This window comes from Rhopalosiphum padi, chromosome 3 (assembly GCF_020882245.1).
Source record: "Rhopalosiphum padi isolate XX-2018 chromosome 3, ASM2088224v1, whole genome shotgun sequence".
Taxonomy (NCBI): Eukaryota; Metazoa; Arthropoda; class Insecta; order Hemiptera; family Aphididae; genus Rhopalosiphum; species Rhopalosiphum padi.
Window position 1 is genome coordinate 78,485,397 of NC_083599.1, and position 133,547 is coordinate 78,618,943.

The window sequence follows — 133,547 nt, forward strand, 5'->3', positions numbered from 1 at the left end:
TTCGAGTACATTTATCATTCAGTTTGAACTTGTCCATCGTTTCCTCTAGATTTTTATAAAATAATCGTACATTAGTTTCATTGAATGATGAAACTCTGTTTAAACTGGTACCTTCTGGAGTGCGTAAACTTATTTCGGGATTTCTTTTTAAAAATAGTTCTAGCCAGTCATATCCAGCTGATTTTGTTAAGCTACAAAATCTATGTTCAATGTCATTTGCCACAGCATATTCATAAGCAAGTCGTCTTAATTCAGTCGGTCGGTGTTAAACCATAAAAGTATTTAGACAGTTTTAGTACATGATTCGTTAATTCTTTTTCAACCTCAAACGAAAATGTTGGTTTTCTACCAAGTTTAGGTTTCCCCCGACTCGGACGCGCAGCATTACCCCAATCGATTTTTGTTACATAATCAATATACAATGAAATGTGTAAAATAATATTATCTAGTTGGCGATATACTTAATAAAGCTGAGAAAATTCTCTACAAAACTATATGTTAATATGTTATATAATAATCAAACACATATAACTTACCACGTTACGAAATCCAGTACTTTTATTTAGTTTTTTTTGGAGATTAATGACCGGATTGATAACTCAGCACATATTAATAATATTCCTAAGAAATATTTTTTCTGTTGATAAAACTAAACAGTTGATTATTTTTAGCCAATCACTGCATTTTAAAGTATACCGGTTTATTAGATATTACACTGCGCGCAATTACCCAAAGCGCGGTATTCCCCCACTTTCCCCTATATTATAATTTATAAACAGTAGTGGCGTGAAATAATATATATTTATATTTGATTTGATATTTTATCTTAATGAATATACTTTATATATTATGATGATAATATATAATAATTAATATATGGCGCAACGGTCGATATAAAGTGGTGAATCGCACATTCACATATTTATTATTATGAAAATACTTAAACACGTTTTCCCAGTATCTATAAATTTAATATCATATTATAATATTATTTTCGTCTTACAATTCGACAGCAGCCTATAATATAATACATTCGGCTACGATGTTGTGGCTATATACTATAATATTATAGAGTATGTAATGATTGCTATTGCACAATAATTCGTGCGATCTATTGATTATTTATAATAATACATACCTATAATATTTTAATTATTGAATTAAATTGAAATTATTGAATTTCATATTACACACGATAATTCAAATAAGTCTTCTCTTCTTTTTCATTTTATCATAAAATATTATTTTTTTTTAACCTAAATATGCAAATATAAATAAATAAATAATTGTAGGTAAAATAATTGATACCATGTCGCCAAAAAAAGATAAACCTTCAGGAGCCCAATATCGAAAGCGTAGAGCTCAAGCTCAATTAGAATTAGAAAAAAATGCAAAAATGATGAACAAATATTTTAAAAGTAATAGTGGAACCTGTGAAACATCTACCTCGACATCGGATGCTAGAAATGAATCAATAAATGATATAGAAGAAAATATTTCTAAGACTCCTGTAAAACATAATAATGAAACATCTACTTCGACATCGGAGGCTAAAAATGAATCAATAAATAGTATATATGAAAATATTTCTAAGACTCATGTTAAACATAATAATGAAACATCTACTTCGACATCGGAGGCTAAAAATGAATCAATAAATAGTATATATAAAAATATTTCTAAAACTCATGTTAAACATAATAATGAAGAAACGTTGACCTCTCCTACTTTAACATATTTTCCTTGTGATGATAATAATTTTGATATTGACATTAATAGTAGTAATAGTGCATTTGTGAACAAAACAGTTGAGATGAGCGATAAACCGGTAACCGATGTTTCAAAATCCGTTGCATTTATTTCTCAACCTGATTTATTCGACCCATATTTATGGCCAGATAACAGACAGAATAACTTAATAGACATAGTTATTAAGATGGGACCACGTGAAATAAACGAAGACATTTTTCCCAAAGATGAAAATAATCGTCATTTTTCTAAAATTTACCAAATAAGAAAATTAGACAACAATGAAAAAGTTAAAAGACGATGGCTTGTATATTCTAAAAGCATTGATCGGGTGTTTTGTTTTTGTTGCAAACTTTTTAATAGTTCTCATAGTACACTATCCACAACAGGCGATAATGACTGGAAACATATGACAACAATACTTATTTCTCATGAAAAATCACCTGAGCATTTTACTGCATACAAAAAGTGGCACGAATGTGAATTAAGATTAAACCTTGGTAGATGTATTGATAATGACCTAAAATTATGATACAAAATACATACTAATTTTATTACTACTCAAACTAGGTGTGAGGGGGAAAGGGCGCCAATACTTCTTGCGCCGGCCCTGTATATAATTGCATTATAACTTAATGATTTTAAATTTACATCGGTTGGGAATGTGATAGTTAATGCAGGATGATACATATAATCAATCGGTAACAAAGAAAATTGCTCATTAAGAACAACTAAATTATGAGCGTCAGATAAAACTAAATCGAGTATTGGAATCTGATCGATTTTTAATAAAATTGAACTGATTTAAATTAAGGTAAGATAAATTAGCCAGGTTATTAACAATTAAATTATTAAACTGAGAAACATTAAGGACAATTTAACTGTGGCCGACCTAATCCAACGGCTGGGGCTGACGTCCAACAACCAGGGTGAGCCGCGAACAGCCGCCCAGGTCGCAAGGATGACGATCCGCCAACTGCTGCAGGACCCAGTGCGGGCGGCCATTTACAACCGAGGCTGGGCAGACCGTACAGCGGACATCCAACAGCGATTACGGCCACAACGGACAGAAACCAGGCCCAGCTGCCGCACCCCGTTTTTTTTTTTTTTTTAATTGAACACTGTGATAGTTAAATATAATCTTAGAGCAATTAAAATATTTGGAAATACTTCCTGCAATGATTTTTCGTAGAACCATTTTAATAAACTAAATGCATCACTTTCATCAAATGTTACTTTACTTAAATGTAAAAATGTTTGAAATTGAATAATTTCATTTTAAAGTGAAGAGTCAACATCATTTTTATATGTAGAAATACAATTCTTAATACTCTTTTGGACTTCACTATCTGAATCTGGTAGACAACTTAGTTTAGTAATAAATAAATAATGTGTAGAAATATAACTATATGCAGCAATTCTATTATCTAGTTCTAAAACAAATTTATCAATAATAATATAATGAGTATCAATTCTCATTTTGTCTTTTCCTTTATATATAATTTCTGTTTTACAATCACTAATATCATCAGGATACTTTTTTTTCTTGTTCTTTCAGTTTTATTCTTATATGTTTCACAAACATTTTGACTAAGTTGTGTGATTTTATTTTCATAAAATTCATTAGAATCTCTCAAACTTAATATAAAATGCCTTAATGATTTCAGCAAGTTAACGGCTTTTAATGCATCACAGTAATAAACATTCAATTAAAGTTTTATTACTTCTCTCCAAAATATCACTCCATAATAATGTTATATATGCAGTCTCTCTTTTTAAAATTTTTGGCCACAAACTTTTAGCTTCTCTTTTTGTTTCACCATTTTCATTAACATTTTCATATAATATTTTTAGAGCGTCGAGAATTTTTTCATAATTACCCATTAATGCTTTACATGCTTCAGAATGACAAGACCACCTAGTATCACTCAAAGATTTAAGTGTTATTAACCGGTGTTTAAAGTTTTATCCAAGTTATCTGTTAGTACTTTCCATCTATGGGTAGAACTACTGAAAAAATTATATAATGTTTGTAAAAAACCAAAAAAGTTTACTGCCTCAACACAGCAATCGATAGAGTGAACTAAATTCAATGAATGAGCTGTACATGGTATATATACAGCTAGATCATTTTTACATTTGACATGAGCTTGTAATCCTTTAAACTTGCCTCTTATATTGGACGCGTTATCGTAAGACTGTCCCCTACAATCTTCAATATTTAATCCAATATCTGAAAGAAATTTTTCTAAAACATCATAAATTGATTGACCTGTATGACTTTCAATAGATTTTAATTCTAGTAATCTTTCTTGTACACCTGACTTTGTACAATATTTTATCACAATAGCCATTTGATCCACTTTTGATAAATCTGGAGTAGAATCCATAATAATAAAATAATATTTAGATACTTTAAAGTCATTAGTAATAAAATGTATAACATCAGTTTTTAGTAAATGTATAACTTCATTGAAAATAGTTTTTGAAATATACGAAGTGTGCCCTTTTCCTTTATTTCCATACATTTCCAAATGATTTTTTAAAAATGGATCATATTCTGAAATTAATTCCATTATACCAGGATAATTTCCATTATTATTGTTTTCAATTTGTTAACGCCGAGTAATATCGGTATAACTTTATAGTTTATATGATATAATATATATGCGCGTTCCGGTTGCAATAGCCACCGCCGGCCGACACACTCACGCGCATAAGCCACTATTTTTATATTTATTTTTGTTTGTGTATTATAATTAATTGTCGCGTGAATTATATAATTGCTATTACGTAAATTACGGCAGCGTGTTATCTGCCGCTGTATCGTCTAGCTGGTTCACGCAGTTTTAACACGGCCGCCGTAATTACGATCAGTCTCAATCGTACCTTCGTAATTGTTACGCATTGTTAACGCTTAATTTGGCAAGTGTACATTATTGGTGTGAAAATTATGAAGTTTGGTTATTCTTTATATTTTGAGGCCACTGATCCCAAAAAAATAAAAAAATAAATTTTAGGACTTAAACTTTTTAAGTTATAAGATGTATCCTATGAGATACATTGCCATAACCTCATAATATGTACTATGTATCTGGTGAGATACATTGCCATATTCTTATGATATGCACTGTGTATCTTATGAGATACATTGCCATAAGCTCGTATTATAAGAGTTGCTTCTAGGGAGATACATTACCAAGAACATGTGTATAATTTAAACCGTCGGCAGTGATTCAGGAAATACAAAAAAATTAATTCATAATAGTATATTTAATATTATATAAAATAAAACCATAACTTTAACACATTTAAAATATAAATAAACTATTTTTTAATAAAAAATAAATGTATAGGAACTTCCTTTAATGTTATTATTACTTAATGAGTTTCAATCGAAACAAAACAATAGATAAAAATATATACAATTATTTTGTGTAGTGAAAGTTTTGGAAACAATTTCTTCCTTCCACAAAACAAAGACGAGTTTTACATTTAAGACATATGACAGAAGTTTGGCCTGATTTGCAATACCTACATCTGCCTTTTGTAGTAAATGCTGGACAATGGTCTAATTTATCTTGAATCACTTCTTGTGGAGGCCTTGGTGTAACCGGTGTTTGAACTATTTTTACTTTTTGTTTTTCTTTTGTTATCGAAGAAGAAGGACGACCAACTCTTGGCCTATTTTTACAAGCCAACGCAATAGCAATATCTTTTCTAAATTCTTTTAACCTCATCGTGTTTTTTTTCATTTTTGCAATCTCTTCTATACAATAACCAGGCGTTATTTACAGATAAATCTAACATCTGCGAAAATAATGCCATATACCATTTGTGTGTTTTCATGTTAGTTCGGTAAAGCGCTATAAACATATCTGCAAGATCAACACCACCCATATGAGTATTATATTCCTGTACTATTTTAGGATAAGGGACAGGCACTTTTTTTTTCGGTTTTTGAATATCTTTGAATTGTTTGTACGGGTTCTTCCCCTGCATAAGAGCTTGCCAAACTAACAATTTTATTATCCAACCATTTAACAATAATTACTTTATTTTTTTTATCACACTGGCTAAAGAAGGTACCCCGTGGCATTTTACTTAATTTCTTATCGTCTATATCACATCCACGTAAATGTTGTTTTCTTAATGTTCCAAGACTAAGAATGCCATATTCATGTCTTAAATAATGAATAAGCTCTGGTGTTGTAAAAAAATTATCAAAAAAAACCGTACTGAGTGGTTTATTAGGGATAGTTTTACATAATACAATAACTACTTTTGGTCCTAAACCGAAATAACTATTTTCATAATCGGAAAACTGTACATTCTGGAATGTATTTTCGCCAGAGTATGGGAAAAAATCATACACCATTCCATCGATTCCAGCACGGACAAATAGTTTAAAGCCCCACTTCTTCGGTTTATTTTTCATATATTGCCTACGTGAACCAGCCTTTTTGCCCTTGTATGGCACCATCATTTCATCTATTGAAAACTTATTTCCTTGAGAAATATTTAAACAGTTAATACGAATTTTTTCAATGAATTCCCTTGCTTTAAAAAATCGATCGGTGTTGTTATCATATTCATTATTTGTTAGGTGTAAGCATCGTAATATATGTTGATATTTTTTTAGTGGCATAATATCTGCGATGGGTCCAAATCTAGTGCCTTGTGCCCAATAATCAGTATATGACGGCATTTTAACTATACCCATCCATAATTTAATACTTAATAAATCTTTCATTTCTTCAGGAGTTGTAGAAAGAGGTTTCGAAAATTTTTGGATTGAAAACAAATTAGACTGTTCAACTAACAATTTGATTACCTCATTAGAAAAAATTTTCATAAAGTAATCTAAGGGCGTTAAAATAGTATCGTTAATAATATAGTTTTGTTCAACTGGAGCCTCAACACCAAAATTAAATTTATTTATTGATTTCCAATTGAAATCTATATGTTTCAACGGCACTTTTTTTTTGGATGGTGAACAGGAGTGATGACCGGAGTTTCAATTACTGTTTTTTTATGAACTCGAGCTGAACGCCGTGATGATGAACTTACGGGTGTTACAGATAATGATGCTGTTGGAAGAGGTGTTGCAGGACTTGGTACTTGATTTGGAGATGGTAAATGAATACTTATTTCTGAAACAGCTTCATCTCTTAACATCTCAGTTTCTTCTGGTACTATCTGAGCGTCAAATTCTTCAAACACTTCTTCATTCCAATCCTATATTATATAATATAATAAAATATAAATGTAATTTATTTATTATACATTTATATAATTAATATATATATATTATAATTTTGATTATATATTATTTTCTATAATGTAACATATTTATATTTATTTTATATTATTTATATAAAATATAAATATAGTAAAATACAATAATTAAAAGAAACCTACATTGTTTTCATTCTCTTCTTCAAATTCTGCCAAGAGCCTGTCAATCTCTGGTATATTTTGTTCATCTATTTCCGACTCCGAACTAGATCCACTATCTAGCGGAGGTAAGGCCAAAGCCATCATTTTTCTAGTTCTAGAAAACATTTCTAAAATCTAAACACGTAGGTATTTATAAAATAATTTATAATATGTATTAACGCGTTGATTGCAGTACGAGTTGAACCGGGCGACTGTCCGGTGAGGTACATATTTGTATCGCACACATTGCCGTCGTTACGATTTGCGAGGCCTTAGGCAATATCTAAATCACGAAATGCGAGGCCCTTTAATTGATTGTAGGATAAAACCAATACAATTTCCTATCAATAATAGTAATAATACTATGGAAATCAAAAGCATGAATAGCGTTTAACATTAAGGAGCATAGCCCTCTGACTATATGACCAAAAATGCGTAATTATACCTAATATCACTGTAGAATTAAATCCAACAGATAATTACGCAAAGTCGATTATTGTAAGTTAGTCAGTCAGGACATCTTCTTTTATGTATGTATAAAAAAAAAATTCTTTAACAAAAAATGTAATTAAAATGATTAACTTTAAATAGAACATAATGTACAATACATTTCAAAAGAATACATTTAACATTTTATTGCTTATAATAATTATACATAAAGAACATAATACATTAAGAACTAAATATGATTGGTTATGATGCAAATTGCAAAATTAAAACATTTTTTTTCTAGATTTTTTAGCTGCAAAAGCATCAATTATTGAGTCGAAGTCAAGTTCTGTAGCCATTTCATTTTCTATAGATAGCATTGCTAATCCGGATAATCTGTTTTGCGTCATTGTATTCCTCAAATATGTTTTTATTAGCTTTAGTTTTGAAAATGATCTCTCAGCACTAGCAGAAGTAACTGGAATCGTTAAAATGATTCGAAGAGCAATTGAAATATTAGGAAAACAACTACGAGCTTTTTTTGTCACTTCCAATGCTTGTAAGGCTGTCATGTTTTCTTCAACCAAACTTCGAAATAAAATTAATTCTGTATACAAATCTACCGCTTCAATATCTTTTGAGTCACCACAAGACAAAATATGTTGTATATCTTTACAATGTTTCATTAAATCTTCATCATTTATTTCTTTTAACTTATTTATATTAAATAAAAAACCGAAGTTCTCTTCATACCACCTAAATTGTATAAATCTTTCTTCCATTGAAATAATAGCTTGGTCTAGAATAACAATAAAATATTCTTGTTTAAATGTGTCTTCACCATTATTCCTATGTAAATCATTATTGCTCTCATAATCAAACATTTTTTTAGATTTTTTAGATCTTTTTTGAGCAAATACTGGTTCAACATCCAAATCTTTTGCTAATTCGTTAGCTGTAATTTTCGCATTTTCAAATCCATGACAATTTGTTCTGTATTTTTTTAAAAAATCTAATAAGCTATTCAACATACTTGTCGACATTTGCAAATTTGTATTTATAGATTGTAATGATTTGCTTACCATATTTACTTGCACTAAAATGTCATACCATATAACTAGGCTTAAAATAAATTCATAGTCACCAATCCCATGACTAATCAAAGAATTGGCTTCGCTCTTAGTTTTAGGGTCATTAGTAACTTCTGAAACCTCTTCTAATGCTTTTATAACTCCAGGTATTTGATACCGAATAGCTTTAACGCTTTCTACTCTGCATTCCCATCGGGTTTCAGACAAGGGTTTTAATGTAAGTTCTTGGCAATGTTTTTTTAAAATACTCCAACGTTTTGTTGAAGAAGAAAACAAACAATATATTCTCTGCACTGTTCCAAAAAAACTAATTGCCTTTGTGGAACTTTTGGAAATATCTCCCAGTAATAGATTTAAGTTGTGTGATGCACACGGAGTAAAAAAAGCTCTAGAGTTAAGTTGTTTGATTCTGGACTGTACACCTTGATATTGTCCTTTCATATTTGATCCGTTATCATAACCTTGTCCACAGCAGTCCAGAAGGTCAATATTATATTCTTGTAATTTTGAAACAAGTAAGTTTGTTAAATGTAAACCAGTAGTTGATTCAACGCTTATGAAATCTAAAAAATATTCTTCGATTTTTGGTGCTAAAGTTTCGCTTTCTAATTCTAAATTAACTATTCGAATAATTAATGAAAGTTGTTCTTGATGACTTACGTCCGGGGTGCAATCCATCATGATTGAGAAATATTTTGCACTTTTTATGATTTTAATTATATTTTCACGTACTTTACTCGACATTTGTTCTATCAATTCATTTTGAATTTCTGGTCCGAGGTAATGGTCATGAGTTTCTTGATTATTTATTCTTCGGATGTGTTCTGCCATGACATCGTCGAATGATGCCATCATTTCGATAAGTCCAAGAAATTTTCCATTATTTTTTGTACAAACTTTATCAGATGAACCTCTAAATGCATCATTGTGTTTAGATAAAAATTTCACGGCACATATAATTCTTTTAAGTACATTGCGCCAGTGGTTCTTTTCTTTTTCTAACATCGCTAAATGTTCTTTGTCAATTGTTTGTGATGTCAATAATCTTGTTTTAAGTTCTAACCAATCTTTGAGCGATTGACAATGATTAATCGATTGTTCATGTATTTTAAGAGAATAACTTATATTTTTCCAATCATTGATACCGTTTAAAGATAAGCCACTAGTACAATTTTTTTTTAAAAAGAGTTTGCAGCAAAAGCAGTATACACAATCCTTTTTATTCGAATATACTAACCATTCTCTATCAACGCGTTCACCGTTAGACATAGTTCGATAGAAATGATAAGAAGTAAACTTTCTTGGTGGGTTTTCATTATTAATAGGAAACTCTTGATGTGGATTTCTTTTTACACCTACACCTAAAATGTCTATTCGATGGGTGATTTCTGAAGGCCAACATCCAGGATCATTTAAATCATAAACATACCTATCGTTCGAAGTATTTTGTGTCTCTAGAACATCATCAAGAGGGGGTGTAAGATTTTGAACATTTTCCAATCCAGTGATATTTCCATTTCCATTAGACACTTCCCGAATTTCGCAATCCATATCTGTATTTTCTATTCCATCATTTTTATTAACCGAGTTTACTTCATTTTTTTTACTGACAAACTTTTCAAAAAATGCACGTTGTTTTTGCGTGAATGCTTCAACTTTTGCTTTTTTTAACCGTTTTTGATGACCTGAAGGATGTGATCTAAATTTATCACGATCACGACTAGCCATAATTACCAATAATTAATAAATAACTTCCTGCGTTTCTGTAAATTAAAATATGTACCTATAGTCCATTCCAAATGAGATCAGCCTTCGGCGGCCGGTTGTGCGCACGGAGGCGTGGCTTCACTACGAGCACGGTCTCGAACTTTGTCGTCGCGGCGCATGACTAGAGCGACGTAATTAGTCTATTATAGACCAGCGACCTGTACAAATAACTTAAATTGCATTGTATACTCTGAAACAGATGGACTGCGGAGCTGTACGTCGTGATGTATTTTTCCGTACCGTCACTCGCACAGTCGCGCGCGCCGCATGATCACACGTACGTCAGTGTACGCTATCGGTACAACACCAATTTCTTTTGTTCAATTTTTAACACCTATATATTTTTTTTATTACCTAATGTTATAGGTATGTAAAAACAAATTCCTATAATTTAATTAGTAACAATTTATTATATTTAAGCATGATAAAAAAAGTATAATACATGATAAAAAATTATAAAACATAAAGCATGATAAAAAAATATAATACATGATAAAACAATGATAAATATAATACATGATAAAAAAAATGATAAATATAATACATGATAAAAAAATGATAAAACATAAAGCATGATAAAAAATATAATACATGATAAAAAAATAAAAATTAATTACTCCGAATCATCTGTTGAGGTTGTTTCTCCTGTTATCGTCATAATACAAGGTTCCATTGCATCTATCAATTCATCCATGATATCGTCCGCTTTCCATATTTTGTCCTCTTCTTCAATTACGTGCTTTATAAAGTTTTTCCAGTTTTCAGGTGTAACCCTTTCAATCGCTGTATTTAGCAGTTGGCGAACATCGTCGATTTTAAAAGTCGTGTTTTTTTGTTTCACGTATCCTTTTACCATCGCCCATGCTAATTCAATGGGATTGAATTCGCAATGGTACGGTGGCAATCGGAGTACGGTGTGCCCGTTGTCTTTTGCCAAGTTGTCGATTACATACGATTTTTGTTGTGGTCGCATTTCTTTTGATATCGCCAGAAGTTCGGGCTTCAACAATGACGATAGCGGTCGTTCACGAACAACGTCTCTGGAAATGAGCCACTCCAATATATCAGCCTTTTTCCAAGAACTATTTGGATATTTTTCTTGCTCTACTGAATGGTACGGCGCATTGTCCATGACGATGATTGAATTTGGATCGAGTACAGGGATAATGGACTCAAACCACTGTTTAAAGTTATCCCCATTCATCTCGTCGTGGTAGTCTCCTGTATTTTTTTTGGAAACGAAACATAGTAGGCCACCTGGCAGAAAACCATGCTCTGACCCAATGTGTAATACAATGAGTCGTTTCCCTTTACCTGATGGATTTGGTAAACCGGTTGAAAGACCTTTGTTGAATGCATCGTGTTTAGAGAGAACCGTATTGTCCTTCCAAACACGATCGACACAATCGCCGGCGTTCAACCATGTTTCATCCAGATAATATATAGATCGACCTTCAGCTCTATATTTCCGAATGTCGTATAAATACTTACGACGCCAAACAATTAAGTCCTCCCTCTCGGTCAGCACACTGCACCTTTTTCTTTTTGTAAATACGAAGTCCAATTTTTTGATAACCCGATACAGAGACGTCCTTTTAAAATTTGGAAGCGATGGATCTGCGTTTACATCGAATAAAATTCGATCGATAGTTGGTAGTTCACGTTTTAACCAAATAGAATGAATTGTCCGACGTAATCCTGTGCGGTCCAGATCATCAATTTTTTCAAATAGTGAAGCCTTTAATCTTTTTCTGTTAGGAGATGATACTGTTTTCGTCGTTTTATATTCGCTGATGGTATTCCTTATTGTGTCTCGTCCCAAACCAGTTAACTCTCTAATACGGTTAATAATGTCCCCATATTTTTTGTCTGGTGTATTAGAAATGATATCTTTATAAATATTGACTATCATTATTTTTTGACGACTGGACACAAACTGTAAAAAACATATTATATAAATAATAATATATACGTAATACATTTTGAAATATCAAATATTAAATAAGTAAATATTTGAATATTATATTAATCATTGTTACTTACTTTTCCATTTTTATTTTTTGTTTTTGGAGAAGTAGTAGGTACACCTTCTTCAGGCTGCAGAGGCATACAACCTTCTATTTCAGGGATATCACCCGTATTTATTTCGTTATTATCACTCATTATACAATATGCAAAACACAATTTCAATAACAAACAAATAAATCAGTAAAATAAAACGGACAGGCGCGTAATTCAGCGGCAAACACGAAGGCGTCGAGTCGTTAAATGCAGGCGCCAGGCACGTAAACACGATACACACATACCGGCGGCGTCGACATCGGCCGCCGCCGCTGGTAGAGCTCCAGTCGAACAACTACTAGGTGGGGGAGCCAGAACCGCCTCCGGACGAAAACTGGTTGCCGCGCAAGGCTGATCTCATTTGGAATAGACTATAAGTATCAATGTTTGACCTAATTGGATAACTTAATAATAATAAAACTCTTAATAAAATATTATTATTGAGTTATACAATACATTTTAGTATTGAATTTAAAATATGTATAATATACAGGGTCGGATTTAGACTTATGGATTCTCGAGGGCAAATGTTTTTTTGATGCCCCTAGTAGTCAAAAAATTAAAAATACCCAATTAATTAAATATAGCAATAATATTAAAATAATTGTATTAAGATTAAACGTATAGAATTTTAGAAGTGCATGTTACGGGTTACGCAGAAAAAAGAATAATTGATAGGTACCTATTATTATTTAATATATTAGGTAGTGAAAATGTTAAAACGCTAGCCGTATGAGTCAATGCGATCCGCGGTTGGGCCAGTGGCCACCCCTGTTATCTAGGCCCTAGAGTGACTGATTCTATAATAGTTGAGAAATTTAAATAGAATATTTAAAAAAAACACGGGTGACGGGACAAAACCAGTGCCGGATTTAGCGGGTGTGCAATGCACCGGGTTCTCAAAACTAAGGTTGTATTAGGGGCCTCAGGTCGAAGTCCTATATTTTCTGACTTTTAAAAAAAATGAATCATTAATATTTAGTAGTATAATATAATGAATAAATTACCCATTTTAAAGGACCATCCAATTCATCAAATTTATTTTGTCTTAAATTAGTATATGCTATGACGAAAAAAATTATACCACTAAAATTCGTATGTGGCTATCAGTAGTTCGCTATGTTACAGTGATTTTTAGTGATTTTATTTTTAATATTGCGCATGACGTGACGGATTCGTTCGCCGCAATGACGGTTGATGTCGCCGGTAAGTCCAAACATGTCGCGGGAAGTACTAATATTAAATATACGAATCTTGATGACACTAAATTTACAAAAATTAATAGGTATTATTCTTATTTTTTTTTTCTGTGTGTGTCACAGAGTATGAAAATTTTTAATAGTGTGTGTGTATCACCATAATACAAAGGTTGAGAAATACTGGTATAATACACGGCAATTTCGGTTTTTAGTTTAACGTAAAATAACTGCTAAATAATGAACTAATTTTTTTTTTTTACCGATGTATTTAAGAGTACCCAAAATCTTTCTATTCGTTTAACTATATCACATTTTGGTTTAAATCAAATAATAACAATTATATTATTATAAATTATTACAATGCAGTGGCGCACTGGCGCAGTAGAAGGTCCATAAAGAAATTACTGACAACCATTTATTTTGGACGGTTGGAATTTCAGATAATACTATTTATTATTGTTATTGTCCGTTTTACATATCTATTTTTTTAGATAGATTTTGAAATAAGTGTATTTAAGAATTTAAAAAATTAAAAATCATTTATAATATTGTTCATTTATTTTTGATTTATTTCAAACTTTTCATATTTATGTCCTTTCATTTTAGCATGATGTAGAGAATGCAATTATTACTCATTAATCATTATCATATTAATGATTTCGATTGACTCAATTTATATTATATTTTATAATATAAGACTAGCATAGTAGGTAGCAATTGTAGCATACATCAGTACATCATATCTAAGAGATATAGGTATTAGTATAGTGAGTGTAATGTAATAATGTGTATTTGATAATTTACCTATTAAGGTACTTAAATTTCGTGTTTTTAAGTTATTTAATATTTCAACATGTATAATTAATAATTATTATAATAAATAGTTAAGTGTTAAATCGAACAATTTTTTTAAAGAGGCCTCCAATTGATAGTTTTTACCCCAGTCTCCTGAGACTTGATCCGGCACTGGATAAAACGCGATTCATTGAATGTTAATTAAACATATTTTTCTTCAATATAAAAAGTACTTTGGTACTTACACAAAATTGATTAAATCTATTATGTGGTACTTATATTATGATAAAGTTATTTTTTTTTAATAACTACACGTTGCTTAACTATATTAATTAACGTCGGTTATACAAATAATATGTACTTACATAATGAGTCCGGGTCTATTTGCAACGACTGACGAAATAGAAATAACTCGTCGTCAAGTCGTCGAATTCTATTGACTTTATATTATAATTTATATTTTACTAAAATAAACAAATATAAATAAATATATATAAAGCTATTCTTTAGCTAATAGCTATTAATATCTACGCGCGTATAGCGCGGCGTATTGCCGTTAGCGATTATATTATTATGTTATCTTCACATGGCACTGGAAGGAGTGTGAGCGGTTGGCCACAGACGTCTACAACGATAATAATAAACTAAAAAATATAATGTTTTAAATAGGTACTGCATTAAAATAAAATCACAATACAATACCCAAGACAAATTAAAACCCAACAACATAATATTTTTCATCATACAAATTACAAATATACATTGTATAATCATCGCATTAAAAAAAATACTAATTCAAAACTAAAAAATGTATTATTTTGAATAATATTTTGTTATGAAGTGCGAATTGCGAGGCCCCTACAAGCGCGAGGCCCTAGGCAAATGCCAGCGCTGCCTACCTTTAACGACGGCCCTGATCGCACAAAATGGTAATATATTATAATACCTATAATAATTGTACAGAAATAAAGACGTGTTTATCCAAGAAAAACGACACATAACTAAACATAATATTATTATTTCATTGGCCAATGTGATGAAATTAATCAATAAGGCTCCACGTGGAGCCCATTTCGAATAATTTATAATAATAGTTTAATAATATAAAATAAAATAATTTAATATTATGAATTGGTTATCTTCCTTTATTCCGAAAATCGTCTATTAATAATACAAAAATACTAGGAATGTGTCTTTTGAGATACACGTATAAACTTATAGACGTTGTGGCAATGTGTCTTCTGAGATACATGTATAAACTTATAGGCGTTGTGGTAATGTGTCTTCTGAGATACATGTATAAACTTACAGGCGTTGTAGCAATGTATCTTATAGGATACATAAGATTCAAATGACATTTAAAACTATTTATACAATATTTTAATCAAATAAATATATGTAATCATATCATAAATACTTCCTTTAATAGTTTTTCAACCTTCTTTCGTGCATTGTCTAACAAATAACGATTTTTGACAATTTCGAATATGCGAATCCTTGTATATTTGATAACAGGGTAATACTCGATTTGTAATGCTTAACAGAAAAAGTATGATAACATTTGTGCGGGAAATAAAAATATGATAGTAATCAAACAGTGTAGCATTATTAACAACGTTAAAATGTATAAAGAAAAAATAAATATTTAAATTATTTAAAAATGATAAAAGTGAGTGTATCTCATAGGATACAATACCAAGTTAAGGGTTAACGAGGACCAAATAATTTGTCGTGGGCGCGAATCGCCATCCTTTTTTGTATATTTTGTACGTGGCGCGAATCGCCACTTACTGTATATATTTTACTGCGTGGGCGCAAATCGCTACCTAACTTATATATTTTGATTGTGCCGGGCGCGAATCGCCTTTTGCTGCATTTATTATTAATTATTATATCGTGTACGCGCGCGAATCGCTGTATTTATTTTATACCTTTGGTCAAGACACTAATTGTCACTATTATTTTATTTACAAGTATATATTATTATTTTTTAGCGCACTAATTGTGCTTGTTAAGACGCTAATCGTCCTTATTATTTATTAGATTTATTATATTATTATTTTAGTGTTTTGTGTGTGTGTGTGCAATATTATTTATAGGTAGCGGCTGGCCAGCAGTGCTCCACAAGTTGTGAGTTTTTGTTATTATTTAAATTATTACGTACCTTTGAATTATTATTTACCGTTAAATATTATTATACAATATATTTACTATTAGCTGTATAATATTATTAGTTGTTATTGGTTAAGCCGAACCGGCAATTATCATATTATTATATCATTCACATTTTTACCTGTTGGGCCAAAAGGGCCGTATTATTATTTTATTATACAACATATTTTTTATTATTTACATTTGAGTTACCATCATTTATACTCGCCGCGGAATAAGAACGTACCTCGTCGCGCCGGCGAAAATTAAGGAAGGGAATTGAATTTAGCAGGAGAACCTATTACGGATAATATGGTTATGATAAAAATTTTAATGACGTTGCCAAAGGCTATCAACATTTTTACAGTGCTTGGGACTCTATCCTAACAGGAAGTAAAACGGTAAATAATTTAGTCGTTTGTTGATTGAACAATCAAGGTTACAGCAGATTAAAGGTGAAGTGGCCAATCAAGAAAAATCGAGTGCATTTTCAGCCAAATGTTAAAACAAATCTAGTGGAAAACGCGGCAGTTATAATAAAAGTAAAAAGGAATTATTAATAATAACAATAAATTATGTTGTTTTTATTGCGGTAAGAAGGGACATTTCAAAAGAGATTGTAAGAGCATGGTGTTAAAAAAAAAACAAGTATTTCGGATTCAAACGAAAACGCATTTATTAATGAGTCAACACTAAATAAAACCACAACGGATGTGGGTATTAGATTCGGGCGCATCAGATCATATGTGTGCCAAATTAGAATGGTTTTCTAGTTATGAGCCATTAGTAAATACGCAACATATAACAATCGGTAACGGATCTAATTTGTATACAACAGGCAAAGGTAATATAAATATATTAACTTATATAAACGATAATTGGAAAAGAAATTACTTGGTGAACGTATTACATGTGCCAGATTTAAAGTGTAATTTATTTTCATGTGGTACAGCATTAGATAAAGGGTTAAAATTATTCTCGGATAATAAAATATGTGAGTTTACAAAGAATGGACAAGTAGTCCTTACAGGTAAACGGAATGGAATATTATTATCGAATTACCGGTTAAAGTCGAAGGGCCAAATAAAACTGAATGTTATGCGAACATTGCAGTAAAAAACACATTACAATTGTGGCACGAACGATTGGGTCATCAAAATATTCAATACGTGAAGAATTGTTTGGTTAAACATAATATCGATTATATAACCAAGGATGAACAATTTTTCTGTGATGACTTCTCACACTTCAGAACGGTATATTTTATTAAAAATAAGTATGGAGTGAAAAATATTATTGAAATATTTATTAAAGGTATTAAAACAGATACAGGATCTAAAGCCAAATATTAAGAACAGACAATGGATTAGAATTTGTAAATAATGATATTGCAAGTATTTTACAGAAATATGGCATACGACATCAAACGACAATTCCATACAGTAGCGGACTGGCCCGGTTTGCCAGTATTCTATAGCACTGTGGGCCGGTACCAACTTAAACGTTTTGGGCCACTAGCAAAGATATTATTTATAATTTTAAATAATATTAATTATTAATAATTTATTATTACATTGGACGTTTTAAGCGGCGGAGGCCGTTTCTTATTGAAAACTACAAATAGTACTAAAGTATTGTAGTAAGCCCAAACACACTTTTCTATAGAAATGCTAACATATTATAGAATTATAGACATCAAAATTCAAAACAATTAAAAATATTTTGTTTCTGCGAACGTTATCATCTTATCGGGTATTATAAAATAATTATATGTCATGGATAGTGTAACGTCCCCTCTTCACCGGGCGTTCGTCTCTCGAACCCTACGGATTTAAGTTCTGTTTATTTTTTCGAGGTCTCGGGGACTCGACCTCGGTGTGTAATATTAATACTAAGAGATCAGGGTTACCTTATTGAAGTAAGCACATAGGTATAAGATATATAAATATATAATATAATAAGTGACAGATATATAATTATTAATGGTTTACCGATCCGGGTAGATGATGACGTGCCGTGAGTGTGGATCGTTGATGGGGCCGTCGGATCGTCGCGGAGTCGATGTTGGTGTTGTCGTTGTTTCCGTGTCGCACACACTCTCTTGGTCATAATTATATACGCCGCTGCCGTGTGCCTAAACCAGGGGTCGGGAACCTGCGGCTCCGGAGCCGCATGCGGCTCTTTAACTTGCGACCTGCGGCTCTTTGGATAATTATCAATATAGATATATCCGTAAAATATAAATTATATTATACGTTATTATAACGATAATAATTCTGAATTTCTCAATAATTATTTATTAATCTTATCGCTCAGTTAGTTTTATTGTGTTTATAATATGAATGTGTATGTTCTATCTATTTTATCTTTATTACATGGGTCGGGAATGTTTTCATTGTTATTTATTAATCTTATCGCACAATTAGTTTTATTGTGTATATAATATTTATGTGTGTGTTCTATTAAACTCGACTATCATTATTCGGTAGAATACAAAATTATATTAGTCGATACGTGAGCACGGTCCTCGTCAGGTGAATTCAATCAGTGCGACGTTGTTCGGTATTTGTTCTTGTGCTTTTTTTGCCAATAGAGGTATTTCTATAAACTTCGAGATGTCTACAAACAAAAAACGTAAAATTGAAGAGGAAAATAGAGGATTTAGAAGTGAGTGGACTGATACTTATGCATTTGTCCCGAACAACATGGGACAACCAAAATGTCTTATTTGTGACGAAAACTTTAAAAACAATAAAAAATCTAATATTGAACGTCATTTTTTATCTAAACACGATTCTTTTGGTAAGACGTATCCAGCTGGAAATGAAAGAAAAACAGCAGTGGCCGAGTTGATTCGTAAATCTATAAATAAATAAAACATGAATAAATAACATGAATAAAACATCGCTCAACTCACTTTAATGGGACGGTATGTTTCGTCTACGGGTGTTCATGAAGAATTACTGGGTTTACTACCGCTCAAAGGACAAACTCGAGGAGAGGACATTTGCGCTGCAATTACAGAATTTTGTAAAGAGAAAGAAATCAATTTAGATAAGCTGATATCTCTTTGCACTGATGGATCACCAAATATGGTTGGTAAATATAAAGGATTTGTTACTCTTTTTGGCCAAAATGTGAAACATGAACTACTATCTTTTCATTGTATTGTTCATCAAGAAGCTTTATGTGCTCAAACATTTCCAGTTGAAATTAACCAAGTCATGGCACTAGTAGTGAAAATTATTAACAAAATCATAACTTCAGCTCTAAACCATAGACAGTTTCGTGCATTACTTGATGAAGTTAATGCTCGATACAAGGATCTTCTAATGTTCAATAATGTACGTTGGTTATCGAGAGGGGCTGTTTTGAAGCGCTTTACAGATTGTTTCGAACCCATAAAAGATTTTTTAACAAATAAAGGCATCAACTACCCCGAATTGTGCGATGATATGTGGCTACAAAAATTGTATTTTGCTGTAGATTTGACTTCATCTCTAAATCACTTAAATAAAAAGCTTCAAGGTAAGGGAAATACAGCACATACACTACTGGAAACTGTTCTTTCTTTCGAACAACAACTTCAGCTTTTTTCAGAAGATATTGACAGCGGAAACCTTGATCATTTTGAATCTTTGAAAGAGTACACGGAAAGCTCAGGTTGTGTTATTGATTTGGAGTATTTTAAATCGGCCATTCAATCCATGAAAAATTCGTTTAGTAGACGTTTTGCAGATTTTCGAAAATATAAATCTACGTTGAAGTTCTTGACATCACCACTTATAGCGGAGACTGGACAAATTAATTTTCCATCGTTTCCATCTGTCGACAAAAGACTATTTTCATTGCAATTAATAGATCTAAAAACCAAAGATCTTTGGTCTACAAAATTTGAGAATTTGAAAACGGATATTGAAAATCTGGAAAGGGAAAAAGGATTTTTAGCTGCGAACCATAAATGGACGGAACTCGCTAAATGTCAAAAAGAAGAGCAAGTTATATTTGACGTATGGAACAGTCTTCCCGAAAGTTTCAGTCAAATAAAAATGGTCGCTTTCGGAATTTTGACCATTTTTGGATCTACTTACATTTGTGAGCAAACATTTTCAAATATGAACTTTATTAAGAATAAATTAAGAAATCAACTGAATGATATCAGCCTTGATGCTTGTTTGAAGTTGAAAACTACAGATTACTCTCCAGAATTGAATAAGCTGTCTGGAGAAATTCAGTGTCAAAAATCCCACTAATATTAAATAGATACGTTATTTTGTGTTTAATTAAATAATATTATATTTGTATAAACAATAATAATAATAATGAATTAATAAAATAAAGTTTTTCTATATTTTCTAAATTTAAGACGTATTATTATGTTTTTATTTTATTGCCTACTAAAAAAAGGTTGTTCAAACTTGTGCGGCTCCCTGGATATCATAGTTTTGTATTTTTTTAAAAGAATAGCTCTTTCCTATGAAAAGGTTCCCGACCCCTGGCCTAAACCCTTAGTCAGCAGTCAGCAGTCAGCTGCGATCGCTATTCCTCACACTCAGCATATTAGGTAGCGGGTGCCCTACTTAAGGAATAATGTACGATGCTGATAGACGGCAATCGTTACAATAACAACGTATCTATAAATAAATACAAAATATTGCTAGTTATATCTTGCAATACATTGGCTAATGTCATATACCGTGGTGATGTGTGGTGGACGGCGGTGTATAGAGCGAAGGTATACTGACTATTGTTGAAACGATTATAAACTTAATAATAATTTACTGTAGACAGTTCGACGTTCGGTAATATTTAGACAAAGTGGTATTTAATTTTTACTAAATTTTAAACTATTTACAAATGGAAAAAAAGAATCCAAAAGGCGGTGCAGAAAAAGCACGTTTAAAACGTGCTGTACTATTAAAAAAAGCTGCAAACAATCCAAAACAAATGAAATTATATAATTTTTCTTCGATTTTTTCGGCAAGTTAAAATTATTTTACTTACATTATTAGAATTAAATGTTTGAATACATGAGTGTTTAGGTGAATAAAACGAAGACAATTAATATAAGTGACTCATCTGAGACCACATCTGAAAATTTTGTAAGTAAAAATAATTAATTATAAATAAATTTAATCGGTGATATTGAATTGAGTCCGTGCTACTTTTATATGTTTGAATTGAGTCCGTATAGATTAAATGTCATAACTACTTACACAGTAAAATTTACATGATATAATTATGATTATTTTAAAAACATTATTATATTTAATAAATAATTATTATTATTTTAAAAGCATTATTATATTACATATAATTATTATTTATTATTATTAAAAACAATGTAAGCAATCACACTCAATTCAATATTTGGGACTCAATTCAATGTCAGCCAATTTAATATTTATCGTAGGTATACTGCTCTAAATTCTAATTAAACGTTTGATTACATTAGGTAAAAGATACTATTACATATTCTAATATTAATACCAATAATATTAATGATGATGAAATAACAGATATTTTGAACAGTAGTATTGGCAAAACTGGTTCTGATTTGATTTCAGTTTGTTCATCGACAACAGACAATCTTATTGTAAGGACTTATTGCCTATTTTAATTTATTTTAAATTGTTATGTACCCATTAAATTTACATAAGAATTTTTTTTTTGTAGAAAAATAATGATTATACTATAAAATTTGATTTAAAATTTCTGTCAAATCTTAAACATTTTACCTTGATTCAAAAATTAGAGTTTGTTAATACAATCACCCTTGTAAACCTAAGTTGTTAGAAAATGTTGCATGGTCTCTTCGTCAAATATATAATCGAATAGACCTAAAAGGTAATATAGGTATCACGTCAATTGTTTGCCGAAAATAGTTCGCGTGACAGTTGCTCGCGTGACAATTATTCGCAGGAAAATTATTCGAATAAGACAATTGTTCGCGCATGAATTGTTCGTAAAAAAAAATAATAATAAGACTTGATTATCATGTAATATATTTTGTAATCTATACGGCAGTTAATAAATTACGTACTATTTGATATAGTGTGAAATGTGTGAAGTTTTAAAATCATATCGATAACGTATATCGTTATCGAACATTATAATATAATGGGTACAAAAATCCCAATGTGTTCTGGAATAGTAGGTATCTACTAATCTACTAAGTACTAATAACAATACTAATACTAACACATACCTGTCACAAAAATCATACACTAGTACAACCAGTAATTTTGACCATCCAATTTTATTTCACCGCAATAAGTATTTAATTACTATGGTTTTAAAATACGTAAAAAGTGATCGCGGTACATAAAAGTTACATGTTCTACCGCGAAAAACAAACGGAAACAAAAACGTATTGGAAATGTTCATTGTATAAAAAATATAAGTGTGGTGGTCGTGTTCATGTGGTAAATGATGAAGTTGTCAAAAGATATGAACATAATCATGTACCAGATAATGCTCAAGTGGAGACTAAGGAATTAATCTATACTCGCCGCGGAATAAGAACGTACCTGGGCGGCGGACCAAAACAGGTTCGTCGTCGCTAATTGGCTAACAAGAACGAAATGAAATTGATATACAGCGCTGTGTCAAATATGCACCTTGTACACAGCTTAATGCATATTAATAATAATATATAAATAAATTCATATAATAATTTACCTTGAGCGCGGTGTATAATTAATACATAATTAATATTTAATTAATAGTTAATTAATATCGACGTTCTGTATGCAATATTAGTGGTGCCTAACTATGACAAGGTTGCGGTGGGGAACTGGTCTGCCGCCGGCGCGACGAGGTACGTTCTTATTCCGCGGCGAGTATATAACATGAAACACGATGCACGAACCTCCGCTGCTACAAGTCATGAAGTCATAGGAAATTTAGCAAGTCAGGTAAATCGAATTATCTAAATATTTTGAATCTTAAATTAAAATTATGAAAAAGTGCTCGAAACTTGTGTTAATAACTTAAATTTTAGACTGAATGTTTATAGGCTTATTTTAATGCTATTTATAGACATTTGAAATATTTGTTTTTGTTTAGTTTTTTTTTTATAAACATTTATAAAAATGAAAATTTAATACAAGATTTTCCATGAGTTTGGCTTATAATAAAATCTTATCATTTATTTGAAATTTAAAGCAATACGTTAACGTGTATATTTTTCTTAGGTTCCCTTATCGGTTGCGGGTCAATTACCCAGCGTAGCTAGTTTGAAAAGAACAATACTACGTACTCGTCGAACTAAACTAAATGCTCCTGTAAACACTATAAATTTTAGTTTTGATATTCCTGAAGAATTTACAAAGACGACAAATGGAGACGATTTTCTTCTTTTTGATAACAAATTGGATACAAAAAGAATATTATTGTTTTCAACAAAAAATAGTTTGGGAGTTAATGAATAATTGCCTTAATTGGTTTTGCGATGACACTTTTAATTGTTCACCTATTCCGTTTAAACAGTTATATACCATTCACGCTGTACATTATTCAAATGTTATTCTTTCTGCTTACGCTCTTCTACCCGACAAAAAAGAAGATACATATATACAAATGTTTAAGGCTCTTAAATCATTAAACCAAAATTTAAATCCCGAGTCTATTATGATGGATTTTGAAAAAGCAGCGATGAATGCTGTTAAATCTGAATTTCCAAATACCTCAATAAATGGATGTTTTTTTCACCTATCACAATGTATTTAGCGCCACTTACAAGAAGCAGGGTTACAAAAAAATTACATACAAGATTCTGAATTTGCCTAACATATTTGTATGTTACCTGCTCTTGCTTATGTGCCACAAAACAAATTTATAAAAGACTATGAAAAACTTTTAGATTCTGAATACTTTTCTGAAAATGAAGAACTTTTAATGTCAATTATAGACTACTTTGAGGGCACCTGGATTGGCCGTTTGCATCGTAGAGGCCAAAGAAGAGATCCGATTATCCCCATTAGTGTATGGAATTGTTATGATTTAGTAGCGGCAGATCTTCCACGAACTAATAATTCAGTTGAAGGATGGCACAATTGTTTTTTGTCTACACTTAATTCATCCGAACATCCATCAATTTGGAGATTTATACATGCACTCCAAAAAGAAGAAAGTATTAATACTTTAAAAATTCAACAGTATGTCGCGGGTCAAGAACCACCATCAAAAAAAATGTATAAAAATAAGTGAAAATTTAAAAAAAATATGTGCAGATTATAATAACCGTACAACAGTTGATTATCTTCGTGGTGTTGCATACAATTTTCAATTGCAAATATAAAAACTATGTACCTTCATATTATTGACATCTATAAACGTGGAAAAATACTTAACATTGTATTTTATTTTATATGTATTATTATTATTTATTTATTTTTATTTAATGTTATGTAATCGTCCAAACAATGTATGCACGAACAATTTTCGTATTCGGACAATTTTCAGGCGAACATTAGACGCGCGAGCAACTGTCGCGTGAACTATTTTCGGCGAACAATTGACGCATATCCGGTAATATAATACCAAGGAAATGTTGACCTTACAATGTAAAGGCAATAACAATGTAAAAGCTGTTTATTGCACAATTTGTATGGTGTTCAGTTCTTCAATTAGTAACTTTTGTTCTGGATGTACAAATTTCAAAAATATTTATGCCACCATTGAAGCACATGAAAATAGTCAAGTTCATAGTTTAGCCGTTAAAGCATATTTTATAGCATCCAATAATTATAATATTGAAACTTCTATTAATAGAAATATGACAAACTTAAAAAAAAACAAGCACTTGAACGTATTCATGTTTTAGAGCAAGTTTTTGAAATTTTTAAGCTATTGGGGAAACAAAATCTCCCTTATAGAGGTTCAGGTTCATCTGAATCTTTACATAATATTAACAGTGAAAATATTAATTATAATAGAGGAAACTTATTAGAACTCTTAAAGTTTACAGCCAAGCGAGATTCAATTTTAAACGATTATTTGACAGTGGCAATTGAAAGTAGCAAAAAGCGCAAAGAAAATATTTCTAATAATTCTAAAGGAAGAGGATCTTTAGTAACAATGCTCTCTAAGAGTACTGCTAATAAAGTTATCTTAGCTATATTAGAGTTAATAAGAAGAAAAATTAAAACTGAATTAGGAGATAAGCAATTTAGTATACAAGTATGTTATTTGAAAATTAGATTTTTTTTCTTTATATATAAATGCATAATAAATATTTTAAATATTTAATTCATAGGTAGATAGCACACGTTCGTGAAGTTGCCCCCCCCAACTAAAGCCAATCGACTTCAGACCAACTTCAATATTTAGTAACTAATTGTAACCGACATCAAACAATTTGTAACCAAATACTTTCTGAGAAAACTCAATTTCCACTTCGGGGGTTAACATTTTATAAACTTTTTTTTATAATTTTTGATACATACCGTTTTGACAATATTCCAATTATAATTGACTTCAAACATACGTTTATGAAGATGTTTGATGAAAATGTTAACTTATAATATTCGATACGCAACGAAAATATATGTATAAATATTTTTAATTTGCAATGATGGATATAAACTATAATTCCTTTTAAATGTATTTCATAGTAGTTACCTATAAAAATTTAAAAGTTCATCACTATAAGGAATTATATGTAAGTACCTTTAATTATGGTTTATCATGTACAACTGATTCACAATACTTTTTTTTTGTCTGACAAAAGTATTTTCCTCAAAGAAAAAACTAGATTTTAATACTTACATGGTGTCTTGTCACGTTCTCCAATTGAATTTATTTAAATTTGTATACGATATAAATTTTAGTTCATAATAATATATATTTTAGTAGGTAACTTTTTAGACTTGTCACTAACTATTATTTGTAATATAAATAAAATATCTATTGTATATGTAACTAAAATAATAATTTGTAATCTACTTTAAGTCATATTGCTGTGCAGGGGCGGATTTACCCATAGGCCACCAAGGCACGAGCCTAGGGCGCCATATTTATTGGGGGCGCAATTTTTTAGTTAATTTTTAGTTTTTAGTTTTTCATAATTTCATAATTATATTTACCTAAATTTATATTTTATATTAATTTTTTTTTATGTATACAACTTGTATGAAATTGGAAAATGGCTCACGTAGTCACGTTGCAGTAACGTTTTAATTTATAAGCTAAATAACCTTGCCGTTTGAGTTTAATCCTGCGACCGGCGCGCGCCGCGCCACTACCGCTAGAGGTTTGACTGTTTGACATCGACATTCGAAGAGGCAGTTGCCGGCGTTGCTTATGTTAATGCATGGCCGGTGGTATACGGATGTGTGGCGTAACACATACAATATTGTGAATGGCGCATGCGCAAACTCCAGCCAAAGCAGTCAACTATATTGCCTCTGGTCGCCGGGTACATAGTGCGTTTGTGTATAGCCGCTCTACTAGCTAGGTGGGGGACAGCTCGCACAGTGCTTAGCAAGTGAACTATTTGATAATGACTATTTGGAATGACCCGCCTCACCCCGCACCAGGCACCAAAATAAGTGTGTACGGGCGCGCGGTCACCAAACTAGTATATTTTTAGAATACTGGAATTAATTGATAAAGTAAAAAATAATAATAAACATTACAACGACGGGCGACACTGCGACAGTGCATACTGCTCAATAATCTGCCAATCGATTACGATTATAGAGACTAGACTACTAAGTAGTAAGTACTATAGTACGCGAGGCGAAAAGTGAGCCGCGATCGTCGCGCGCCAAGCGGCTGTTTTTCGTCAGGGTTACTCCGCCTATTCCTACTGTTTTCCCGCCTATAAAGTAATTTCAAACGACGTAATGTAGATGTTTTTAATAAATTATAATAAAAAAAAACATAATAAAATACAAATAACACAAGTAATACATATAATACATTTTTTTTAATTAATCATATCGTCTTCATCATCGTCTTCGTCAGTAGAACTGTCGTCGGGATTAATTGTCATTATAATAGGCTCCAAAATTTCATCTCTTAATCCTTCTTTTACCAAATCGTCTTCTTGAATTTTATCGCAGTGATCGCCACATTTTGCCCAATCTTCTGTTGTGACTGCATCTAAAGCACTATTTACTAACACTTCTATATCTGCCATTTTGAAGGTGTTATTTTTTTCCGCGACTTTACCCTTAACTTGCGCCCAGATTAATTCGATTGGGTTATATTGGCAGTGGTAAGGAGGAAGTCTTACCACTTCATGGCCCATTTGTAGTGCAATTTCGTCCAATTTATATTTTTTTTCTTTTGGCATCGTCAATTTGACTTTTTCCCGTAGTTCGCTTAATGTCTCTACTGGAGAAAAGTCTACAGATTTGTCTTGTAACCATTTTTGTACATCTGCCTTTCGAGTATTTGCCTTAGGATATTCTTCTGTTAAGGTAGAATGGTATGTGGCATTGTCCATTACAATTATACAAGGTTCTTCTAAATTGCCCAACATATCTATAAACCATTTTTGAAAAACGGTGGCGTTCATTTGAGAATGATAGTCAGCCTGCGATCCCGACTTGCAACGAAAAACCAGTTTTGAATTTTTGACAAAACCAAATGAAGGTGACCCAGCATGACACACAATAAGCTGACCGCCCTTACCAATAGGTACTTTTAATCCTTCGGTGTTGTCGGAGTTTTGCCATATGTGTCCTCGCGTATGATTTTGGTTTACCCATGTTTCGTCTAAGTAAACTATTGGCCTTGTATCGTTATTACGTCTAAACTCGTTCATTTATCTCAAAAACTTAACCCGAGAACAAACAATATCATTTCTTTCCATTAGAAATTTACGCCCATCATTACATTTTTTGTATTTGAAATTCAAACTACGCAAAATATGTCGCACGGACCATTGTGAACTCGAATAATTAATTTTTTCATGCAACGCTCCCAATATTTTTGCACTAGATGGATATTGACCATTATCATAAAAACTATGAACTGTTCTTCTGACAACTTCATTGCCAAAATCGTCCAAGTTGGTCATAGGTTTGGCACGTTTATAAGTTTTCCTTGGAGACTTAAATGAAGAAGGTTCGGCAGCTAGTTGATTTTCACCCACAGATAATTTTTTCCCTTCAGCACAAACTCGTTTAACACAAGCAAGACTTACGCCACACGCTTCAGCAGTCATTTCACGAGTTTGACGAAAAAAATTACTAATTTCTGGCTTACCTTTGTCACCAGCCAATGTTTTGAAATAATTATAAACATGAAAAATAACTTTCTTCGTTTGAGAATGTGTGTCTTGATATGCCATTTTAAAACTATTTTTGTATACGAGTAATTATTAAAGAAATAATTTAAATATTACAAACATTCAAACTTTAAAAGCGCGCACTTTAAAAACCAACCACGTAAGAACGCGGGAAATATGATTACAAACGTAGATAATAAGCGAATAAAAACACGTGTAAACTCGTATCTCGAATGTCGAATGACTAACCAAACGTTAACAAAATATTGTGGTATGCAACAGCAGCTACTGGCGCCTACTGCTAAAGGAAAATAAATTGGTCTCCAAAATACAATGAATTATACAATAAATTACCACCTGCCGTTTTTAAAATGCGCGGCAGCTGTTTCCATTGCACACAAACGTAGAACCCCTGAAACCAGAAAAAATGACCGCTTGGCGCGCGACGATCGCGGCTCACTTTTCGCCTCGCGTACTATAGAGTGCTCACCAGTCACCACTTTAATCAGTACATACCTGATTATCAATTTATTAATATTAACAATTTTAATGATTAAACATCAAACATGTCTAGTAAAAAGAGTGGACATCAGTTTAAAAAAATAAGACAAGAAAAGTTGGCCAAACAAGAAGATGTATTACGAAAAACAAAAAAACTTGATGATTTCTTATGCAAAGTATATTCAAATTAGTAATTACAAAACCATCTTTATTGAATTATTATATTTTATAATAATTAGTAATTATTATTTATATTTTTTCATGTTTTTTATATTTTGTAACTTTCTTAGAATCCAGTAAAAAAACCTATGGAATCAGCTGAAAAAAATGATAAAATAAAGTTGATTGACGACAGTTCAGAATTAAAAAGTTTATCGCCTATGTCCAAGGTATGTAGGTATATAAAATATAATATATTAATCAGTGGCAGCTCGTGCATATGTGCGATGGTGCGGTCGCACTCCCTACAGAAATTAACAATTTAAGTACAAATATACAAAATAAATGGGTACATATTTTATTACATAGTATATTATACATTAACAAATTAACAATTAAATATATTTTAAATTATTATTAAAATTATTTTCATAGTTTATTAGAATATCGTTACGAACTCGCAATGTTATTATACGGGTATATGAATAGCTACTTAATAAGCTATATAGGCCTATGCAACGCTACAGCTTGTGCGACATTGTGAATCGCACATAAAAATACCAGTTTCCCGTATAAACTATAGGTGTAATATTTTATATTAATATACAAGTAATAACGACGGCGCTGCGGCTATAGAAGCTTATGATTTGCGGTGAATTTTGTCGCTCAAATCGGACGGCAACGACGCGCGACGTGTTTAATTTTGTATTATTATTTTATCATTTTAATTTTTTGGATGATATATTATAGTTCTTAAATTTTTTCATCACACTCCTGTGCTAAACTACTACGAATCGCCACTGATATTAATATATGAATATTGAATGCTTTTGAATAAGAAAATAAATAATTTAAATAAACTTGTGATACGCGAAACTATTAAAAAAAAAATACTGACTAAAAATTTGTACATATTATAATATTATATTTTACGTTAATTTAACGTAACAAGTAGCCAGTCGGTAATGCTGTTACGTGGTACCCGTAGAAAATAGTAGTAATATGTCTGCGTGCGTGTGACTTTAAAGAAATATTTTGTTTGAAGTTCAAATTCTTACAAATTTATAAAATTGACGGTTTTCATTACTAAAATTATTATATCAAAAATATAAAATGTTTAGGTTGATTTGAGTGACGTAAATGTCGACAAAATGTTTAATGGTATAAATTTGATGGAGGTGCAAGATGACAATTCAACAGAAAAAGTTCAGCGTTTTCCAACCGATCCGGCGGATTGGTTACGTACTGCAAATTTTATAAAATATTGTGCAGTAAATGGGGTAGATCAAAATAATAATGACAATTTTATTCAATCAAAAAATCAATATTCTGTAGATAAAGTGAGATTTTATAACAAAACTATGTTTTTTTCAAAATTACCAAATGGTGAACAAATTTCACGTACATGGCTTGTTTACTCTCATAAATTAGGAAAAGTTTTTTGTGCACCTTGTTGGTTATTTAAAAATGAATCTTCTACTTTAGCTAATGATGGTTATAATTAGGGAACGGACTTTATTGTAATAAAAAAATCAAAATATGTACATAAATATGTACTTAATTTTATTAAAATATGTAAAAAAAAAATAAAAATATGTATATCGAAAAAATGTATTAGTAGGTACTAAAAATTACAAAAAAAAAATATTTTATACATAAAAGTATTACAAACGATGTAGGTATATAAAACTATTATTCCGGAACAAAGCAGTGAGAAACAACATATTGTTGAAGGTTTGAAAATGAAAAATTTCTACGGTTTGGTCGGAGAATACTCTTGTATTGACTAAAAGACCGTTCTACGTCAACAGATGTGATAGGGGCGTAATTCATGTTCACTATATCAGAAGGAGTGAATTCAATGTCGAGAGATCCTTGTTGATTTTTACCAATTAAAATATCTCTGATGATTTTAATAGTTTGAAATCCAGAATTTTTTTCAATGATATTTGCAAATTTGTTTTTGACTATTTCTCCCATGTGTCCTTGACTTTTTTCTAATTTATCTGCAGATTTTTCTACAATGCTAATGCTTTCTATCAAAGACATGTTTTTAGTTTCCAATTGTTTAATTGTCTGAATCAAAAAACAAAAATTTGCAGAAATGTATGTCAAGTTGTTTTTTAAATTGATATCTTGCATCAGTGAATTGGCTTTTTCAATAGCTGCGGCCGATTCAGTATCGAAATTTGAAATAACATTTTTTATTTTGTCAAAATGATCGCAATAGTATTGGACGGCTTCAAGCCACGTACCCCATCTTGTTATAATAGGTTCAGGAGGTAAATTAAGATCTGGATACATTTCTTTAAATTTTGAAACACGACTTGGCGCTTTTAAGAATATTTTTTTAATGGTCGCTATTAATTGATCAACCTCGGAATAATTACATCTTATTGTTTCTGAGACACGATGAAAGCCATGTACTAAACATGTCAAATGAACCAGTTTAGGGAAAAATGCTGTCAAAATACTACCGGCTTTAACCATATAAGGTGCAGCATCGGTCAAAAATAAAAATACGTTTTCATATTTTACACCATTTGGCCATAATAAGTTCATAGAATCATTAAATAATTTAGCAATAGTTTTATTATTGCATTTTTCTAATTGCACACAATTTAAAAGAAATGATTTAGTAGGCTCAGAACATAGTTTGCCGATGATTACATTACCAACATACCTGCCCACTGCATCTGTTGATTCATCAATTGAAACCCATATTGGTCCATCTTGAATACACTGTCTAATTGATTGTAATGTTTCCTCGTAAATTATATTAACATAATTCTTTCGGATGGTGCTTTCATCTGGAATTTGTTGTCCGGTATATTTCTTTAAAAAATCAGTAAATTCTCGATTTTTTAGTTTGAAAATAGGAATATCCGCGCGAATCAACATACGACACAAATCCGTATTAAAAGCTGACAAATTATTGGAAGACGTAGATGGCTCTGAATTCAAGAAATTTTGTTGAAATTTTTTTTTACGATCTCTATTTTGTTGGTGCTTAGATGTAGATATATGTTGAGTAACTGAAAAACGCTGATTTATTGATACTGCCTTTTCACAGCATGAACAGAATAAGATTTCTCCATCACTTTTAAATGTCTCGTTAGGAAACTCTTTTAAATAAAAATTCGCTTTTGATTTCGATTTCACAACTTTTGGCATTTTAAAATTATAAACTAGACGTCGACTAGTACACGAAATTACGTTTTAAATGTGTAGAAACTACGAATGATACTAAAGACGATTGTCGAGTACCTACATACTCGACAGTGTAGATACCATTTCCTTATTTTATATTTATATCGTCAGGCATTAACAAGAGGTACTGAACAGTTCTAATCTATATAGTGGCATGCCACGTGCCGGAAATAAGTACGTAAATGCCATTTAGATAACGATAATATTTGGTGGTCGTCAAAAATTACTAATCTTGTTAATTTAGACGAAACAGATAATGTTTAAAGTCGTCAAAAACTGAAAATCACTAAAATAAGTACTAAAATATGTATTTATTTACCAAATATGTAAAAATATGTATTTATACCAAAATATGTAAAAATATGTAAAATAAAATTGGGCTTATTTTAATAAGAATGATCTGAATCGTGCATATTTTTTATCAGATTAAAAATATCTCATTCCAATAAAAATATGTATTTACAATAAAATCCGTTCCCTAGTTATAATGATTGGAAAAATGCACATGAGCGTCTTAAAGAACACGAAGGATCGTTAAATCACAAAACATGTTTACTAAAATTGAAAGATTTAGGACAAGAACAAGGAACATTAGATTCTATGTTATTGGTTCAAATTAACCATGAAAAAATGTATTGGAGAAGTATTTTAGAGAGAGTAGTATCTGTAATTAAATCATTAGCTTCACGCGGACTTCCATTTCGGGGACAAGAAGAGATTTTCGGATCGCCTAAAAATGGAAATTACATGATGCTTCTTGAATTGTTATCCGAATTTGACCCTTTCTTAGCACAACATATTTCGAAATATGGTAATTCTGGTAGTGGTACTACATCGTACTTATCATCGACAATTTGTGATGAAATTATTGTATTAATGGCCAAAAAAGTTAAGGAAGTTATCATAAATGAGGTTAAAAGTCGTAAATATTATTCGATTGTCGTCGACTCTACACCAGATATAACACATTCTGACCAACTTGCTTTTATACTTCGCTATGTCAGTGATAAAGGTGTACCGACAAAATGATTTTTAGAATTTATACCAAAAGTTGGTCATAAATCTTTGGAAATAGCTGAAACAGTCATTATGACAATCGACAATTTAAAATTAAATACATCAGACTGTCGTGGACAGTCATATGACACAGCTAAAAATATGTCAGGTTGTTATAATGGTCTTCAAGCTCGAATAAAAAATATAAATCCTTTGGCATTTTATATCCCATGCGCAGCTCATTCACTTAACCTAGTAGGGTCGCATGCAGTTGAATGTTGTAATGAAGCAAGCTACATTTTTTGGACTAATGCAAAATATCTATGTATTTTTTTCAAGTAGTACACATAGATGGGATCTCCTCAATAATAATATGGTATCAAAATCACGTACATTAAAAGCACTTTCCAATACGAGATGGTCATCGAGAGATTCTGCATGTCTGAGCTTAAATGAAAATTGGTCTGCCGTTTTAACTACATTAACATACATAATGAATGATAATACTGAAAATAATATCACTAGAAATGAAGCAAAAGGACTAATGAATAACCCAGATAGCAAGATAACATTTTTTGATCGTTTATGTATTATTATTTTTATAATGATTACATTATATAATTATTTGGATTTCATCATATTTTGATTAAATAATATGATATTAATGTTTATATATTGTTGTTTGGCCACCGGTTTGAAATTAAATGAACATTAAAAACAAAATCAGTATATATTGTTATTTAGGAAATGATAATATAAGCATACAATTGTATTATATTAAAAATATTGTTTCCCTGAAATACTATTAATCATATATATTTAACATTAATTAAATATTATAATTTTTCCATAGTAGTAATATTTTGTTTTATTTTATCAATATATTATATATGTATGTATTTTTTAATATTTATGTAAAATATTAACATACATATAATATATGCTCAATTAAAGTAGGGAATATAGCACCCCAATTCTGAAAATAGCACTTACAATTTTGTGGCACTCATTAATAATTAAATTAATTAATACTTATGTATTTATTGTTGATAATATTGTTAAACACATTATTAAACATTTGATTATTTATTGTAGATATAGCTGTTAATAGTGGTGGGAGAAAGTAAAGTTACTCATAATTGTGCACAATCCTCGATTCTAAGATTAGGTAGGTGACTAAAGGGCTTCATCAGCACCCAACATTTTTCTTTTGAAATAGCCTCTACCATATTAATTATTCAAATAATAAATAATTATTGTATTTAAATTAATTCCAATGATTATTTATAATAAAAATATATTGTGTTATTATAGAAAGGAAATAATAAAAACTTAAGACAATACAAATTGTAAATCACTGATCAGTTTATTATATAATATAATTTATATTATATATATAATTAATAAAATAAAAAATATACTTAGTGGTACACTTGACCACAAATATTACAATTTTAAATATTAAGTGTAAAACAAAAATAAAAGCACTTCATCATTATATAGTAGTTACTTACTACAATAGTTATAAATAAATAGTTACAATAGTTACAATAGCTAGATAATTAAAATGATGGTTCATTAGACGGGGTCAGTAGATTTTTTTTCGGCTCCCTAAATTTAGCTCCAGAAATAAATGTCCTTATAGGAGTTTCAATGTCAACAGCATCACTTAATTTGAATTTTTTCATTTGTTTTATTGCATCTGAAAATAATGACATTTAAATGGAAAAAAATGAAATGAACAACCATATAAATATTGATCAATATATATTAAATATATTTATTTATTATTTATTAATTTGATATAAAGATTATATATTAATGTTGTTACTATACTATAATATAATTAGCATAATATATAATACCTCAATGTAATAACATTAATATACATGTTATATAGCAATATCAATGTGGAAACAAATTTTGATAAATATTCAGTTAATCATTTCAATTATTTGGCCTAGCATATAATAGTAGCACAGTGAATTAATACTGCAAGAAAGTTATAGAATTATATATATCAATAGGTGAACACAATAAAGACAAGTTACATATTTACAATTTTATAAATCTAGATTCATTAATTTTAATTGAAATATTCAGTAGTATTTAAATGTACTCTATACGACTTTAACTAGAATACTATTTTACATTTTTAATATTGTTGTTCAACATCTCATCATATAAGGACAACCACTCACCATTGCTATAATATGTTATAGTTATTTGTTTAATACATTTTGATAAAGACACAAGTCAATTTACTATAGTAATTTAGTTTTTTAATATTGACAAAATACAAAATTAATTGTAATATGATATTATTAGCTAATAACTTTTTTTTATAAAATAAATGTTTATTCATTTTTGTAAACGTTTATTTAAACTAGAGAAAGAATAGTTTGAAATTCTATTTATTTTAATAAAAAAATTCTCACCAAATATGACTGTACATGTAGCCAAGGTATAGAATACTTTCTTTTTCTTCAAACCTTTGTAACTATATTTCTCAAGTAGTGCATCTTTAAATAGTTGTCTCATAATAATACGTACAGTACTTGGTAATGTACTACGTGAAAAACGTTTGAGCTCTGCAACCTGGACAGAATTTTCATCAATTTATTCTTTAGTTTTAATTTATATAGGTATTATATAGTTATTATACATAGGTATTATATTTGTACATAGACAGCATATTCAGATTTTTATTTTTACCAGTTTTATTCTGAATTCTTTATTAGTTGTAAGTTTTCTTTCAAATTCATCTAGTTCATCTTCTGATTCCAATGGAAGATTTGACAGTTCCGTTTGGAATATATTTTCAGTACTTTTTTCAAACGATGAATTTTCAAATCGACTTGGTTCTAATAATATATCGTACATTTTATCCACCTTCTCATTTAATGAATTAATATCATATTTGATATTACAGATAGTTCGATTCATTTTATGAAGAAATTCTAAATTGATTAAAATAAAATTATACTACATAATACATTCAAAAATTTAACATTATTATTGAATTGAATTTATATATTATTTACCAAGTATTTCATTATGTGCAGATATTTGTTGTGATTCATTTGGAGTAGATACTGACTGCTGCAAATCTATTTTAGATACATTAGAAATCTTAAATGGTGATGATGATGTGTTGACTATACCAATGAAAGATTCATCAATAAAACGTGTAACCCCATCAAGATCTAACAAAAATAAATTAAGTTAAAAATACATGAATTTAATGCAATTGGTTTATAAACTTGGGATATTTTATTCAAAATATATCCTAATGTATTACTTACCAGTTATTTCTATTATCTTATCCGGTGTAGAAATTGGACTCATCATATGGCATGTTTTATTGAAATTTAATTTTTTTTTTACATCATTCACAGTAGTTTGATCAGTGTTGGATATATTTGAACTATTTGAAGATAATATTGTTGGAAGAAGCTTTATAGCAGGAGAATTTGGAGTGCCTTGAAAACAATAATTTTTTCATAATATACTATTATAAACATATTATAGTGTTTTAACAGTTTCTTCCCTTACAATTGGATTCATATTTTTACATGCTTATATACTATGTAGAAATATTTAATATACATCATAAATTAATACCATATAATAATACTTATAATTCTAATATAAGTTAGTTAAGTTTCATTTCATTTGAAATATATAAATAAGATATAAATGAATAGTTAATTTTTTAGTATTTGATTAAATTTTCTGATTATTAGTCAGATTTTATTTATATTTTGTTATTTAATTCCATATTAATGTAGTTAATTTTGTCAATTACAACTTACCAGATAATACAAGAACAGTATCTGCTAGTTTATCTGCCTTGTTAAAATTGCCATCATCGACTAAAAATATATAGTGTTATAATAAAACTTGAAAAATTTGATAAACTTAGCAATAACATGAATTAACTAACCAAAAAAATCACTTGGAGATGATGGACTCCATAAAGCATCATTCGCTTTTTGTTGCATGATTTTATCCTTTTTTTTAGGATTTAATGTAGATTTCATATTTTTAGTTTCAGACATTTTAGATGGTGTGTCATTATTTGTTGATAAGTCAGACGTATACTCTGCCTTTTTAGCTTTCTCTCTAGCTAAAGTATAATTATCTAAATAAAAATAAATATATTTTTCTAAATAAATAATGTTATGTAAATAAATATATTATAATATAATCATCAAGACTAGAGAAAATATAGGTCATATTATAATATAATGAATTAATGAATAATATTCAAAGTTAAAAAGTAAGTTATAGTGTATACCTCTATCTTTTCCCAATTTACGAGCCTTTAAAAAGTCAAAATCAATTTCATTTGGTTTTACTCTTTTTTGAATAAATTTTTTTGAATTTTTTTTTGGCCAAGCACATTTATTCTTATTTAGCCAGTAGGCCGGTACTACTTCAACTGATCGGTCGTCAATAAATTCTACCACTGACCACATTTCAAATAGGTATACTGAAACCAAGTACAATTCCCAAAAATAAATAAGAATATTATTAATTAAATATTGAACACTTATAAAAAATGAAAATAGTTAATTTTAGATGAAAACTATAAAATTAAGTAGACATATACTATATATTTACTTATTATTTTTATTATAACCAGATAAAAAGAAAGCAAAATAAACACATATTATGTAAATATAGATAATAATTATATACATGGGTGCATTAATAAAATTATGATTAATATTAAAATAGACACAATTTGAAATATATAATAGTAATTAGAATAATAAGTACTTAAAAAATAATTTAATACAGTATAATATAATGATGATCTGAATTTTGCAAGGTTCCTTAATTTTAAGATGAATGAATAATTGGTAATACAATTAAGTCATTATTATTAGATGGTAAAAGAATCATTTTTTTTTTAATATCTTTAATATTATACTTATGAAGATTATTAGATAAATTTTTAACAACATAAATATCTAATTCGCTAGATTTTATAGGTTTGATAAATAACTCATTTTTTTGATCAAATATTTTACAAATAAGGATCACTTCTTCTGAATTTTCTTTCTGAATGATGTTGAAAACTTTTACTATTTTTTTTTCTCGAGTCAAGAAGTATGAATCTCTTTCTAGATGTGTTTTAATAGTCATGCTTTTTAATATCAATGTGGTAAACTGTTTTCCTTTTATTGAACCTGATAATGTAGGACCGCGGGTATGAAGTCCAGAAAAATAAGGAGCACAATTTTTAGGTTTAATGTTAGACTTTAGTAAACAAATTTCTCTATATCTTTTGATAATTTGTTCCAAAGGTTTATGTGGTTTTCTTAGCATTCTCTTTAAGGAACCCATGTAATTTTCAAAGGGGAAAGCTGAACAATTATCTAATGGCCCAAATTTTTCATAATCATCACCTAAGTGTGTTAATCCATGAATGTTATGCGAAATGAGGTAACGGCCATAAATTATCTCGAAATCTTTCACAAAACTGTCTAATAATTTACGTGCAACATCTATGTACTTCAAATGATCAGGACTTAATAAAATAATCATTGAAATACTTAAATTAAAAAAATGATTCCAGTGTTGATCTTTTAATGATGGTTTAGTGACTATTATACCATAATATAGTAAGAACATACGAAATTCTGTTGCTTTCCACCTATTTATTTCATCTAGATTCCTAGGTTTTCTAGCAAATTCACAAGGCATTTTGTTTTTAATAATTTGAATGTAACTAGATATTTCTTTTATCTTCCAAGATGGATAACGAACTTCAAGAGGCCCTTTCATCCATAATAGTATTAGTTTTCGAACAGTTCCTAGACATACCAAGTGCATATAATCAAGACAGAATCCAGTCGTTATATTAAAATTGGGCAAAGTTGCTAAAATAGAGACATTTCCAATATGATATTCCTCTTGAGTTTGCAAAACATAATTATCATGAGTTCGCTTGGGTGGACAGTTAGACGGCAAAGTGTATGGAAAACAAATTCTATTTGATAAATATTGTCCTTCTTGCTCACACCTAGAGCAAGAAAAAAAACCTGAATGTCCTTTAGTTTTTAAAATAAAAGATTTTGCAGGCGCATCACAACAAAAAGCATCTATAGAAAAATTATACTTTTTATTATTTATATAAATACCACTTTCACTTAATATTTTTGCCTCATCTACAAACTCTTTCAGGAAATCATTACTATCAATGGGTTTTACTTGCCCACAATAAATCCCAATTGGAAACACTTGATTGTTATTTGGTCGGATATACGCAAGAACAGGCCAAAATTGTTCAGGACTACTTTTAAAAATTGGTAATCCATCTATTCCAACAACAATCTGAATCATATCATAATCAAAACAATCAGGGATATTTTGTTTAATTCCATTCAATATACCAAAATGGTGATATTTTCCAGGTTCCACAGCACGACAATTTGAAGTGAATTTGTTTGTACTTAATATAGTTCGTGAATCAATAGGCAAAGTTTCAAAACATTTATGATGTTTTAATAATTTTAATAATGCATTAAGTGCATTTTGAGAAATGTTAAATGAAACTGCCCACTGAGCAATTAAAGAACTAAATAATGATAACTGATCAACATCATCATTAAAATAAGTTACATCTTCATTATCTGTGTTATCTTCATTAGAAGACAAAGCTGACGATGAAAAGTGATCCAATTCTTTAAAATATTCATTTTCATTTGTGATTACAGTATTTGCTAAGACAGAATCAATGGCTGTAGTTGAGGAAGTTGATACATCATTAATAGTAATAAGAGTATTATTTGATTTTGGAAAACAAGGTTCAAAAACTAAATTTGATGTTGATTTTTTTTTAACATTAATTAATTCCATAGGTATTTCTACCTCCTCTTGCACCCTTCTTCTTTTTGACCGGTCACTTAGGCAATACTTTTTTTTGTAAGACATCCTAACCTACACAATTAATGAAAGTAAATCAAAATAAGTACCTACTATTACTACTATTGAATGGGCCATATGATAAATATCAAAATTAATTATTATAAATTATAATATACTTTTCAATCTTCAATCTCAATCTACTACATTTTGGTCATACTAATTTGAGAAGTTTAAAAATAAAATAGAAAATAATATTATTAATATTCATATTATAATTATATAATACATTGTATTATACTTTTCAAGTAGATTAATATATATTATTCTCATTTATATTATAGACACCTAACCTACCCAAGAATTATATAAAAATAAATTATTGTATATACAGGATACAGGAAGGTATCTTATTCAATATGATATAGCCTACATACATAGTTAATAATATAAAATAATACAATTAAATTTATATAATTTATTCAAATTATATAAACTTTATATAATATATAACTATGTATTTTGTAGTCCTTTTTATTTAATAGTCACCAAGATTATACTGTATTAACATAATAATATATTAGATACTTCTAATTAATGTAAAATTGAATACAAATTTAAGTATGTACTATTTAGGTGATTCTGTGAGAATTTATGTGCTACCAATTTACAATAATAATATATATAAGCAATGCAAATGAAATATTTAAACATACCTATTATTAGGTAAATGTTATAAATTATAATATATTATAATATTTATACATAATGTGCTGTTTAGTAAATTAATGTATACATTAGGATAGGTATATATACTTTACTATAATTTTATGTATATTTAATATTAAAATAAAGTAAGTAGGTACCTACATATTAACATATTTATTTATTGATGATTAATATTAGATATAGTTATGGTGACCAGATATACTCCTTTTCGTAGGACAGTACTCTTTTTTGACGTGTGTCCTAGTGTCTTTAACATAAGTGTTAAGCACATTGTACTCTTTTTTTTAAAAAAATTATGGGCTAATACATGTTTATGTGTTTTTACTGTTTTTTATAATTTGATTATTAATTTATATTTTATGGTTCGACCTAAAGCATTCTTATTGGTTGGTAGCACGATTTAAGATATATACTAAATCGTATAGGTATACTTAAGTTTTACACTTAGTATTTTTACCTTTAAAAAATAATCTACACTTTAGTTTAAGTTTGCTATAAATCAAAGTATTTTCATCATAAAGACACACACTAAATGAATTGAAATTATAATTTCAAATAATTGGTTTTTATAATTGAAAATAATAATAAAATAAATAGAATAATCAGATGAAAAAAAAACAATTTTTATAAAAGGAGATGACCTATGGAAATATGGGTACAACGGGTAGAATAGTATACGCATTGGGCAATTACGACAGAGAAGGAGCTAAGTTTTAAAATGTACTTTTTTTAAAATGATTATACCTATCTGGTCACCATAGATATAGTGCGTGTTGCAATTAGCCATTAAGTAGTTATAACAGTGTACTAATCAATTTATTTTAGTATTTACTAAATTACAATACATTTTATTTAAATATACATATCATAAAATTAAAAATTTTAGATAATCAAATAAAATTACTTACCAAGCAAACGAACCAACAAACCACAAACGCATAAACGAAAATACAAAATCCGAACAATATGTTAGGCAACGGTACGTTCAACCGACAAACGCGCAAATGAAAAAATGGCAGAGACGCCGAGTCGCACTAGTCGCAGTCACTTTAATAATTAATAAATTATGGTCTGTGGAAGATAAGCACTAAACAGTAATAAATAATAATATAAATATAAACTGTAATAATATTGTCTTATGTTGTGACGAGACGGCGCGGCGCAAAGATGATTATTACTGGGAAAATACCAAGTCGTCGGGGTAAAACCACTATTATTGGTTATCGCATTTCTATTATTATTCAACGCCAAAGAACATAGTTGAATGTTTTCATGTGTGTATGGGCCATGGGTTCATATAATATATTATAAGTATTATATTTTTTGATCATAATTTTTATAACATAGGTATATAATTATAGAGGAATCTCAATAACTCGAAAACCTCGATAATTTGAAGAAATAAACTATGTCATTTAGACATAACTTGCAGAACATCTATTAATTCTATTATTATAAACATTAAATATTAATATTCTATGTTCCAAATATTTAAATGTACTACACGTACTGCAATGACGATTTATTATCGTTATAATATTTACTACAGTTTGAGCACGCCGAAATTAATAATAATTTAATTAATTATTGTATCCTTATATTATAATTTATAATTATTGCTTTACAATAATTGTTATTGTTATCGTGCTATTCGTATTATTATTGGGATTAATTTGGTATACTACTAATTAATTTAAAACTATAATCAATATAATAATAGTTATTATATATTATTAAATATAAATAATGCATATGGTATTATAATATATTATAGTAATATAATTATATAAATATAATATATATATAATAACATGTATAAATTCGTAGTGTTATATAAATAATCCAATTTCAATGATATTATAATATTTTTTTCGGAATATTATTTTATAATTTCGTTTATGATATCTTATTAATAACATATTCAAAATATTTTTAAAACAATAAATTTCTTATAATATAATAATAATATACTCGTAATGTTATTATATCATTTCATTTTTATAGTTATATTATTAACATATTTAAAATATCATTTAAACAATTCATTTATTATAACGTTATGATATCATATTCAGAATATTATTTTATTATTCTCATTATAACGTTACACTATTATTATTTTCTTAATATTATTTAACAAAATCATTATTTGATAATTTATAATTATTTATATTATAATATTATTTTTTTAATGAAGATATGATATTATTAAAATATTAACATTACGAAAATGCTATCTGGGAAAATGAGTTCTTTAGAAACTGCAATCATGTCAGCTGTGTGGGGTTTTTTGCTTAGTCGATTAAACTTTACAAGTAATAAGTTACAAAATGTCAATATTGATTGTTTGGATGTACTTCAGTTATATGATAGTTTAATTAGATTAATAGAACAGACTCGCGAAAATTTTGATGATTTTGAAACGGAAGCATTAGAAAAGGCAGTCAGGAAGGATTACAAAATAACTACAACAAGAAAAAAAAAGCGAAAAATTTTCCATGACGAATCTGAATCTGAAGATATAAATTTATCGGCACGAGACAGTTTTAAAATACATACATTTATTCCCATCTTAGATAAATTAAAAACTGAATTAGAAACTAGGCGACATGCATATGATATTTTCTGTAAACCATTTACATTTTTAACGCAAATTAAGGAATTGGACAATCAAGAAATTAGAAAATCGGTTAAATTACTTCAAAACATTTATCAAAATGATGTAGAATTAAACGATTTTATAAATGAAGTGTTACATTTAAAAGCTCATGTCGATGTAGTCTCTATAGGGGAAAAACACAACTTACTTGGTCTTCAAACATTTCTATATGAAAAAGACTTAACAAATATTTATCCAAATATAGAAATAATACTACGCATTTTTACTTGCACAGCTGTCACCAATTGCTCAGCTGAAAGATCGTTTTCGTGTTTAAAAAGAGTAAAAAATTACTTACGTTCTACTATGACTCAACAAAAAATGAACTCACTTGCGATTCTAAACATTGAAAATCAAATAACTCGTCAGTTATCATTTGATGAAATTATAGATAGTTTTGCTATAGATAAATCAAGACGCAAAATTATTTAATTATTGTACAAATGTACCTACATGCAAAATTGTAATAATATTTGTATTAATATTTGTTTAGTTGGCAAGTATAAAAAATAAAAACCTAAACACAATTTTTATAGTTTTGTTTTGTTTCATTGAACACCCCCCCCCCCCGGGAGCACGCCAATGTAGGGGCGCTAGTGTTGTAATGCGATGCCTAGGGGCGGAAAAATGGTAAGTCCGCCCCTGTTGCTGTGTATGGTTTTATTTAAAAACAATTACATGAATGAAATGTAAAATAAAATATATATTACAAGTATTATAGGTAACTTACTGTAAGTGTAAAATAATAAATCTTTAACATTTTTTTTTTTTTTTGTAAGGAAATTAAAAACAATTACATAAAATTTAAAATAAAATAAATAATAAAAATATATATTAGAACTGTGAGTGTAAAATAATAAATCCTCATTTTTTTTATAAATGTCTTTAAAATTAATTTTTTATGTATACAACTAAATGGGGCCTCTGGGCTCGAATTGGGAAAAATTAAGTAGAGGAGCTCAATCCAACGATTTAAAAACTGCGTACCAAGGGCGAAATTATTTAACATAGACCCGTGGGAGGGATTTGCCCCCTACACCCCCTCACTACAACTCCTACCTTACATACATTTTGAATACCACTTTTCAGCAACACATTTTTAAATCCATACAGGTATTGTTGCCGCCATAGAATAATATAATTCCGTCACGCCGTATTAACAATATTTTATTTATCAAAAAAGTGCTACATATTATTGTATATTTCTTTGGTATAGAAGGTGCCAATATTTTGTGATTTTTTATATATTTGCACTTTTTCATATCTATATACACCTTTTATTATACCTGGTTTTTGGCATTTGGATTTTGGAACCGGCATTTTGGTTTATTATAGACATTTTTTACTTGTTGGGCCAAAAGGGCCGTAATTTGTTTATTTTATTATTATATCATATTTAAATTTGAGTTACCATTATTTATTATAGAGTTATCTATTCGTCTTAGATTTAAGTATACACACAAACATATTATACACACTTACACACCACTACACTACACCACTCACTAGTATTTGCGCGAAGTATTTTGGTAACCGGGCGCACGGCCTATACAGATATAAATATAATATATTTTATTAAATAATAATATAATATCTTAGAAGAAGAAATTAATATTTATTGTTTTTTATTAAAAAGAGACCACATATTTTGATAAGTATGTTCTTCATCGTTTACATTTCTTTTTGGACAACATACTTCGTCAGCTGATCTATTACCACTGCGTATCCAAGATGTAACATAACAGCTTGGTTCAAATAAATTAACAGGAGGACCAATACAGTGTATATATAATAACGATGACATGTTTGTAGTTGACAATGCATTTCTTTTTGAAGTAACAATGTTATTCATAGAGCTGAACACACGCTCACACTCTGATGACGATATAGCTACCGTATTTATTGCATCTAATAAAGGTTTTAAATCGAGTATTTTGGAACTATCCTTAGTATCAATAAACACGCGAAATCCTCTTACAGACGAAATTTCATCTACTTGAAATTGTTTTACTAATCTTCTTATGTTTTCATCACCATACAAAATATCACAATCATCTGGCCAATTTTTCAGATCTAAATAATCTAGATCTTTGAGTAGTTGTGTATACTTTTCTTTAAATTGATTATCATTTACTGATGAAACATGCGATGCCTGTGTTGTGAATAGCCGACTTCTTACATTTTATGCAAGGATTCTAAAAAACTGTGATTGAATGATTTTTGGAATTGATTTATTGGTTGCTAGTTTTACATTTTTAATCTGATTTGGCAAATGCACCATTAACTTCTTTAAACTTAGGTCCATGGTTTTCTGCCATAGAATCAAAAATTCGAATTGTTCGATCAATACAACCATTTGCTTCTGATAGACTTAAACATCTATCTTGGAGTAATAATGATAAATCAGCTAATTCAGTTAAAGCGTCATACATAATACCTAAAATATAACAAACAATATCATAAGATTAAAAATATTTAAATAATAATTGTTGGTACAAAATATTAAAATAAATAATAAATATATTAATATATTATTACAATAATTACATAATTAAACATTGTACAATCATTTATAATTATATATAAATGTATAAAATTGTGTTTCTGTCATAAAATGTATAAACTATAAATTAAAATATTGATTTACTCACCTAAATTACCAACAAACTCTACGGAAGCAACTATTCTCAATAAACCTGAATACTTAGACCTTTCTTTACTGTTTATTAAATTGTCTATGGCAGAATTAGAAAAATGTTTGTTTAATGCTTCAAAATTGTTCCATACAGCTTTCAAAGTTTTCTCACTTGAGGCTACCCATCTAATGGTAAATATTTTTCCAATTTTCATTAAATTTTGCTCTAAAGACGCAGCACACATTTTTAATTCATTTGAGTTTTTGGTGACTGGTGGTATAAAGAGTATAATTTTTCAATAAAAAATTAAAAATGATTGATTGCATTTATTTCCTTTAATGTGTCACATACAGCCAACTCCAAGCAATGGTTACAACAATGCCAAACAATTATTTTTGGGTACATTATTTTTAACTGGGTTCCAACACCAGATATTCTACCTAACATTGCTGAAGTCCCATCGCTAACAAATGCAACAAAATTGTTTTTCAGGTAGTCATCAGTTAAGCCATACACTGCAAGAGTTGATAATATGGCATTTTTTATTGAGTCTGCTGATGTATTACTCAACTCAACAATATCAAAAACAAATGTAATATTTTTATCAGCAATTGCAGTTCTCAAACAAATGACCAACATGGTTTTTTGACTAAGTGTGGTCGACTCATCTACAATGATACATATTTTTCTATTATGTTCAATTATATGGACGGCGCGCGGGTAAAAGGGAATAAGTCAATTTTGGCCATATTTCGATTATTACGCCATCTAGAAGAAAAAATAATTCTATGTAATTTAATGTCGAAAATAAAAATATTGTTTGATTATTTTCTTATCTTAGTCCGCGGGAAAAATGAAACAAGTCATAATGATTATTTTTAATGCGCGGGTAAAAGGGAATAAGTCTTATCAATAAAATAATGTTCGTATAAAATGGAACAAGTCGACTTGTTCCATAATTCGCAGTATTGTCGTAACATAGATGATAATAATAACATAATAATAACGTCATTATTGTTTATTGTTATTTTCTGAATCTAATAATAACTTAAAATCTATTTGTTGAGTATTATGTGTTTAATCATAATTAATTAGTGATAATGAATATTATTATGATCCTACTAGTTCTGTATTTGTCATCTGATTCGAAAATTAAGTTGTTTGTATTAAAAAATATTACTTATTTCATTATTTTTAAAATGAACAAACCAGCTATATCTAAAAGAAGTCATTTATTATTACAAAACACGTATTCTGTTGTTACTAAAAAAGCAAAATTTAATCGGCAGTTGAATTTTGAGTCTATTCCCAAAAAACTTGAGACTAATAAAGTAAGTCATTATTTTTAAACATAATTTGAAATATATTATATAGCTTTGGTACCTACCATTTTTTATAAATATATTGTTTTTTAATATATTTATTCTTCTTAAATTTATATTTTTTTGGTAGGTAGTTGATTATAGTTTGATATTGTCAAAAGGCAATCTCAAAAAACATGAAGAATTTGAATCTTTTAAGATAAAAAATGATATAGAAAAATGTGAAAAATGGTTATATCAGTTGGAATCGACATCTACTCCATTGGAAGAACCGTACATACTAAAAGTCCATTCACCAGTATTAGTACAACACCATAGTATTGTACAATTCAGTTCAGAGGTAAAATATTTTTAGTTAACCTACAATAATTAGATAGTTGTTCTACATACTTTTGACAATGCCATGAGTGAATAACATGTTATTGTATAACAAATAAGAATAACGATAAAATCTATGAATATAATCTACAGTAGAAGTATTAAGTTTATGTGTTAGGCATTCAAAATTCAGTCAAATAATAATTTATTTTCCATAAAAATTCAAAAAAAAAAATATATATATATTTATAGCTACTTATTATTAGTTTTAGTAATATCGTGATAATACTATTATGAAATCTATAATAAATTTTTAAATAAATAAGAAAAGATTAACATTGATGTTATTTAAACTAAAGTCTAAGCCCTGAGGTATCCATTCTTCATAATTGTTAACAAATAACACTAGGTTGAATTTATTTTTATTTTAGTGCGCCAATACAAATTATACAATATTCATATTTATTATTAAAATTAATATCAATTTATTTTTTTTGACTCTGCTATAGAATGATGATGAGAATGTTGATGATTCAGATCTTGATCCTACCTATAGTCCACCTAACCATGATGTACCTGATTTGAACTTCGATTATAATCTTAATACCGAAAATCTAGAAACTACTACATTACCAAGAAAACCTGACACAGTTGATGCTAATGTTGAAAACATTGAAAATAGACCAAAATCTAAATCCAGAATAATTAGAGCTGAAAGAAAATTAAAGCGTAATTCAGGGAAGTCATATGTCACAGAAAGTGAAAAAGAAATACCTGAAAGAAAAATGGTACAATTGGGTAATTGTCGTTTAAAATGTGCAGAAAAAATTAGCCAAGAACATATTCAAAGATTGTTCACCAAATATTGGCAAATGCAAGACAGAAATAGAAGAGCTTCATTTTTAGCTGGACTAATTAATTTTCAACCAAAAAGTACTGAGAGAAAGAGACGATCTACTCCAGAAAAACAAAAAAAAAGGTCGATAACTTATAATTATCAAATACCATTTAATGATGAATTAATTAAAGTCTGTAAAGCATGTTTTTTAAAAATATTTGGAGAAAGTTTGAAGTTTATTTGGACAATTTGCCAACAAAAAATTACAACTGGTATAAACAAAACTACTCCTGACAAAAGAGGTTGTCATCCACCTTCAAATAAAAAAACACCAGAAGACATCAAATTAGTAAAAAGAAGTCTCAAGTCTTTACCTGCATATGAAAGTCATTACTGCAGAAAAGAATCGTCCAAGTTATACTTGCCTTATCATTTTAGTTTAAATAAATGCTATGAAATGTATTCAAAGAATCTTATTAATCCAGTTAGTAGGAAATTATACGAGAAAATGTTTCATGAAGCTAATATAAAAATCAAGGAACCAAAAAAAGATACCTGTAATAAATGTGATGTTTTAAAAATGCAGATACAAATGCAAACTGATGGACCTGAAAAAATAGTATTACTAAAGGAACAGGAACTACACCATAAAATGGCTGAAATGGCATATGCAACAAAGAAATTAGACAAAGCAAGTATGCAGATAGAAGATAATAAAATATTAGTTTTATCATTTGACTTGCAGCAGTGCTTACCCACACCATCATTACAAAATTCAATTGCTTTTTATAAGCGTCAGCTTTGGACGTATAACCTTACTATACATAACTTGAAGACTGACCAAGCAACCTGTTATATATGGAATGAATCTATGGCAAAGAGAGGAGCAAATGAAATAGCTTCTTGTGTTTATAATTATTTAATGAATTTACCTGCTCAAATCACACATGTTTGTCTCTATAGTGATTCATGTCCCGGCCAAAACAAAAACAGTATATTTTTGGCCATGTGCTTGTACGTTTTGAAAAAATCACCTTCTCTTGAAGTCTTAGAACACAAATTTTTAGTACCTGGCCACACCCGAATGGAGTGTGATTCCGACCATGCCCAAATTGAAAAAAAAAAAAAGTTTATGATGCACCGATTTATCACCCTCATGACTGGGCACAATTTATACGCTTAACTGGGAAAAAATCCCCTTTTGAAGTAATAGAACTTAAAATTGAAGAAATATTTGATTTTGCAAGTATTTTAAAAACAGCTGCTACTGGTATACAGATGAAAAAATAAATAAAGATGGGCACCATATAAAGTGGAAAGATATAAAATGGTTTAAATATGAAAAAACCATAGACATGACAGTGATGTATAAAATTCACTTGAGCCAGATGAAGAGTTTTGCTTCATAGATATGGTAAAGCGTGGAAAGCATATAAAAAATCTAACAGAATTTATAGTTCCTATATGTTATTCAAAACCTAATAACATTTCTAAAGAAAAGAAAAAAGATTTACTCTCCTTACTTAAGTATATTCCTGATTTATACCATGATTTTTATAAAAACCTTAGTTGTACCAATAATATTCAAGATCCATTGCTTCAGGAGGAAAGCGATGAAGACTAAACTATAATAATAATTATTATTTTGTTTAATATTAAGTTTTATATTATAACATTTTATTTTTTAATATTCAATTTTAATTGAAGGAAGTTAAATTGAAAAAAGTTTTTATATTATTTTGTTATTATTTGTAATATTTTACAGCTAAATATTGTTATGTTTTTGTTTTTTTTTAAATAAATACCAGGTAGTTACATTCAGATATCAGATTTGTTGAATTTGGTACAGTATGGTAAACTATTTTAATCATTTTAATTCCTAACCTAACCATATTTATTAAGATAATAGTATGCTTAAAAGGTAATAAATCTAATAATATGATTCAACTATGAAATGTATAGAGAATAATAATAATATTAGTCATTAGATAGTTAAAAGGTTAAGTCAGTATCATGATGTGTAAAAAGTAATAAGTCACTTAAGTACTAAAATGAATAAAATTTTCAAAATATTTTGTTACACAATGGTGAAGTAACTCATTAAGTGACATTTTTGAAGAAGAATAATTGAAAAAAAAAATTATTGAAGAAATGAGAAGTTTTTTTGTTTCCTGAAAACTATCGTTTTTTGACTAGTTCCCTTTTACCCGCGTGCCGTCCATATCTTGGCATATAATTTTCTTCATTTCCAATGAAATATGATTAATTATTTTAGCGCAAGACTTATCACTCTGCAGTACACGTCCCATATCAAAAGTATTCTTAGTTTATAAATCTATTAATTTAGGCATGTCACTATAAGGTCGTTGATTTTTTGCAATATAGTATGCAGTTCTAAAAATAAACTCAGTTTTCTTAGACTCAATATTAGATAATTTCATTATTTGTTTAGGCATCACATCAAATGTGATTTTTTCAATTATCTGTTCACAGTGTTTATGAGCCTTGGAACTTCTGTGCTTGCATATTTTTTTTCGTAGATTAGCTTGTTGCTTACTAACGTTGTCTCCCATACCATATACTTCACCATTAACCTATTCTTTTGCACAATGAACACCTTTTGATTTTAATAATGTTGAATTTGTATTTTTACAATACTTGCATCCCAAAATAACCATGGGTACTCATCAGAGAAATATTTAACTTGTTTGAGATCCCAACATTGTGGTTTGACAACTTGCACTATGTCATCTTCGTCCCGTGTGTATCTGATTTCTACATAACTACAAGATACAAAATAATTTAGTAGGTAAAGTATTATAATATGATTTGATTACTATTCACAAGAATGTATTATTAAAGTAGGTATGCATTATATTTGGACTCCTCAGTCATAATAAAAAAAAATAAGCTAACCATAAATAGTTACAAAAAGCAATATTTTATTTTAAATATAAAAATGTAAGCTTTAACCAGAAAAAAGTGCGGCTAGCAATCATATTAAAAGTGAAGCTTTAAGTGATTTTATTGGAAGCTGTAGTATAAATAATAAACTATAAATATGTCAGAAATTACCAGATATATTCAATTAATTGTAATATTATAGCATAATTTATTATTTAATATTTTTAACCAATTAAATTAAGCTTAGAAAGTTATAAAATATAATGAAGCGTAATAGCAGTAAATTGCATAATACTTATTAGTAATTTGTTATAAATATTTAATATAATGTATTTCTTATACTCCCTGATAATTTTAAGGTACCTTCTTCTTCTTCTTCTCTATTGGCTTCGGCCTTTAAGACCATGCCGCTATAAACAAATCTTGCCATCTGTCCCTGTCCTCTGCAACTTCTCTCCATCTGATTCCTGGTCCTATCGATTTTATGTCCTTCTTTACACAGTCTTCCCACCTCAACCTGGGTCTTCCTAAAGGTCTTTTCCCTATAGGCTCTTCCTCTATTACCAGCCTAACAAGAGATTCTTGCTTACGCCAGGCATGACCTCCCCACATGAGTCTTCTTTTTGTTATCTCCTTAATTATATCAGGCCTCTGAAACTGCATTTGAATTTCATAATTATGCAATTTCCTCCATTCATTTATTTGGTTATCAAAGACCGGTCCATATATTTTTCTTAAAACCTTTCTTTCGAATACTCCTAGTCTCTGTTCTTCGGCTTTTCTCAGTGCCCACGTCTCAGATCCGTACATGACAATAGGTCGTAATAATGTCATGTACATTCTTATTTTTAAATTTTTAGAGAGGGTCCTAGATTTCAGTACTTTTTCTAATCCATAGTATCCCTTATTAGCTAGTTGTATTCTCGACGACACCTCTGTTTTAAGTTCATTGTCTTGAGTAATAATAGATCCGAGATACTTAAATTGTGAGACTTTCTTAAAAATATGTCCTTCTAATTCAATATGTTGTCCTAGTCTGTGATTTCTGCTATTTCGGCTAACAATTAAGTATTCTGTCTTATCATCGTTAACGGATAATCCCACTTTCTCTGCAGCCTTTATAAGTTTTTTTCCCAGCCTTTTTATCGTCTCAATATCATCTCCTTTAGAGAGCTATATCGTCCGCGTATGCTAAAAGTCCTATTGTTATTTGTCCCAGCGCAATTCCTTCTGAAACGTTCATTTCTCGTACTATTTTTTCAAGTACCAGGTTAAACAACACTGGGGAAAGCGCATCCCCTTGCCGGAGACCTGTCGTCACCCTCACAGGCTGAGATGTTGTGTTCGCTATCTTAACCTTTATATCCGTCTGGTTGATGCTGGCTCCAATGAGGCTTACAATTTTACTTGGGAATCTAAATTATTTAAGTATATTTATGAATAGAATCATAAGCTTTTTTAAAATCTACAAACAATATGTGTACATCCTTATTATACTCCCAACTTTTTTGGAGGATCTGTCTTATTACGAAAATCTGATCCGTTGTAGATCTATTCGGGCTAAAACCTCCCTGATAGTCTCCTAGTAAAGTCTCTGCTATTGGCCTTACTCTATCCAGTATACAATATGCTAGGACTTTATACGTTGTATCTAGTAATGCTATACCCCTATAATTACTACATTCTTGTGGATCATTTTTTTTGTGAATAGGACACACTAATGCGGTGCCCCAATCCTCCGGAAGTCTTTCTTCATGCCAGATACTCTCTATAATACTATGCATTCTATTTATTGTTCCGTCATCCAGGTTCTTTAGTACTTCTCCTTGGATCCCGTCCTCCCCAGGAGTTTTGTGGTTTTTTAGCCTATTAAGTTGTTGTAATATTTCCTCTTTGCTTGGAAGCGGACAATCAGTATCATTAGGTTCCGTTGGCATCCATGCAAATGTATTGACTGGGTTTTCGCAATTAAGTAATAATCCAAAATATTGTCTCCATTTTTCCAATACCTTGTCTTGTTCTGTCACAAGGGAACCATCGTCATTTTTAAGGAACTTTTCATGTTTTTTGTGCCCTCCTCTAATTGAATTTATCTTCTGGTATAATTGTCGAGTTCTATTTACTTTGTGATCAATTTCGGCTTCCTCTAATACATCTTTTGTATATTTCCGTTTTTCATATCTAAATATATTATTTGCTTCCTTTTGACATTCTTTGTATGCCATCACTTTCTCTCTATTATAGGGATTGTTGAGCATTTGAGTCCTGGCTTCTTTCCTTCTATTAAATGCTTCCTTGCAGGAGTTGTTGAACCACGGTTTCCTTGTCCTGTTTTGTTTGCCTATTACTGTGACTGTGGCCGTTTTTATAGCATCCTTAACCGCTTTCCATTTAGCATCAATTGTCTCTTCTTGATTTATGTTTAAACTGTTCATTGTTTCATGTAATTTTTGCTTGAAATTTCTACATATATTAGTATCTTTTAGCTTATTCACGTCATATTTGTCCACTAACGTTCAATTTTAAGGTACCTACACAATTAAATAAAAGCATTAATGAATTAAATAAATTTAAAAGCACACTATCCATATTTACTTATCCAGCAAACTTAATAGTTGTAAATAATTCAAAGGAGTACTTACATTTTATAATTTACACAATATGCCTCTGTGCTCACAATATTATTTTAATAGCCCAAAATATATAATTTCCTACCTTATTCAATTTAAATTCAATGAATGATACAACCTTTATTAACTAATTGTGTCCCGGCACCCTGAACTAACTTTTTTAATTAAAAATTGGTTTAATGATAATTGATAATGGACAATACTGATTGTTGGAAACATGTATTGGTCTGTGTAAACGTGTAATTTGTAAAGAAAACATATATTATTATTAATGTCTTCATTAAGGAGACATTAAAAAGAAAGTAGGTCTTCATAACTACTTACTTGATCTGGCTGTAATATTGCATTCGACTCCTTATTTATACTTATTACCATACAATTGTCACTGTCAGCTGTACTCGGCTGGAAAGTTTTATAATTTAGTCATTAGTGATATTATAACAAGTAACATAGTAATATTTAAATAAGTTATAATTTAATTAATTATAATATATGATAGTTAGGTATGCCAGATGCCTAGACTATTTTTATTTAAAATTAAAATAAGAGACTTACTTTCATTTTTTTAGTCTGCTTTTTGAAAAAATAATCAAGTAAATTGTTGTTGCTGCGTGATCTTTTTTGGTCAGCCATTATATTGGACTCGTACTCCTGTCTCCTCGGATATAAACTATAATCTAACTATCCAAGTAACAAGTAACGACTGTAAAGTTATTACTTATTATGATTTTCTAAATACAGAATTACTCAAAATTCGATAACGATGCAAAATCGAAGACGAACAATTCAAGAACATCGGTAAATGATAACCATAACAGTAATAACCACGAACTATGATTATAATGGACTGGTCTCGAAATGATGAGGAGTATATAGCGGGACGGGTCGCAAATGTCTCTTCCTTGATACTTGGGGTTTTTATGCTCTCAAGCGCGACCTGGTTTTTAAGCACGATACTATCATTTATTCCCTGATAACACTATACCGCCTTATTTTGAAAATATTGATAGTGAAAATAATTTATACATTTATAATTATTATTTGATCTTCGGTAGTTTGATACTAGACATTTTAGATTTTGTTTTTACATTTAAAAATTTAAAATGAAAGTAAGGAAGTGTTCAATTCTGGGATGTTCAAGCGTAAAAAAAAATCCTAAGATTTCTCTATTTAAAGTTCCAAAGAATAATTCTTTTGCATGGAATTTGGCAAACAATAAGTATATTTGCAAAGATTCTGTTGTGCAATTTGTGTGTGCTGATCATTTTCTTCCGGAAGATATGGTGTCTGCATATTCAATCCCACCGAATGTTGCTATTGTAAGAATTAACATCTTTACATTGTTAATTATTTGTTATAAGATATTTACTTTTCTATAATCTACAGGAACTTGGAAATAGAAGCAAATATCGCTTAAAAATAAGAGCTATTCCTTCTATTTTTAATTCAAATTTTGAAGATAGAATAATAAGTTATGATTTGAGACATACTATTAACTTTGACCACAGCTATGCTAAACAATATTATAGTAAACCATCATGCCGAAAAAAATTATTTGAAAACAGGACTTCAGTGAGTACATTATTCTCTAGTATGTGGTCCTAGTTATTTGATGTGCATTAACATGCCCAATCTACTGAATGCTGAGCACCATTATACTTATAAGTATTATTGTTTATAATTGTTATCATATTACCTTTATTGCAGATCTTACATATGTGTTTTTGTTATACAAAATTTTTTTACATATTTTATACGATTTTTGGAATTTTTTAAAACACGATTATACGTAATTTAGCATAAAAGGTACCGTACGCGGATTGCTGTACTAACAATGCACAATGAGAACGCCGTCTCCGTGATATTTGTAGTAGGTTCACCAAAATCGGAGGTATGGTAGCCCGGGATACTTGCTATGAGCTGTGTAAGTTTCAAATTGATCGGTGAAAGGGTTGATTTTATACGATTTTCGGTAAGGAGATTATCATTTGCCGTGTGATAAGGCTGCATGGCCTATCTATAATTGTTATCATACAAAAAGTTATCACCTTAACGGTTACGACGGCGTTGTCCGTTCCTACCTCCTTATCACGGCCAACGACCATCAATAATTTATTATGATAATATTGTCATTTTTATTTTAATTCTTTCATTCGTTTTTTACGGTTTTCCAGCCTTTTCGGGTCCCGTTTCAAGTTTTAAATCGTCTTTCAGGTGTTTACAAAGATTCCTCTACTGCGATCGCACGTGAAATATATTTCGCGTCCCTGTTCGAAATCCGAATGTCCGGCGTAATGGTCTTACGTTTTTCTTTCGAAATATCCTCTTAAGTTTTTTTTCTTCTGGTTGCATTCGCTGTATGACCTACCTTAAGATCCGAAAATACTCCCTGTGTACCTTGACATTTGATTCGTTAGTAAAATTAATTGGTTATAGCAAGCTAAACGCGCAATGTTTGAGATTACGTAATATTACCGCCCCCCGCACCGCAGATCACTTCCCCGCCCTAAACCACCTTAAATATGGTTTGCACCAAACAGAAAAAACGTCAAAATGATCATAACATTTAGCTCTATACGATTATAAGTATGAATTACACGATATCATTGGCAGAAAAATCATGGAAAGTACATTTTAGTTCACCGGTGTTGGATTCAGCATATATGAGGACTCCCCGACACCGGTGAACCAAAATGTACTTTCCATGATTTTTCCGCCAATGATATCGTGTAATTCATACTTATAATCGTATAGAGCTAAATGTTATGATCATTTTGACGTTTTTTCTGTTTGGTGCAAACCATATTTAAGGTGGTTTAGGGCGGGGAAGTGATCTGCGGTGCGGGGGGCGGTAATATTACGTAATCTCAAACATTGCGCGTTTAGCTTGCTATAACCAATTAATTTTACTGACGTATCCTCTCGAACGGCACGAAAACGGTATTTTTGGCACTTACGGCATGTCAAAAAGTAAATACAATCAGTGGTAAAAAACTTAGATAATATTTTGATAGAAGAACGTTACTTTACGAATAAACGTGTATTGATTGACTTTAACCATCAGCTGTCGCGGAGCTGTTCTAACATGGGCGCGATAATGTTTAGAAAAAGAAAATGTATAAACACTAGTAATGTATGAGTCGGTGCATAACAATTGAGTTTATTATAAAGAAAATACCATAAAATGTAGTCAATTACATCTACGAAAAACGGAAATTGCGCTTATCATATATAATAATTTATTATCATTGTTTATAGTAAACCCGGTTATCACATATGACCGCACTCCCAACGCTGGGTTAAAAATCTGCTATCAGCTGATTAACTTTTAATCACTGATTAATATCTATGCTACAACCATTGAAATTAAACAATATGCATGCCAGCGGTAAAAATAATACTTATACCTGCCGGACTTCCGTTATATGGACTTGTCGTTTTCAAAAACACTACAGGCCGATTGTAAATGCACTCAGGAATAGAATGTAGTTTACATCTTTTTTTAGTCTGTTAGAGTAAGTATCATATTTTAATGGTGTTTTATCAATAGGCGAACATAACTACCAGGCGTTAAAAATGTTTTTACAGTTTTTACTGCGTTTGGGGTGACCAAATTATTTTCTGTAATTTTATTATCTTCAGCACTAATCGTAGTTAAATCAACTGCTATCTCTGTTTACTTGTGTATAGCTTCAATAAGTTTAAATTTTTTCATATTTTCCATTAAGCTGCCTTGCTTAAAATAACCTATTTTCTTATTTTTTCTAGCTCGCCACTGTTCAGCGTCTTCATCGTCACTCAGATCTGTTGCTGTATTGACTGATAAGACGCTTTTGTTTTTCCAAAGAATATCGCCATCGACATTTAGTTTTTTGGGAATAACACAACGCTTGTTCGGTATGTCACACAGGACTTCCTTGGCAACACTTTCTATCTTGTCACTAATAATCCTTATGAAGCGACTACATTTCATACTTTTTGCTTGTAGGCTGTTCCCTTTGAGATAATGAAACCATAATTCTGCACCAGAATTATTTGGTCTATGGCACACTTCTATTTTGGAATATAACATAAGACAAGTCCACATTGGTATGATGGGTACAACAGATCCCAGCGAGTCACTGAAGTATTCTTCGTTGTGAAACTCGTTTGGAACGCCTTCATTATCTAATGTAAATTATGCTCTTATATGTCTTTAGACATTTTCGCAAAATGACCATAAAACTTTGAATTTATATATTCATTATATATTTTTTATTTATTTATAATTTTATATTGTCCCTTTGATAATGGGTTTGTTTTGCGTTCCAACAGAATTTAAGAACAAAATGTTTTCAATATCTTTGTACTCTTTTGAATTCAACACCGTCCTATCGCTATTGTTAATACCAATCAGGTAGTCAATGAATTTCTGGACATCGCCATGTTGGTATGGTGAAAATATAACAGTGCAAAGTGCTTTTAACCATTTATCCAAATCATTTACCTTTTTCAGATCAAATGCTGGTGTTACAAAACCAACAACGATACGTACAAGATCTTTGTTTTTATTAGTTTTGTCAGCAGCAACAAAACATTGATCTAGGTAGTCAATAACATCCTTGCACCCTTTAAAAGCCTGTGCCAGCGATTTAATTATTGCCGTATAGAAATCACTCGTCACATTCGCAATTAAATCTGATACGTCAAAGCCGTGATCTGTTGCAAACTGTTTAAATGCATATAACCAACTGAAAATTGCTGATGTTGATTGATTGGTACTTATGAATTCCGCAACTGGCATCATGTGATCATTTGCTTTTATTACTGCTGCATAGTATAACAATCGTTTTTCTTGTTTTTTTTTTAACGTAGTAGGTCTTATGACTGTACCCGTCGCGTCAACATGCAATGTGACCGGTTTGAGTTTATTCAAAACCATCAATTGCTCTTTACTGAATATGTAACATTCGAAGTTAGGATTTTTTTTTTTTTTGGTGGGGGGGGGGGTGACACGTATTTCACGAATTCTGAGTTTTCAGAAGCCATTTGTACCATATCTAATCGGTCATCGCTATTGAAATCAAACTTACTCAGAGTCTCGTGTGACACTCTGTTATACACACTGGTTGATCTTATGTTTTGAAGGTTCCCTCGTTTAATCTTGCTAGGAGAAGATTTCATAACATGTTTTTGCCTCAAAGCCAACGGTTTTGTGTGGCTCGCCTCTTTTCGATAACTCATTCGCTCCGGTCCTCTTAGAAAGTTTGTTAATTTTCCACCATGGAAATAGTTTATTTGATTGCTAAGAACAAACACCTTAACGGAATTTTCAGTTTTTTTTTCAAAATCAAACTTAAAACTTTTACAAGTATTGTGTCTGCAATAACCATAAAAACTAGTGAATTCACCGCGACTATTTTTATTAACATATTTTATGGACAAAACACAAGAGTTATTAAGGGTTACAAACTTATCTCTAATCAACATATTTCTAAGGTCCTTTGACATTCTATCATGTTCATTAGACAACTTTTCAAGTTAATTCCATTCACTAATGAATAACTCAAAAATACCCTTTATAGTGTTTAGATACGAACAATTATATCGCTTTTCTTTTTTATTTTCTAGGTCACCACTTATTGTCGACGGAAATATGTTTTTGGAATTCTTGGGAAGCATTTTTGAGTCCGCCTCAGGAGTGCTACAAGCCACTATAGTTCCTGACCATTTTATTGGAGTTACAGTATCTATCACCTCCGCCTCATTCGGTAGCATTATAGATTACATAAGAGAATAATCACCGTCAACATAACTTTTATGACATTTAAAATCAACGGCTTGCGATGAATGTGTAAATGTTTGTTGTCTAGAAATGTCTACTTCTAACCTAATTGGAGTAGAAGTAATAACATTAGAATAATTAGCAGCCAAAGAGTTGTTTGTCTCTTCGATCGTTTTAATTTCACCGGATTTAAGGAAACTGTTGTTCAAAGCGTCTAACGTCCAATTAAGTTCGGAGACTCCACAGTCACTCTCTAAATGTTCATTTGTTTGTTTTATCGCTGTACACTTATAAATCTTTGACTCTATGTCACAGTCGGCTTTAAAATCTAGTTTTTGCCTAACATCCCTTCTCAGTACTTCGTTTGAGGGTGTGTCAAAATTTGTTTTTTTATTAGAACTAGCAATTGTACGAGGATCAGTACAGCTATTCAGTACTGTGATATTTTCAGTTTCATAGGAGGGATTCTTACCTGAATTGTCAACCCTTAAGTTTTCGACATTGTCATTGATTCCTAATTTGTTGGACTTACAACTTATATTTGACAATGAGTGATGAGTGACATCCACTACTCTGTCACCGACACCTAAATTGTTCTCAACAATAGACTCACTGATTTGTACCGGCAAAAGTGTGTCGAAACCTTCATTACAATTTACAGATAAAGAGATTTCCTTGATTATTGTATGAGACCTTTGATTCTTACGGAGTAAACTTATTATATTTTTATTACTTTTAGCGATTTTTTTTAATTTACAAATTTCAGTTGCAGCTGATTATGGGTGTAGGGCCACAATTCACTGTTTGGTATTAAATATTTGATGTTTGTAGGTATATTAGTTTTTGTAGTTCCTCTAACGAGTTTACACAGCGTTGAGTTGTTCGCTGACAATGCTTGAACTACATCATAACTAAGTTTTTTTATATTATTTGTTTTAAATACCTCTTTGCAAATATCTATTATTCTCGGGTCAGACATTTTAACAGTTTCATCTATTATAGTTGGGTATTTTAATCTAATGCAATCAGCAACATCCTTAACTCTGTTCTTATGACTTACTTTTTGAATACGCCCACATATTTTTTTTTGTTATAGGATACTTCTATCTTATTATTCTTCTCAACAAGTGTGGAGAGTTTTGACGTATCGTTTATTCCACTGCATTGCTCCATGTCAATGCTATTGGACGTTGTGATTTTTTTTGTTTATATAATAAAGAAATAACTTGTTTTATTAATGTATTAATGAAAGATACTTTGTATAGAAATAGTTAATTTATTAAAAGTTCATAAATTAGTATAGTTACACGCCGTGGTATAACACCAGATTTAAATTGTATATTATATATAATTATAAATCAATGGTCCACGTAGTTAAGGATAAAGCGGAGTTCTCAATACTTTCGTAACACTCCAATGTAGTATATAACCAAAATTTAATCATATAATGGTTCCACTTAAAGGAAAAAAACAGGTTAGGCCTATAGTAGTAGGTCGTTATTGGTCGTATAGATCGCAAAAAACTGCAACCCCTAAAAAAAAAAAATTAAAAAAAATTAAATCGTAAAATACTTTCAAAGCCATTTACTTAACAACATTTTACTTTGATAAAGTTTAAAATTTTTCAAAACGTTAAGTATAAAATTGATTAATAATAATTATTTATAGCAAATAACTTTAAAAAATATTAATTTTTAGTTGTTACATTAGGTATGCATTTTAATATTTACATTCATCGTTCTTAATTCTAAAATATTTAACCAATTTTTCAACAGGTAATATAATATGTAGGTATACTCTCAAAGTCACGACGAATAATTCTTAATTTTGTTTCATAACAATGTATATTGTATTTGACATTAAAAATTAGGTATTTAAATATGAATGGAAAAAAAATGCCATATAAATAATTTCCAACATGTTAGCACAATAATTTTTATCTATCCTTTACGACTCAGCATAGCAAATAAGTATTCGACAAGAGTTAATCTTAGTCTTGCAAACTTTAATATGAATTGTGAGTCAATTGATTTATTATCAAACTTTAAGTTAAGAACATTGTCTGTGTCTTTTTTGTGATGATTCAATTGTTATGCAAGTTTTAAGTAAAACATAAGTTTAAAAATGGTCACATATTGTAGAAAAATTTAAACATGTTAACAAACAGAATGTTCTTAACTGTAAGTTGTATATTAGGCCAATTAAATTAAGTGTAACATTAAACTACACTGATATCATCCTAAAAACTACTGAAAACAAATTATAATAACTCATTAGAGGAGCACACAACACAAAAAAAAATTCTTTAAATATTTTTTAAATGTTAAACTATTGTAGATATGGCTGTATGAAATGATTTAGTGAAAAGCCGATGTAAAAAAAAATATTACTTAAGGAGATATTAAGGAATGTAGAATAGCTGCTTGACGCCATTAGGCCTAACTCGTCGTAATTGCCTATCTTATACGTGTAAAAGTCTCTTGTTTCAAACAACGATTTACCAACCTAAACGTTTTATTTTTTGAATTTAATTTACGTAAAATTGTGTGGATTTATGTGTTCAAGACGATACAAGTAACAGAATTTTAATACAGCGTTTAGTTTTTTAAATATTAAAAATCTTAATAAAGCTATTTTTGTTAAACAGCGCGTCATGGTGTGCTGCAATCGAACAACGGGTCCACCGCCGACCACTACTAATTCTATACATAGACACAAACACACATGTCATTAAATACAAAAAAAAAAAAATAGCAGAGACAAGACATGTTTATTTTGGCGAATTGATTCAAGAAAGCTCAATTAAATGAACTGTTCATTCAAATCACACTGTTTAGTGAATCATTTGATCATAAGAATCATAAATCATAATTAAACTTATTCATTTGTAAGTTATCGCGATTAACAAGTTCATTTAATTGAATCAGTACTTGATTCTACAGTTAGTTTTTTCGTATCGTAATTATACAAAATAAAATAAAATCACTTAATTCTAATTTATATAAAAATTGAAGTCGTAAGTTTGTAAAGTTTGTAAGATTTGAATATAAAACAGTTAGTTATAGAAATGTAAATATCCATTAAACAATAAATCACTATTTCAATTTTTTTGTTTTTATAGATGAAAATTTGAATTTATATAATGTAAAAATAATTAAAATTAAAATAATTAGTTTGTTGACACATTAAAAAAGACAATAAATAAAAATCTTCTATAACTTATAAGGAGTTAAGTGAAAAGAAATAATATTAGTCACAATAATCTTCATATCAAATAAATCTTTTTTTTTATTTTTTATTTATTTTAAACCTATGACAAACTATGTTTGGTGATCAAACATCAGATATTTGTCAATACAGTAATATGAAAAACTTGCTGGATAGTGATGCGATATATTTTAATCATGTAAATATTTAAACGTTAATTCAAACATCCAATTTATCTGAAATCTCTTCTTTGTAGACTATAACAAAAAAACAAATATCATATAAATAAAAGCATAAGCATACATTTCGTGAATATAGATGTAAAATAACTATCACCAATGTAATATTATTTATTTATTAATTATAATAATGATGTTATAGAATATCTGGTTTTTTTAAAAGTTAAACTATTGTGATAAAAATGAAACATAGGTAAACAGTAACACAAAAATAGCAGTCAGTTATGAATACAATACTGTTGTTGAGTAGGTACATCAAATTAAATGGATATTGACAATGTATTGTGTATATTGATTGAACATAAAAATTTATATTATTTCTGTACTCTATAATAAAGAGTAGAATATTGTAAACTATAATGTATTATTTAAATCCCTAACTTTGCATATGTAACAATGCCTAAAAATGTTGTTTTGGGTATAATTAAAACTTAAATAATTATGATTTATGAACATAACTAATAGCAGTATCGAATTGTTTTTGCTATTCATTAAAAATTGATTCATCTATATTATTAGGATATTTCAAATGATGACCCTCAAAACCTAAAAATAAGTATTACACCACCATTAACTATTCCTGAACTCGAAGAAAATATTTTAACTTCAAACACTGATAATAAATCTGTAGTTATAGTTAGTGAAACATCAACATATTCTTCTATAGACAGTAAAACAGATGAGGTAGACATAAACATATTTTTAATTACTTATTTTACCTATGTAGAGTATGTGTTGTTTCCATATTATCAATGTACCAGTGGCGGTTTTGGTTGTATTTTTTTGGTGAGGCGACTTATATATAACTCCCCCCCTCATAACAAAAATTAATCTTCATAATAATGGAATTAAAAAATTTAAAAATAATTATAACTATAATAATATAATTAAATTACTTTAATGTTAAATCAAATCACGACAACACGCGTAGAAAAATTTAAACGAAAAAGGACGACTGCACAAACGCCGATTCGAACAAGAGAGATATAAACTAATAATGAAATCGGTTTCATCTGGCGCTGTGACAATAATAACGGTTTATGATTATCCAATAAATATCCGTTTCCCGGCCTGGACGGTCGGTGTGGACATCTACTGTGCCAATTGAGTTCCCTACAGAATTTGCACGGCCCCGGTGGCTGGTCATCAGACAATTTGCAAAATATTTCTTTTTGACCGGTGGGGCTCTTTATGGGGTGTTCGGCGCGACCTTAGGTTTTGGGGTCCAGTTTTTGGTGGGCGGGTTGGTGTTAGTCGTTACTGGATCCAAAACGCCTGCGATGCGTCGTAACTTGCTGAACGTTAATGGTCTATGTAAACGAATATGTGTACGAAATGCGTCACGCGTTAACCCGGCGATAATACCTACCAATTCCGCTTCGGATAGGCCAGTATTTACGCGTCGCGCTAATTGGTTTTTACTTAGTACAAAATCCGTTAACGGTTGTCCGGTCGTTTGTCGTGTTGACACTATGTCTATTCATATATATACAGGGTGATTTTTTAAGCATGCTCACCCCATTATTATGCTTAACCTTCATGCGGGCGCGCTCCGTTCCATAGCTCCAAAGGGCGCGCGACGGTAATTTACCGCCTCGGAGTTTTTTTTACTTTTGAACCCAACGTTTCATCTTAAAAATTTTAGTTGTTGATAAATATTATGAAAAAAATCATGTACACAATATGTAGTATAGTAATACATTTTATTATAAAAAAAAAACCATTATTAAAACTTCGAATATTGAAAAAAAAACATAAATATTACCTTTACATAACTTTAGTAACAAATATTAAACATTGAAAAATTAAAAATGTAAATAAAATAAAATAATTAAAACTTCGAACCTTAAAAAAAATATTTATATAAAGTTAAACATCTTAAATGTAAAAATAAAACAAATTTAAATATTAAACATAATCTTCATCAGAATCAACTATATCGTCATTCTGGCAATTATCACACGTATGTGATGAGTGTTTTTGACAAATGCTTCTGTCACAAGTGATGCATTTTAGTCTAGTTATATTATTCTTTTTCGAACCGCAAATGTAACAAAAGCATCGTTTGTTTGAAATCTCCTCACTTGTTTTTTTACTATCGACATCTCGGTAGGTATTCAAGAAAACACTCAAATCTTTAGGAAGCGAACAGATTTTTGCTCGTTCTCTCAAGTTTTCATCCATTAGTTCTATAGCCAAATTAAAAATATATTTTCGTCTAACGAAGGTTTCCAAGCAGTTGTTCATCTGATAAATTCTCATGGAGTTTATCCCAGCAATATCCAGATATCGGAAGAAAATTATCATTGGCCACCTTTTTGTTCTTCTTGAAGTTGAAATCCTTGAACACATAAGATCAACAGTGTCTACACCACCTTTTGTGGCATTATAATCCATGACTTGGACTGGCTTTCCAGTTTCGTCATCCGCTTCGTTTTCGTCATGCAATGTCGACAATACCAAAACAACTTTCTTCTTTTTTGTAACATATGAGACCAAAGTTGAAGTGTCCAAATAAATAACTGCCAGGAACAAGATTTTTATTTTCTGTCACAAATATAGCTGGTATTTCAGACTTATTCTTTCTCAAAGTTCCAAGAAAAGTTAAGCCAACTGATGATAGATATTCAGCCAAAGGATAACTACTAAACCAATTATCTGTGGTAACATTTCTATTCGTACGCTTTAGTGGTTCAGTCAAAGTCTTAACAATATCGAATGGCTTATTGGAGGTTTCGTAGGGCCCAGGTTTTTGTGTCCCGCAATAAATAATCATGTTGAATGTATAAAATGTTTGAGAATCACACATTGAATAAATTTTTATGCCATACTTTGCCGGTTTTTGGGGCATGTACTGTATAAAGCTACAGCGGCCACGAAAAGACACTAACATTTCATCGATAGTAACACTTTCCCCCACATTGTACGCACTTTGGCAATTAGCTACAAAAGCTGAATGAAAATTCCTAATCGGGGCTAGTTTGTCAGATATAGATCGCTCTTGACGAGTGGTGATGTCATCGAAACGAAGAGACCTGAGCAACAATCGAAATCTACGTTCGCTAAAATTAGCGCGCAAAATTGTCAGGCCTGTTCCATTTTTATTGAAAAATTCGTTAATATCAGCACGATTTCCACGTTTGACGCTTATCAAGAACAAAGCTCCAAATACAGCTTTTATTTCCGATCTTGATGTAGGTTTGTAATCCCTATCTCGAACAGGAGTGTCGGACGATTCAGTTTTTTCATATTTTTTTTGAGCAATAAAAATATTAGTAAACTTGACTATGTCATCTATGATTTCCAAAGAAAAGATTTGGAGGAAACAGTCAAGCCTCGTTTTACAGACCCGGGCTTGTGCCTTGGGACCAGGAATAGTTTTGATAATGTTTTTTGACCTGACCTTCGAAGTTTTTGAAAGGCTTTTGTTGGCCCAAATTGTATCATTATTCCTCCCAATATAAAATGACAAACCTTCCATATCGTGTATATCCTCGTCAATATCATCCATTCTATCATACATCTCCTCAGATTCACTATTATGGTCATTTTCTTCAACAGCTTCAGGTTCAAAATCAATATCGTCTTGATCATCAATTTGATCATCCGAATCCGAATCCTCCTCTAAAAGTCGACAAATATCATTCGGATTTATGAAACGTGCCCTAAGATGAGAATAGATACCAAATCGCACATTAAAATATGTAAAAAAAAAAACCTTGATCTATAAACAATTATTTAATAGTAGACAGGTATTTTTGAGATAAGTTTGAAAATATAAACAAGCTGTCGACGGTGCATCGACAACAGCAGTCAATGTGAAATAAAATATAATAACATTATAACAATAATGATAAATAATAATACAATATTCTGTCAAAATACAGAAGATAGTCTGGACGTGATTTTTATTTTATTCGTAAAAGAGTCACAATTATTTCTCATCATAATCGAATACATTGTATTGTAAATTCATGAATTATACCAAAAACTGTGTTCAGTCTATTTTTGTTTTGTAATAGCTTATTAATATTACAATTATTACATGATAATTCTATTGGATACGTTTACTTATGGAATATAAATGCAATATACTATATACCTAAGAAAAATATGAAATTAATACTTACATTTCATTGCGATTGCTGGTAAAAAAAAACACTAATAGGCGCGTGTCTGGTAAACTACCGCCAACCACGGACTGTACACGTTTGACGTTGATTGATACGACTGACCGTGAAACAATGTCTAAGGCGACACTGCCACCTAGTGTCATATTGTGTTAACTGAGAATACCGATAACTCCCGTACTCATTAACAACCGCCAGTAAAAATGCCGAGACCTTTTTTGAAAGAAGCGGTAAATTACCGCCCACGCGCCCGGATGAAGGTTAAATTTTGCATATATTCAAATTCTGATTTTTGGAATTTTTAAATGTAATTGAAGACAATATTTTCGAGTACTTAGATTTTTCAAATCATTTAAGGAGTATCCTGTGGCGATACCAACTTTGGTTTTTCAAATGAGAACATATATATTTAAAAGGAAAATGTGAATCAGGTAATTTTTCTGAAAATTTTGATGTATTGAAATCGAAATTTGAACGTAAACTTCCGGAGATATTCTACTTTAAATACTAAGGAATAAGGATAATATAGTCTATTATACTAAATACTTAGTAAATGAATACAAGCTCGATAATTATAATTCGGTATGCAATATAAAAAATTCGTTAATAATTACTACTTATTACTAAATGCTTATGGATTTATATTGCATCTGACAATTTTCAAAGCAAAGGAAATATGTATGTATAAAACAATTCCTTTTTATTTTATCGAGTATGTTATCTTATAATAGCCTATAGGTATTGTTATTTTTTATAGCATAACTATGATCTAGAATAAAATACTAAATAATCGTCAGTAGTCCAGTCGGTAACACAAATGTAAAATATTGTGTACATTATGATTCGCCAGTTAGAATATGTAATAATCAATTAGAATTAGAAATACATATCCAATATTTACAAAAACATGCAAAATAAAAACACCACCGTTTATCTCATCATGAGGATCAGAAGTCACAAAAAAAAACATGAAAAACATGCTGTTGCATATAAATCCTAGCCCTGGTTATTACTTACTACTTACCAATTGTGTTTTTAACTTAATGATTTCATCGGTGAAAATAACTTTCTCGTCGTTCATTTTAGTGTTTATTTTTTTGTTTTCATCAAGATCCTTTTTTAAATGGTCCTAGATGAAGTTAATTTCATTAGCATTGGTTATAGTGATTCAAATTTGTAATCATATTTACTACCATTTCAATTGCCGCATTGTTCAAATCTTTATTTTTTCGTCGATAGTAGCCGTAGCATCATGTAGTTCTAATGTTTTTAATTCTAACTTATTTTTTGTTGTGTAAAGTTCCTAAAAAATTATATTTTGTGCTATTTAATATTTATTTTTAATTTTACATTTATTTTTAATAAAATAATTACTTGATTTAATTCTTCAATTTGTTTCATTAGTTCTTTACAGGAAGATTTGTAATATGCATATCTTTTTAACAGGTAGTTATTGTCCAATAATTTGCTACTTTCATTTGACGTCACTGACATGATGAAAATTTAAACAAAACTTGTGTACCGTTCAATTTAAACTGAAATCCTTGTCTCTGTTTTAGAGTCTGTTTAATCTAGTATTTCACTTATCTTTATTAACTACTAAACCGGTTTCACATACCACCAAAATACACCCTTATAATTAACAGTAGAATTCAAAAGGAAATCTTTGTGTCTGTACTCTGTTTTTATATTCTCTATCTTTATTGCATGAATAAATAACAATAATGAGTTTAATAAATTGAGTTTATTTATAATACACAATACAGCCTGTTTATATAAAGTAAGAAAAATTTCAAATAAAAAATAACGAGTTTAATCAATTGAGTTTATCTATAATACACAATACAGATTGTTTACATTAAGTATGAAAAATCTCAAATAAAATATAACGAGTTTAATCAATTGAGTTTATCTATAATACACAATACAGATTGTTTACATTAAGTATGAAAAATCTCAAATAAAAAATAACGAGTTTAATCAATTGAGTTTATCTATAATACACAATACAGATTGTTTACATTAAGTATGAAAAATCTCAAATAAAAAATAACGAGTTTAATCAATTGAGTTTATTTATAATATACAATACAGCCTGTATACATAATGTAAGAAAAAATCTCAAATATAAAATATAGATACATATGTATTACTATTAAATATTACAATTTAAATAAAAACAATTTTTTTTAATATAAAAGTTTTTATACAAGTACAAATTTAAATTGTATTTTTCTATAAATGTGGAAAAAACATACAAAAGTACAAATGCATTAACATGCTAAACAAAACACAAATATATTTTCATTTTATTTTAAGAATTTTAGGGGAAATATCAATTACCAATAATATTATATACATTGATTACACTATATTGCAACCTAGCAATTGTATGATGTGATACTCTTTCCTACAAGTACTAATATTAGTAATATCACAAGCATATTATAAGTATTTTTATTTTCATTATTATAATTTTAATCATGTCATATTCTAATGTCGAAAAAATGGATATGCTTAAATGTTACACACTGTGTGATAATAATGCCACAGCAGCAGTCAGGTTATATACTGAACTTTATAGTGACCGTACAATACCCAGCCGTTTTACTTTTGCTAGGATACAAAAACATTTACTTTTACATGGTTCTTTCAATAAAAAAAACATAAAAAGTATAAGATGTAAGCGAGTAATCAATGAGGATAATACTATTTTGGTTCTTGCACATTTATATAAGAATCCACATACATCATTACGTATCATATCAGGTTGGTAATCAAATTTTCAAAACATTAAAACATTTGTTAACACTTTTTAAATTATTTTTTTTTATGATTATTATTAATGATTAGGGCTCGGAAGTTGATGCATTTTGCATTTTTTTTTGTAACTTTTTAGACGATGCTCTCCTGACCACAAATGTGTTTCATTAGCATGTGAATCTGATCAACTAATTTTTACAAATTACAGTACAATTTTTAAAAAAATTTATTTTTATTAATTTATAACAAATATTTGTAAATTTTTTAGGTCATTTATTGTCATTTTTGAATTTTTTTAGATCATTTTTTAATGTTTTTAAGGTCATCAACTTCCGAGCCCTATTAATGATAATTACATGGCTAAGGCCATTAGTTATTCATAGCAATCAATAAAAATTGTTTACATATACTTTGAAATTTAAATAACTTAAATTAAACTGACAGTGTATTTATTTGTTGTAAGCCGAAATTGGAATAACATACAGCTCTTGTCAAAAAATAGCAAAATTAAACAAATTTCACAATTACAAAATTCAATTAATTCATAATTTACGTCCAACTGATTATGAAAGAAGAATATACATGGTAGCTCAATTCTTGACAAAAATTGACGAAGAACCTAATTTCTTAACAAATATTTTATGGTCAGATGAATCACGGTTTACAAATGATGGAGTGATCAATAGACATAATAGTCATTATTGGTCCGATTCGAACCCTCATTGGACTAAAGATGTAAACTTTCAAGTTAAGTGGGGAGTTAATGTTTGGTGCGGAATTTTGGGAGACACTTAAATAGGTCCATACTTTTTTGATGGTACACTAACTGGAAATAAGTATAGAGACTTTTTAAACAATGAAATTCCAAAACTCTTGGAAAATGTATCATTAGAACAACGTTTAAGAATATACTATCATCAAGATGGAGCACCAGCACACAATAGTAATATAGTTCGAGAATCTTTAACAGAAATATTTGGAGTCAACTGGATTGGTAATCATGTTTTCGTGGATAAATTAACTATTTCAGAAATTAATTAATTTTTTTTTGATGAATAGGCACGTATAGTCCAGAAATTAGATGGCCAGCTCGTAGTCCAGATTTGACTCCCCTAGATTTTTTTCTTTGGGGTTTCTTAAAACAAGTTGTTTATATAACCCCACCAGTAACTGTTGAAGAACTTAAAAATAGAATAGTACATGCCTGTGAATCAATTCCCAAGAATATGTTACTTAAAGTAACCCACCATGAAGTGTTGAAACGAATGGAAATGTGTTTAAAAGTAAATGGTCAAAATTTTGAACACTTAATAAAATATAAGTAAATGGATAATTATAATTTTAAATGTTATTATCTTTTATTTAGTGGAAATGTATATGTAACTCTTGTCTTTAATGTCACTAACCTAATCTATAACTACTAAACATCAAAAAGTGACCACATTAATACTATAATATAAACCTTATTGCTTACGGTGCAGTTTAATTACAATTTAATGTGACACACTATTTCAATTTCAATAATTATAGATAAAGTTGTTTGTGATCTGTTAATAATTGATAATATAACAAAATGTTTTAATGAATCAACTAAACAATTTAAATCCAAAAAAATCACAAAATCCTGCTAATGTTGATTCTTAAATTAATGCACAGCTTAAAATATGATAACTGCTTTTACAAAAAGATTTACAACTTCAAATGAAATCTAGAATTAGTTGAAAATGAAAATATACTTGTAAATGCCAAAATTATTTTCTTTAAATTAAAACACATATACATATGTACAATAGTGGATTAAATAGTTTTACTTGACACTTATTTGAATATGTTACTTACAACTATGAGCAAATAATATCTGAAAATTATTTTATGTACAATACTTCAATTTGTCATGTTCCTGAAACCAAATATAAAAATTTTAATTTAATTTAATAAAACTACAGAATATATTACCTTATGTATTATACACAGAAACATTGCCCATTGGTAATCATTTTTGAAGTACAAACATTGATATAGAGATTAAACATAATAAATGAATATTATTAACACCACACAAGATTAAATTCTCTGATAGTCTTCTTTCAAACTATCACTGTAGTCACATGTAAGATTTTGGTGAAATAATAGTAATATTGCCAGATAATATTTATTCTTTCTAAAAGTAAAAACAAATTCAATTTTAAAAACAATGAAGCAGTGGCGCAACTAGGCTAACTGGGGCCCCAGTGTCACTTTTAACGAATGGGCCCTAATTAAAATTATTTATGCTTATTATTGTGAACAAAATTTGGTCGATAAAATGATAAATTACAAAAAGGAAAAAATTATGTAATGTGTTTAATGTTAACTTATACTTATACACTTGTAAGTTGTAACAACTGTTTCTAATCAGTTTACTGAAATGGAAGTGGTAATTACTATTCATTATCAATACCACATATTAAAATTAAGTTAATAGATTTATTAAAAGTTTTACCAACCAAATAACAACATAAATCATAATATACTTATAAAAACAAATAAAAATTATAACTTTTAAGACTACACTAGTCATTTATAAACTATACATTTTAATATTTTATACATTTAGAGTAATAGAATGAAAACTATATTGTTAGAAGTAATATATTTTAACTTAAGAAAATTTTTGTTTCTTGTTTTTAAATCGGCAAACGTAGAAATCATTTTTTCCAAATCAACTTGATTAGTTACATTTCTTTCTATATTTAAAATGGAAATATTAGAAAGTCGATCCTGTCCCATACTGTTCCTAAAATAGTTTTTAATTAATTTTAATTTCGAAAACGATCTTTCTGCCGTTGCAACTGTCACAGGCAATGAAATATAAATTATACATGCAGTTATTACATCACAGTATGTTGTACAAAAATCATTTTTAACTATAAATAAAGCCAGATCCTTAATCGTTTGAATATTAGTGTTTAATAATCCTCTTAAACACAATAATTGTCTGGTAAAATCTGAAGAAATGTCATCATTGTATAAATAAAAAAAGTCCATTGAAGCCTTACAGATCTCATTTTCATCCATTTTAGCTAACATTGTAGGAAATAAGAAATCAAAATTCTCTGTAACTTCTTGTAGTCCTTGAAATCGTGAATTTAGTTGAAATATAACTGTATCAATCACAGGTAGAAAAATTTTAGCCCTGAAATTTTCATGTGTTATATTTAGGCGACGATCACCATCAATTTCATCAAAATATTGTGGAGCAAGTCTACTCCTCTTAACATGAAAGTTTGGAGTAATTCCCCATCTGGAACATAATTCTTTACACTCCAACAGTATATTTTCATAGCTATCTCTTAGGTTTTCTATAATTGTTTTGGCTTCATTTAAGTTTTGGCATGCATTGTGCAAATTTTTATTTTGTTTCTGAAGGGATTTGGATACACCGTGTAATGCTCTCAAAATCTTTTCCCAAAAACATAAAATTAGAACAAACTCCATAGATTCTAGTTTTTTTTTCAAAGACAAACTAGTAACTTTTTCATCTTTTTTAGAACTAGTTAATGATATATTAGTTAATGCTTTTAAAATATCTATAAACCTTAACTTTAATGCATTTATAGACTCATGTCGTGATTCCCATCGGGTTGGGCACACCTTTTTTAAGACTTTCAGTTTAATTTTTCTACTTTCGTCATTCCCAAAAGCCAAGTTAGCCCACCTAGGAGCACTGGCACTAAAAAAATTGAAAATTGCTTGAACAGTTTCAAAAAATGATACAACTTTTTGAGAGCTTTTAGCTGCATCTGATATGACTAAGTTCAAGTTATGGGCACAACAGTGAACATACGATGCTGTAGGAACTTTGTTTTTTATTCTTTTTTGGACTCCGGAGTATACACCACTCATGACAGAAGCCCCATCATACCCCTGTCCTCTGCATTTATTTATGTCAATATCGAGCTTCACTAATATATTTGTGATTAATTCTTCATAATTTTGTGCTCCGTGTTTTTCAATAACAAAAAATCCCAAAAACGATTCCTTTACGCTTATACTTGATTCATTATGATTTATTACCACATACCTTATAACTATACTGACCTGATCAAGTTTGGTAATATCTTGAGTCGAATCCATTATAATAGAAAAACATTGCGAACGTCTTATTTCATCACATATTAAGTTTCGAGTACTTGTAGCTAGAAGGTCAATTAATTCATTTTGAATTTTCCAGCTAAAATATTTTATTTTATTTTGTTCATCTTTTAAAAGTTCGTTCATAATGGGGTCATACTCGGCCAACAAACGCACTGTGCGCATAAAGTTACCTGAATAAATCAAAATATATCAATATTATATAAGTTACTTAAGTTTAATTAGATATTAAAGTACCTTCTCCGTAAAATTGTTCTGGATTATTATTTTTCTGTTCATGGCCTCTCAATGCTGTGTTACCAGAAGTAAGATGTAGAATTATTTTTATAATTCTATGTAACACTTTTCTCCAGAATGTAGCTTCTTCTGAATATTGTCGTTCGGTTTTTTTATCAATTGTTTCATTATTAACCCATAAAACACGAACTTTACAGGCATCAATATGCTGTGCTGACATTTCGTGTTTGTCAATTTTAATAGATAGATGTTGCCAGTCATTCACTCCATTAATCCAGGCATTGTTGAAAAATGCATAAAGGCGATTAGCAAATAGCCAACAAGTTTCACAATATACTGAGTCCAACCCAACAGAATAGCACAGCCAGAACCTTGGTACTTGTATACCAGACTTAAGTATTTTGTTATAATAAAATTTTGAAAAATGAATAGATTTGCCATCTTCTTTAGTTGTTTTGGGAAAAACAATATCTGGTCTACATGGTCCATATGCTAAAATACATCTTTTAATATAATTGCTCTTAATAGTATCTTCAAAATGAATTCTGTCAGTAGGATATTCATTGTGCATATTAAAATCTAAACAAATGAATATAAAAAGACATTTAACAATATTATTAAAAATAATACCTAATAATATTAATACTTAAAATATATAAATATAACATAATATACATATTATGTACCTAAAATTGAACATTAACTAGGTACACAAATATATTATTTTAAGTAAATAATATCTTTTAATTTAATTTATTTTCATTATTTTACCTGTAGCTACAGTAGATTCTTGTACATTATTATCAATTTGAATCACAGATGACTGGAGTAATCCATCATGGTAATTTAATAGATTTTTTTCTGAATGTTGAGGTATATCTATAAAATAGACATGTAAGTAGTAGGTACAACATTTAACATTAAGCTTCAAAATTACATGATTAAACATCAACAATATTTTTAAAAACTGTAATGTACTAATATAGGTATTTTGATTAGTTTACCTGTAGTAGAATAATGTATATTTTGTATATTATCAATCTGAATCTCAGATGACTGGAGTAATCCATCATGGTAATTTAATAGATTTTTTTCTGAATGTTGAGGTATATCTATAAAATAGACATGTAAGTAGTAGGTACAACATTTAACATTAAGCTTCAAAATTACATTATTAAACATCAACAATATTTTTAAAAACTGTAATGTACTAATGTAGGTATTTTGATTAGTTTACTTGTAGTAGAATAATGTATATTTTGTATATTATCAATCTGAATCTCAGGTGAGTGGAGTAATCCATACACAATGTTATGTGTCTTATATTATGTTAACCTATGTATACATTCTTATTTTTATTTTCATTAAACAATATTTTTACTAGTTCAGTTAAAAATATAGGTAATAATTAATTTTTAATGAATTTAATTTTCACTTTCTACGCTTGACTAGAATAAAACTTTTAATTTAAATAGGTACGAAAAGCAACACCTTAGCTTACAAATTACAAAATTTGAATTTTACTTGATCATACATTTTGAAATTGTAACATTTTGATATGATAATATTACCAAGGGAACCAAATGTAATTATTAGGCAATAAAGTTACTGTATTAAAAATTACTCTAAATTTATTGCATTATTACATTGAAAATTTAGGAAAATATTATAATACAAACAAAATTAAATTAAAATATTGCTTTCATTATGGCATTGCACGAAAATTGATTATTTTAAGTTATGAAAGTTGAATTTGTTGTTATTATTATTTTAATTGCAATAAAAATGTATTTGAATTAACCTAGGAATTAACACTGAAATCAAACATATTTTAATTTCACTTAACAATGGCTAGGTATATAAGCATTCACAAAAAAGATGCAAAATAAATGCAATAATTTCACTGTACTAGTCATTATATATAAATATTAAAATATATAATGTATTAAAAGTACCATCCATTTCTTTTTAGCTTCAATTATTAAATTATTTCTACTTAACTATTGTAGAAACAACAGCTGGGATTGTTGAAAAAAAATTATTAATTTTAGGCAACTTTGACGTTTGTTCTTGAATTTCCTTCTTTTTTTTTCTTTTTTGAAATCCACTCAAGCACTTTTTACTATCTGACATTTTTAACTTTAACTTTTAACTTTTAAGTATTGACAATAACTTTCATTGAAAAATGTTGGTGGTGACTCGTGACTGTGTAGCAATGAGCTAAATGAGCCGATGAAGCAGTTTTACTATGCCGCTATGCGCTATGCTAACCAGTCTGTTGTCGCCTGTCGGTGACCGGCGTTGTTATCGTATTTTTCCATTTTATTTTTATCCGTACGCTATTATTAGAATAATATTTCGATAACACATCAATGCTGTCATTTCGGTATTAGATAGTAGATTACTATAGATTATTTGATTATATTATTAGATAGTTCACTCGTCTTTTTCTTTATTAAATTATGAAATTGATAATTTTAATTTGTTGTTCGTACTTCGTGAAATTATATTCGTACATCAAAATGTCATGATTTTTATATTTATTAGGAAATTTATTATCAAATATGTAAATAGATTATTTTATTTAGGCCGGGGCCTGGGGGCCCCTGAAGTCTTTGGGCCCCGGTGTTTGACACTCCCAACCCCCCCGGTAGTTGCGCCACTGCAGTGAATGAAGTTAATTTACTAAAATGTATCAATTGAAGACTTTAAGCTAATGTATTTTTTATAAGATTAGGTACTTACACTTTAATATCATGTTGCAATCACGATGCCTACTTAATAAAATACTAAAAAGTCATAATACTTTTTTCTAGTTTTTAAATAAACACGTTGATCACAATTGGGCATTTAAGTATGAGCATCAAAATAGAAATAAGAACTAGGTAATAATTTTTTCTGAAATCAAATATATGAGCTAAAATTGTGTTTGATACAAATTGAAAAATAAGCATAAAAAAATATTTTACTTACAACTTATGTGCAAATTTGATAAATAATTTTGTCCAAAAAATATGTTTTATCTTGTATTTCACATTTTAGGCTCGTTGAGTATCAGAAGACTAATGTTTGTAATGTACCTGAAACCAAGTATAAGAATTTAAATGACATTTAATAAAAACTGAATAATATAATAATATTACCTTATGTACCATGTAAAAACATTGGTAATCATCTTTAAAGCGTTATAATGTGTAGAAATAAAACACAATTTATTAACACTTCGTAAACACAGTGAGTTCAAATTTCTAGGAAACCTTCACTCAAACCGTCGCTGTAGTTTTGGGTAGATAATAGCAATATCCATGTTGGCAGATAATATTTAACATTTCTAAAAGGAAAAACAAATTTAAATTTAAAAATAATTAAGTTAATTTACTACAATATATTATTTTAACCAGTCCTTTTTATAACATTTTGTATATTAACTTACCTTTTGAAATAATTATGCAGGTAGGTCTACCCAAAAAAAAATTGAGTAACAACTTATTATACTTTTCCTAGTTTTCACACAATTATAAAATTATTTGAACAAATCAAAATGTTAACACTTTATTGAAAATTGAAATAACTAGTAGAATTTACGACAAAATAAACATAATATTAAATTTTCAAATTGTGTCATGGTATTTATATTGATATTTCCAAGTGGATAGGATTAAACCAATCTCCGAAGGAATACTGGGAGACTACCAAGGAGGTTTTAGACCAAATAGATCCACCACAGACCAAATATTTACTATTAGGCAGATATTTCAGAAAATGTGGGAATTTGATAAGGAGGTATATACTTTGTTTGTAGACTTTGAGAAAGCATACGATTCCATACATAGACCAACACTATTTAAGATATTAAAAGAGTTCAATATGCCAAAAAAGTTAATTAACCTGATTAAAGCGACAATGGAAAATTCTGAAATAAAAATAAAAATAGCGAACTCTACATCTAAACCGTTCAAAGTAACTTCTGGTTTAAGGCAAGGGGATGCATTATCTCCAATCCTTTTTAACTTAGTTCTGGAAAAGGTTGTCAGAGATATGAACATATCAGGAGGTGTGACTTTAGGACAGTCGAAGATAGGCCTGCTAGCATATGCCGACGATATTGCCATCTTAGGAGACAATATCGAAATAGTAAAAATACATTGTAAAAAACTGATGGATGCGGCGAATAAAGTTGGTCTCAGAATAAATGATAAAAAGACAGAATATATGAAACTAAACAGAAAAGACAGGACGTATCGCCACGGGGAGAGTATGAATGTAGATGGACATATATTCCAAAGAGTTCCACAATTTAAATACTTAGGTGTCCTCTTGACTCAGGACAATGAGTTAAAAGTAGAGATTTCCAAAAGAATGCAACTGGCCAATAACTGCTATTTTGGTGTGGGAACCCTGCTAAAATCGAGATCAATATCTTTGAACTTAAAAATAAAAATATACTTGACATTAATACGTCCTGTCGTCCTATATGGGTCAGAAACATGGACACCAAGGAAAATAGAGGAAATAAAACTAGACACATTTGAAAGGAAAATTTTAAGACGTATATACGGACCTTGTTTCGACTCAAGAACCCAAGAGTGGAGAATTCGAACCAATGAAGAACTACAGAACTTGTTTCAGAGATCATGTATTTCAAACGAAATCAAAAAAAGAAGACTGTTGTGGGCAGGCCACGCCTGGAGGAAAAAAGACGCTATGATTAACACAGTAATCAGGGAAGAACCGAAAGGAAAGAGACCACTAGGTAGACCACGCCTAAGATGGGAAGATTGTGTGAAGAAAGATGTTAAAGAGGTTGATCCAGGAGCAAACTGGAGAGAAATAGCAGAAAATAGAATAAGTTGGAGAGAAATTTGTTTTGCGGGATGGTCTTAAAGGCCGGAAAAACCCAAAAAAAAAAAAAAATTTCCAAGTGGAAATATAGTTCTAAATATTAACATATGAGCGCTAGTAGTTATTATTTTACAGCTGATTTATATCACTGTTTGGTGTTTACTATCAATATTTGGTATCTGTGTTTCAAGGTAGATATATCAATCCACCTTGCTCTGTTTTAAATATAATATCAAAACCGTTTATTATGTAACCTCAAACCTGTACGATCAGGGACGCCCGAAAGGGGGGGCCAGTGGGGGCCATTGCCCCCCCTGAGATTTTTTGTGTCAGTTACAAAATTGGAAGTTTTTTTTACATAAAGCTGGTGTTAGGTATTTAGGTATTTAGCGACTATGCGACAATCATTGTACCTAACATGTCATAATATATGATAATATAGGAGGTATTTAATTGAAAAAAAAAACAAAACAATTTTTTGATTATATTTTTATTTTACTGTTTTAATTGTAATAAGCATTACATTTATTTGTTATGTTTTTTATAGAAGTCACTTGCTATAATTGATCACAAAGATAAAGTAGAAGAATGCATAGCTGATCCTGCATTAATTTCTGTAGACCACACCAATGTGCTATCTGATAACGATTTAGGACATTTTATAGAAACTTATTCACAAATTTCTGAAGATAAAAAGTTTGACCTTTTAACTAATCCATGGAAGCCTAGTAAACATTATAATTTTAAAAATGATGTTGAAGACAGTAAACGTCCATTTTTGTATAAATGGTTTTCACAATACCCATGGTTAGTATATTCAAAGTTATTGAAAGGAGCTCTTTGCCTTACTTGTGTTCTCTTTCGGGCTCATGTGACACACGGTTCATACTTTGGATCTTTTATTACCAGCTCATTTGTAAATCATAAAAAATTTGTAGAAAAGGCTAATCAACATGAGAAAAATAAATGGCATATTGAATCTTTCATACGATCCAAAGATTTTAAAGATATGAAAAAAACAAACTGTGGTATTGACCAAGTGTTAGATTCTTGTTATAAAAATAAAATTGAAAAAAATAGAAATAAATTAAAGCCAATAATTTCTTCACTTCTATTTTGTGCAATACATAATTTACCGATTCGAGGAGACACAGACAACACTGCAGTATTTAATGACTTATTAAAATTCAGGGTTGATGCTGGTGATTTGACTTTAAAAACTCATTTAGAAAAATCCAATAAAAATGCATTGTACATATCACACCGTGTGCAAAATGAATTATTAGAATGTTTATCTTCTAGTTTAAGATCTGTGATTACCAATGAAGCTATGCAAGTATTTTGTTTTTCATTAATTGTTGATGAAACGGCTGACATCAATGGTACTGAGCAGTTATCAATTTGTGTAAGGTATCTGTATAATAAAAATTTACATGAAGAATTTTTAGGTTTTTTCCCCTTACAAGAGTTTGACGCCTCATTTATTACTCAAACAATATTAGAAGCATGTACTAACCTAAATATTGATATGAATAAATGTGTTGGACAGGGGTACGACGGATGTGCTACGATGGCTGGCCATATATCTGGAGTGCAAAAAAGAATTAATAATGTGTATCCCATGGCTAATTTTTTCCATTGCGCTAGTCATCGTTTGAATTTGGTAATAAATGATTTGAATTCTCTTGCCGAAGTTAGAAATTGTGTAGGGAAAATAAAAGAAGTTACTACATTTGTTAGAGATAGTGCACTTCGTAGAAATATTGTAGGAAATAATTTGCCAAAATTATGCGAAACAAGGTTTGTTGAAAAACATAAATGTATCAGAAAATTTAAGGACCAATATGTTACAATTGTTGAAGGCTTGGAAGAAATATCAAAATCCAATAATTTTAACAGCAAACCTAGACAGCGTTGCTATGAAATGCTTACTGCAATCACTACTCCAACATTTGTTGTAATATTATCAATCATGGCAAAATATTCTGCAAAATTTGAAACTGTATCAACAGTTCTTCAAGGGATAGATGTTGACCTGCAAGAAGCTACAAAACATATTCAAGACCTATTATCAATGTTAGAAATAGACCGTAATAATTGTGAGAATATATTTAATTCAATATTTAATGAAGTAAAATTAGTTGCTTCTAAAATAGATCTTAAGTTAAAGTTACCACGGCGTAGTGTTAAACAAGTACATCGTGAAAACTATCCAACTAACGATGTGGAGGTATATTTTAGACAATCTTTATTTATACCATACTTGGAATCAGTTATAATGTCTCTCAAAGATAGATTTTCAGATGAAAAATTAAAAATATTTACATTATACAACCTACACCCCAAAAAAATGAAACTAATGAGCGACCAACAATTTGCAGAAAGTGTTGAATTTATTTGTACACTTTATGGTTCACTTCTAGACAATTTTAAAGAGCAAGCACTGTCATGGTATGATCTATGGAAAAAGAAAGAAGTCGAATCCACCATGAAATTAATTGATATTCTCGATTACGCCACATATTACCCAGCGGTATGCCAAGCAATACAAATTGCAATTACTTTACCTGTAACTTCCTGCTCAGTAGAAAGATCGTTTAGGTAATGTTTTTAAATAAATATTTTTACAAATTTTATTCTGTATGTAAATTCATATTTAACAATAACTTTTTTATTATGTTTCAGCACTTTACGCCGTTTAAAGACATGGGTTAGAAATAGGATGGGAAATGAAAGACTGAGTAGCTTGGGGTTAATTAATATACACCGCCAAAGGTATGATGATGAAAATTTTTTTAATCAACAAATTGATAAATCAATTAATTTATTTGCTTCTAACAAAAGAAGATTATCATTGCTTTTTGAGTAAAATGTAATGTTATGTATAAATATTATGATGTAATATGGAACATGGAACATGTAATGATGTAATATGTAAATTCAAATCAAATAAAGTTGTTTTTTGTTTAAACTTTATTATGTTTTTTGTAAATATTAGAACTAATAGTGTAATTTTATATTAACTTAAATTAGTTTTGATTTTTAAAAAAATATTAACGATACTATTACAAAGTATGAGTAGATGAAAGATGTAGCGATAAATCTTCCCATAAGTATTTAGGTAGGTACTTGCAATTGTTTGCCCCCCCTGAGCTACATTGCTGCGGGCGTCCCTGTGTACGATATATTTAATCGTGGTCCGTTCCTATTTATTTTATATTTATATATTTTATGGCAATTGCCTTTTATTTCTTATCTTAAAGTTATAGCACGTGCGTAATTTAGAAGCAATTACTGTTACAGCCTACTGGTCGTGTATAAATGATACAAGACTAGTAGTAGGTATGTTTATTTTTATTACAATATGTATTTCTAATTCTAATTGATTATTACATATTCTAACTGGCGAATCATAATGTACACAATATTTTACATTTGTGTTACCGACTGGACTACTGACGATTATTTAGTATTTTATTCTAGATCATAGTTATGCTATAGAAATAACAATACCTATAGGCTATTATAAGATAACATACTCGATAAAATAAAAAGGAATTGTTTTATACATACATATTTCCTTTGCTTTGAAAATTGTCAGATGCAATATAAATCCATAAGCATTTAGTAATAAGTAGTAATTATAAACGAATTTTTTATATTGTATACCGAATTATAATTATCGAGCTTGTATCCATTTACTAAGTATTTAGTATAATAGACTACATTATCCTTATTCCTTAGTATTTAAAGTAGAATATCTCCGGAAGTTTACGTTCAAATTTCGATTTCAATACATCAAAATTTTCAGAAAAATTACCTGATTCACATTTTCTTTTTAAATATATATGTTCTCATTTGAAAAACTAAAGTTGGTATCGCCACAGGATAATCCTTAAATGATTTGAAAAATCTAAGTACTCGAAAATATTGTCTTCAATTACATTTAAAAATTCCAAAAATCAGAATTTGAATATATGCAAAATTTAAGCATAATAATGGGGTGAGCATGCTTAAAAAATCACTCTGTATATCTAATTTATTACCTACTTATTTGATATTTTAGATTCTGAGTGAATCGATAAATTCGATAAATTTTACAATGATTTTTTTATTTTTGTATTTCTATGTACATCGTATGGTGAGGTATTTTCTAAAAATCCAAAGACATATAGTAAAACTACTAAAACTAGTATAATATATTTATAAATAGTAATACTTCTATAGGTAGTTATTATCGGGTTTTTATATTTATTTTGTGTTGCTTTGGGTTTCTTCAGCTTGGTGTCAAGTATAAATCATAATCAAAATTATTACTTACCTATACCTACCTATATATAGGTTAAGGTTAAGTATACACATAACACATATTATTACATTTAACATTAATTATATATGTATATGTTAAATTATCATTGTATGATATTATTTGATTATTAAGGCTATAATTAATAATTAGGTACAAAATTGGGCATAGAATTAAAGTAACTTTATTGGACTTATTTTTTTTACACAAAACTTTTATTCGTGGTCGAAGTGTTGAATGGCATATTCTCATTTATTCTTCAATAAATTCCATTTTTATTCGTTTATTTATTTTTTATATTTACAAGTGTGAAAAATCTTTGACACGTAAATATGCCGTTGAAAACTGCAGTAATATTTTTAAAGATTCCACCATACCTACTTAGTCCACGTCGAAGCGATAGCGATTAACTCGGTACGAAAATTGAAATAGACTGAACATTGCAGCTAGCAGTATTACAACAAATTATTTGAAACGCAAGACTTGTGGTATAGCATATTATTATTCACATAGGTACGCTTTTTTTTCTTAACTCATTTAGACCCAAATTAAATTTTTTTCTTTTGCATATTATTTTTACATGAACTCTATTAAGAGTAAAAAAATTTAAAAATTAAAAAAATTAAAATTGTAATAAATAATATTCTGCCATGTCTCTTAAAGAGGACATGGGAGTCTGAATTAAAAATATATTTCAAATAATTTCACTTTAAGTTCGCGGTACACTGTATACCTACACTCTACAGTATACACAATTAGTGGTGTGGCGAGCACATATTTTGAGCCCTAAGTAAAGTATTTAAACAATGACCCACCCACTATACCCCTTCAAACATAATGTAATATAATCTAAAACTGTATGGTAAATTAGAATTTTCATTAAAGGACATACGCCATCAACAATTTAATATAAAAAAAATTATTCATCCACACAAACTTTAATTTTTAAGCTCAAGATAAATTTCTAGGTCTAAGTAATTGCATTAGACAACATTGTTCATCCTGCCACTGTATACACAATATAATGTAGTTGAAATAATATGCTTCGATTTTAAACTTTAAATTTTCTGATGGCAAAGTCAGTGCCATATTTATGCAAGGATAAATTGGACAATTGCACTGAGCCCAATCAAAAGAAGGTCCCACCGACTTCGGGCATATAAAATTAATTGGATACCTTTTTATCATACTTTGGGAAAACAAAATGGACACATACTAGTTGCGGACAAATTATTTCAGGTCAATATTATAATATAACAATTGCGGACACGCGTTTCGTTGTCATAATACTAATTGCGTACAGAGATTATTTTTAATAAAAACCACGTGAGTTGCGGACACAAATATTTCCCTTCTCCACTTTTCAGGACTTAGGACAAGCTACCAAAAAATTGGTAGGTGGGGTTAAAAATATGTGTCTTTGCTCGTAACTTTCGTACAGCAGTACAATTCATTTTAGTATAACTACTAGTCTGTAAGGCCTCGATCAATTGGTATATATTAGGGTGACTACGATAAAACATACCATTAAGTTTAGCATGAAAACTTTCACAGACATTTGTGTTTCGTGAAATAGAAGAAGAAAATTCTGCCCATATTTCTGGAGGAAACATTGCAGAATATGTTCAAAAAAACATCTACAAAATCGTTTATAGCAGTACCGTCAGACGGCAGCGTAGACATTAAGTCATCTGTAAAGCAGTCATCCACTTCGTTTGGTGACAAAAACGGTAGACCAAAAAATGTTTTAAAAAGTTGCCCTTTTCATCCTCAGTACTATATACTTTAGCTAGACCTAATGACTGTATTTTTCGGTACCAAGCTTATCCGAGATGGAACCGACATCCTTTTATTTTGCTCATTGTCCATACTAGACGAACAGCTGAGTGGATAGATTGTTCAAAATCAATATGAAAAGTGGTTGGTAGTAATAGTGAACGTTGTTTCAAAAACTCGAGTGCTATACAATAATCAGTAACTGATTTTCCCACCAATAAACAAAAAAATAATGGTACGTAAATACTATTTTTCACGCCATGAACCACGAATAATTGATTAAATAGAGATGGACAGCTTGAAAAAGTACCATCCATCAAAACAGCATCATACTTAAAATTTAAATTTTTTATTGTAGAGAAGCACACAACACTTTTATTATTGTCAATGTCAATAATCCATTTTTCACCTCCCTTGGTGTGTAATTTATCTACTACGTCAGGAACCATGGCATAAAATTCTAAAAGTGTTTTAGGTAATATTGGGTACTTACTCATACGAGCAGTGTGAATATTTTTTCGGATTAAATTTATATCCTTTGAGTCTAATATATTTAAATCATCTGGTGTAATCTCAGAATGTATAATTTTGCTGGAACGTTCACATAGCTGCTCTACCGCTTTCCGTTTGACACTGTTACTTAACTTCTGCCGCACAAGTGATCGTTTCTCATCGGTCGCATAATTATTATGTTTAAGATTATTTTCTATTTCAACACCATGTGTATCAAATTTTAAAAATGCATTATACCTTTTATTTGTACACGCCCACCGATGAATTTCATTTTTCATTATGCGATGAAAACGGAACTTAAAACCGTCAATCACACGTAATTCTTTAAGTTTTTCACTATACATTTTTATACAGAAAAATAGAAAATAAACGAACAGAAAGACGACACTACGACAGATATTAAGCAAGCGAGTAAGGTTGTCGATAAACTGCAGATTAAACATATTTTTTGACAGCCGTTTCAAAAGAACCTGCACAATCTTAATGGTGATAAATAATATATATATATATAAATCGTTAATATCGAACAGTAATTTCCCAACGTCCACAATCGTTAATATCAAAAATAATAATTGGACATTTGTCCGCAATTCGTATGTTACCTTTTTAGATTTCGTCCGCAACTCACATGGTTTTTGTCACTTTGTCCGCAATTCGGAAACACCGAACAAAATTGGTGAGTTAAAGTATAATGGCTTTCTTCTGAAAACGGCAGCCTTAAAGATGAAATCAAATTTGAGTATTTAACTAAAAACATTATAAACTTAAAAACATTTAGTTTGAATTGCAGTGGCGGCGCGTTAGGGTAGACAATGAAAAAAATATCAAATAAAATCAAATATCAAAAATATCAAATATTCTAATTTTAAAAATGAGTTGTTTATTATATGCTAATATATTATATAAGTCTTTTATTTCTTCATAATTTTATAAATAAAATGTTATTTACACTGATTCGTTTCTATAGTGTGTCTGTGAGTAACGAGTGTGACTAAATATATATTATTAATAAGTATAATTTTATTTATATCTTATCTATACCGTAATCGCTACGTCGTCACCGTCAAATCGGTCGAGACATATTGAATTGTGTCTCACTATTGATGACGGGCGTATGATGTGTACGTAGTGGGGTATTACCAAAATTATATGTATGGAAGAGACATGTCTCAACGTAATATTTTTATAATTTAATTGCATTCCAACAGTGATTAATGATTAATGGCACGTGTTTAATGTTTATTATTTTTTCTTAATGAAGTGATACACATTTAAAACTTAATATGTCAGATATTATTGATATTATTTTAAATAAATATATAATAAATTTTGATGTTTCCAAAAATAAGACTGCGGCTGGTTTATCCGAAGTAATTCTAAATGAACTTTCAAAGTGGAATATTGGTAAAAATTTGTGTGTCAAACATATGATGGTGCTTCTGTTATGGCTGGTGAAAAAAATGGGGTTCAGTCAATTATGCAAAATATTTATCCAATGGCTATTTTTATACATTGTTACGCTCATCAATTGAATTTAGTTCTACTTCACGGCGCAAAATCAATAAAAGATGTTAAATTATTAATAGCAAACCTTACTATGTTCCACACATTTTTTAGTAGATCTTCTAAAAGAAGTTCTTTATTAAGAGAGCAAGGATTTAAATTACCAAATCAATGCAATACACGTTGGAATTATCATTCAAGAGCTGCTTTAATTATAAAAACTCATTTCAATGAACTAAAAAATGCCGTATCTCATGTAGTTGATGACCCTGGCTGGGATTCCAATTCTGTTTGTACTGCATCTGGTATATTGAGTATTATGAACAATCGAAAATTTGTTTACTTATTGGTACTTTTCAGTAAAATATTTATATTTACTGATCACACATTTTGTATTCTACAAAATAAATCAACTACTGATATTAAATATTGTGTTAACGAAATTAAAAGTCTTACTTCACGGATAAAAGATTTGAGAAATGAAACTTCCTTACACGATATCATAAAATGTTCCGTTGAATTAAACACAGATTTAAAGTATACAAATGAGGAAGGATCTAATTTACGTAAACTTACGTATGAAATTATTGATTCATTAATTGTTCAAATAAATATTAGATTTAAAGATTTTGAAACACTAGAGTTTGTTGAAATAATAAATGAAAAAATGTTTGCATCATATAAAGTTAATTTTCCAGAAGAAACTTTTTAAATACTATCCAGATATTTTTGATAAAGATCGTCTAAAAAATGAGCTTTACATAATATATGCAGATCCATTGAAATATTTCGCTCCTTTGGAATTTATTGATTTTATATTTAAAAGTAAGAACCTAAAACATTTCTTAAATATTTTTAATAATTTTTAAAATAAATTATAATTTTAATTATAAACATTATTTTAGATGAGCTTCAAGAAGTATATCAAGAAGTCACGAAACTTATTCAATTAGTATTAACTATTCCTGCAACAACAGCCTCAAGTGAAAGATCCATGAGTACTTTAAAACGTATTAAATCCTTTTTAAGAAATTCAATAACAAATGATAGGCTTTCATCTTTGTCTACTTTAGCTATTGAAAAAAAAATGTTAGGTGAATTATCAAAAGATCCAACGTTTATCAACAATGTAATAGATGTATTCGCGACAAAACAAAATAGGATAATCGATTTAAATTATATTCAAATATAGTTATTTTATGTAATTTACTTTTTTTAAATAAATGTTATATAACACCATATCTTTGGTTGTCTTGTTGTCTACCCTATAAAATTGTTCACGCGCCGCCACTGTAAACAATATATAACTATTATTGTTATTTAATAATTATAAGGCTAGGACCTTGCATATTTTTCAATAATCATTAAAAACATAGCTAAGTAAAATATAAATTTGTTTCATAGCAATACTAATTACTAAAGTATATTTAAAATGTATAGGTGCATAATTTGCATTTTTGACCATTTTTCGATAATAAGTGAATATTTGCAAATATATAAAGGTGGAAGTTTTATAATTTTATAAATAAAAACTTAATTTTAAATAGATTTTCTGGACCTGAGATATTAGTATGATGGTTTTATTTTTATAAGATAAATATTTTAAAATTAGTCTATGTGTTTTTTTTCATTAGCATTATTACTTGTCGATATACCGCAAACAGCAAACATGATTCAAAGAAAATTAATCGAAAAATAAAAATATTAATAAACAATTTATAATTTTAGCAATTTTGCTATCTATATATTAAAATAAAAAAAAATTATTCATTACTATGATTATTATTATTTTTTTAATGCATATTTAGTGATTCTTTAGTGCATAAGGTCCCTAACCTCTGTAATAATCCAAATAAATACTAATTTTTATTTAAAAAAAAAAAAAATTGTTTGCTTTTTAATTTGTATACATTAACTATAGACACATTTAAAGTGTAGTGTTCTTATTGTAAATAGGAAATAATCATATTTTTGTCAATAAAATGGTATTCTATGATCCAAATACTCATTACAAGTAGTATGTATTTGTATGTTCTGAGCACTTTTGGGCAGGGAGATTTTAAAAGTTTAAGGGGGACTTTCCCCCTCAAGCCATTTTTTTTTCCCTGTAACACGAAAAACACTGTTTTTTCAAAAACCATAATGTATGTTCTGAGCACTTTTAGGCAGGGAGATTTTAAAAGTTTAAGGGGAACTATCCGCCTCAAGCCATTTTTTTTTCCCTGTAACACGAAAAAACACTGTTTTTTTTCAAAAACCATAATGTATGTTCTGAGCACTTTCGGTCAGGGAGATTTTAAAAAATCAAGCGGGACTATCCGCCTCAAGCCATTTTTTTTTCCCTGTAACACGAAAAAACACATCTAGAATTGATTTTTACACACTTTTTTTTAAAAAATAATTGTTTTTTTTATTGAATAAGAACACTGTTTGATTAAAATAAAAAAAATAATTTAATAATATGTTTTTTCATCAAATATTATACATCCTTAATTCTAAATTATTTATACTAGTTTTCTTACTTCTCTAGTGAAAGGTACATATTCTACAATACGATCATGAATTAATAAACAATAAGCAGTTACACCTGTAAGAGGTTCTGATGATTCAATTTCTAGTTGAACATCTACTGATGAAGCTGTTGCTGAATCATTCTGTTTCGAAGTATCGATAACTACAATTGGAGCGTTTGTTAGAAAAGTAGAAGGACTTAATATTGGGTTTCGAATATTTTTTTCGTAGTATGATTCTTGAAATGATGTATACATATCATATAATAAGGTAAAATTATTTTTAGAAAAATCTAAATTTAAGTTATCATACGGATAAGCTATTGAGTTTAATAAAACTTTTACATTTGTTAGATTACAATGATCAAATACACTACAATCTTTTTCTATTGAATTTTTACGCCCCTTTTGTAACCCAATTATTATGAAACGAGGTTTTTCTAATTTCGAAGCAGTTTTCAGGTTCCATACAACTTTTTTAGTGGTCCCGAGTTCAGGATATTCAAAGGTTTCAAAAGATCTGAACGGGATAAACAAACTTTTTTCTTTTTCTATAAGTTTTAATAATTTCAACCTTTCTTCATCATCAACAGTGATATGTGGTACCTTCCAAACAATTTTATTCAAAACAACTTTTCCAGAAGTAGCACTTCCACTAGTTTTTACGTTTAGCACATTTAAATCACTATGACTTCGAGTTAATATTAGTTCTAATCTAGAATTAACTAATATTTTTTTAAAGTCTTCAAATATACCTAACCAATATTTCAGCGGAATGCAGGCACTAAATTCACCATTAACATTTACAGGGTTTGTATTATTTTTAAAAATCCAACCCGCATTTTCATAACAATTAAAGTTATCTGGCGTACCTGATAGATAACCTTTCAATGAGCTTGTAATACCAAGTGCACGTGTGCTATCTACTTCTATCCCATTGATTTCAAGTCGTATTTGTTCAAAAAGATAGGAAAAACCATTATTAGAAAGTTTTACTTTTATAGCATCTGATATTGAACCTTCTATAAATATAAAACTTTCATGCAGATACGGATAAACATCTGTTTGCTGGATTGATATACGTATTTCATCATTATTATTAAATGAAGTTGTATACGGTGTATATGAATGATATTCAATTTTCGTAATTTTAGAATCCGTTTCGAACCGTGAACTTATATCCAAAATATCACTTTCAGGCATTATGATTTAGTTTATAACCAAGAGCCTTTAAAATTTTTTTATTTTTCACCGTTAATTTTTTTACTTTAGTCGGTGTTATCGGTAACACTTTAGTTGTGTGACTAGCTCGATTAACGTGAAGTAATGGGTTTATATTGAATTTTAATCCCATCTTAAGAACCGTAACGTTTAATATGTAACACAACTGTTAATGTCTCACCAAAATTTTGGATTTGATTAAAATCCTGATCAACTAATTGTACAGTTATTGAATCAATATTTATTTTATTTAATTTATAATATATTAAATTTGGCGGTGATTGAACAACTTTTGTCCCAGTCTTTTCACTCGGAAAAAACTCGTAAATCGTATGACTTTGAAGGTGATTGTTGAATGATCCTTGAGCTATATTACACATCACTTTTATATAATTAATTGTGTTTAAATTTACAGCTTTTTCCGATCGATGAGTTACATACTCCGGAGGATAGTCTCGTTTTTCAAATCCTAATATGGGTGCTATCCCATTAATCATATTAAACATAATTATACCATTACATTGTATGTATGATCTAAAATCATTATGGTCAACTGAAATATCGAATGTTATTTTTGTACCATTTTCTTCATTGTAAGAATTTATTTGCTTCTTAATTTGACGGTTAATATCTACAATTTCGTAACATCCCGTTTTTAATGCAATATAACATATATTTTCATTATTATTATTATTATACTCGTCTATTACTTGTATCGCAAATTTGTTATTAGAAGAATTTATGTTTGGAAACGAATTGAACGTTTGTAAACATAACAAAGCTATTTCAGAGTCTTCGTACACGTTTAGAGACGGGAAATAATTTGAAGATAGTGTGGTTTCATTCCCAGTTAAACTTAATGTGATTGATTCATACATATTTATTTCTATAAAAACTTTAAATTTAAATTAATTTTAAGATCCGTGACGTTTAATATGTAGAACAACTGTTAATGTCTCCTTGAAATTATCAATCGGTTTATTGTTCTGATCAACTAATTGAATAGTTATTGAATCGATATTTATTTTGTTAAGTTTATAATATATAAGGTTTAGTGGTGATTGAGTCACTTTTGTTCCTGTTCTACCGGTCGGAAAAAACTCATAAATTGAATGACTTTGAAGATGATTGTTGAATGAACCTTGTGAAACATTACACAATACTTTTATACAATTAATTGTGTTAAAATTTACAGCTTTTTCTGATCGGTGAAGATAATTGCGTGAAAAAAATATTTTTTTTTTCAAACCCTAATACAGAGCCTATACTGTTTGGAATATCAAAATATAGCCTTCCATCACATCTTATATGTGTTCTAAAATCTATATGATCCATAATCATACTGAATGATAAATATGTTCTCTTTAGTTTATTAAAGGTTAATAACTCTTTACCAATTTTATTGTTAATATCATCAATGTCATAATAACCTTCTTCAAATTCATATACAAATTTCGCATTTTCAATAAATCTATTATCTGTGTCTCCGATAACTTCTATTTCCAATCTGTTATTAGTTGAATTTATGTTCGGAAATGAATTAAACGTTTGTAAACATATCAAAGCTATTTCCGAGTCCTCGTTGACGTTTAGAGATGGAAAATAATTTGCAGATAATGTAGTATCATTACCTGTCAAACTTAATGTGATTGATTCATACATTGTAAAAAATCAAGACATAAATGTCCGCAATTAAATGTGTTATAATCTTGATAATTTGAATAGTTATATATAATTTTGTTTCCCTTAAAGTATTTTTGTAATTCAATTGGTGGAGGTAAATCACCGAAGCTATCAAAATAAATAACTTTATCTTTATTTTTATAAAACGCTACCCAATGACTTCCATCACCTGAAGATACGTCCAAGTTTAATATACCACATTCAATCTGATGAGGTTTTTTAGGCAAGTCATCTCGTGAAAAGACGCCACGGAAATGATTGATATTAAACTTTGTAACATATTTTATAATATCTCTAGATGTAAATGGTCTGTTAGGTAACGTTTTCATCAGTTTTTTTTTCTTGATCCTTTATTTTTTAATCCGTTACCTTTATTTCTTTTTGAATTTTGGATTGCATTATATACACTAGCACTTCCAGACATTAAACTACCAAGTGCTGATAATCCTGCGAAAATAGGTATTAAGGGAATTGCACCACCTGTCTGACCCGGTGCTAGAATCAGTCTTTTACCTCTATAATTTTTCTTAACCTTTTTTTTTTTTATCGCAGCTCGTGTCCCATTTTTTATTTTATTAACACGTCCCCGTTTACCTTTACAGCCCATACCTATTTTTCTTTTAGCTTTCATTGTGTTAGCTACTGCGTACGCTACAATTTTCTCTTTTCTAGGTGTATCTTTTGCTTTAAATCTTTCCCAAGCACGGAGTTCTAACACCTTATCAGCGTTATGTCTATCTTCTAAATTTTTGCTAGTTTCATACACAATATCGTGATCACGACATGCAGTATCCAATGGGTTTATTCCTTTATCGCCACGATCTAACCTCTTTTTTAATTTCGTACCAGGTCCACAATACTGATATTTTGGAACATGGGCTTCAAACGGGAGACTATTTATAAGGAAATTTACGAAACCTTTGCCAGTCTTATCTGATTCCCACTTACGTGTTGAACGCATTATCTATAACTGATTATAATTTGAAAATTCTAGAGTATTTATAAGAAAATGGATTTGATTGTACAGAAAGATAAATTAGATATTTTAAATGTAGATGCTCAAATAATAAAGAAACCATCAAGACACGGACCATTATTACCTGATACTATACGTGCTATTATAGTTGGTCCTAGTGGTTCAGGTAAAACAAATATAATGTATAACCTAATCACGCATGAAAACGGATTAAGATTTGAGAATATCTATTTATACTCTAAAACTTCTAATCAAGAAAAATATGTTTTACTAAAAAAAATAATAGATGATATAAAAGGTGCCAATTTTTTCATTTTTTCAAGTGCTGATAAAGTTATAAAACCAAACTTAACTAAGAAAAATTCTATCATAATTTTTGATGACGTGATTTGTGATCCACAATCTGTAATTAGAGAATTCTTCTCAATGTGTAGACATTCAGGTGCTAGTTCTGTATTTTATTTAGCACAAACATATTCTAAAATACCAAAACAGTTAGTAAGAGATAACTCAAACTTTTTAATAATACTTAAACAAGATGATACGAATTTACGCCATATATTCAATGACCATTCATCAGCAGATATGGATTTCTCTGAATTTCGGAAAATTTCTCATCTATGTTGGAATCATAATGATTATGGATTTATGGTTATCGATAAAACACGTGAAATGAATGAAGGTAGATATAGATGTGGTTTCCATTCTTTCATTAAAATAAAATAATAATATAAATACAGTTGTAATAGTATTAAAATCTGCATAGTATTATCTAAAGTCGGACGAAGCAGTTATATCAAGTTTATTATTTGCAATGAATAAAGACAAAGTTTTGTTAGAAAATTTGGTAACATCAAAAAAAAATATCAAACGTAAAATAATGGATATGAAGCGTGGTATTATAGATTCTGATAACTATTTTCGTGATACATTTAAACCTTTACTGGAACCATTGAGTACACTGTCAGAAAAAAACACTTCACATATTTCCGACACTATCAAAAAAGAAGAAACCGTGTACGCTAGTGATGAAGATAGCGATAGTGTACTGAATTCATCGTTTGACAATTTTTTAATTTCAAATCCTAAATCACAACGTTATGATAAATCTTATGGTATGCATTACGATGCGGTTAATAATCAACTTAAAATATCAAATATGCCTGTTACTTTCGAACACGGTAAATTACACTTGCTCGATAATTACTATCCTTGGACTAAAGGACTTTGGTCTTTATTATGTGAAAAAGTACCAAAAAATATGACTATGGAAGACATGGAATCATATTATAATATTTTAAAAATAACTAAAGTCTTTTTAAAAGCAGACGGGAAACCTAAAACTTCAGGATATTTCAAATGGATGAATGTTGTAAAACCTCTTTATGAACGAATGAAAATTGAAGAAAAACAATTAAACGAGGAAATATTAAAAATTAATAACGCAAAAATTAAAACTCCAAATTCCCGATTAAATTTAAAACAATTTGATAACTTTTTATCTAGTTCAAGCGCTAAACGAAGAAACGTTATTGATGATTCAAACATAAAAAATGCTTCATTTGATTTTTCTTCTCCTACGAATAGTTCTAAAATTACAGAACCTCCAACAGGTCAGCTATTTAAATTTAGTTTATCGCCAACGACTAAGAAAGGTTCCGGTTTATATAAAGATGTAATACCTCAAACACAATTAGTGTACTATGATGATCCGAATGAATTAGTTACTAGATTAAATCTTATAACATCATCTCGAATTGCTGGTAATACTGGTGTAAATAATGAAATCATATCTATTTTAGAAGAATTACGTGAAAGGAATATAATAGTATAATGTCTACATTAGAGTGTATAGCCAATGAGCTACATCGACCTGCAAGAAAAATATTTCCTAGACGTAGTGTAATAACACGATTTAAGGATGACCTTTGGCAAGCTGATTTAATGGACATGCAATCTCATTCCAATCAAAATCTTGGTTTTAAATACATTTTAGTTGTTATAGATACATACACAAAATATGTATGGGTAGAATCATTGAAAAATAAAACAGGAAAAGAATGTACAAAAGGTATGTTTAATATATTAAAACAAGCTAATCCAAAATTATTACAAACAGATAATGGTACAGAATTTTATAACAATCAATTTCAAGATTTAATGAAAAAATATAAAATTAAACATTACAGTTCGTATAGCGTTATCAAGTGTTCAATTGGTGAACGTGTTATACGAACACTTAAAAATAATATATATAAACATTTTACTGCAACAGGTACATGGAATTGGTATAATACAATAACAAAAATTATTTATAATTATAATCATACAAAACATAGAACAATTAAGTGTACACCGTATGAAGCTCGAATGAATACAAGTAAAATTAAATCAAATGTACAAATAGATAATAAAACATTTTATAAACCAAAACTTAAAATTAATGATAAAGTGAGAATATCAAAATACAAACATATATTTAGTAAAGGATATACACCGAATTGGACAACGGAAATTTTTACAATAACAAAAGTTTTACATACAAACCCGATAACTTATCAACTAAAGGATGAATCAAATAATATAATTCTAGGAGGTTTTTATGAACAAGAAATTAAATTAACTGATTTCCCGAACACCTTTTTAATTGAGCGTATTATAAAAAAAGTTAAAGATAAAATGCTTGTTAAATGGATGGGTTTCGATTCAAGTCATAATTCGTGGATATCGTCAGCAGATATTTTAAAATAAAGATTTTTTTTAATGTATGTAATTTATTTTTTTATTTATTATTATTATTATTTTTTAATTTTGTAATGTCCATACGCTAGTGTCTTAATCCCATCATTCATTATATAACGTTTATCATCGTTAGCACTTAATACAAGTTTATTCATTGTTTTAGAATGGACGATATGTTTATTCGATTGAATAAAATTCATGTTTCTACATGTTTGTTTATCATCAACATTTTTATGGTTTATATATGCATTTAATATTTCTTTATAATGTCTAAATTGCATATGTTTTTCAATGACATATTTTTTCACACCTTTAGCTTTTTTTACCTCAATGTCGTCCACAGTTCTGTAAGCGTATAATTTCGGTCTTAATGAAACAAATTCTTTTAAAATTTTTCCACCCATTTCATCTTTGAAATAACCAGGCTGATTTTTATAAATTTCACTAAAACAATAATGATCGATAGGATAATTTGATGTATCAAAAAACGGTGATAAATCATTAAAAAAATTGTGTGTTCGAATAGCATATACCATAGAATCTGTATCCGAGTATAAAGAATTTATTTTGTTACCATATTTTTTTTTCATTACATTATAATGAAAATCATACATAAATGTTTTTGAAACATCTAAAATTGCGAATCCTACATAAATTGCTTTATCAAATTTAATAGTTTCCTTATGTTGATGAATAGCCATAAGATTTTCAGAGTATATAGTTCTATCTTTAAAGTTAGTTTTCATCATTAATTTACTTGCTTTTCTAGTTGATGAAACCAACTTTAAAGAAATTCTAGCACGCACATTTTCCATACATTTACCAAAAACACTATTAATTAATAACTTCCAAAAATTTTTTTCAAAGTTGTTTTTAGCTTTTACTCTCATATTTGTACAGAGTTCAATATATGGGGCCATCCATTTACTTTGTGAAAATCGGATAGCTCGATGAATTTTTTTTAATTTAAGTCCATTAGCAATTGCTTGTTTTAAATTTTTATAGTGTATAATATAATTTTTTTTCGGTGATAACGTAGTAATTAATTTTTTAACTTTTGAATTTGGAGGACATTCGTTTAAAGGTAAAAATGGAAAATCGTTATGTTTTTTATGTAAATATTTAGGGTAATCAATATCGACTTCTAATATATAACCAACTTTTGAATCGTTTGGAATTTTTGTAACATCTATATCCAAGTCATCAACCCATTCAAAATCTTTAAAAGGTAGTTCAGTTAACATCGACTTTCCATATAAATTCACGCAATCGAGATACGTTAACCATGTAATTGGTTTATTCGGATTATAGTTCAAACCTTTAATGTTTGGTATGTTCGCTTTAGCATATCTTTTAGTTGATTGAGTTATTCCACCTCGGATCGAATTTTCGAAATACAAAAGCATGTTAAAGTCTTTTAATCTTTCTAATTTAACCTTAGTATATTTAAGCATACAATCAAAAGCAAATCCTGGAGCAGTCATATAATGAGCAGGATCTAGTTTAAGAGTAGATAAACATAAATCTCTAAAATTTTCAAATACATCCGTTAATATACTTACATCAGTTTTCAAGTAAAGGTCGCTATATTCACCCAAAGTTTTTAAATCAAATACTCTCCATATTTTTTTAGCATGAGAATAATCATCATCATTAATTTCTTCATCTTTTAAAGAGTTATAAAATACAGATTTCGGAGGCAAACGAGTTTCATTTAATTTACTCCAACTATCAATATATTCATAAGGAAAAACCCCTTTTCGTGTGACTAAATCTAATTTTTTATTAGAAAATATTTTTAGAGTTTCTCTAAACCTTGATTTATCTTCAGACAAATTTTCTGCAAGTTCGCTTAATGAGGAGGCCATAAAACGGAATGTGTCAACAAACTTTATACTAAATCTGGGAGCAATTTCTTTGCTAAAGGATATATATTTTTCTGATGAATTCGGAATAACATGGATATCATTATTATCACAACCAAGTTCTCGAATTATAAAATGACTATCGTAGGATAAGTTATGAAAAAAAATTGGAACAAATGATGGATTAGTTATTACAAAATTACATTTAAGACAAATACATTGTCTATATTTACCAGTAAAATGACAGTGATCTCTAACCTTTAATAAATTATTTTTTTTAAAAGATAATAAACATTTTTCACAAACCTCCGCTCTCTGAAATTGTTTTTCTTCCGTTTCAGTCAATGTAGTCATTGGTATATTAATTTCATATACATCATTTATCTTTTTTCCAATATCGATCATATTTTCCATAAACTTTTTTGCTGCATCTTTACCTCTATACATTATTATCTTTGTTGGAATTTTAAATTGATGCAATAGCTTCTGTTATACTGTCATAGTCAACTTTTACATAAAACGCATAACTCATAATTTCATGTAAATGAGTAATATGGGTTTTAGAAACCTTAGATTTTTTACTACTTTTATTCAACTCTATAGTCTGTTTAGGGTTTAAAATACATTCAAAGTCAGTATAAATAACAAACGGTATTCTATTGGTTTTTTTATAACTTTTAAAATATATGAATTCATCATCTTTTCCTTCTTCAAACATTATTGGTCTTCCTAATTCATTCTTATCACACATTTGCTTATGTTTAATCAATCCTTCTTCACCCCAAAGTTTACTTTTACACGGTTTATTCCCGAAAATTGTAAAACATCTCTTACAAATAATTAACTTAGAACAATTTTTAGTTTTCTGACTTCTAATAAATCTTGAGAAATCTTTAATATAACAATAATGTAATGTTTTATCGTTATTGTATAAAAATAGATCAAAATGATTTTTTCTTTCTATTTTACTTATACATAAAGGAAAAATATTACTTTTATTATTTAAACTATAAATATTAACTGAAACATTGTTTAGACGTTCAAATTTTTTTATTTGTTTTATTGGTGTCGGAAAATCAATACATTTAAAATTTAATCCACTTTTTTTTTCTAGAATATTGAAATACGTTTGGTTAAATCGTGATTTATTCGAACGTTTATCATATTTGCTAAGTATAGAATATTTAAAACAATATTCATCTTTATTTCTAACATTTATAATGGCTTTTTTTTTTTTTATAAATATAGGTAAATCAATATATGAACTTCCTTTCAAAGGGTTTACTAAATTAATTCTTAATTGTAACCCATCTATTCATACAAGTGACCAACCTGAACCTTTTGCAATAAATTCTGATTCCTCAGTTAATATTTTATTAAACATTCTGTTCAATAAAATAGTAAAATCAGATGAACTACATGCTAAAATGTTTGAAGTTTTAAAAGCCATATCCTGAATATCATGGGTTACTGGACGTTCGTAAACAGTGTCAACATGTATATTAAATTTTATCGATGTATTTAAACATGATTTTTTCAACTTAGAAATTAGCTTATCTGAAATATAACTAAAAAATGATTTATAGTCTGTATATTTCTTGCTGTTCTTGATGATGAAAGTTTTTGAACATTTTTTAAATCTCTCGATTTCAATCAGTCCGGTTCCCGACGTATTCATACGCTGATATTTTGTAATTACTTTTCTTTTCATAGTAAGGCTATAATAAAAAAACATTTTTTTTTCTCTTTAAATATATATAAATATTTTATTTTTATTAAATAAAAAAAAATCATTGAGTAAAATAAATAATATCTAATGTTTCAAGTAATATAAATTTAATTAATAAAATCAATAGGTTCTGTTAGTGCTTTCATGTCGCGTAATAATACATAAAATTTATTGCATAGGTTATGAGTTGAATTATCTCTTTCAAAACTTGTATACGAATAAAGGGCATAATAATTTTTCACAAGCTGTTGTGTTTCCTTTAATTTTTTTATTCTTTCTTTTAAATTTTTTTCTTTTTCTGTGTCAAATGAGTATGTTTTTACTAAAAATTTTTCATGTTTTAACATTTTAATGTCTCTTTTAATTAAAGTTAGCGCAGTTTTTCTTTCTCTCTGATCTAGTATTTCTTGTTTTTCGTTGTTATCCATTTCATTTTTTAGTCTTTTGATTTCGTTTTTGATATGATCAAATAATGGATGTGTATAATCCATTTCTAAATCCATTTTTTCTATAAAAAATATTTTTTTGTATTATATATTTTATCTAAAAGAATATGAAAACTTTTTTTAAATATATTTTACCAAACCAACTATTGACTCGAATAAAACTTAGTTTTTAAATAGTTTCATATGTTATTCCACACCGTTGTAGCCACCGAATTATCGGATTCGGGTCGGTTATAAATGTTAACGAATCGTCTAAGCGACACACAAAACGAGTGTAATGTGGAACTATAAAAGTCACTGGAGCTTTGCCATCTGTACGCTAGATTCATTGATTCATACAACCGACCACATCTACAGAAGGTCATTTTCTATGAAAATTTTACGAATATATGAACTATTTACAAAAACAATACTTGTCTTATTTCATATCAATAGTTGACGAGTTAAGATTGAAAATTAATGTTAACCAAATGTATTACATGCTATTTATTATAAATGGACAGTATTTTTTTTGAAAAAACATAATTATAATATTTAATATTTATTTTATTGTTGATACAAATAGTACTCATTATTCTGTGATTAACTTAAATTTCCGCTTTTCAAAAAAACTTTTTATCTTCATCTTTATAATTATTTATATTAAAACAGTTTCATATCATTAGCAATGATTATTTTCTATTTAGGTTCAGTGTATACCTAATATTCTTAATTTTTTTGTTAAAGTAAAAAAAATAATTCAGAATGTTGATATATTTATTTTTTTATTTTATAAAAATAACAATTAATAATAGTTTAATCAATAATAACATTAAAATAAAACTAAATTAAATATGGTTAATTGAATAACTAGTGATTTGAAATCGGACGATTATAATTTAATATAGAAACAAATTCGCAATTACCATTTTTTTAGATTGTCTAGTTGATCATACAAATTTGATAAATTTTTGCGTATGCGTCTATCGCATTGTAAACCAATATAATTAGTATAATTGTACTCGCTTAAAATGTTATTTTTTTTCATCTCTTAAATTTATTATTTCTACTAGGTTCGGTATTTTTTTTTATATGCCTGACGAATATTTTTATTTATTATTCTAATCTTTTCTTTTTTAATTTCTTCTTCTCTATTTGAAAATTCATCATTTTGCTGTCTTTGATTTAATTTTTCCTCGATTAATGTGTTGACATATTTGATTTGAGATTCCATTGTATTATTCTTTAATTTATAAGTATTTATATTAAATATAAACATAATATATAATATTTATTTAAATATTTTTTTTTTTATTGTTAAGTATAGATTAGAACTATTACTAGTAATAAAAAATGGTTAAAATGTTTAATTTATTTCATTAATAGACAATATTTAAATAAAATAGACAGATAGAAAAAAATTTAAAAAAATAAAAAAAACTTGTATTAGATCATTTTTAATATTCTTTTAATGGTTATAATATTATCGATATTTCTTTTATCCTTAATAATAATAATAAAAAAACCAAGTTCATATCACAGTTTAAGAACGAAAATATTGAATTTTATCATATTATTATCGTTTATTTTGTTTTAAATAAAATGTTACCTGACATATAATATAGGCTACATTACTGTAGCGTTATTATGATAAAAGTTGGTATTATATTTAACTATTTATTAATTTTTAAAAAAAAAAATTTTAGATTCATTATAAATAATTTTATATAATTGAATAAAAACTGAAATAATAACAATAAGTACTTACATTTAAATTTCTGTAGATGTTTGAAAAAAAAAAATGTTGGTGTTCTGCGTACACTTGTGTTCACAATAAAACTGAATGTTTTTTAAAAAAATGTTTCCTTATTATATAGTACTCAATTTTCCATCTCTTTAAAAATCTTATAATCAATTGTGTTAATAGAAAATATACTATTTTTTTTATGATATTCATATTATGTTTACAGAGTCGTAGGTTATATTTTAATACGATATCCGCATTTCTATAATTAAGAACCTGTTATTATTGCTAAATGCTAAAATATGTTAAATAGGTAAAAAAAAACTCTGGGTTTAAAGATTACATCATATAACAATAGTGACGAGGTCGTAGTCGACGTAGTCGTATAATGAACTTTATAAAAAAACCGGTTATTATTGTTAAATATATTAAATAGGTAAAAAAAACTCTAGGTTTAAAGATTATATAGTGACGAGGTCGTAGTCGTATAATGACTGACAATTCTCAGAACTATTATTAATTTAAGTTATTTACATATTATATATTAAACTATGAAATCTGCTTATCTGTAAATAAGAAAAGGTTATTATTGATTAATGTATTAAATAGGTAAAAAAAAAAAGAAATCTGGTTTTGAAGAATGTAATAACGAGGGTGAGGTCGTATATTGAACTCAGACTACTTGTGACCGGGGAGAAAACACATATATAAGGAAGCCTTTTGATATAACTTTTTTTAGTCTACTTCAACGAGTCTACAGCGAGTCCATGTTTTTATACAAATAGTTTTCTATTTTTTTATTAAATTAAAATACTTTTCAAAAAATAAAATAATGTCGGTCAATTCATTTAGGAGTGATGATGTAGAATCCTTTGCTGTAAGCGATGTAAGTATAAAAAAAAAAAAAATATGTCTATATATTTATATAGATATATTATTTTATATTTAAATAGAATCAAATATTAAGCCATAGTTGGTAAAGATAAATATAACGTTACTATTACTTTTTTAAATGTTAAAATTATTAAACATTTAATTAAAACTGTGTATAAACTAAAAAACATTAACTAATCGCTTAAATATTGTTATAGGTGGATATGATAGAAGCGCAAGATAGAAAAACTGGAACAAAACCGGGTGGTCAAAAGAGGGTATGTGAGAAAAAAAATAATGGAAAAAAATCGAAAAAAGTGAGTGATTTTACATAACCCATCAGGTGAACAAAATTATAATTAAATTATTTTTTTTTAAAGAATGTTTCTTATCGAGATAAAATTGGGAAAATGATGAAAGATCACAAAATTGCACTCGAAGTCAGAAATTCAATGAGCATTCGGCAAGACGATGGGATTTTAATTGTAAAGGCACCTGCTGACGAAAAATCGACTGACTATTGGACGTTGTCGCATTATAAAACAAAAAACATTGAGCATGTTGATTCTAAGGACAGGTGATATATAATATTATTTTACTATCGCGCTTCGAATATAACTAAATAACTATAGTATACATTAATACTATAGTTATTTATTTTTTAAGTAAGATATTATTATAAAAAATAATTTTTTTATGAATATTTTTTACAGATGGAAACATGCTGAGTGTTCGATGAAACTTTCAATAACCGATCAGGCAAAGGACCAAGCCATATCGAGTGAACTAAATGAATTGGTTCAAACACTTTTTGACCGATTTATGAAGGATTCAAAGAAAAAAATTACACGTATTTGGTATGTAATAAACTATGTTTATAATAGTGGTGGAAATCATTTAATAAATAATAAAACTTTGATTACAATATATTATGTCTATTTTATTTAAATAAAAAAAAAATAATATATTCATAGGTTAAAATAAAAAAAAATAATATAAAAATTATTATTAATAGTTAATATATAACTATATAAGCAGTATTAATAAATAATGATATATTTTTTTCGATAGCGAAATATTTTGAAAAAAAATCATAATTCATAAATATATATATATTTTTTTTATTACAATATTATTAAATCCTGCAAAATCATGTTTGATAAAGAATTAAAATGAAATTGTAATAGCTCGTACATGAATGAAATATCATCACTTTGTATATTGCTATAGCTGAAATCATAATTTTGAATATATTGGTTTGTAAACTCGTTTCGTTGACAAGACAATGGTAACCCATTTACGTCAGCCTTGATTAACGCGTAAGCTGTATCGAATGTTTTTTGGTATGATTCCAACTTTTTCTGTTTTTCAACTATATACAAGTCTATACAATGTTGTAATTGTTTTAAACGATGAAGATCAACATGAGATAATGTTATTTAATTATCATTAGAATATAAAACAATAGTTGATTGGTTTACGTTAACAGAGTAGAAAAAGTTGTCTGAAATTCTAACACGTTTACATCGAGTATGTAAATTATTAATAATTGTATTAAAATTGTTTTCACACATTAATGTGCACCACTGTTCTAGATCAAGCGTTACAACTTTTTTAGTTAATTTACATTCTAATAATATAATAATTGAAATCTGTTTATTAACTAGAAGTCCAACCGTCACACTTTTCTTGCTAAAAGGACGGATATCGAACACTGATTTTGATACAACGAGTGATGGATTCATATTATATGTTGGTGAGTTCTACCAATGGTGAACACTTTTTGAACAACAATAATTTTCTAAAATATTAAAAAAAAAAAAATGTAGTAAAGAGCTATTGTTTTTAAGTATGAATATGATCAGTAGGAAGCTTAGCTTAAACTAGTAATTTTTATTTACTTCTACATATTATATACTAAACCTATGGGGGGGGGGGTCTAGACATTTAAAAAAAAAAAAAAATGTGAACATGTGGCCAAGTCAGATAACGAGTAAAGGGCTATTATACTTACCTACTTACCTAACCATAGAACCTGAAATTTTATAAACATTAACATATTTAATTTAAACTAGACGCGTTATCCCACTAGGCCACATGTTCACGAGGTATTATATCATGTATTAACACAATTAAATTATTTATTATAATAATAAATATTTATTTACCATAGCATAAAAAAGTTAGAAGTTAGAATCATACAATTTGTCAGAAAACAGTATCATATGACCTAGATTCACAATTACTGTTGACGCCGTGTCCGATCCTACTTTTGGAAATTCGCGGTTATCGGACACGACTCGCAATGTGTTAGAAACGAAGAAGGTGACCCGGTATATGTATAAATATAACAAGAATATAACAATGTCGTAAATTGACACAAATAAATATAATATTAGGTCAACACGGGGCCCCAAAATAATTACAATAATAGCATATAAATAATAATAATAAATAACATCAAAATATGAATTTTACAATAAATGACCTGATTCAGGTGGCGGCGCGATCCCACGATCCAAGCTGGCAATCTTCACTGGTCTAAACGTGGTTTTTCCTTTTTTGGTGTCACTGGACAACCAACCGTGCACACACGTACACCGTGTAGAGCTGAAGCAATAATCAAATAAGTCGACGACCGTAACTTTACGACGCAAACTTGCGGATAATAATAATAAGAAAAAGGCACATGGTTTTGTATCACCGTATAACAAATCGGACACAAAAGCCGGCGCGAATAATATTCACGGACAACGCGTTGACCGCACACGCGGTTTTGGCCGCACAACCCGGCACGAGGCGGCGAGCGGACGCAGCGGTGCGTCAGGCTCAACCGAGATTTCGTGTTCGGCGCACACGAACAAAAAAAAAACGGGCACAAGCCGGCACGGAACGGAACGATCCGACCGTTGGTAAAAGACAGCGACGGCCGGGCCCCGGACAACCGGTGGCCAGCGAAGCCGGTCGCTAAAAGTTCGCGCAAGCGCACCTCTGCGTCGGACGTCCGCGGGACGACAAACACACGTGTCAAACGGACACACCGTCTGCACCAGGCGCGGAAAGGCTCAAGCTCGAACAATTACATTCACAAATGTTGTTAATATTACCGTATTTTTTTATCACATTTTCAATAAACTGATTTCCTTTTGATAATAGAACATATATACATTTCGGATTCCATCTTGAGTGTTCGATCCATGGATTATCATCTTTTTCCCAATTATGTAAGATAAGTCCACAGCAAAAACATTCAACGATATCTTTTTTTCCTGAATATATAAAACCGCATTCAGCTAATGAGTATTTATCTTGAGATGAAGTTAGTGGAAATAAATTGAATGTTTTCAATCTTGATGAAAATGTAGTATATTGTGGATGTGCAGGATATACATTGTTTCGTACTAAAGTAACAAGTGAGCAAAAATTGTTGCTAAATGTTTGAAAATTCATTTTTTAAAACTGAAAATATTCACTTACAAAAAAAATGTTTTAACAGAAAATAACAGAACTTGATCAAACGAAGGTTTATTACTAACTGAACTAAAGTGGATTAAATAAACAATTTACAACATTTTTTAAAAAGATACAGTGTAACCAATATGTATGATATACAGGGAAAAAAAAATGGCTTGAGGCGGAAAGTCCCGCTTGATTTTTTAAAATCTCCCTACCCGAAAGTGCTCAGAACATACATTATGGTTTTTGAAAAACAGTGTTTTTTTGTGTTACAGGGAAAAAAAAAATGGCTTGAGGCGGATAGTCCCCCTTAAACTTTTAAAATCTCCCTGACCGAAAGTGCTCAGAACATACATTATGGTTTTTGAAAAAAAACAGTGTTTTTTCGTGTTACAGGGAAAAAAAAATGGTTTGAGGCGGATAGTCCCCCTTAAACTTTTAAAATCTCCCTGCCCAAAAGTGCTCAGAACATACAAATACATACTACTCATACGTCAGGGACGTGGAGTTCGGCCCTGCTGCGGGGGCCATTCAGAATTCCGCATCAGTATTCCCTGCTTGTCGTACGAGGCGACTAAAAGGGAACTGGCCAGTCGGGGCCGGCGCCCGGGGCGCGGACGCACCGAAACCCTCGGGGACTAGGGCGTGGTGAGGTTCTGACCACAACCTCGGGAAGAGCGGATCGGTCACTGAGCTTAGCTGCTTGGTGACGCCTCCATGAGGCGTAGGTGGGCACACCGTGAGCCCGTGGTACACGGCCCAAATCTCGGGAGGATCATAAGCTGAGGCCAGTAGCCGACGAAGCTTAGTCCGAGCATCTCACCAATGATGTGCCTTACCTAACGGGAGGCGTGAATGATACTTCGGGATGTGAGGGGGCCCCTAAGTGTTGAGAGATTAACACCAAGCCCTCACACGTCGGTCGCGGTGGACACTGCCCCGACTGACGGCGGTTTGGTTTCGGAGTGGCAGTTTGCTGGAGTAAACTTTGTGGTAATAGACCGCATGCTTGGTCAGGGGAAAGTTGCCGAGTGATGGGGACGGGCGGACTCTTGCGGCGACAGCCGGCAGAGAAGGCACGGTCCCTCCTTAGCGCCCACCCAGCTTATCGTTGGGCTATATGCAGCGAAGGTTGTCCGTGACCACAAACGGAAAGCAAATTGGATAGATTGCGGCCCCACCAAGGTGGCGAAAGGCACTTGTATGCCTTAGCCGGATGGTACGTGCCTGCCGGAGATCACCTCCGAGCGGGCCCGGTGCTCGTGTTCCTTAGAAGACGCGCGGTCTGCGGACGGTGGGTCAAACCGTTGGACGTGGGTTGTGAACCTCCGCGGCTCTTGACTAGCACCCAGTGCTAACATAAGGTCCGTGGTTGTAGCCGTAAGGCATCAAACTTGGGATCTTGTCCCTATCTACTATCTAGCGAAACCACAGCCAAGGGAACAGGCTTGGAAAAATCAGCGGGGAAAGAAGACCCTGTTGAGCTTGACTCTAATCTGGCATTGTTCGGAGACATGCCGAGGTGTAGCATAAGTGGGAGTCGGGGGTCTAGGCGGGCGGTTTCGGCCGTTCGTCTCCCCGTCGACCTTGAAATACCACTACTCGCATCGTTTCCCCACTTACTCGGTAGAGCGGAACGCGCGGTTCCGGCCGCGGGTGCGTCCGGCCGTCGGCCGTCGTCCCGTCGCGTCGTCGTCTCGCCGTCGGTTCGTCCGGCGCGCGGCGCGGTCGCCGTGTCGTCGGCCCGTGCCCGTTCGTGCCGGGCCGCGGTTGATATTCCGGTAGCGTTAAGCACCAGCCGAGGGCTCCGGGCGTCAAACCGCGGACCGCGTCCGTACGCGTACGGCCGGCCGTCAAAAGTCGCCGTCAGCGTGCGCGGCGCTTCCGCGGGCCCGGGCCCTGGTGCGATCCGTATTCCGAGGACACCGCCAGGTGGGGAGTTTGACTGGGGCGGTACATCTGTCAAAAAATAACGCAGGTGTCCTAAGGCCAGCTCAGCGAGGACGGAAACCTCGCGTAGAGCAAAAGGGCAAATGCTGGCTTGATCCCGGACGCTCAGTACGCGTAGGGACTGCGAAAGCATCGGCCTCTCGATCCTCTCGTCCGCTGAAGAGTTTTTCGCCGTCCGCCGACCGTGGAACCACCGAGCTTCGGTCGCTGGCCGCGTCGCGGCCGGCCGTCCGCTCCGGTGTCGGTTCGCCGTCACCGGGCGGTCCGGCCGCCGCGCCGTCGGCCGCGTAGTCGGATCGACCGCCATGTAACGGTCAACTCAGAACTGGCACGGACCAAGGGAATCCGACTGTCTAATTAAAACAAAGCATCGCGATGGCCCGGGACGGGTGTTGACGCGATGTGATTTCTGCCCAGTGCTCTGAATGTCAACGTGAAGAAATTCAAGCAAGCGCGGGTAAACGGCAGGAGTAACTATGACTCTTTTTGCCGGCGTCTCAATCTGCTACGTCGGGGTATATGCGCTGTCCGCGGTGCCTTCGGGCGCAGGGTTACGACCCAACAGAGATTGTTTCGCTTATTGGTGATTGTTCACGCTCTTGTACCTCACGAGTGTCGGTCGGTCGGCTCCGCGGGCGTGGTTGCCTCGAGCCGGGTCATGGACCCGGCCCGTCGGTGATTCTCGCCCCAGGACTGGACGCCGTCATACGGACAAGATGGTAGGGCGGGGTTGACCCTCACCGGTCGGCGCGTATTGATCGCGCCTCTCGGCGAGATGTCTCCCCGTTACTTGGATTACCATTTTGCGGTGGCTTGGACGCGGCTCGGGACTTGAAGGCGCTCGCCTCCGTATTGCCTGGTTTTTAGGTGGCGGTGGGTGTCAGCTGGTCTCGTGTCCCCGTGCTTGCGCAGGCGCTCTAATCGTCTTGTCTACGTGAGGCCAGAGTCGGGCTGTCGGCGGCGACGTGGGCCGGCTACCATCCTGTGTGTGACACGAGAGTGTCCCTCCCAGGTTGCGTCCTACCCCACGCTCGGTGTTGAACGTCCGGACTCAAGGGCTGGCTCGGTCAGCGATGCAAGGGTCAGAATTACTTCACGGCCCACTCTTCATTGAAGGGTGAGTTGTTGGCAAAATCGATCCTCACTTCCGGACTCATGAATGTGGTATTAATTCGTCTAAGTGCCGGTCGGATACTGACCACTTAAGTGGTTTGCTAACGAGGCAATCGTCGGTGGGGCGCATCGCCGGGTGATCTTGGCAGGTCGTTCGGTGTATCGCCTTACTGTGATTTTGGTAGTTACAGCCCGGCATGGCCCGGGGACTCACCACAGAGTCCTCGCTAAGTGTCGGGAGTGGCCGCGCGTCGTTCGCGCGTGCGTTGGTGCTGGTTAGCCCCGCGGGGTGTCATTTCACCGTCCGCGGTGCCGTAATCGGGCGCAGGGCTTCGGCCCAATCAGAATGGTATTGTCTGGGGGCGTACCGCGTGGGTTAAAACCGTCTGCGGTGCCGAGAGGCAGGAGGGTGTTACACCTTAAACGTACAATAGCGATACCTTGTTAACCTTCACCATCGCGCGTGCGCTTGTCGGGCGACCGCATCGGACTCATGTGGAGTCCGGCTGTCTCTTCCGTGATCAACTCGGCGGGGGTACATGAAACACGCCCTTTCGTCCGAGGTATCTCGCGTAATAGTCGGGTAACCCCCCGACCAGTCCCAGGTCGGCCTCCGAGCAGCGAGGCCGGTGCGCCGGTACAGACCGGGATGAATCCTCGGGTCCGCGGCGCCGCCAAGCGTCACGGGCTCTTCTTAACCAACACATTGAACAGTAATAATTTTATGCCTCGGATAGCTACCGCATCCCAAACAGCGGGCGGTAGCAACCGTGTTGGTGCGGACGTAGTCGGGACTGTCACCTCGGCCACATCCGCGTACAAGTGTCGTTTTTGTACAAAAAGTTTTGCCACCAAGATTGGTGTCGGTGTCCACGTTAGCAGTGCCCACGTGCAAAATGCCAATGACCTGATCATAAAACACGGAGGAAAGAAAAGGGGGGAATAGAGAGAAGTAATCACGACACGACGATGTTGGCAGAACTCGTGTTCAATGACATTCCACCCGGCCAGATTAACGGCCAGCTTTATGAAAAGCATCGGGGCCGCACCCATGAGTCTATTAAGGGGCGGCGAAAGACCCTTAAGCCACCGCGAAATGGTGGCGACTCATCTCGCCTGTCTTAAGGGGGTCCCGAATGTACCGATTACTGATACGGTACCGGTGGAATCGAACTCGAGTGATGCGCGACCGCTGCCCACGGATGATGATGGCAGTGCGGCAGTTAATGACCGATCGACAACAGTAGATCGATTGAGTCCAGCCCTTGAGGCTGGGCAAAAGGCGGTTGACCTCCTATCAACCGTGTCCGGTCATGGAGCAAACAAACTCCTATTAGCTGCGAGACGCCTAGTTGAGCAATCTTTAAACCCGTGCCACGCAATAGCGGCGTGGTACGTAGAATATAACTGCAATAATTCCCGTAAGAAAACGAAAAAGGGAAGGCGACCGGGCACCATTCCCGGCGCCGGCATATGCGCTGGTCGCAGGCCGAACAAGAAAGCGTTGAAAACAGCTTGTTACAGACGGAACGTCACCGAATGGCGTAAAAATGCATCTAGCGTTGCTGAGCGAGTACTTACGGGTGTAGACCAGGGTGCTTTAATGCCCCCTGCGTCAGAGATGACCAAATACTGGGTTCCCATTATTGAGGGTAATTTTGAATCTCGTCCCCAGACCCCGGCCGTATCTTTAGACACACACGGCACACCGCAGAACGCAACGATATTTGATGTAATAACGCCCGAGGAGTGCCTTCCCAGCAAAACAACTGCTCCCGGGCCGGACGGGTGTCCGGCCCGTCTGTGGCGACGTCTCCCCTGTAACTTGACAGCTGGCTTATTCAACCTGTTTGTCGCCTACGGTTCTTTGCCTCCTATCTTGTTGAAGTCCCGTACCGTCTTCGTGGCAAGAAAGGAGACCCTCAGTGTCCTGGTAGTTATCAGCCGATCTCGATCGCGTCCGTCGCTATCAGACACTTCCATCGTATCCTTGCTCGACGCCTGGAAAAGTTGTCTCTGGTGGATGAGCGACAACGCGCATTCAGAAGGGCCGACGGTGTGGCGGAAAATCTTTTCCTCCTGCAGTCGGTCTTGACGGATGCCCGTTCGTCGTGTAAGGGCCTGTGTCTGGCGTCCCTCGATTTATCGAAGGCGTTTGACACGGTGTCCCACGACTCCATTGCGTCCGCGATGCGTCGCGTTGGCTTAGACCAGCGCTTCGTAGACTACATTCGCGGAACGTACAAGCATTCAGAGACATTTCTTCAGGTCGGCGGGCAGGCTACGCGGGGGCTCTTCCCACGGAGTGGCGTCAGGCAGGGGGACCTATTGTCCCCGCTTCTATTTAATCTGGTGGTAGACAGTGGTCTCCGAGAAATACCAGAAGCAGTTGGCTACACTCTGGGCGATACTGTGGTGAACGCAATTGCCTTTGCGGACGACGTAATCTTGTTGGCGGAAACGCCTGATGGACTACGAAGAGCATGCGAAGCGTTCACGGACCGATTGAGTGTAGCAGGTCTTATGGCAAATCCGCTGAAGTGCGCGACTCTTACCCTAGTGCCGTCCGGACGGGATCGTAAAGTTAAGACTGTTGACGAGGTCTATACCCTTAGTGGTATCGACCTCCCAACGCTTAACGTTACCTCCCTATGGCGGTATCTGGGCGTAGGTTTCGCAGGAAGTAGAATCGATGCCTTCGACTCCGCGGCGTACGTAACAGCGCTTAATCGGATCTCTACGGAACCGATGGAAGCGCAAATGCGACTTTGTATCGCTAGAGATTACCTCATACCGAAGTTCGTTCACGGACTGACGTTCTCGGTGGTCTCGGTACGTAAGTTACGCAGTCTCGCTCACGAGACGCGCCGCGCAGTCAGGCGTTGGTTGGACCTTCCCACTTCGTGCCCGAACGCGTACATTCACTCGCCAACATCGGCGGGTGGCTTGGGTATTCCTGACTTTGTCCTTTTCGTACCTCGTAACCGTGTAAACCGTCTTGTAAGACTTGAGAACTCGTCGCTCGCCGCCGTCCGCGAAGCGTTCCGGATCCATGGCCGTACCGCTTTGGCGTCCGCGCGTCGATCGACCGAGGGTCACCGTCTCAAGCTTAGTCATGCGCAGCAACTTCATGCGTCTGTTGATGGCTCTGAATTGAAAGCTTGTTCAGAGCGAAAGCCACCAAAACCTGGACTACTCTCTGTCCCTATCTACTATCTAGCGAAACCACAGCCAGATAGTGGACAGCGTGGCGGGTCGTCCTTGGGCGAACTCGCGTCCGCTACACACGGGACCGCCGGCGTGGCGTCGGGATCTTTTGGTCCCGCCGCGTCCGACATATGGTCTCTCCCGTGATTTCTGAATGGCGGGTGAGGTCCCGCGTCTTCGAGAAATCACGGGATATCGGTTTCGTATAAATAACTCTAGGGGCGGGCGTGTGTCCGTCCGTGGATTCCGGCTCGCCGGAGCCGCGGGCGCGCATTCGTCCGTCCCGGTCACTGGCCCCTCTCGGTGCCACGTTTACCGTGGTACCGTGTTGGGGTATTGGACGGTTGCCTTCTCCGCGTGATTATTGCAAGAATTACGCGGACGTCGGTCCGTTTAGTGTCCGCTCCAGACGCCGTCCACGGCGGCGTCTCGTTTGGGTCACGATTTTCAGAGTTATGTGGTTTTCGCCGTGACTCCGGTTTGGAACCCGGTTTTGCGCCCATGATTCGGAGCTTCTCCGCAGCGGTAGATATCCACGGCCTTCTGGCCGGCTAATGCCGAATCAATTCCAACCGTCGACTATCGCTGTGGCTTGCCACGGCGATCGTTATGCGTCCAAAGGCAGTTGCCCTCGACGTTAAATGTCAATGAAATATATGCTTGTCTCTAGTGGGGGGAGTCTCGGTCAGCCACGGCTCCCCCCACGATAACTTATGATCGTTCATATTCGATCGTTGAGAGCAAATGTCGTGACTTGTAACGGGTCTTCGCGGCGGCCTTAGCGGCGGTCGCGGTGGCCCAGATCAATCCGAACACAGACGTGTGTTTCGGATTGGTTCGCAGTTCGTCGCTGCTTCCGGAGCGGCGATGGGGTGCGCGGTCGCTTGTCTGCGCGGACAGGGATTTATCCCGGCGGAATGCCCTTTGGGTGTTTCGTCGGGTTTTTCTCTTTGTCGGCCTGATGATGACCGCTACGCACCGGCTTATGGGATTCTGACTTTGTCGGGTCTCCTCTGGGCTGGCCCGTATGTGGGTCTTTGGACAGCCATAATCTCGGGGTATGACATGACTTACTCCTGGTTAGCGCGTGGGCAATCGGCCCGTACCGTCGCTTCTTCGGGGAAAGGCAGGATGGGCTCGGAATGAAACCGACGCCTAGAACCAATCCGGGAAGACTCTTGAATCTATCCTATAATATATGAAACCATCGACGGATTACATCGGTATGAAAGACATACCGAGGATGGCAGCGGACCTGATTCGCTTAGCCCATAACAACGTCTCCTACCCGGGAGACGGGCCCGTAAAAAGGCATAAGATCGATAAAACTTTAAATCGAGGCTTCCTAAGAGAAGCGTGAACTGGAAATGACCTTAATTTGGCCGTCCCAGGTTCGGTATTATGCTGACACTAATATCGACCAGGAAAGCTGCTTGCAACTAGAAAGGCTTTCCATGGAAAAACACTGATAAATGCTGAGGCTCTATCGGGTGACCTCACCTGTTTTTCACTAAATGGGGAGGTCAACGAACCTCCTGTCAGATTAAAATCTAGATAGGAGGGGGTTGACCCTGGTTATTAATTTAACTGGGGTCAAAAGCGATGCTGACTTTGATTAGTTGGCATAGACGCGTTCGGCCCAACACTACACTGCGAAGTGTTAAATGTGTTGGAAAACCGAAGGGTCCTTCATCGGATCTGCCTTGCGGATAAGGGCAAGAGGTGTTCTTAATTGAACATCTCAGCAGACCTCCTAAGCTCAGGTATTTAGCTATGAGAATAGGTTGGCACGGAGGAGGTAAATAAACCGTGTCTATAAAGATCCCACAGCCCCCTGGGAAGGGCTGGGTATAATCCCTTATTATGTTAGAGAGGCGCAGTGACATAATGGACTCAATAAATCGTCCTCAACTCGTGGGAACAATTATGGATTAAAAATAAAAAATAAAAACAACAGAGAATAAGGATACGGAATCAAATAGTAATGGACAGATGGTAGAAAAGAGAGAAGGGTCACCTTTCATCTTTGTTGGAGCTAACGAGGAGGAAACTCCGACTAGCTGTAACAAGAGATTAAGGGATGACGAGGGTGAGGGCGTTGGGCGCTTCACCTACGGCGCTGGGTCCATCGTGGACACAGCCGAATTGCGGGATTACACCTGCAATTTGGGACGTCGTGGGAGGGAGCACTCAGATGAGCTTCTCCGTCTTGTGGTGGCGATGAGACTGGAGAAGTCGACAATGACGAAGGCCAGGGAAGAGACCTTTCTGAGGGCCCGTGCAAAGATCATGAGTGTCGTGGACGAACTAGTCTACGCACAAATGATGATGCAGGGTAGACTCATTGAGGCTCGGCACCTGAGGCCGACTGAGTTGGTGACGGAAACGAAAGTAGAAATCGGCGACGTTAGGAGTAAACCAACGGGGATGTCAGCATCACCGGGGGACACTCTGATCGGCGAGGATTTTGAAAAAGTGGTTTCCGACATTCATGCCGAGATACTTAAGGAGAGAGAAGAGAAGAATGGAGCGCCGAAGATTAAAAAGAAGCGTGAAAAGAAGAGTAAGAAGAAGACTAAGAAAACAGAGAAGTCGGAGGGTTCAAAGACCAATGCGGACTTGGATCCCAGTGCGTCAACCTCGAAAGAGGTTGCTGTCCCAATACCGCCGAGGGGGTGAGGGTCCAGAAGGTTGTTGAAAAACGGCCTCTGGGCAAGAACCTCGTTAAGTCGGTGTTGGTGGCAGAAGGGCGAAAACGGGAGGAAAACCCGGTAGGACCCCGCCTTGAAAAGCCAAAGGCAGAGGGATGGACGACAGTGAAGAGGAAAACTAAAAAAGTGAAAAGGGCTGTTCCAAAAGAAGTAAGAATACTTCTAGAGGAAACAAAGAAAGTCAAGGAGAAGAGCTGCGGGGCGTACATCGTCAACTTGGCGCCAAAAGAGAATTCAGATCCGGTAAAACCAAAAGTTGTCCATGAGGCAACCGAGGCCGAACTGGTGAAGGTTCTTTGGGAGGCGGTAAAGACGGGGATGTGCAACCCGAAGTTCCGTAAGATAAGAAAAATAAGCAGGGACAAGTTGTTTGTGGAACCGGAGAATGAGGAGAGTCGTAAACTACTCCAAAACGCCTAACTCGATTTGCGTCGAGTGGGCGAGAGAAATCCTCGAATAAAATTATTCGGGGTTGGGATCGAGGTCAAAGATGATGAAATAGCCAGTCAGTTGGAAAAGCAGAACGCAGGTTCTGTGAAGCTAAGTGTTGGCTGGAGTAAGAACCTTGAACTCGTCCCAAGGAGTAACCGGGTTACGAGTAGAGGACGAGACGTTGAGTTTGAGGTCACGCCTGAGGTTGCTGGCGCGATTTTGGGTCTGGTGTTGTCCGTTGGGCTGTCTCGTTGTCGTGTGGGCCCCAGTGTGAAGGTGTCGCGGTGCCACAAGTGCCAGCGATACGGACACATTGGTGTGTCTTGCAGGGCACCGGTGGTGGTCTGCGGGCGATGCGCGGGCTCTCATCACGCTGCGCGCTGCACTGCTCGACCAGCCATGATACGGTGTGCTTGTTGCGCCGCTAGTGGTTGGGAGAGTGGGCATGTCTCAGGTGACACCTCGAAATGTCACACGTCGGAGGTGAATTTCCGGCGGGAAGCCCGGAAATTCAGATGGGCAGTGTAAGAGTAGGGCAGGTAAACCTGGGATGGGGGAAACTGGCAACAGATGACCTGCTGTCCGAGGTAGGGAGGAGAGGTCTGGATGTAGTGTTAATCCAGGAGCCATATGTGACCGGAGCTGGGACGTTTGCCAACCTTGGTAAATCACCACTTCGGTTAATCACTGGCTCTTTACCAGGCGAAAAACCAGCGGTTGCGGTATTGGTTGTTAACCCCAAATTGGGGGCGACACTAATGACGCAGTTTAGCGGGACTCACCTGGTTATAGTGGAGACACGTAACGGGGACCAAAGCTTCTTTGTGGGCAGTGTGTATTTCCAGTTTTCGGAGCCTACCGAAATCCACGTCGAAAGACTGGAGGGGGTCGTCCGAGAATTGGAAATGGCGGACTGGTTCATTGGAGGTGATGTCAACGCTAGGTCTACACTATGGGGCGATACACATACAGACGTGAAAGGGGAGAAGGTAGAGGATATGATTATGTCTGGTAACATGATCTGCTGTAACGCGGGTAAGACTCCTATGTTTCAGTCTGGGATGGGATCGGCGATACTTGATCTGACGCTTGCGTCAGTAACAGCCGCCGTGAACATCCACGATTGGAAAGTGTCGTTGAACGCGGTTTCCAGTGATCACCGACTAATTGTATTCAGCTACGATGTCAACGAGGAGGAAAAAAGAGTTGAATGGGAAAGAAAAAGGTTCAATGTCCGGAAAGCCGACTGGAATGCTTTTCGCCAAAGGCTAGCTGAGAGACTGTTTGACGGTCAATCATGCTGGCTTGAGGGGGATATACATTCCAGAGCGGATTACCTAACTTCAGCCCTAACTGAAGCTTGTAAGAAGTCGATGCCGATGATAAAGCCTCATGGATTCAAGATGCCGACGTGGTTCACGGAGGAGCTTGAAACCCAGAGACGCTGTGTCAAGCGGATAAGGCGGAAACTGTGTAAGTCAAGAGCTGGAGGATGCGAGAAAAGGACAGCCGCATTGGAGGAAATCTACAGGAGAGAGAGGAATAAGTATACAGCAGGAAGGAGAAAAGAGCAGACGAGAACCTGGAGAAAATTTACCACGGAAGAGGGTAATGAGAAACCATGGGGGTCCGCCTACCGGTGGTGTAAGGAAGGAGCCAACACCGATTCACGCGGTGTGCTTGCAACTCTTCGAAAGGAGGGTGGCGGGAGCACGGTGGGTCTGGTCGAAACTCTGGATTTACTGCTAAATACCCTGATTCCTCCAGATACGATCAACGGTGAAACCAAGGAACATGAACGACTCCGCATGGAGACAGGAGTGCGCCTAGGTGTAGCCGGGGAAACGACCTGGAGCGGAGAAAGTGAGAGCAACCACTGTGAGGAATTTTCTCAGGAGGATGTGAAAAGGGCGATTTGGCGCATGGGACGGGACAAAGCTCCCGGGGAAGATGGTCTAACAGCCAGAATTCTCAGGGTGGCGTTCCCAGTGATGGCGGAAATAGTGACCACTCTTTTCAATGAGTGTTGGAGAAGGGCCTGTTTTCCGAAAGGGTGGAAGAATGCAGTGGTGGTACCCCTGTTGAAAAATCGCGAAAAGGATAAATCCGACCCAAAGTCATATCGCCCAATCAGTTTACTTCCGGTGCTGTCAAAGGCATTGGAGTACCTGATATGCGTGAGACTAAGGAAAAAGATTGGTCCGAGTATGAACGATAATCAATACGGCTTTAGAGCGTACAGATCGACAACCGATGCAATATTAAGAATGAGGGAATGGACCGAAAGCCGGGCAGAAAAGTACGTTCTTGGAGTGTTCTTGGACATTTCAGGAGCGTTCGACAATGCCTGGTGGCCGGCAATATTGCATCATCTGAAAAGGTTGGGAGCCACAGAGAGGTTGTGTGAAATAACACGGGATACCTAGGGGGTATATACGCCAGTATCACTGTGCCGACGGCGAGAAGTCAGGTTAGGCTGTCTAAGGGTTGTCCTCAAGGATCTCAGTTCGGACCAGAACTCTGGAACATTCTGATGGACTCTTTACTGAGTCTTGATGAGTCGGATGGGGAACTATCCATCGGCTACGCGGACGACGCGTTGCTGATGATAGCTGGGAACTCGAGATCAGAGGTGATCCAAAAGACAGAGTCCAAACTGAAAAGAGCAGGAGCCTGGGCAGGTGGAATGAAGTTAGCCTTTTCGGCCACAAAGACGAAAGTCATGTGTCTGAAGGGAAGACTGACTCCACCTTACACAGTTAGGATGGACGGGAAGAGGATAGCGGAGGTAACAGAGATGGATTATCTCGGCGTTACCTTGGACGATAGGTGGAGTTTCAGGAACTACGTTCAAAGAGTAGCGGGGAAAGCGGCTCCAATGTTTCAGAGGATCCGACGGATAGTAGCCTCTACCTGGGGCCTTAGTGGGCGGACGACGCGCAGATTATACCTTGGTGTATTTGTGCCGAGACTGCTTTACGGGGCTGCAGTGTGGGGTGAAACCATCGGCGATCGTACGATGAAACGTCTGCTGTTGGGAGCTCAGCGGGGTGCGCTTCTGGCGGTAACGGGGGCATACCGTACTACGAGTACGGATGCCCTGCCTGTGCTGGCGGGAGTTCTTCCGCTGGACCTGGCAGCTAGACAATGGGGTCGTTTGGCTAGGTGTAGGAGACAAGGGCTCGGGAGGGAGCAAGAGAAGAGGGTAGAGGAGGAAGGAATTGCCGAGTGGCAAGCACGGTGGGAGGCTAGTGAGAAGGGTAGACTCACATATAGCTACTTCCCATGTGTAAAAGAAAGGTTGAAGTGTAGCTGGGTGGAGGTGGACCATGAGTCTTCCCAGTTCCTAACAGGACATGGCGGATTTATGTTCTATCTCCTACGCTTCTCTAAGTCAGAGACCGACGAATGTCAGCTGTGTGGAAACTCGGATACGACGGAACACGTCGTCTTCGGGTGTGATGCATTAGCGGGCGCTAGGAGGGCACTAATAGACCTAGTGGAGTCGAGAGACCAACGATGGCCGTGTGCGCTTCGCTTCCTTGTGGACTCCCCGGAACTCTGGAAGGGGTTTCGTGGGTTCATGACCGAGGCGGTGGCTGTGCGGGGTCATTGTAGAGGGTCTCTCAATAGATGAGGTAGACTCACGCTCGTAAGAGCTGAGGGCGTCTGGGACGCGTGGAGGTAGCGAAAGTGCGGTGACGAGAAGTAGTGTGAATAAACTCCACGGGGTGATGTCTGCTACTTCTGGCGGCCGTGTCTCGTCCCAATGGACCGAGTAGGCATCTAGGATGCGAGGTGCAGAGTTGTCTGGCGTGATGGTAAGAGAGTCAGTGGAAAACTGCTCCTTTTGGGGTAAGTTCTGCTGCTCTACTGACCAGTGGCCTACGTGTTTACACTAGGTGCGCCCGGGGCGTGTGGTTGATGCACGGTCTACGGACCTGTAGACGCTAGTCGGAGCGTGGAGAATAGAGTACTCACTCTATTTTAAACTAAAATGAGGGGTCATGACCACGCTGCGCTCGCAGGTCGCACCGTCAGGGGCCGACCACTAGCCCTCCTGTATCTGAAAAAGGTAAATAGTAGGGAGGCAAACGTCCTAGCTTCAGGCAATGATGGACCTCTGGCCGAAACGTCACACTTAAGACGCCTAATTTAAATTAGGGATAAGTACTACGGGAACGACGTCTGGAACCAAGCATCGGGGAAACCTGGTGTAGACGTCTGGGATCGGATTCGTAGTGGCAGTCATGTAAAAATGAAGAAAGTGGTAAATGATCGCATGCTGATCAGGCGAAGGTTAACGGTGAGTCCATCTCCCGGGAACACAGCCACTCTGCCGGTGGGAGTATATCACCTGGCGGTTGCTTAAACCATATTAAGTAGCGGGTTGGATAGTTCCGCGGCCCTACCAGTGGTCAGTTGATAGATCTGATACATCTTGAAGCCGAACTGGAAGTCATTTGAAACCCCATGTTCCAGGTGGGGGGCGTAAAAACTCCACGTCTGAAACTGGCGGACAGCCTTACAACTGTCCTCATCTGACGATGCCAGATACTTTTCTCGGAAAGTATATGGTGCCTCTGCTCGAAAGGGGACGAGTTTTAAGCTCACATACCTTTCCCGCGGAGTGTAGGACTCTGTCCAAACTTGGAACTTCATGTCCCTATCTACTGTCTAGCGAAACCACAGCCATCCGGGCGGTATCGGTTAAGTATGAACGTCCTGGTGCTGAGGTTTTCGCCGGGTACGCAAGGGGGCTTGCGTACTCGCCCTGACAGCGACCTTCTCGCGGTGGTAGATGTACACACCCCCGATATAGGGGGTGGCTAACGGCTGTCATTTCCCGAAAACGGCCACGGCTGAGCGACGAACTTGAGGTGCGACTCGTGTCGTCCCGGTAGGCCCTCCAAATGTAACCGTTAGTGAGGAGCGTAGGATGGCGAGGTGTTCCCAGCGCTTAGCTGCTAAGCCTGCCCTGCGCATAAGCTAACAGGCTGCTGTGACGGTGTCCTATGGCCGGGTCGACGCGACGCATTGTCGAACCGCTACTAAGACCACAGACGTGAGGTCGAAATGAAACCATAGCCAAGGGAACAAATGATAAATCGGTTTTGTGACATGACGGTTTTGTGACATTGCTAGCAGGAAAGTAGTTGACGAACTAAAATCCGCTAGCCCTACGGCTAACCATTTAAGACAAGGGTTGCCGGTCCCTTTAAATTAAAATAACCCGAGCGGCAGGAAACTACGGAGACCATGATCCGGGCGTCAGACTCACCTTCTCCGCGGGGTGGGTTGCTCCCCGTCCCATCGTGTCTTAGTAGGAGCCGGCGATGGAACTCCACTGAGCGCCCGCATATCAGCCGTCCTGGAATGGCTGGAGTAAGATGCGCTTGTGAGCTGCCTTCGATTCCTTGACGGACGGCGTGCGCCGGTGGTTGATCTCCCCGCAGGCACACCGCCCAAAGGACCTGTCGCCTCGGGGTTGATTAAGAAAGAGAGGATGGGACTCTAATAGTAAATTGATCACACATGGGGGCGAAAGGCCGAGCGTTGCTGGACGGGGACCCGCCCACGGGCGGGTGACCACCCTCATCGCTGCGGGACCAATCCTCGCCCCAAACCAACAGTCCTGCCGACAGCTAGCCGGAGCTGGAATTTGTGAACCCGTTGATTGACCGCCGAATGAACGGGCTGGATTTCTCCTCCCGGACAAAGCCGGGGGAGCGGACTTCGACTGATTGACGATCGGCGACGAATTCGCTCCCTTAAGAACTATTGAAACGACAAGGCATTTATGCGGGTGTCCGCAAGGGTCCGTACGCCTGGACACCCGTTTGCCTGCCCTTCTTCGGTTGTACTGGGATTGATGAGGGGCAATTAGCCGGTGCTCTGGACACCGGCAGGCGGGCTTCCGGTGGAAGGAAGCTACGGTCGGGCGCGCGGCTCCGGCCCGCGCCCGATTAGAGTTGGCACTTCGCTCCAAGACTCTGGCGTCTTTCGAGGTGGCGACAGACCTCGGACCGCTACCCGGGTTTATGGGGAGTTCGGTGACTTGGTCGACACCGTCCTATACAGACCACCTATGATAGATGCAAGAAAAAACAGAGACACCCATGGGGAGAATCTCGGATTTTGGGTCTCCCCTTTTTGCGTCGTTCATAGGAACAGAATCGGTGCTGAGCGGCCCGATGGACACCTGCTGCTCTAATGGTGGCGCTATAGCTACCCCGGTCAGCGATACCGCGACTGTGAAAACCTCGGCCTCAAAGGCCAGGCGAAAGAAAAAGCGGAGTCTTAAAAGACGAAAACTCGCCCGTATTCGAAAGGTCAAAGCCGGAGCGAATGTTCCGCGCGATGTAAACTCTAAACCGACCATTCTCGGTGACCTGGTTACGGACATTGTGACTAACAGCTCTGATGGCGCCTTCGTACACACGCCAGCTTGCAACGAGCCTGATGTTATGCAAGGAACGGCAGGACCGTCTGGGTGCACCACCAGACATGGAACTAGCAGTCTTGCCCGGGCGATTGGCTCTCAACCACCTGACACGCCAATTAAAATCCTTCAAATTAATGCTGCGAGGTCGCAGACCGTAATGCATGAAATAGACGAATTATTGGTAACGTTAAAAACGGACATTGTTCTCATACAAGAACCAGCGACCGATGGAAATGGGGTCTATCTGCTGGACAGATTTCCCCTGAGGGTGATAGCGACAACTGGGCGCCCTAGTGCCGCCATAGTGGTCGTGAACCCTAACATCGGAGTCCTGGCCCTTCGTCAGCTCTGTACTAAACATATAGCCGTGGCCACGCTCACCATAGAGCATTTCAGCGTTACGCTAATATCGACATACTTCCAATTCGCCGATCCCACCCAGATACACGTCGACGCACTGGATTCCGTCCTAGACGAAATCAGCGGCGCCGTGCTTATCTGCGCAGATGCGAACGCTCGGTCGACGGCTTGGCACGATACGGTCTCGGATGACCGCGGAGACATTGTGTTGGACCTGATAAGCCGTAGAGGCCTTAAAGTTATGAATGCGCCGGGCATGCCTATGACGTTTAGGAACAGGGGTGCAGCCAACCTGGACATCACACTCGCATCGCCATGGGCGGCGCGTAGGGTGGTGAACTTGACGGTATCACCGGACCTTACGTCAAGCGATCACGCGGTGATCGGCTTCAGCCTTTTAAGGCGACCGAGAGCCCTTCCGCCCACGAGTAACGTCGTGCGGAAACGCTATGTACTGAAGAACACCAACTGGATTGAATTCAGAAAGACATTGAGACGCCTTAGAGACGCGCGGGCGATTGAACTCACATCCCCGGATGTAGACACTTGTGCGAACGCACTCATGTCCTCGAAACGGCATGCGACTCCCACATGAATCAAGCCAAGGTCGGCGGGCTTAGACCGCCTCTCTGGTGGTCCCACGACTTAGATCGGGGACTTGCAAACTTAAGACGCTGGAAAGAGAAAGCAAGAACGGAACGAAATCCGTTCAAAAAGAGAGCCATTAGAAGGAGATATCAAATCCTTAAAAGAAAGCACAATAGAAATTGCTTTAAAGCAAGGCGGAAATCCTGGAGTGACAGATTCAGGAAATAACGAACCCTGGGGACCCGTCTTTAAATGGCTAAAATCAGGTGGGAAGCGCCCATCTGAAACGATTCCAGCGTCCATACGAAAAATAGACGGATCGTATACTAGTACGCTTAGGGAGACCGGTGAAAGACTACTTGAACAGCTGGTCCCTGAGGATAGCGATACGAACGAGTCGGCTGAACAGATGGCCACTCGAAGAGAGTCCGGGGTTCTCGTGGGCAGATTCGCATTGCCGGATCCTGGGATAAATGTGAGAGCCGACCCAATCGTACGATGCGATGACATTGAGGTACGTGCGGCCATATGGCGCATGAAAACTAGCAAAGCCGCAGGACTGGACGGAATCAAAGCTGGGATACTAAGACATGCCTGGCCAGTCCTGAACGAACAAATCGTTCACGTGTTTAATACCTCGCTTTCAACGAGAGTATTTCCTAGCATTTGGAAAAACGCGGCCCTGGTCGTGATAAAGAAAGCGCCCGAGAAGGATCCGTCTGAAGCGAAGTCTTACAGACCGATAAGCCTTCTCTCGGTGATAGCTAAGGCACTGGAACATATCATTGTGACGAGGATCCGTAAAGATACGGACCCTCACATGTCGACCAGGCAATACGGCTTTACTAAGAACCTCTCGACGGTCGACGCGATCAGCCGCGCTCTTGAGTGGTCGAATCAGAGACAGGAAAAGTATGTCTTAGGTGTGTTCCTGGACATAACGGGGGCTTTCGACCGCCTCTGGTGGGCACAGCTCATACAGGACTTAAAATCCGCTAAGTGCGGTGACGGGTTGATAGAACTCACCAAGAGCTACCTCTCTGATCGTCGCGCACACATGAACCTGGGCGATCAGAACTTAACAAAGACTTTGACCATGGGAGTACCCCAGGGATCAGAATTTGGTCCGGACCTCTGGAGGTACGCTGTTAATCCGCTCTTGGTCGAGGAACTCCCCGTCGGTACAGAGCTGATTGCGTATGCAGACGATCTGGCATTACTAGTGTCAGGTAAACATCGCCCGGAATTGACGGCAAGAGCGAAAGCTCTCCTCGATAGAGCATCGAACTGGGCGGATAAGAGAAAACTCACCTTCTCAGCGGCCAAGTCGCAGGCTATCTGGCTGAAGGGTACGCTTAGTAAGCCAATAGACCTGAGGCTTGGTGGAGCTAAAATCAAGATGACCTCGGAGATAAAATACCTTGGGCTTACAATTGATATAGACAGAAAGTTTAGCTCACACTTAGCGGAAAAGGCGAGGGACTCCTCTGCGCTCTTCAGTCGACTAATAGGAGTGGCTAAGTCCAGCTGGGGACTTAAGGGTAGAATAACGATGACCCTATACAAATCGGTATTCATACCAAGGATTTGTTATGCAGCGTCGGTCTGGGCTGAGGAATGTATGAGACATTACCGTCACAGGACCAGAGCGAATATGGCTCAAAGACGCCCGCTTTTAGCAATAACAAAAGCGTATAAGACCACATCGACGGAGGCACTGCAGGTCCTCGCCGGAGTACCCCCGATGGACCTTGAACTAATACGGATGGCAAGAGTCGAGCGGGATAGAGACGCTGTGAGGAGAGGAGATTTAACGGCGACAGAAGCGGCTGTCAGGGCAGAGCAACACAATAGAGTAACCACCCACCGTTGGAACACAAGATGGGTTCTCAGTAAAAAGGGCAGGTGCACGATGTCTTGGTTTCCCACGGTACACGATAGACTGAGAAGAAGGTGGTTCATCCCGGACCACTTTACCTCGCAGTTTATGAGTGGACACGGCTGCTTCAACTCATCGCTGCACCGTTTTAACCTTTGCGATACAGCGCGTTGTGGATGCGGCTTTCCAGAGGAAACCGCCGAGCATGTGTTACGAGATTGCCCAATCTTTGACCAAGAAAGAAAAGACCTCATTCTCGCGGTGCAAGCGGCTGGTGCGAGGTGGCCATGCGAGAATGAGTTCATGACTTCTTCGGAAGCCATGTTCCTTTCGTGGGCTCTCTTCTGCAAGAGAGTGATCGAACGAAAAGAGGTAGGGTAAACCCGTGGGCGTATCCCGGCGATAATTTAGATTCCGGTACGCGGCCTTACGGTTAGCCGCGCGGCGCGGAGACCGCGGCTATTCCGGGCCAATGGACGTGGGACAAGTCCTTCCTGCTCGCACGGGAACAATTTATCCGAGTGGACAAGTGGCAGAAACTCGTACGCGAGTCATGCTAACGGACTGCGAAGTACCGGACAGGCGAAGGACGAAACGAGACGCTGGATTCGGATAAAGGGAACTAAGTCCACGCCCCTCAGGTGGACCAACGCCCTCCGAGTAAACAGACTCGCTAAGTCGGGAGTCGGGGCAGCCCTCGGGCGATTTGGAGACTCCTGTAGGGAGGTCGGGGAAGCCTTCGGGCCATTTGGAGACCTCCTTGCAAAAACGAATAAGCCTGGGCCGAGAGCTCGATATATGGAAACCAGTCCGTTCCAAGAGCGAATCCACACGTGCACACGCCTAGCCGGCTCGGGGCTCAGCGTAATATAAAGCACCAATCAGAAACGGCAATCTAAGACCGAAAACCGTACGTAACAATAAGGAACTCCCGTGGCAGACATATGCGCTGTCCCGGGGGAACGCTTGCGGCTAAGGTTCTTGTGGGTCCTGACATCGGGTCAAATCTCATACCGCGGGAATCGGAAAGCAGCCCCGTCGTATTAGCCTACAGACGGCCGTAAACTAACGACGTTCCGATTACTTATGGCGCTCGCCCGACAGTCAGCTGCGTGCACACGATGTTAGGTTCGCACGCTGGCGGTCGCACGACCGTCATTTTTGAGGAAGGCCTCGCGGTGGTTGTGGTGGAACGCCTTAGTAGAAGGGGGTTGACTCGACGGTGTAAGACCCGACGCGCTCTGGTTACGAGGGAGACGCGTGTACATCTCGGTACGAAGAGATGCCGAGCGGGCAGCCAGGTGCTTGGGTTCTGGGATCTCACCAGGGCACCCGTCCGGAAGTATCACCCCGTAATCTTAAGGAGCGGAGCCATCCTAGCCTAGCACTGGATCTCGTCACCCCCCGTCACATACTTCATTGTCCCTGTCTACTCGGGGTCGTCGAAGGTCCACCTTGCCGTGGTGACCCCGCCTGGCTGAGTCCACTCAGCCACTAAGTGGCCTTCAAACCTGGCAGTAGGTATAAAATGCAGGAGTAAACCTTAAATCACAACATGTCAGGATTGGTAAACCACATCGTTGTTACCGGCCCAGTGGACCCGGAATCCACAGGGCTAGTTGGATCGGCGCCTGTAGCCCCGCCGTACCCATCTTTATCGTGCAAGGGCGAGCGATGTGGAGGCTCCACAAAAATGACACAGGTTAAAATAGCCAACGACATCGACAAAGGCCCAAGACCGGCCACGCTTGAACCCTTGACAATCAATATGACAGAACAACATGACAATGCCCGCCTCAGGCTACGAGGGGGAAACGACGAACGTAACGACGATAATTTACTAACCAGAATGGACATTGATACAGATAACCAAACGGATTCTACGAATAACATTATCAAGCGATTCAAACCTGGCAGCCCAGAAAGCGATAGCCATAAAACCGCCAAGACCATAAAGTCCGCGTTAAACAATGTTGATTCAACACTTAATAATATAAGAACCTACATGTCCGACATGATAGCTGCCACCAAGATCGGCAAGAAATGGTCTTCCGGTATGGAAGACTTTCTGACAGAGATTTTGATAAATACTAAAAAGATTGCCTTGGAAGCAGTCGAGATCATTGGTGTAAACAAACACACCACAGAAGAGCTAAAACAGGCAAAGACACAGATGTACAAACTGCATGTACAGATAGGAGAACTATCTACGAACGGAAATAAAAAAGTAAACGAAAATCAAGGTCGTACATATGCAAATGCTACGTTGGGTTCAAAGACGGATGTATCGGAAGGACTAGCTCCCCCGAATAGAATAGCCAATGAACCGGGAGAAAACCCACCGATAGGAAAACATAAGTCAAAAATCAAAAAGATATCCGGCAAAATGGACCTAGACAGGATCAACAAGGCGAAAAAGGTACCTGTGAAACCTACTCTCAGAGTCAGGGGTACAAAGGACATGGATTCCTTATGGAAATCTATAAAACGGGTGCTGGATAAACCTAGGGTCGATAGCGCTAAAAAACTACCAAACGGGGATATCTTGGTCATATCCACAGACACAGACACTATGAGCGCAATAAAGAATATAAGCGGCAAAGACGGGCTAGAGGTAGCCGAGGAATGTAACAGGAGACCCAGGGTAAAAATTAAAAACATACCACTAGAATACTCGGCAGAATTCATAGCCAGCTCAATAATGGAGCAAAACCCAGACCTAAACATCGATACAATGTCTGATGTTAAGCCAATCTTTAAATGCGGCCCGAAGAACCGTGAAGTTGTAGACTGGGTGGTGGAAGTCACACCAAGTACTTACAACAAAATAGCAAACAAACGTACTTTTATTGGGCTTATGTCCACATTCCCGAGACCATATGTGTCCGCATCTCACTGCAGGAGATGTCTCTCGCTGGACCATACAACAAAGAACTGTAAAAACGATATAACATGCCATCACTGTGCCACAGCAGGACACGAAAAAGGCAAGTGTCAGAAGAAAGGGGAAGCACCAACATGCGCGCACTGTGGCGGCAGACACAATACAATGGGTAAAGAATGCAGGACTTGGGCCCAAAGAATCAGGGCGGTCCAACGAACAACGGATTATGGAACGCGAACCAATAATGAATAACGTCAAAATAAAAATGGTGCAACTAAATATGGCTAGGTCATTGGCCGTTTCATCTGAACTACACACGTATTGCATCGAAAATAAGGTTGATGTGGCCATAGTCCAGGAACCATACACCAGACAGGGAATACTCACCGATCTAGAAGACGGGCATACGCGCATCGCCAAATCTAGGACCAACGAGCTGCACGGTGTCTGGGCAGCCATAGTGGTATTTAACAGTCACCTGGACATCATTCACAAATTAAACCTGACAACTAGGCACACAGTGGTAATTAGCGTGTCTTACCCAAGTCAAGCTCCGATCGACATTGTTTCGAGCTATTTTCAGTTCCGTAGAAATACGTCTGACTTTACTCAGGAAATATGCGACATCAATCTACACCTGTCTAATAGGTTGATCATAGGAGCCGACGTTAATGCTTATTCCCCTTGGTGGCACGATAATAGGAGGAACAGCAAAGGTCGAATAGTGGAGCGCATGATTTCTTCCCTAAACCTGAACATAGAAAACCGACCAAGTTCATCCTGGTCTTTTCACGGGTGTAGAGGGAAAAGCAACGTGGATGTAACTCTTTCAAGGGAATTAATAGGCAAAATTACTAACTGGGCTATGACAAATTCGAGTACCTCAAGCGACCACTCCCTAATAACGTTCACACTAGACGATGAGGTTACCATGGTCACGACATCCCAAAACAAGAGATTCAGGGACAACAAAATTGATGCGTTCAAACTACAGAAGGCCATAAAACTAAGCTTAAGTGAACGTCCACCTATCGGATCGCCGGAGTGTGACGCGAAACGTCTAACAGACTGTATCACAGAAGGATGCAAAAAGGTCTTACCCAGACAAGGTAGACAGAAGACCTCAAAACCACCATGGTGGAACGACCTAGTAGCAGCATCTAAGCTAGAGGTGAATAGAGCTAAAAGACATATGCTAAGGGACACTACCACAGCAACAAGGAGAGTCTTCAAAGATGCAAGAAACAAGCATGTTGCGAATATACGAAAGTCAAAGAATGAGATATGGATAAAGTTCGTTCAAGAGCCCTTAAGCGGTAGTAAGGTCTGGGGGAAGCTCACTAAATGGCTTATCAAAGGCAGACCACCGTCTAAAATCCCGACGACACTGACCCGACAGAACGGTACACATACGAAGGACATAACAGAAACGATAGAGCTACTAGTGGAAGAGCTCATCCCACATTCGAATAATGATCCCTCTCCAGAGTCCCCAGCTGGACCAAAGTTGGAGCATAAATTACACATTACCATAGAACAACTAAAGCAGATAGTCTGGAAACAGAAAAACCGAGCCCCCGGAGCAGACGGCATAACGGCAAAAATAATTAAAGCGGCCTGGCCAGCCATTGGAGAGGATTTACTTAGACTAATAAACGACTGCCTGGATAAAGAGACCTTCCCAACATGCTGGAAACACGCTAAGATTGTGATCCTAATCAAAGGGAAAAATAAGGATCCTCTAAATCCGAAAAGCTACAGACCAGTCAGTCTGCTCCCAGTGCTGGGCAAAGTACTGGAAGAGGTCATTTGCAATATTCTAGAAAGCGACTCAGGGGATAAACTTAGTCCAAATCAACATGGTTTCAGACCGGAAAAAGGAACCGGCACGGCATTAAAGGAGGTCGAAAGCTGGACAAAGAACAACAATAATGGAAAGTAGGTATTGGGATGCTTTCTAGACATAAGCGGTGCTTTCGACAACGTCAGGTGGCCGACATTAGTATACGACATGCTGTCACTTGGGTGCGACCAAAGAATCACGTCACTCACGATTAACTATCTCCGGGAAAGAACGGCCACATACAGTATTGGTAGCATTAGCCAAACCATAAAACTGACGAGAGGATGCCCCCAGGGCTCCAAGTTCGGCCCATGACTGTGGAACATCACAATGGATCCACTCTTAAAGCGCAACCTACCAACTGACACCCACATAGTCGCATACGCGGATGACATCGCACTTTTGATTGCCGGAAACACTAGGAAAGATATAATACAAAGGACCGAGGAAGCACTGGATACAATAACGGAATGGGCCAATACACGTGGTCTTACATTTTCCAAAGAGAAATCAGTGATTGTGCCTCTCAAGGGTGGCATAGTTCCGGGCTTCACCGTCAGGATGGGGAACCAACGCATAAGGTCCTTGGACTCCACGAAATATCTCGGGCTATTTCTGGGTGCAGGACTCACCTTTGAGGGCCACGCTACGCACCTACTGGAATCCAGCGTAGACATGTTTTCGAGGCTAAAAGGAATACGGAAATCGAAATGGGGAGTATCATCGGCTCTTGCAATGGTACTATACAGGTCGGTATATGTTCCCAGGGTAACATATGGGGCCAGCACATGGTACCCAAGTATTAACAAAAAGACAATAGCTAAACTAGAGAGTGCCCAGCGCAGGGCGCTGTTAGCAGTAACCGGCGCATACAAAACAATCTCCACAAAAGCATTACAGGTCATCGCAGGAGCACCTCCTATACACCTAGTAATAGAGATGAGAATAAATATCGAAAACGGTACGACCAAACAGGAAGCGGAGGAAATTTGTCTACAGGAATGGCAGAACCTATGGTCGAACTCGGAGAAGGGCAGATGGACACACAGCTTCCTACCAGAGGTACACTCCAGAATGGTCACCCCCTTGCCTTTCGATCACTACGCGACGCAAATTCTGTCCGGGCACGGTGACTTCAATGGAAAACTAGCAGGATTCAAACTAGTCGAAGACCCAACGTGCATGTGCAGCGGACAAGAAGAGACAGCCCGGCATGTACTCTGGGACTGCCCACTGGCGGATCAAGATAGGACAAAATTAAGAAAGACCATAGAAGACCTCGGATTCTCATGGCCACTGGAAAATAGACAATACATAGGCCACAATAAAGCTTGGGAGGCCTTGATGATCTTCGCAAAATCATATCTCTCGGCCAAGGAAAAAAGAAGAGTCGAGGATAGACAACGGAACCAGATACCAGCACAGTAGCGACACTAAACTTGCGCAAGGCCCAGAAACTTCATTTCTGGGATGGGCATGACGACCCCACGTTACCTGAGTTCCACCGACCGGGGGTGGGGTAGAATCTGCGTGTAAATACCAGATTCGACCAAAAACCCGTACAGCGGGGTCGGGGAGCCCCACGGCCGCAAGGTACGTGCCCCGACACTGAGGTCCGAAAACATCGTGGGCCTCTGGAGTTGGACTCGCTGGGGTTGGGGTTTCGCTAGAAACGACCACTAGCCTATGGCTAAGTCGGAGGTGGATACCTTATTCGTTGTCCCTATCTACTGCCAGAATTCTTAGAGTGGCGTTCCCAGTGATGGCGGAAATAGTGACCACTCTTTTCAACGAGTGTTGGAGAAGGGCCCGTTTTCCGAAAGGGTGGAAGAATGCAGTGGTGGTACCCCTATTGAAAAATCGTGACAAGCATCGGGGAAACCTGGTGTAGACGTCTGGGATCGGATTCGTAGTGGCAGTCATGTAAAAATGACGAAAGTGGTAAATGATCGCATGCTGATCAGGCGAAGGTTAACGGTGAATCCATCTCCCGGGAACACAGCCACTCTGCCGGTGGGAGTATATCACCTGGCGGTTGCTTAAACCATATTAAGTAGCGGGTTGGATAGTTCCGCGGCCCTACCAGTGGTCAGTTGATAGATCTGATACATCTTGAAGCCGAACTGGAAGTCATTTGAAACCCCATGTTCCAGGTGGGGGGCGTAAAAAACTCCACGTCTGAAACTGGCGGACAGCCTTACAACTGTCCTCATCTGACGATGCCAGATACTTTTCTCGGAAAGTATATGGTGCCTCTGCTCGAAAGGGGACGAGTTTTAAGCTCACATACCTTTCCCGCGGAGTGTAGGACTCTGTCCAAACTTGGAACTTCATGTCCCTATCTACTATCTAGCGAAACCACAGCCAAGGGAACGGGCTTGGAAAAATCAGCGGGGTAAGAAGACCCTGTTGAGCTTGACTCTAATCTGGCATTGTTCGGAGACATGCCAAGGTGTAGCATAAGTGGGAGTCGGGGGTCTAGGCGGGCGGTTTCGGCCGTTCGTCTCCCCGTCGACCTTGAAATACCACTACTCGCATCGTTTCCCCACTTACTCGGTAGAGTGGAACGCGCGGTTCCGGCCGCGGGTGCGTCCGGCTGTCGGCCGTCGTCCCGTCGCGTCGTCGTCTCGCCGTCGGTTCGTCCGGCGCGCGACCGGCGCGCGGCGCGGTCGCCGTGTCGTCGGCCTGTGCCCGTTCGTGCCGGGCCGCGGTTGATATTCCGGTAGCGTTAAGCACCAGCCGAGGGCTCCGGGCGTCAAACCGCGGACCGCGTCCGTACGCGTACGGCCGGCCGTCA

General features: G+C 33.7%; 15 protein-coding genes and 1 pseudogene across 15 annotated transcripts; 6 read left to right on the forward strand and 10 right to left on the reverse strand.

Annotated features, from left to right (window-relative positions):
- Positions 1-1,399: 1,399 nt before the first annotated feature.
- LOC132925885 (zinc finger MYM-type protein 5-like) lies at positions 1,400-2,281 on the forward strand. The gene is made up of 2 exons (XM_060990243.1): positions 1,400-1,571; positions 1,710-2,281. Exons 1-2 carry the CDS (start codon positions 1,400-1,402, stop codon positions 2,279-2,281), a joined length of 744 nt encoding a protein of 247 aa, XP_060846226.1.
- A 5,620-nt stretch (positions 2,282-7,901) lies between these two features.
- Positions 7,902-10,436, reverse strand: LOC132925886 (zinc finger MYM-type protein 1-like). The gene has a single exon (XM_060990244.1). The coding sequence runs from the start codon at positions 10,434-10,436 to the stop codon at positions 7,902-7,904; it is 2,535 nt and encodes an 844-aa protein (XP_060846227.1).
- A 429-nt stretch (positions 10,437-10,865) lies between these two features.
- Positions 10,866-12,818, reverse strand: LOC132927306 (uncharacterized). The gene is made up of 2 exons (XM_060991818.1): positions 12,519-12,818; positions 10,866-12,411 (listed from the first exon to the last, which is right to left on the reverse strand). Exons 1-2 carry the CDS (start codon positions 12,636-12,638, stop codon positions 11,089-11,091), a joined length of 1,443 nt encoding a protein of 480 aa, XP_060847801.1. The 5' UTR covers positions 12,639-12,818; the 3' UTR covers positions 10,866-11,088.
- Positions 12,819-19,602: 6,784 nt separating this feature from the next.
- LOC132925887 (general transcription factor II-I repeat domain-containing protein 2-like) lies at positions 19,603-20,934 on the forward strand. The gene has a single exon (XM_060990245.1). It carries the CDS (start codon positions 19,603-19,605, stop codon positions 20,932-20,934), a length of 1,332 nt encoding a protein of 443 aa, XP_060846228.1.
- Positions 20,935-24,262: 3,328 nt separating this feature from the next.
- LOC132925888 (uncharacterized) lies at positions 24,263-25,961 on the forward strand (annotated as a pseudogene).
- A 1,653-nt stretch (positions 25,962-27,614) lies between these two features.
- LOC132925890 (uncharacterized) lies at positions 27,615-28,457 on the reverse strand. Its single transcript, XM_060990246.1, has one exon. It carries the CDS (start codon positions 28,455-28,457, stop codon positions 27,615-27,617), a length of 843 nt encoding a protein of 280 aa, XP_060846229.1.
- Positions 28,458-35,260: 6,803 nt separating this feature from the next.
- LOC132926485 (uncharacterized) lies at positions 35,261-38,478 on the reverse strand. The gene is made up of 8 exons (XM_060990853.1): positions 38,089-38,478; positions 37,735-37,932; positions 37,604-37,663; positions 37,094-37,270; positions 36,833-36,994; positions 36,504-36,748; positions 36,227-36,386; positions 35,261-35,490 (listed from the first exon to the last, which is right to left on the reverse strand). The coding sequence occupies exons 1-8, from the start codon at positions 38,267-38,269 to the stop codon at positions 35,351-35,353; spliced, it is 1,323 nt and encodes a 440-aa protein (XP_060846836.1). The 5' UTR covers positions 38,270-38,478; the 3' UTR covers positions 35,261-35,350.
- Positions 38,479-45,667: 7,189 nt separating this feature from the next.
- Positions 45,668-46,932, reverse strand: LOC132925891 (E3 SUMO-protein ligase KIAA1586-like). The gene is made up of 3 exons (XM_060990247.1): positions 46,704-46,932; positions 46,338-46,489; positions 45,668-46,204 (listed from the first exon to the last, which is right to left on the reverse strand). The coding sequence occupies exons 1-3, from the start codon at positions 46,930-46,932 to the stop codon at positions 45,668-45,670; spliced, it is 918 nt and encodes a 305-aa protein (XP_060846230.1).
- Positions 46,933-51,493: 4,561 nt separating this feature from the next.
- On the reverse strand, positions 51,494-54,505 carry LOC132925892 (uncharacterized). Its single transcript, XM_060990248.1, has 5 exons — positions 53,544-54,505; positions 53,338-53,485; positions 52,498-53,243; positions 51,820-51,949; positions 51,494-51,760 (listed from the first exon to the last, which is right to left on the reverse strand). The coding sequence occupies exons 1-5, from the start codon at positions 54,503-54,505 to the stop codon at positions 51,494-51,496; spliced, it is 2,253 nt and encodes a 750-aa protein (XP_060846231.1).
- Positions 54,506-72,673: 18,168 nt separating this feature from the next.
- LOC132925893 (zinc finger MYM-type protein 1-like) lies at positions 72,674-77,136 on the reverse strand. Its single transcript, XM_060990249.1, has 5 exons — positions 77,130-77,136; positions 75,946-76,035; positions 75,175-75,753; positions 73,678-75,110; positions 72,674-72,703 (listed from the first exon to the last, which is right to left on the reverse strand). The coding sequence occupies exons 1-5, from the start codon at positions 77,134-77,136 to the stop codon at positions 72,674-72,676; spliced, it is 2,139 nt and encodes a 712-aa protein (XP_060846232.1).
- Positions 77,137-80,123: 2,987 nt separating this feature from the next.
- On the forward strand, positions 80,124-82,295 carry LOC132925894 (zinc finger MYM-type protein 1-like). The gene is made up of 3 exons (XM_060990250.1): positions 80,124-80,207; positions 80,564-82,246; positions 82,290-82,295. Exons 1-3 carry the CDS (start codon positions 80,124-80,126, stop codon positions 82,293-82,295), a joined length of 1,773 nt encoding a protein of 590 aa, XP_060846233.1.
- Positions 82,295-82,918, forward strand: LOC132923857 (uncharacterized). The gene is made up of 2 exons (XM_060987833.1): positions 82,295-82,617; positions 82,702-82,918. The coding sequence occupies exons 1-2, from the start codon at positions 82,295-82,297 to the stop codon at positions 82,883-82,885; spliced, it is 507 nt and encodes a 168-aa protein (XP_060843816.1). The 3' UTR covers positions 82,886-82,918.
- A 9,841-nt stretch (positions 82,919-92,759) lies between these two features.
- Positions 92,760-93,507, reverse strand: LOC132923795 (uncharacterized). The gene is given in 2 exon segments (XM_060987767.1): positions 92,760-93,056; positions 93,058-93,507. Coding segments are annotated over 2 exon segments (747 nt in total).
- A 349-nt stretch (positions 93,508-93,856) lies between these two features.
- Positions 93,857-94,489, reverse strand: LOC132925895 (uncharacterized). Its single transcript, XM_060990251.1, has one exon. It carries the CDS (start codon positions 94,487-94,489, stop codon positions 93,857-93,859), a length of 633 nt encoding a protein of 210 aa, XP_060846234.1.
- Positions 94,490-99,698: 5,209 nt separating this feature from the next.
- LOC132925896 (uncharacterized) lies at positions 99,699-101,343 on the reverse strand. The gene is given in 3 exon segments (XM_060990252.1): positions 99,699-99,715; positions 99,757-100,829; positions 101,057-101,343. Coding segments are annotated over 3 exon segments (1,377 nt in total).
- A 2,498-nt stretch (positions 101,344-103,841) lies between these two features.
- Positions 103,842-106,504, forward strand: LOC132925897 (uncharacterized). The gene is made up of 5 exons (XM_060990253.1): positions 103,842-103,895; positions 104,101-104,199; positions 104,263-104,459; positions 104,596-104,732; positions 106,380-106,504. The coding sequence occupies exons 1-5, from the start codon at positions 103,842-103,844 to the stop codon at positions 106,502-106,504; spliced, it is 612 nt and encodes a 203-aa protein (XP_060846236.1).
- Positions 106,505-133,547: the final 27,043 nt, after the last annotated feature.

Excerpts from the sequence above, each read along its gene's own strand:
- LOC132925893 (XM_060990249.1), bottom strand. Across the intron at positions 75,754-75,945 it reads AGAATCTACTGTAGCTACAG|ATTTTAATATGCACAATGAA; the intron begins GTAAAATAATGA and ends TCATTTGTTTAG. Across the intron at positions 72,704-73,677 it reads TTTGTACAACATACTGTGAT|GAACATGACAAATTGAAGTA; the intron begins GTAATAACTGCA and ends ATTTGGTTTCAG.
- LOC132925886 (XM_060990244.1), bottom strand. The coding sequence starts at position 10,436 with ATGGCTAGTCGTGATCGTGATAAATTTAGATCACATCCTTCAGGTCAT.
- LOC132925885 (XM_060990243.1), top strand. The coding sequence starts at position 1,400 with ATGAACAAATATTTTAAAAGTAATAGTGGAACCTGTGAAACATCTACC. Across the intron at positions 1,572-1,709 it reads TAAAAATGAATCAATAAATA|AAACGTTGACCTCTCCTACT; the intron begins GTATATATGAAA and ends ATAATAATGAAG.
- LOC132925891 (XM_060990247.1), bottom strand. The coding sequence starts at position 46,932 with ATGTGTGCTGCGTCTTTAGAGCAAAATTTAATGAAAATTGGAAAAATA. Across the intron at positions 46,490-46,703 it reads AGAGTTTGTTGGTAATTTAG|GTATTATGTATGACGCTTTA; the intron begins GTGAGTAAATCA and ends GTTATATTTTAG. Across the intron at positions 46,205-46,337 it reads ATGGACCTAAGTTTAAAGAA|GCATCGCATGTTTCATCAGT; the intron begins GTTAATGGTGCA and ends TTCACAACACAG.
- LOC132925894 (XM_060990250.1), top strand. The coding sequence starts at position 80,124 with ATGAGCGCTAGTAGTTATTATTTTACAGCTGATTTATATCACTGTTTG. Across the intron at positions 80,208-80,563 it reads TTTGGTATCTGTGTTTCAAG|AAGTCACTTGCTATAATTGA; the intron begins GTAGATATATCA and ends TGTTTTTTATAG.
- LOC132925892 (XM_060990248.1), bottom strand. The coding sequence starts at position 54,505 with ATGAACAGTTTAAACATAAATCAAGAAGAGACAATTGATGCTAAATGG. Across the intron at positions 53,486-53,543 it reads AATAAGGATGTACACATATT|ATTCCCAAGTAAAATTGTAA; the intron begins GTTTGTAGATTT and ends TAAATAATTTAG. Across the intron at positions 53,244-53,337 it reads CCCCAGTGTTGTTTAACCTG|CTCTCTAAAGGAGATGATAT; the intron begins GTACTTGAAAAA and ends CGGACGATATAG.
- LOC132925895 (XM_060990251.1), bottom strand. The coding sequence starts at position 94,489 with ATGCGTTCAACACGTAAGTGGGAATCAGATAAGACTGGCAAAGGTTTC.
- LOC132925897 (XM_060990253.1), top strand. The coding sequence starts at position 103,842 with ATGTCGGTCAATTCATTTAGGAGTGATGATGTAGAATCCTTTGCTGTA. Across the intron at positions 103,896-104,100 it reads AATCCTTTGCTGTAAGCGAT|GTGGATATGATAGAAGCGCA; the intron begins GTAAGTATAAAA and ends ATATTGTTATAG. Across the intron at positions 104,200-104,262 it reads ATGGAAAAAAATCGAAAAAA|AATGTTTCTTATCGAGATAA; the intron begins GTGAGTGATTTT and ends TTTTTTTTAAAG.
- LOC132925890 (XM_060990246.1), bottom strand. The coding sequence starts at position 28,457 with ATGAACGAGTTTAGACGTAATAACGATACAAGGCCAATAGTTTACTTA.
- LOC132925887 (XM_060990245.1), top strand. The coding sequence starts at position 19,603 with ATGGGACGGTATGTTTCGTCTACGGGTGTTCATGAAGAATTACTGGGT.
- LOC132927306 (XM_060991818.1), bottom strand. The coding sequence starts at position 12,638 with ATGAGTGATAATAACGAAATAAATACGGGTGATATCCCTGAAATAGAA. Across the intron at positions 12,412-12,518 it reads CAAAAAATAAAAATGGAAAA|TTTGTGTCCAGTCGTCAAAA; the intron begins GTAAGTAACAAT and ends TGTTTTTTACAG.
- LOC132926485 (XM_060990853.1), bottom strand. The coding sequence starts at position 38,269 with ATGTGGTCAGTGGTAGAATTTATTGACGACCGATCAGTTGAAGTAGTA. Across the intron at positions 36,995-37,093 it reads TAAGATAATAGAAATAACTG|ATCTTGATGGGGTTACACGT; the intron begins GTAAGTAATACA and ends TATTTTTGTTAG. Across the intron at positions 35,491-36,226 it reads TACATGTACAGTCATATTTG|ATGCAATAAAACAAATGAAA; the intron begins GTGAGAATTTTT and ends CATTATTTTCAG.
- LOC132923857 (XM_060987833.1), top strand. The coding sequence starts at position 82,295 with ATGTCTCTCAAAGATAGATTTTCAGATGAAAAATTAAAAATATTTACA. Across the intron at positions 82,618-82,701 it reads TCAGTAGAAAGATCGTTTAG|CACTTTACGCCGTTTAAAGA; the intron begins GTAATGTTTTTA and ends ATTATGTTTCAG.